Source organism: Opisthocomus hoazin, chromosome 26, assembly GCF_030867145.1.
Source record: "Opisthocomus hoazin isolate bOpiHoa1 chromosome 26, bOpiHoa1.hap1, whole genome shotgun sequence".
Lineage (NCBI taxonomy): Eukaryota > Metazoa > Chordata > Aves > Opisthocomiformes > Opisthocomidae > Opisthocomus > Opisthocomus hoazin.
In genome coordinates this window covers 1,141,615-1,278,764 of record NC_134439.1, presented here as the reverse complement: position 1 = coordinate 1,278,764, position 137,150 = coordinate 1,141,615, and the positions used below count along the sequence as shown (strand labels likewise).

Sequence of the window (137,150 nt, the reverse complement as noted above, 5' to 3'; positions counted from 1 at the left end):
CCGCCCCACGCCGCGCCGCCGTTTGATGCCGCCGCATTTTACGGGCCGCGCTCCGGCGGCCGGGAGGAGCCCCGGGGCGGGGGGGCCGGGGGGGACCCGGGCGGGGCTGACCGGGCCGGAGGGAGTACGGGGGGGGAGCAGCCGCGCCTCCCGGCCCCCGACAGCGGTGACAGAGCCGGGGCCGGGGCCGCTCCGCGCCCGCGGCGGGGAAAAGTTGGAGGCGTCAAAAAGGGGCCGGAGGCTCCGGGCCCGGCCGGCGGGGCACCGGGGGGGGGGGGGGGGGCAGGGTCCGGACCGGGGGCGGGGGCCGCGAGGAGGGGGGCGGGGGCCGCCGTGGCTGTCGCCGGGGAGCGGGGCGCGGGGGGCGGCCGCAGGGACCCCGCAGAGGAGGGGTCGGGGGACGTCGGGGGGGGGTCGTCGCCGCTCCCCGAGGGAGCCCCGGTGCCCCCGGAGTGGGGCGGCCGGGTCGGGGGGCTGCGGCTGGCGACCCCGCGCCCAATTCGTTTTCACCGACCCCGGCGCCGTGAAGCCGCAACCGGGGAGCGTGGAGACGGGCGGGGGGCGGCGGGGGAGCGGGGCGGGGGGGGGGGGCGGCGGGGCCGCCGGTAACGCCTGGCTCTTTGCCCCCCCGCTGCAGCCACCATGTTGACGCGACTTTTCAGCGAGCCCAGCCTGGTCCCCGACGTCCCGAAATTCGCCGGCTGGGCCGAGGAGTGCGAGGAGGATGCCCGCAGCGAGAAGGAGGAGCGGGCGGGGGGCAAGGGCTGCCCCCTACCCGACGAGACCCCCGAGGGCTCGCTGGGGGAGAGCAAGGAGGAAGGGGAGCTAGGCGGCGACGAGGAGGAGGAGGAGGAGGAGGAGGAAGGCTTGGAGGAGGCGGAGGGCGAGCGGCCCAAGAAGCGCGGCCCGAAGAAGAGGAAGATGACGAAGGCGCGGCTGGAGCGGTCCAAGCTGCGGCGGCAGAAGGCGAACGCGCGGGAGCGGAACCGAATGCACGACCTGAACGCGGCCCTGGACAACCTGCGGAAAGTGGTCCCCTGCTACTCCAAAACCCAAAAGCTCTCCAAAATCGAGACCCTCCGCTTGGCCAAGAACTACATCTGGGCCCTCTCCGAGATCCTGCGCTCGGGCAAGCGGCCCGACCTGGTCTCCTACGTGCAGACTCTGTGCAAGGGGCTGTCGCAGCCCACCACCAACCTGGTGGCCGGCTGCCTCCAGCTCAACTCCCGCAACTTCCTGACGGAGCAGGGCCAGGAAGGCGGCCGCTTCCACGGTCCCAACGCCTCCTTCGCCGTCCACCCCTACCCCTACCCCTGCTCGCGGCTGGCCGCGGGGCAGTGCCCCCCCGCCCCCGGGCCCGGGGCCCACGGCCTGAGGACACACAGCTACTGCTCCTCCGCCTACGAGAGCCTCTACGGCAACGCCTCCCCCGACTACAACAGCTCGGAGTACGACGGCGGGCTCAGCCCCCCGCTCTGCATCAACGGCAACTTCTCCCTCAAGCAGGACTCTTCCTCCCCCGACCACGAGAAAAGCTACCACTACTCTATGCACTACTCGGCGCTGCCCGGCTCCCGGCCCGCCGCCCACAACCTGGTCTTCGGCTCGGCGGGGGTGCGCGGGGGGGTCCACTCCGAGAACATCTTCCCCTACGACATGCACCTCCCGCACGAGCGGGGCCCCATGTACGAGGAGCTCAACGCCTTCTTCCACAATTGACCCCCCCCCCCTCCTTCCCCACCCCCCAGCCCCCGAGCCCCCTCCCCGCCCGGCCGCCCCGTCCCCGAGGGGGGGGGGGTGGGAACGTGGACGGGGAGACCCGCGGAGTGGCCCCCGCGGCTCCGCCGTGAGCTTTGGTGCAATATGGGGGACCCGGCCCCGGCGGCGGGACCCCGCGCCCCGCGGGGACGAAGTGCTTTTTTGGGAGGATTTCCCTTTTTCCTTAAATTATTATTATTATTATTATTTTATTATTATTATTTAGTTAGTTCATTTTTAAACTATTATTATTTATATTATTAAGTTATTATTATAGCTTTTAAAAATTATTTTTAGTATTGTGGTATTATTACTATTATTATTACTATTACTATTATTATTGTTATTACATTATTATTATTATTATTATTATTATTATTATTATTATTATTATTATTATTATTATTATTATTATTATTATTTCCCCCGAGGGGGGAGGCGCCCAGGGCGGCCCCGGCCCCCCGTCAAGCGGCGGAGGCCCCCCCAGAGCCCGACCCTTCCCGCTGGGTCGCGCCGCGTCGTTTCCTTTTTAATTCGTTTCAATTTAATTTCACCTTTTTTTATTATTATTTTTTTTTCCCCTTCCCCCCTCCCCCTTTGGGCCTTTTCTCCCCCCCGCCGCCGTCACCCCCCCCCCCCCCGGCATCGGACACCCCTGCCCCGGCCCGTGGGAGCGAGAGGAGCCCGCGCAGCGGCGCGGAGCGCAACTTTCCGCAGCAATAAGGAGGCGAAGGGAGGAACCCACCTTTCTATCTATGCAAGCAGGCCCGGCCCGGCGGACGCTCAGAGATGCACTTTGCTTTGGGGGGGCCCCGGCCCCGCTCCCGGCCCCGGGAGCTCCTCTCGCAGCGCGCGTCAGGACATTTTTTACCTGTTTTAAAAAACTTGAAACGGAAAAAGGAAAAAAAAAAAAAAAGAACAAAAACACAAAAAAAAAAAACCCGAAAAAAAAAGAAAAAAAAAATTAAAAAAAAAAAAAAAAGGACAGAAGTGACCCCCAACCCGCGGAGCCGCCGCGGTGTTCCTGAGCGGGCGGAGCGGAGGGGCGGCCCGCAGCTATGCAAGGGGGGTCCGGGGGGGCTGGCGGGGCTGAGCCCCCCCCCGCGGCGCCCGGGCCCTGCCCCTGCGTCTTCGCCCCGGTTCGCCGCGCATTCCTCCGCTCGGGAGCCGCCGCGAAGCCGAAATTTCGCTCTGCTTCTTCTTCTTCTCCTCTACTTCTTCTTCTTCTTTTTTGTTCTTTCTTTTTTCTTTTTTTATAATTATTATCTTTTTTCGGAACCTGCCCGCACCACCTTCGAGAAACCAGCATTTTTAGAGACCAGGGAGGAGGAGGATGATTTCTGAGAAATGTTTTCAAAACGAAAAAAAAAAAGTTTTGCAAAAAAAACCCAACAAAAACAACAGAACGGGAAAAAAAAGAGAAAAAAAAAAGAGAAAAAGAAAAAAAAAACCACAAACCGTTGTAGCAAAGGGGACCCGCCTGTCCGACACCAGAAGTGCTTTCGTGTTTCCGTTCCGTTTCATTCCGATTAATAAATATTTATGGCCAACGATATGCAAGAGCCCCCCCCGCGCCGGGAGCCGCTCCCCGCTCCCCCGGTCCCCGCCGCGGACACTGCTTTGGCGGAGCGCGGGGGCGCGGGGGCGCGGGGCCGGGGGCCCGGCCGTTCTGCATGCACCGGCCCCCCCCCCGGGGCCCCTCCCCCGGCCCCGCCGCCCCCTCGCAGCCCGGGCCCCGCCAGGACTCGTCGGCCGCGACGAACCGCGGCGAACCTGTAATTACCGAGCGTCCTTCGACGGCGATTAATAAATATTCAGTGTTGACTCCGCCGCTTTTCGCCGCTTTCCTTCCGTTCCGGGGCACCAGAGGTACCGGAGGCACCGGAGGCACCGGAGGCACGGGGCCGACCCCCGCCCCGCGCCCGCCGCCGCCGTCGGGGCCCCCCCTGGTGCCTCCCGCCGGTGCCGGTGCTGGTGCCGCCGCCCGAGTGCCCGGCCCGCTGTGGGGCGGCGCTGATATAACGCGGCTCTGCCCCACGGGAGTCCCCCCCGGGACCGGGGAGGCGGTGTCCGTGTCGTCCCCCCCCCACCCTCCCGCGCCGATAAAGGCACCGGGAACCGGAGCGGCGGCCCGGCTCGATCCCGGCCCCGCCGTCACGGGGGAGCCGCGGCGATGACACCGCTCTGGGCCCCCGGGAGCTGGCAACGGCCCGCGGTACCGGTAGCCTCGGCGACGGTAGCCGAGGGTTTGTCTGTGGCAGCCCCGGTAACGGGTCGGCTCCGGGCGCGATGGCCGGCGCAGCCCCGGGAGCCCCGGCGCGGTAGCCGGTGCCGGTGCCAGGGCCGGTGCCGGTGCCCGGTGCCGGTGCCCGCTGGAGCCTCGGCGCGGTGCCCGGTCCCGGTGCCCGGTTCCCGGTGCTGGTGCCCGGTGCGGAGCTGTCCACCGCAGCGGTGCTGAACCGGCTCCCGGGCCCAGCCGCCTCCCCGGGCGAACGGGCGTCGGTCTGTTCACCGCTCCCGGCACCGGGGGTCGTCACCAGCCGACGGCCCCGCGCTGCGGGCAGGGACGGGGACCGAGCTCGCTGCCCACGGCCACGCGGGTCGCGGGGGGCCGGTTCGCGTCCGGAGCACCGGGGCTGCGGGGACGGGAGCCCCCGGGTTCCTCGCGGGAGAGGCCGGGAACAACCGCTCCCACAGCCCCGCGGCTTTTGGGGAAAATCTGGGCAGGTTTGGAGTCGGGCAGGGACGCGCCGCCGGGGCTGGAAACGGGGAACGGCTTCCTCGACGTGGGGGGCCCGGGCGGGGAAAGTGGGCTGCGGGGAACCGGCACCGGGCGGGGGAGGGGGGCCGCCCCGTCCCACCGAGCCGCTGCGGCGGAGCGCGGCCCCCGAGACCTCCCGAACCCCCCCGAGACTCCCGGCCGGGCCGGGCCCCGCCGCTCTCTGCTCCCCGCAGAGCAGCGAAGCCTTTTCCGACGGCTCCGGCCCGAGCTCCGTCCCGGGAAGGGCCTCGTTTTCCCGGGGAAAAAGGCCCCCGAGGGGCGGGGGGGTGGCCGGGCGGGGGGCTCCGTGGGGCCGTCGGGGGCGATGCCCGGGGCTCCGGCGGTCACCCGCAACCGGCGGCCCCGGCACCGCGGCCCGGAGATGCGGCGGCCGAGAGCGGGTGCCCCGGAGGAGGGGAGGGGGCTGCGGGGGGCCGGGGACTGCGGGGGGGGGGGCCCGACATCTGCTCCCGGGCAGGGCCTGGGGACGGCTGTGCCCGGGGGGGGGGAGCCAGGCCCGGTGGCGGGGCCGCCGTTTGCCTTCAGTTCCCAGGATTTTTGTTTTCCCGGCGCCCGCCCGGCCTCGCCGAAGCGTGGGGATGCGGGAACCCGCCCGGCTTCTCCGGCACCGACCGGCCCCGCAATGCGGCCCCGCGCTCGATGCGGTCTCGCTGCATGGTCCCGGTGCCGGCTCCGGTACAAGCCCCGGTACGAGCCCCGGTGCCCGGTCTGCTCACTCGGCTGCCCCGGGGGGGGTAGGCTGGGTGTCGGGAGCCGCTGCCGCGACCCGCGGGGCTCTGCGAGGGTTTTGCGTGATCGTGGGATCAAATCCCCTCGAGGGGGTGGGTGGGTGTTACCGGGGACCCCGCACGGCTCGGCCGGGGGGCACCGAAGCGGGGCCAGCACCGGGGGGACCCCACGGTCGCGGCTCGCCCAGGCTCAGCCCCCTTATTCCAAGGCAGGAGGAGATGGAGCGGTTGCCCCCACCCCACCCCCCCGCCCCGCGGCCCCCGGTGCCCCCGGCCCGGCCCGGCGGAGCTCGGCGGGGGCGCGGGGCCGGAGCCAGCTCCGAGGTCGCCGCTGCCACCGGCGAGTGCCAGCCGGGGAGGGGGGGGGGAGGAGGAGTCATTGCTTCAGTTTAAATTTCATGGCATCTGTTCATTATTATACAGTGCGGATTTTTATATGGACAGCTAAATTAAAGACAGATTTCTGCCAAAATTGCAGCTACCATAAAAAAACCGGAGGCTCCCGGCGCTGGGCGCTCGCCGAGCTGCGGGGGCGGCCCCGCTGCCAGCCCCGGGCCGGGGGGCTCTGCTCCGGGGGCCGGGGGCTGCCCGGGGGTCGCGGGAGGAGGAGGGGGGCGGTTGGGGGGGGCAAGAATGAGGGGGGCTTCCCCCGCTTTTGTGCACTGGGGAGAGCGAGAAGCCGCCCCCGGGGGTTGGGGGGAGTGGGTGAGGGAGGTCCCGGCGGTCCCCGGAGCCGCGGCCGGGTCGGGCCGGGTTGGCAGCGGTCCCCGCCGCACCGGGGGCTGCCGAGCCGCCCCCTCCCCCGCCCGGGCTGCCAGGCTCCATCGCAGAGGAGTTAAAACAAGGACATCTGTGCCTGGAATCGCTGCGAAGCTCCAAACCTGCCAACGCCTGCTGGCACCGGCCGCCGGCAAATGCTGGTACTCCGGAATGCGGCACCGCCTGCAGCCCGGCCCGGGGGCCCCGGCCCCCCCTCGGCCCGGCCCCGGGGGCTGCGGGGCCAGGGGGGGCTTGGCCTGCCTGGGCAAGGACGGGGCTGCTCCCCTCCCCCCTCGGGCAGGTCCCGACCCGGTGGGCGCACGGAGCTGCGCAGGTTCCCGTCAGCTCCCGACACCACCGGCCCTGGCTGGGGTGGGGTGTCCCTCCCCCCCATTTACCCCCTGCCCTATGGCCAGAATGGGCTCCAAGCCCTGTGCCCCATCGCTGGCTGGGGCACGGGGGCCTCTCCCCATGCCCCCCCCGCCCCGGGCATCTCCCTCCAGCTCCTGCACGGATGGGCTGGGAGAGGGAGAGCAATGGTGGGGGCAGGTGGTCCACAAGGGAAGGGGGCACCGAGGGCTGAGGGCACCCGGGCAGCCAGGGCTCTGCTGAGCAGCCCGGGGGGGGGGAGAAGCTGGTGTCTGCAACCCCAGTCCTTGTGGAGAGGGGGTAACCTGCCCCCCTTCCCCACCCCCACAGGCCCCAGGGGGAAAAGGGGCAAAACCCAAGCAGGGGCAAAGGGGGAGGCAGACGCGGGGCCAGCCCTGGCTGGGAGCTCCGGAGAGCAGGTGGTGCCCACCTGAGCACCCCGCGGCAGCCCCTTCCCTTCCCTTCCCTTCCCTTCCCTTCCCTTCCCTTCCCTTCCCTTCCCTTCCCTTCCCTTCCCTTCCCTTCCCTTCCCTTCCCTTCCCTTCCCTTCCCTTCCCTTCCCTTCCCTTCCCTTCCCTTCCCTTCCCTTCCCTTCCCTTCCCTTCCCTTCCCTTCCCTTCCCTTTTCCCTTCCCTTCCCCTCCCCTCCCCGTGACCCCCATCCTGGGCTCCAGCCCCATCCCCGCAGCCCCTCCGGAGCCCCCGTCCGGGGGTACCCCCCTGCCCATCCCCACCGGCAGCCCCCAGCCCCGCTCCCTGCTCCCTGCTCCCCGTGGCAGGCGGTGGCTCATTTCAGATGGGAAATGTCCGTTTTGTTCCTACTTAAAAGCTGATTTACGGCGGCTGCATCCCAGCCCTGCCTTGGCCTGTGTTCATCCCATAATCAGCCCATTTCTCTTGGCAGCTCTGGCTCGGCCGGGCTGGCCGGAGGTCTGTGCCGGGCGGTGGGAGCCCCCGGCCCCCTCCTGCAGCCCCCGGGCCTCGGCCCCGCTCCCCCCGGCAGCCGGTGCCCCGTGCTGCTGCTGGCACCTGGATCCCATCGGCCTCGAGCGGATCCCAACTGCCCCAAGACTGCAGCGCCAGGCGATGCCTCCGGCACACGGCAGCAGGACGAGGGGGACCCGACGCCCCCCAAATGCCTGCTCGGGGCCGTGGGGCTGGAGGGGACACGGGCAGGGATGGGGACACTGTGTGGGTGGCTTGGCGTCACCCCGGCACAGCCGGGACCCCCCCCCCATCCACCTCAGGACGGGGCCGATGGGATCCGTCCACCCACCCGGCACGGGCGGCACGGGGCACGGCGGCAGTGCCGGGGCCTGAGCCGAGGCCAGCAGCTCTCCCGCACGCTCCGAATTAAATTGTAGCCAGCTCTAAATATTTTCGCTAAATGTAATTGGAAATTTGGAATCGCCACGTTAGCTCGGCGCCGCGTTATTAGAGTAATTAAACCCTTTCTCCGGTCAGCGCCAGGCGGATCGGCCGGATTGCGCCATAATCCCGGCAGAGCAGACGGGTTCAGAGCAGAACTCGTTACGTTTAGAGCCGCTGTGATAATAATCCTAATTCAGCCCCCTTTGGTGCCCAAAAGCCAGCAATCCGGCAGCGAAAGCCGGCGGCGGGGGGGTGGCCGCGGCCCATTGCTGCCCTCCAGCTCGTCCCCTGCCCGCAGCAGCCCTGGGGGAACCCGGGGTTACCCCAGAGCCTGGGGGGGGGGTCCCTGGGGGGATTGTTCCTCAGTGCTGCGGGGGTCCCTGCCCTCAGCCACTGTCCCCCAAAGCCTCTTGCCATCACCCTGCCTGACCCCGTCGTCCTTTGCCGGGCAGCGCCGGGGGCTTCGGCTCTGCGCTGGTGCCCGGGGGGTGGCACAGTGCCCAGGTCCACCCCCGCCCGGGGCCTCCCCCGGGGACGGGGGAGATAGGGGGCCGCAGCTGGCGCGTGCAGCCGTAATGGCCATGGCTGGGCTGGCACGCCAGCCTCGCGCCTGCGGGCACGGGCAGAAGCATCTTGTGTGTGGTTTGTCCTTGACTGTGGTCCCCGCGCAGCCGCCCCCGCCCCGGCACGAAGCCCCCCACCCCGGCACGAAGCCCCCCGCCGCGTGCCCGCAGCCGAGGCCTGCCAGCTCATCACACGTGTGACGCCAGGCTTTCGCTGACGCTGCGGCTCGGCGTCGTGGGCCAGGTGGGACACTGCGACGCTTCGCTCCAGCACGACGAAGACCCCCGGCCGGCATCTTCCTCGGCGCCGGTGGGCCCGGTGTTGGCACCGGCAGCACCGCGGCGCCAAGCAGGGCGAGGGAGGTTGTTTCCATCCTCGCCGTTACCTCGGGGAACGTTCGCCGTCAGCGTGCGTCGGAGCTTTTTTGATTAAAGTTGCCAAAAATTTGTGTTCGCTAATGGCTTCTTAATTCCGCCTAAAACGAGAGCAGGAAAACGATGCCATCCATCTTGTATCGGTTCGAAACCGCGCCTGACACCCAATCGATCATACAGTGGGACATTAACTCCTTTGGATGGGGGCCCAAGCCGCGCTCCCCGCTCCCCGCTCCCGCGCTGGGTCCGCTGAGCCGCTGCACTGCTGGCATCTTGGCACGCGGCGCGGCGGGCGGCTGCCTCGCCCGTCGGTGCCGCTGAATTATTTGCCTTTCTCCCGGTACAGCTGGCACCGCATCCGCCCCCGCCCCCCCCGCGCGCTGCTGACCTTCACCCGACCTTCCCCCCGCCGCCCACCCCCAGCTCGGGGTCTGGACCCCCTCCCCATCCCACCCTGTGGGTCTCCCCCGTTTTGGACGTCGCTTGGGGGGGGGGGGGGGGCCAGGCATGGGGGTGGGTGAGCGCGTGGGGATGGCTGTGGGGACACAGGGGAGGTGTTAGGGGGCCACGGGAGAGGGTTTTCTGTGCCTCAGTTTCCCCATGGCTTCGTGGGGATGCAGGGGAGGTGCTGGGGGGCTTCAGGGGGGGGTTGCCATGCCTCAGTTTCCCCATGGCTCCGTGGGGACACAGGGGAGGTGCTGGGGGGCTGCAAGGGGGGTTGTCATGCCTCAGTTTCCCCATGGCTCCGTGGGGACGCAAGGGAGGTGCTGGGGGGCTGCAGGGGGGTGTGACCCATGCCTCAGTTTCCCCTTTGCTCCGTGGGGACACAGGGGAGATGCTGGGTGGCTTCAAGGGGGGATTGCCATGCCTCTGTTTCCCCATTGCTCCCTGGTGACACAGGGGAGGGGCTTCGGGGGGGGCTGTTGCCGTGCCTCAGTTTCCCCATGGCTTCGTGGGGACACAGGGGAGGTGCTGGCGGGCTGCAGGGGGGGTAGGGTTTTGCCGTGCCTCAGTTTCCCCATGGCTCCGTGGGGAAGGGCTCGGGTCTTGCCCGCTTGCGCAGCGGTTGGGGCAGCAGGGTCCCTGGGGGGGTGGTGGCACCTCGAAGCCATGAGCAACGGCAGAGTGGTCCCGTCCCCTGCGTGCCCCCCAGTGAGCGCTGGTGACCCCCCCTCTGCCGCCGCCATGGGTGTTATGGTGGGGGGGACAGCGGGGCTGGGGGCACCCCCACCCGTGGGGCCGGGGCCGGGGCCTCCCCCCCGGGCCGGGACCGGGGAAGGGTCCGCAGAAACCCGGGAGGAGGCCCCGGCCGCGGCCTGGGCGGGGCTTATGTACCCCAGGTGGGCGGGGCCAGGGGCTGCACAGGCTGTGATTGGCCAGCAGCACAAGCCTTGGCAGGGGATTGGCTGGAGGCGTGAGCGCTGGATGGGGATTGGCTGAGGTCTGTCCCCATCGCTGGTGTCCCCCCCCCCCCGCCGTGGGGACGCCGGGTCCCTCCCTGGCCCTGTGTCTCCAGGGTCCCGGCGGGGTCTGAGCCTCAGAGTGGGGGTGTGGGGAGAAAGCCCCCCCCGCCCCTCCCGGGGTCTGGCCCAGGACAGCCACCGCCGCCCGCGTCCGTCTGTCCGCCTGCCCCCCGCGTCCCTCTGTGCAGCCGTCCTGCCGTCTGTCCATCCTCCCGCGTGTCACCGGGCTGGCCAGCCACGCATCCCTCTATCTGGCCCTGCAGCCACCGATCCACCTGTCTGTCTGTCTGTCCAACCACCCATCCATCCACCCACCTGCCTGTCCCTCCATCCATCCACTCATCCATCCATCCATCCATCCATCCATCCATCCATCCACCCACCCATCCATCCACCCACCCATCCATCCAACCGTCCATCCATCCATCCACTAATCCATCCATCCATCCATCCATCCATCCATCCATCCACTAATCCATCCATCCATCCATCCATCCATCCATCCACTAATCCATCCATCCATCCATCCATCCATCCATCCATCCATCCGTCCATCCACCCATCCATCCATCCATCCATCCATTATCCTTCCATCCATCCATTTGTCTCTCCTTTCCTCCCCGCCCCCGGACCCTGTGCCCTCCAGCGCTGTGGCCCAGACCCCCCCTCCCAGCTGAGGATCCGGCTCCTGCCCCAGGTGACCCAGAGCCCCCACGGGTGACACCCGTGTCGCAGGGCCTGGACCCCCACATGGCCCCCACTGGGTGACCTGGAACGGCGCTGGGTGACACCTTCTCCCTGCGCGTGGGTGTGCAAGGGGCATGCATGCGAGGTGGGTGCCATCACGTGGTGGGCATGTGCAGGGGAGCAGACGTGTGCTTAGCGTGTGCGCGTGTGCCCTCACACAGGGCTGCACCCCCCACTGTGGGCGGGGCCAAGCCGGGTGTGGCAGGGATGGGTGGTGCCAAGCAGGGTTTGGCACATGTGGGTGGAGCCAGGGGGGCAGTGGACTCTACAGGGTGCTGGAACCACTCGACGCCCCCAGTGTCCCCATCACACCCTTCATCCTCACCATCCTCATCACCCCCCATCATCATCAACCCCATCATCCTCATGACCCCCTTCATCCTCATCATCCTCATCATGTCCTTCAACCCCATCACCCCCATCATCCTCATCACCCTCTCACTCCCTTCATCCTCACCACCCCCATCATCTTCACCCCCATCATCCTCATGACCCCCTTCATCCCCATCATCCTCTTCACTCTCATCCTCATCACCTCCATCATCATCATCACCCTCTTCAGCCCCATCACCCCCACCACCTCCATCCTCCCCTTCAACACCATCACTCCTTTTGTCCTTATCGTCTTCATCACCCCCACCCTCATCACCCCCTCATCCCCTTCACTCTCATCACCCCATCATCCTCTTCATCCTCATCACCCCCTTCAGCCCCATCACCCCCACCACCTCCATCCTCCCCTTCACCCTCATTGCCCCTGTTATCCTCATCATCCCTTTCATCCTCATCAGCCCCATCATCCCCTTCATCCTCACCACCTCCTTCATCCCCACCACCCCTGCCACCTCCTTCATCCTCATCACCCCCATCCTCCCTTTCACCCCATTCATCCCCCTCACCCCGTTCATCGCCATCATCCTCATCCTCCCCACCACCCCCATCACCTCCACCACCTCCATCCTCCCTTTCACCCCCATCAACCCCTTCATCCTCATCACCTCCTTCATCCCCACCACCTCCTTCATCCTCATCACCCCCATCTTCCCTCTCACGCCATTCATCCCCATCACCCTGTTCACCGCCATCCTCATCCTCCCCACCACCCCCATCACCTCTGTCCTCCCTTTCACCCCATCACCCTCATCCTCCCCACCACCCCCATCACCCCTGCCACCTCCATCCTCCCTTTCACTCTCATCATCCCCATCACCCCGTTCACCCCCATCATCCTCATCCTCCCCACCCTCCCCACCACCCCCATCACCCCGATCCTCCCCACCATCCCCATCACCCCCATCTTCCCCACCACCCCCATCAACCCCTTCATCCTCATCACCCCCTTCATCCCCACCACCCCCACCACCTCCTTCATCCTCATCACTCCCATCCTCATCACCCCCCCCACCTCCTTCATCCCCATCACCCTCATCCTCCGCATCACCCCCACCACCTCCATCCTCCCTTTCACCCTCATCACCTCCACCACCCCATTCACCCCCATCAACCCCACCATCCCATCATCCTCATCCTCCCCACCCTCCCCACCACCCCCATCCACCCCACCAACCCGATCGTCCCCACAGTCCCCATCACCCCCACAACCTCCATCCTCCCTTTCACCCCCATCACCCCCTTCATCCTCATCACCCCCATCATCCTCATTCTCCCCACCCTCCCCACTGTTCCCATCACCCCCATCTTCCCCACCACCCCGACCCTCCCCACGGTCCCCACCACCCCCACCACCCCCATCCTCCCTTTCACCCTCATCACCCCCACCACCCCATTCACCCTCATCACCCCCCCCACCCCATTCACCCTCATCCTCCCCACCCTCCCCACCCCCCCCCCCCCCACTACCCCTGCCACCGCCGGGCGATGAAGACGCGAGACCCCGAGCGTATGTCAGGAATCAGCGCCTGTCGCCCGGCGCCTAATCTGTTTTTCTAAGCCGCCCATGAGCGCCGCGTTCGCCGAATTAGGCCGACAGCTGCTTACAGGGGTCCCTCTCCCCCTTTTCCGCGCCCGCGCCGCGAGGCCTGGCGCAGATGCCGAGGCCGGGAGCAGCAGGGTACCCCGCCGCTCCCGGCCTCGACATCTCCGTCAGGCCTCGCCCTGCGTTTTCCCCGCTTCGCACCTCCCCGGTGCCGGCACGCGGCCGTCGCCGCTCGAAGACCGCCAGCCCGATGGGCACCCACCCGCCGATCCCGCAGGAGCGCTGGGGTGCGGAGCGGGGCACACGCGTGTGCATCCGTCGCTCGGCTTTTTATTTTTTTGGATAGCAGCAGAATGCACTATGCAAATGAGATGGTTATTACCGCAATGTTCGTCAAGCTGAGCTGAGAAGACATTAATAGCCTGATGAATATGCATGTGAATTTGTTAATTAAGTTAATTATTCTGCTGAAAATGCATTCGTCTTCCAAGGACATTTTCCCAATGATTTTTACATGCTTCAGTCATTAGTCATGCTGTATTTTATCGGGGAAATGAGTTTGCTTAAGTTGTAAAAAAAAAAAAAAAGAAAGAGAGAAAAAAGGAGGAAAATAGGGGGGAATGGGGGGGGGGGAGAAGGAGAGAGAAGAGAAGAAAAAAAAAAAAGGAGGAGAAAAAGGAAAACAAAGCGCGGGGCCGGTGGCTGCGGGGGGAAACCTGGGGCAGAGCCGGGGCTGCAGGTGGGTGCAGGAGGGTGCAGGTGGGTGCAGGTGGGTGCAGGCACCTCCCCCCACCTCCCCCCCCTTTTTCCCTCTGATGACAAACTTTTTTTTTTCCTCTTTTCTTTCTCAGTGCCAAATTTCCAACACATTAATTAATTGTTGTAGCCAATTAACTGTAGTTGTGCAAATGAGTTTAGCACTAATTACCATGCAGTGCCTGTAATCACATAAAAAACTTGCTGCGCGGCGGAGGGAGCAGGGGGAGCGCGGCGCTGGGCCGGGGGCAGCGGCGGGGATGTGGCACCCCGCGGGGACACCGGGGACCGCGGGCTGGCAGGGCCTTGGCGCGGGGGGACACGGAGGCACCGGCCACGGGGGGGGTGTCGCATGGGGGCAAAGGGTCATGGCTGGCCGGCCCCTGCCACTGCGTGCCGTGCCGAGCTGTGCCAGGACATGATGTGCCATGACGTGCCATGATGTGCCGAGATGTGCCATGCCATGAGGTGCCATGTCATGCTGTGCCATGATGTGCCGTGTCGTGGCATGCCATGACATGCTGTGATGTGCCATGCCGTGCTGTGACACGATGTGCCGAGCTGTGCCATGCCATGATGTGCCGAGTTATGCCATGTTGTGACGTGCCAAGATATGCCATGTCGTGCTGCGCCGTGCCGTGTCACGATGTGCCTTGATGTGCCATGCTATGACGTGCCATGATGTGCCAAGCCGTGCCAAGCCATGCCATGTCGTGCCGTGATGTGCTGAGCTGTGCTGTGCCGTGCCATGCTGTTCCATGCCGTGCTGTGCCACGTTGTGCCATGCAGAGCCGTGCTGAGAAGTGTTGTGCCAAGCTGTGCCATGCCAAACCTTGCCATGCCGTGCCATTCTGTGCCATGCCAAGCCATGCTATGCCGTGCTGAGCTGTGCCATGACATGATGTGCCATGATGTGCCATGCTGGGCCAAGCTGTGCCGTGCCATGATGTGCTGAGCTGTTCTATGCCGTGCCAAGCCGCGCCATGCCGTGCCATGCCATGCCATTCCATGCTGTGCAGAGCCGTGCTGTGCCGAGCTGTGCCACGCCAAACCATGCCAAACCACGCCATGCCGTGCCATTCCGTGCCATGCCACCCCAGGAGCCATCCAGGGGACGCACGGCAGCGGGCGGGTGGCTCGGCTCGGCCCGGGATGGCCCGGGAGGGCTCGGCCCGGCCCGACCCGGCAGGCAGCGGGTTAAGGCGGCCCCCCCCGCCCGGGGGGGGGAGCTGGGCGGGAGCCAGCGCGGTCTCTGGGTGCCGATCACCGCCCGGGCAGCAGCAGCTGCGGCGCCGACTCCCTCTGCATCCCAATGCCGGCAGCGCGCGGACCCCCCCCGTCGGGCCGGGGGGCGAGGGGAGTGCCGGGGGGCTGGCCGTGGGGCGGGGGTCTCGCCGGGGGTCGGCACCCAGAGCCACTCGAGAGGAAGAAGGGGGTGCGGGGGGTTCAGGGGTGCGGGACCAGGCGGGACCGACACCTCCGCCCCCGGCCGCTGTCCCCACGCCACGGGTGAGGGGGGGGGGTGGTGGGGCACCGCTCCCCCCTGGCAGACCTCGGAGCCGCCGCTCCCCGCCTGGGCTGTGCCGCCAGCTGTCCCGTCCCCCCACCCCCACCCCGCGGCCCGAGCCTTCGGGGGGCTGCGGCTCGACCCCCCGGACAGGGATTGTCCCCCCCCCTCCCTCTCCGGGCGGTGCGTGGGGGCCGTGGGGCGGGGGGGGCCAGCCCCGCAGGCTGCCGCCCGCATTCCAGCGCAGAGGCAGCTGCCGCCCCCCCGGCGCGACCCCCCCCCCCCCCAGCGCCACTCAATATTAATGCCTGCCCTACATTGCGGCACCTGCCACGGGCCAACCGCCCCCCCCGACCCCCCCCAGCCCCCCCGGCACCTCGCAGGGCTGGGGAGCAGCCCCGGCCCCCCCCCCCCCATGGGGCTCTGCCAGAGGAGCATCCAGATGTGCCCCCCCCCCCGGCCGACTGGAACAAAGCGAGGGGTGGGGGCACGGTGGGGGGCAGAGGGGCTGCAGCCAGGGGACAGGGCTGGGGGGTTCCCCGGGGGTCCCAGCCCCCCCACCCCGGGGGGGGGGTCCCAGCCAAGAGCAGCACATCTGGAGCGGGGCTGCAGGCCCCCCCGCCCCAGCCGCCAGCCGCAGCTGAGGCCCCGCAGCTCATCACACTAGTGCGGAACGGCAGCGGGGGTGCCTGCGGCCCCGGCGCCTGCCTTGAGCCCCGGCCAAAAGCTGGGAGCCGAAAAGCAGGGGCTGATTGATGGCGGCGTTTGGCGGGTAAGGGCACCCCGCGGCCCAATCCGCCCACCCTCCCCAATTCCTCCCCTGCCCCTCTTCAGAGCTCGCCTTGTCTCATGTTGGTCCCAGAGGCACCATTAATTAAAAATACATCCAATTAAATGGCAGGTGAAAGCGTGCAGGCGCAGGCCCCCCCACACCCCCCCACACCACACTCCCCGTCGCCCTGGCTCAGCTGCGCTGGCGGCGGCGGGGAGGACGATGCTGTGGGTCAGGGTGCGGTGCTGGGCCCCGTCCCCGCTGTCACCGGGTGCACCCCAATCCATCGTCCTCGTCCGGGTGCCCACTGCTGTCCCCGGGGTGCAGCGGGGTCAGGGGGTCAGCCCGCCTGCACCCCCCTCCCGCAGGGTGGGCAGCACTGTGGGGCGTGGCGGGAGGGGACCCCAAAATGGGAAATTTATCCCCAAAAAATAAAAGGTGCTGAGCCCTGGCTTGGCTGAGAGGGGGATGGGAGCGCTGGCAGTGCCGCGGTGCGGGGATGTGGGGACAGGGGCCAGCGTGTGGTTGCGACGTCCCTGCGAGGTGGCACCGGGGGTACGCGGGGGCCGGGGAACCCCCCGGGCTGCAGCGCTGTGGCTTCCCCGTTAATTGGAGCTGTTAATCCCGGGCGCCTTTCCGCTCGGGGTGCTGGCAGGAGGCACCAGCTGCGCCCTCCCGCCCGCGCCGCCTTTGTCAGCGAGCAGCCGGCGCGGGGGCTCGGCAGGCCAGGTGGCCCCATGGCACGGGGACTGCATCACCCCACGGCTGCCGTCCCCCCCGGGAGCAGGCATGGGGCAGGGCCCTTCCCAAAGAACCCCCCGTCCCACCCGTGCCCGGCAGACCCCGACTGTCCCCTCTGCCACCGCAAAGGGCAGCGCTGACGCTACCCAAAATGCCACCACTGCCCGTGAAAGATGTTCCCAGCCCGACATCCCGGTCCCAGGGGACAGAAAGCACTGGATCCCAGGGGATGGAAAACACAGGAACTCACGGGATGGAAAACGCTGGATCCCAGGGACGGAAAATGCTGGAGCCCAAAGGATGGAAAGCACTGGATCCCAGGGGATGGAAAATGCTGGATCCTAGGGGATGGAAAGTGCTGGATCCCAGGGGATGGAAAATGCTGGAGCCCAGGGGATCAAAACCACTGGATCTCAGGGGATGGAAAGTGCTGGATCCCACAGGACAGAAAACACAGGTGCCCAGGGGATGGAAAGCACTGGATCCCAGTGGATGGAAAACGCTGGAGCCCAAGGGATCAAAAGCACTGGATCTCAGGGGATGAAAAGTGCTGGAGAACATGGGATGGAAAACGCTGGATCCCATGGGATGGAAAGCGCTGGATCCCAGGGGATGGAAAACACTGGAGCCCACAGGATGGAAAACGCTGGAGCCCAGTGGACAGAAAATGCTGGAGCCCACAGGATGGAAAGAGCTGGATCCCAGGGGATGGAAAATGTTGGATCCCAGTGGACAGAAAATGCCGGATCCCACGGGATGGAAAGCTCTGGGGCTCCTGTGCCCATCCTTCACCCCCAAACCCCAACGCCCGCGCCCGCCCTCCCTCCTCAGCACGTTGCGGCCTCCACCACCTCCCCGTTATCTCCAGTGGTTTCATCCTCCTCCCCCCATTCCTTTTCAATCCCTTTATCCCCCCTCCCCCCCTTTCCCAAACGCCCAGCGAAGGTGTTAACGGATTTTTGGAAGGAAATGTCGAAATTGGAAGAAAAACCTTTCGCGCCGACAGCCGGAGCAGCTGGAAGGACAAATATAGCCGGGGAGGAGGATGGGGACGCGGTGGGAGGTGGTGGCCGTGTCGAGAGCGACACCTGGTGACTGGCGCCCACAGACACGCGTGAACACGCATGTGCTCATGCCCCAGGTGTGCGCACACGTGTGAACACGCGTGTACGCACACCTGGGGCACGTGCGTGTGCATGAGTGTGCAGGACAAGCCCATGGTGGGTAATGCGAAGGCCCCTGCTCCTCCTCCTCCTCCTCCTCCTCGCCCAGTCCTCACCAGTCCATCGCCACCACTGGGCTCCCACAGCCTTCATGCGAAGGTGTCTGCTCCTCCTCCTCCTCTCCCAGTCCTCACCAGTCCATCGCCACCACTGGGCTCCCACAGCCTTAATGCGAAGGTGCCTGCTCCTCCTCCTCTCCCAGTCCTCCCCAGTCCATCGCCACCACCCTCACCGCTGGCAGAAGCACCGAGCCCGTGTCTGGGGTGCTGGGCCGTGCCGGCAGCCGCTGCCACGGGCACACGTGGAGCCTGGCCACGCCGCCGCCATGACCCCCATGCCGCGACGAGCGGGAGCGCTGCCCGCATGAGGACGGCGGGGATGCGGGAGCAGGGAGGCCTGTGCCGGATCCCGCGGCACTGCGAGGAGCCGGGATCGGTGAGGACCAAGCAGGCGGGAGAGCTGCAGCTCCGCCGAGCGTAACCCAACGGCGAAGAGGCGAGCGCCGGAGATTTACGGCACCGGCTCCACGAGCGCCGCGCAGCCCCCGGCCATTTGGCACGGCAGCTGCTGCCGGGGAAGTTCAATGCAAAAATAAATTAAATCGAATAAAACGCCCTGGTCACCTTGGGACGGGCGGAGGTGGCAAGCAGGATGCCGCCGGAGTGGGAGCTTTGTCTGCCCGCGGCGGGGGAAGGGGAACATGGTGGAGCATGGGCTGGGGTCCTTCTGCCGCACCGGGGCAATGCCCGGAGCCGAGGGGAGCCCCCCGCGCTGGGCAGGGACCCGGGGCTTGATGGGGTGCCCGGGCGGCTGCGGGGCTCCCAGCTGCCCGACGATAAATCAGGCGGAGGGCGGCCGGGTGGGCTGCTCCCGGCTCGCTCCCGCTTCCCCAGGCAGAGGAAGCTCCCGGCGCCGAGCCCCCCGCCCCCCGCCATCTGCACTGGGAGATATTTTAAGACGTGTCAACGGCAGGGATGCTAAACCAGGCGAAAGGAGAGCGAGAAAGCCGGGGCTGGAACGGGAGATGACGGGCGGGCTCTGCCATGAGGGTGGCATGGCCAAGGTGTGGGGACCCCCATGGCACGGGGACCCCCGGGCTGGGACCTGCAGCCCCCCTCCAGCACCCCCACCCTGGGCGCTTGCTGCTCTGCCACCGCCGGCACTGGGGCTGCCCACCGAGCCCCGGGCAGGGTCATTGAACGCAGCAAGCGAGGGTCCAGCCGAGCCTCGACCAAGCAGGAAGAAGCCGGTGCTGGGGAGCAAATGGAGCCCCTGGAGCAGGCGCGGCCCCCGCCTGCACCCCCCAGGTCTCCCAGCACCCCTGGTCCTGCCCCTGCTCCCTCCCGCGCCCGAGGGCTGGGGCAAAGTCCCCTCCAGCCCTCCAGGAGCCAGGCTGGGGCCGGGACCCGCGTGGAGAAACACCCAAGGGAGGGAGGGATGGATGGAGGGAAGGAGGGATGGATGGATGGAGGGAGCAATGGATGGAGGGAGGACGCAGACCCTCTGCCGCAGCTCCCTCCCCGTGCCCTCACGGCTCAGGGTCGGAGCAGGGTCTGTCCCCAGGCACCCCAGGGCCGTCTCCGGAGCCCAAGGAGCTTCCAGGAGCTGCGGGAAGGCTCCGAGACAAACCTCACCTCTTCCCTTTGGCCCCCCCCACAGCACCATCCCCTCATCCGCCTTCGCCTCAGCTCCAGCTTTCCCCCTTCCCACTCCCACCGTAACTGAAGCAGCCCCCAGGCTTGGGCATCGCCCACCCAGCCAGACGCCAGCACCCATGGGAGCCGCAGTACGGGGTGACAGCCAAAGGGCTAACGAGGGCCTGGCCTCGCTAGTGGAGATGAACGGAGATCGCAGGTGGTCGCAGGGCAGAGGGAAGGCGATGCCAGGTCCCGGCCATCCTCGCCCGCCTGGCACCGGGGGGAAGGACGAGGGGAGAAAGGCTTTTACCGGAGAACGCAGTCACCGTCCGATTCGCACAGGCTCCAGCCAGCAGTGCAGTGATTCAGTGCAAGAGAGCAAAAGGCAATACAGTAACAGGAAATATTTAATTTTTCCAATCTCCACTTTCCATTTTTATAAACTGAAAAGAAAAAATTTAATATATTACAAAATATCTGTACAGAGACAAAGGTACAACCAAAAAAAGGCGCGCTCAGTCTCAAAACGAAACTCGGGAGAGGTCCAGCGAGAGCCTGCCCAGGTGCGTCTCCGCTGGGTAACTGGCTACGGCGCGTTGGGCATTAAACCCAGACCCGGGGCGGGGGGGAAGACAGGAGGGGCGAATTCCCATCCGAGCACTGCTCTGTAACCTGCACCACATCTCCAATCCTCTGGAACGTGTGTTCCCCCCCCCCCCCCCCCAAGTAAATCCTTTTGTCTTCTTTGTACAGAGACCCTTAAAAAAAAGAAAAATAAAGAAAAAGAAGAGCTGCTGGGGGGGCCGGGGAGGATGCGAGCGACCCCTGAGCCCCCAGCCCTGAGCCCAGGGGGTGGGTCCAGGCCGGGCTGCTCCCCCCTCTCCCTTCACCCTCGCAGGGACGGAAAGCCTCTTGCTGGGACCAGTTAAGGAAAGCCACTGGAGACAGAGCGGTGGCCCCAAAGCTCGGCGGGGCGGTCAGCGGGCTCAGGACTGGTGAAAAACCCCGGGGCCAGGCCCATGAGGACCGAGGGGAGCTGCCATCGGCCCCCCCCCAGCCAGGGACAGCGCGGTGGGACGTCTGTCCTCCGCTCGAGGTGGGACGGAGGGACGGGAGCCCACCGCCACCTCTGCACTGCTCAGCACCCTTCCAGCTCCTCCGCAAACGGAACCGGGGCCGGAGGAGGGTCCCGTGGGGCTGGTGGGGACGCGGTGGCACCGGCACCGTGCCAACAGCCACCGGCACGGCTTTCGCCCAAGCTGGGATGAACCAGCCCAACCTGGGGCTGCGCCAGGTCAGAAAGACGGGCACCGGCTGCCGAGGAGGAGTCAGCGCCAGAGCACGACTCGTCCTTCTGAACCGGACGGGCTCAGGGTGAAAAACCAGGACAGCAACAAGAAAAGCTCCTGCCCTGCCCCGAGCTGGCAGCCGCAGGGTGGGAAGAGAAAAAAATATAGAAATTAAAAAACCCCCTGAAGAGGCGACCAGGTCATTTTGTGCACTCGGCATCTCACAGAACTGCTCTTTTGGTTTTTTTTTCTGCATCTGAGGCATGAACTGCTAATCAAAAAAAACCCACCAAAAAACCCCAAACCCAACAAATTTACACTCAGAATTTTGCAGACGGTGTCGCTCCTCGGTGCTGACTCAATGCTACGAGAGCGGCTGCTCCCCGCTCACGCAGGGCCCTTGCGCAGTACCAGCACTATGGGGGGGTGTGTATGTGTATATGTATATATATATATATATATATATATATATTTATTTTCTCTACCCTCCTTCCTCCCGTGGCAATGCTGCCGGGCAGAGCCGCAAGTCCGGCTGCGTAAGGCAGGCTGGCCCCAGTTAGAGAAGCACCACCTATTCAGGTGCATTTATTTACTTTTAAATTTATCTCTCTGCATGAAAAGAAATGAAATCCAATGGTGCTGGGAGCAGGAAGGGCTCTTGGCCCCTGGCCGCCCGCCCTGCAGCGCGTCACCGTCTCCAAAAGCCTGCGCCCCACCGCCCATCCTCCCTAGGAAAGTCCTACTCAGAAAAAAGCTGATAAATAGGTACCTTTGTTTTATTCATCTTTCGTTTAACGCTCAGTGAAACGGACAACATTGCTACGCTCTGCGGGAGGAGAAAACCAATCGTAAATACTTCCTGTACAATAACAAAAATAAATCTGCTTACAGAAAGGGCACGGCGACGGCCGGGCAGCCTCCCAGGAGCGCGGCAGAGCCCCCAGCGCACCCCGCGCCAGGCCCAGAGGACGGCGCTCCTACCTGGCAGCGCTTCCCCACCACGAGTTTGGATTTCTCCTTTTTTCTTTAATTCTTGCAGTGTTTTGGAAGTTACACATGACACAGAAATACATATTTTTAGGTGAGGTGTTCTCTTCGGCTCTTAAAAAAAAAAAAAAAAAAAGAGGGGGGAAAAACAGAAGAGAATTCCCGCTGCAAAGTTGTGGCAGCAGAGACAGCCCAGAGACCCCAAAGCGGCCGCTCTCCTCAGGCGCCCGTCACCAGGGACAGGACCGGGACTGGGACCGGCGCTGCCCGGCCGGGCTCTCGCCTGGGAGCTGGAGGAGAGGGACAGCCGGATGCTTCCCGGGAAGAAAGTGATGTCAGATGAGCCGAGAACGAGCCAGTGCCACAGCCAGGACAACTGATCCAAGTGCCTCTGCATCAATATATTCCCATTTATTTTATTTATTTTTTTTAACTTTTTTTTGCCTCTCTCTATTTTTTAAAGGGGATTGGGGAAAAACCCTGAAAAATTGCTTTGGGAACCAGACTCTCCCCCAGCCCTACCTGAACACTTTCCCACGCTTCCCCCAATCGAGAAGCACCGGTGCCCAGCTTATGAAATATATATATATTTTTTTTATTTCCCTCTTCCCACGTGGATGGGTTTGTTCCATTCCTCCTATTTTTAAACAATCCCCCCCAGCCGCTGGCTCAGGGCAGAAAGCTCACCGTCGTCTGCAGTCGGGGTTGTTTTTTATCTTGTCATTAACCAAGCGCGAGAGGTTTGGCCCAGCGAGACGCCCCAGTGGGGACCCTACAGCAAGTGACGGGGCGCCCACCGGCAGCCCAGCAAGGAATACAACGGGGAGCTTCGCAGCAGCTGAAATGCGGATGAGACCTTGCTCTGGCCAAAAAAAAAAAGAAAAAAAAAATAAAAAGAAGTCCTGTCACTAGAGGCAGCGAGGCGAGGGGGGGCAGCCTAGGAACCCCTCAGTAGGGAACCCCTCGGCCCCGTCCCCCCCTCGGAGGCACTCTGCCGGGCCCGCGGTACGCCTTCCCATAGGAAGAAGTCGCCTGGGTTGGGGCACCCCAGCTGTGACCTGTTCCTGCCCCGCTGGCACCAGCCGTCCCCGGTCCCAGCTCGCCATAGGTTTGAATTTTGGCCTCCGGGTGTACCAGCATGTTGTTGCTCCCCTCGGCTTTCGTGAAAGATTGCCCAACTGAGTGGATGGTGACAGGGACTCTGGCGAAGCGGAGGTCCTGGTCCCCTGGAAACTGGACAGATCCTGTGCCCTGGTAATTGCTCGTCTCCCCGAGGTGGCTCACGGAGCCCAAGAAGGTCCTGCTTTTCCCCAGAGGCTGGGCAGAGGGTTCGAGTAGCGTCTGGACTGAATTCAGCTCCTCGGCACCAAATCCCCCCTCTGAGCCCTCGGTGCTGTAAGTCCTGGAGGAGTGGGACCTGCCGTAGTCCGCGGCTCTCGAGGCTTGGTGTTCGTGCGTCGCGTGGCCGAGCGACTCCGCTTCTTGCTGGGAAAAGAGCTGCAGCAGCGCAGCCGTGACGGCCGGGTTCAACTCCTGGGCTGCGCTGGAGAGGTCGCCTTCAGACAGAGGCGGCGGCGGAGGTCCAGGGGGCTCGGGGGGTCTCTTCTCTGGTGGGAGAATGCGAGGAGGACATGCTGTGGAAGGGTTACTTCTTTTAAACACCATCTTAAAACATCACGAGAATAGATATAAATACATTTATATGAAAAAAAAAAACCAATCCCCAACCGAACAGCATACCGAGACAGTCCGCTCTCTACGACGTGCTGGAAGAGACGTGGAGAGCTTTAAACGCTGGTATTCGTTGTGAGATCAACGCACACATTCGTTAGCGTTCTCCCTGGACTCGCCCTGTCCCCCACGCTCCCAGCTAGTCGGTAACAGCTGCCCCAACACACGGGCACCCGCGGAGGGAATTCCTGCTCCTGGATCAAAGGCTAACGCCGAGCGGGAGACAGATGTGGAGCCACGCGACAGCACGCGTTCCCCAAAAGCGGGGTCTCGCACCGCAGAGTGACACCGGGCCGTGCTGCTCTGGCACCAGGCTCGCTGGCACTGACGGAGCGTGGCCCCGATTTATCGGTTTAGAAAAACAAAACCAAAACTCAACCCCAGCCCCTCATGTACCGGTTCTTGACTGTGCCCATGACAGACCCAAGGGAGCAGGAACACCCTCTCGCATCCCCTCTCTGCTTCTCACCAGAGCTGGCCCTGCTTCGCCTGGTTTCTGACCTTGTTCAAGCACCCGGCCAGCACACGGTCCAAAGCAATCTCAACCCACAGACATCTGCATGCAACGTCCAGACCGCCCTGGAGCACGAGAACATCCTTCTGCCCCCCGCGCCCCCCCCCCCCCAAACCAGCCCTGAAGTCACAAGGATTTCTGTCACAGCAGGATCCCTCCTAGCAAGGACACAAGCACCCTTCACCCCCCCGCGCTCCCACTACTTTCTGTCACCGCTTCCGAGGAGGTGGGAATAACCAAGCAGCCCGGTTGGGCAGCGGGGAAGGCGAGAGCAGAGCTCCGGCCAGCCCTGCTGCGGCAGTGCCACAGTGACGCGTGGCACCGGAGGGGGACACGCAGCTTCCCGTGGGACCCGACCGGCTCCCGAAGCCTCGCGCCCCGGCTTCGCCCACAAAACCCGTCCTGACTCCTGCCGAGCAACAACTCAACTGACTCCATCCCCTTCACCCAGAAAAAGGATCGGCTACACGGTGATTAAAGTTATTACTGGCAATGACGTCAGAGGCCACGAACACCTTGTTTGAATCAGATCCTCAAATCATTTGCAAAACTGGTTATTAAAAAGGTCAAACTTTATTGTGAAAACCAGTAGTCTTCCAGGACCACCCCTCCACCCGTATCAGTCCGTCCACTTTAAAACTAGATTGTATGGAAATCCAGAAAACAATCTTCAGGTAATTTTAAAGCCAAGCCGATTTGGGGACAGCATATCATTTAAAATAAACAGAGAACAATGTTATTTAATTGAATCTGCTCTACAATAACCTAGTTATCTTCCAGTACTAGGGCAAAAAAAAAAAAAAAAAAAGCACAATCACAACTGGCTTGTGGTGGGTGGGTGTGGTGAAGGCACGAGAACACAGCACGTTCAGCTACATTGCAGAGGAGGTGGGTACCGGGCCAAAAGAGCTCCCTGGAGAGTCTGAGACATGCTCAGGAGGCGCTTCTAGAATTTGGTGAGGTCGTCACAGGATGTTGCTAATAATTCAAAAAAATCAACAGAAACAAAAGACATGGAGACATTTACACTCACCTTTGAGAAAGAAATCCAAGAGCTCACCGATACAATCAGGTCTTTTAAACGTGTCTTTTACTCGACAAGAACCACCTGGTTGGCTCAGAAGTCGCTGAATCTCAGGACTCACAGAAGTCAACTCTACGTACACCCAGGCACCCCAAAGCTGGATGTGCAAGTTTGTTACGTACACAACTGCCACTATCCCTCCCTTCCAGCACTCTCCAGTGTTCCAGTTCTTATGTTCTTCCAAATCACCTCCACGCTTTCTTTTTTTTGAGAGGGCAGGAAGGGAATGGTGAGAGTTGGGACAAACAATAAGATGGGAAAATCCACAGAGATTCAACACCCTGTGCAAAAAACCTACCTGAATGTGTGAACTGAGGACTGAGTATTGGAGGAAGCACTGAGCAGCTTCCCTTTCATTTTTGGGCAAAACACAAACCCTTTAATCTTCACTGACCCATTCACAGGGGAGCACTAACAGATTTTATACGTGTTGGAGATGTGGAGCAGAGCAGCAGGTTTTTGTGTTTTGGCTTTTTGCAGGTGTCAAAGCCTCCTAAGCAGTCCAGCACTTACCGCAGGGAATGGGTCAGGGTCTCTCTCAGTCTTGAAACCTGAGGTTTGACCCCATCCTGGCACCCAGCACCTCTGCTCCTCCCATCCACACCCCTGCCGCAACACTCCAAGGCCTTCGTTCCTCCTGGCCGCAGCTAAACTAGAGGCACTCCTATGGAATACTTTTAATTGTTCGAACAAGTGCACGGCATCCAAGATGCACAAGCAACAGTCATGATTATTTACCTGTACTTTCCTCCGGATGCACCGTAGGGGTTTTCCTCGGCCCCCGTTGCTCGCTGCTCTTCTCCCCATTGCTCTCCTCCAGCGTTATAACAGGCTCCTGACTCTTCATCAGCTGACTCAGCAGAACGGCCAGCACGTTCTGCATATCTCCCTGAGCACCGGCTGTTTCTGGAGTCGCCTGCTCCTCCGGTAGCTGGGCCTCCGCGGGTGGCTCTTCTATGGCTTCCTCTGCTGCTGCTGCTGCTGCCGCCGTCGCTGCTGCCTGAGTCTCGTGCTGCTGAGTTGTGGCTTCTGTCAGAGCGTTGATGGACTGGTTGAGAGCCTCCAGCTGCTGCTGCATCTCTGGGTTAGAGTGTACGTTCAACAGCTGGGCCATCTGTGGGACACTCAGATCAGTCTGGCTCTGCAGCAAGTTCAGTAAAACGGCTAGCTCGCTCTGGTTCAGCTGCTGGGTGATGTCTCCCAGGCCTGTGGGAAACACAGGAAGCATCACAGGAAGGTTAGGCAAAGCTACACCACATCGGTTTGTAATCGTGACATCGCTTGTACCAATAAGCACCTCTTCTCCATGTCCCCAGGCCATGGGAAGGCACGGAGGCTCCAGGAAGAGGATTCCAGGATAGTTTGCCCAGATTTCCACCCTCAGCTTGCCCCCTCCTGACTGCGACCAGCTCTGAACAGCACTGCAGCAGCACCCCGTGGCACTGCGCACACACTGCACTCGCCCAAGGCCGGGCACAGTTCCGTCAGCCACAGAGCGAAGCTTCTCCACCGCCCCCTCAAACCCACCCACACAACCACACACATGGCTGCTCCTTAAGATCAGTTCAGTGGAGCCAAACCTCCCCGCTCCTCGGGCAGCTAGCCGAGAGCACCCCCAGAACCAGACCGCTGAGCTGCTACACCACCAGCAAGGGCAGCGAGTCTGAGCACCTGCGGTGAAGACTGGACACCCTGAGCCCACGCCAGCAGCAATCAGAGCAGCAAGGCCGAGAGGTACGGCCTCTGTGGCACTAAAGCACTCCCTCCCGTGCTGGAAAGCGGGTTTCCTGCAATGGAGCTAAGCTGGTGTTTGGGACAGAGGTAGGGTGTGTTCCGCTGATGCAGCAAAAGAAACTAGGTCAAGCAGATGGCAATTCCTTGCTGAAAGCTGGCCTGGGATCAGAGGACTCTGTCCTGACCTGCAAGTATCCAGGTTAGTCTAAAACACAACCCTTGAGTAGCACCACCTCCCTCTGCACCACGCTGGAGCTGAGCCTCCTGAGTGACAAGTGACAAGGCTGTCCCTTCACACTGACACTGACTTTGAGAGTCAAACTTTTGGGGAAGAATGGTTCAAAGGTTTGTTTTTAGAAGCTTAAAACTAAGCGCCTCTTGCTGGTAGGCAGCTAAGAATGTGACACTCACTTTTCTCAACCACCACCTTTTGCCCATCTGCCATGTTTCATTGAACACACGGATTGTGCATTCCTTGGAGCAAGAACTGTCTTCCTTGTTACTTATCAGTACAACATTTGACACAAAGGAAGCTTTAGCCCACACCTGGGCTTTTCTCAGGCTTCTACAAAACAGCCAGCTTGGTCTGGACAGCTTTGTGCATCTCTGTGTTCCCAGGAATCAAAATAACTCCCCTCCAGCTATTTTCTCGACACTGGAGGTTGGTCACGTTTTGGCAACAGTGCACAAGTCCTGGTCCTGTGAGTCTTTATGGCCAAGTGATCTGCTCAGTAACACGCAAAGTGCAATAATGTACACTTTTGCCCACCAGTCACAAGTCTGCTACACCCCATACTTTATATAGTTTGATCAACAAGATCAAACTTCAGCTCACTTGCACACCCTTTACCTAGCTGCACCTTCCAGCCTATTTCTGTTACTTCGCTGGCCTGACTCAATGACTCCTTTCATTATTCCTTCTGAAAGCATGCTTCGGAACCAAGAATGTAACTCATAAAACCAATTCATAGTCAGCTCATCGGCGAGTGACTTCTGAAGACCAGCCAGAACGCTCTGCAGCCAATAGTTTCGACTGGGCACTGACCTACTGCATCTCCAGCACCAGCCTCTGGTTTGAGCTGGGCAGGTGGTGGGTGCACAGGACTGCTGTTGTTTTTGACAGTGTCTGTGCTTGTAACAGAGGTAGTTTCTTTCCGAGAAACTTTTGATATCGGTGGCTCCTCCACTGCAATCCCGCTTTGCCGCTGCCGTCGGCGTTTCTTGCTCCATAGCTCGTGGCAATCCTGCCAGTGGGGAAGGCTGGAAGAGAACAACACTGAGCAGTTAGAAAACATGGCAAGCAAACCCATTTAATCTTCAAAGACCACAAAGTTCTTAGTGCCATAAGAGAAGCACAGGTGTTCCTCTGACTGCAACCACACTACTAAACCAAGAAGAGGCAAGTCCTAGAACCAGGAAAGGCAGCATAACAATATGAATAATTTAATTCACACTGGGATCTCACCCCTCACTGGCCTGGGTTAGCTACAGTGTGCACAAGCCCCTGTGAAAGCAAGTCTGCCCAGCTTTGAGAGGCTAGTGGCTTTAAGCAGCAGCCGCCTTTTGAGACTCCAATATCCTTCAGAGTTACTAAAGCTACTGCCGGACTTGTACGCAAAGCAGCTAGAGCAGAGTTTTAGAATCTGCTTGACTGGAGCGGGAGAAAAGAGCTGCAGTGTGACACTGCCCAACAGCCACTCTTCTAGTCAATTAACGAGAAGCGTTAAGAGGCCCGGCCAGTCCTCCATGGCACAGAGGACAGGGATATGCTACATGCCACTCTTGAATATCTTCTAACAGATTTTTAGGGCACCTTACAAGCATTAAAGGGAGCTTTATAAAACCAGCCTGTTACCAGGCAGAAAACCAACAGCACAGGACACCAGCTGGAACTTACTCTGGAGGTGCCATTTTGCTGAGGTCAACATCCTTCAGGAAGTCACTCTGCAGGGCCTGCTCCGCGGTGCAGCGCTTGCCGGGGTCTAGCGTCAGCATGTGGTCCAGCAGGTCGAGAGCAGACAAAGGAATGCTGCATAGGGAGTCGGAAATACGGCCCAGTTAATGGCTGTTCTGAGCAGGGGGAGAAGCCCCGCTTTCAGAGAGGCACCTCAGCCCTAAGTGAAATCCACGCAGTCAAAATTTATTGCTAAGACATCAACAGAGCAGGCATCAGGTATGCGATATTTTCAGCCTAGTTTTTGCCATTTATGAAGAGCAACTCTGCTACAAATCCCACAAGACCATCACACAGTTACACTCTCCCCCCAGAGAGCGTGTCTCTGAAGCCAGACAGCCTCAGCACCGTGAGAATGTCACGCCGTCAAGCGTGCTCTCCAGGTGCAGACCCCAGCTAGCAGTGTCACAGGTGTGCAGAGGCAGGGAACCCCTCCGGCAGGCAGTGGGGCAGATCAGGTCCTTAGAAAGGGGACAGTGACCCTGCTCCAGCCTTCCCCAGATGGGAGAAGCCCTCCTGGAGACGGCTGCCTGAGGGCAGAAGGCAAGAAGGGGAAACACTGCTTTACCCTGCCAGGTAGACTAGAGCCAGAGGATAGTAAACGAGTCGCGCAACGTAACAGAAGGCCATAACCCCCACGCAGCCACTTCTGCTCTCTTCTAACAAAACTCACAAGGAGAACTCCTCACGCAGGCGCCTTCGGTATTGCTTCTTCGGTTTCATAGTGTTGAAGTAGGGCAACTTGATGACGTCCGGCCACACTGCTGGACAGGGGCTCCCACAGAGCCGGCTGAGAACCAGAAAAGCAGAGCATGATCAGCAGGTGGCACACAGCTAGGAGGAGAGTCAGCCTGACTGAAGATGTCTCCTTTCTAAACAACTTAGTGTACCAATAGCCTAGGTCTGGGCACACTTCAGGAAAGAGCAGATAACCCTCAGGTTAAAAAGGGGGTATCGGGAAGAGGAAAAATGCTTACCTCGAGTCTCTAAACCATCCAACACAACGAATTTTCAGTGTGAGATGTAATTTAGGTTCATGATTTTTGCATTCAACTAACACCAGCAAAGTTTACCGAGGGTGCATACATTAGCAGCCACACACTTGATGGTAGGCATGGACACAGAGATGTCTAACTATTCACATCTGCAGTTACAGTCATTTTCTGGTCCCATTTTGCAGGCAGATTAGAGAAAGAGGGCTCTTATAACACAGAGACTGTGTGCATGAGCAGCTTCTGCCGTACCTCTCCTCATAGGCATGCATGTGCAATGTTTTACCTGATTAATTCAAGCTGAGCCAGTTCCAGATTGGCTTGAAAAATAGGCTTCTTTGTAAACAGTTCCCCGAGGATACAGCTGGAAAGAGGAAAAGCAAGAGGTCATGACAGCGAACCCTTGGGATGATCATTTGAACACTGCAGCATTTCTGTTCAGAAGCAGGTTTGCCTGAGCAGAGTTATTTGCATCAGGGCTTGTAGTTGAGCACTGACAAACTAACCTATGTGTACAGAGTCACCAATTCTACGCAGCTGGGAAATAACACTCATGAGTAGGCTGGGTAACATGTCACAGGCTTCATGCTTTAACTCTTTGCAGGGAGGGGAGGATATGTCAATAGCATGGCAAGAACAACAGCCAGGCAGCCCTTTTTCCTCCAGATTCAGCCCATTTGTCTTTTCTGCCTTATTGGGGGATATCTGCTGGCCCAGATTACCCTCAGCCGCCAGTATCTTACTGTTTGCCCTTGCCAACCACAGGGTACGGCCTTGTACACAGAGTATTTGTATGCACACACATTTGTACAACTGGAAGGGAAAGAAGAGATGGAGGGAGGGGACAAGTCTGACTCACTCCTTAACATCTACCCTTAAGTCTTCTGACAGGACTGACAATCGGTGCCAAATATAGCTGTGGGCTGATACAGGCACCTCTCTGCTGGAACTGGGCTAACCCCGCTCGTTTGGCACAGGACACTGAACAGCAACTGGACCTCGCGGCCAGAGTTTCCAGAAGTAATTAGCAGGGCCTGACTTCTACAAACCTCTGCTGTTTGTATCCTGAGCTTTGCTGAAAGTTTACCTGCGAATATCACAATAGGAAGCACACACTGTGAAATCCAGCCCCACTTCTCAATGCTGAATCCTCGAGTCTCTGGTTCTGAATCACTTGGAAAATGTTCCATCTTTGTGGCTGAACTGCCCAGATTCCTCCTGTTCACGAGGCTCCCTACACTATTAGAAACCTGAAATCTCTACTTTAAAATGTTTCCTAGATTTAGCTGAAAAAAAATAGGTGACAGAGCAATCTGAAGAGGTTACAGAAAAACTCTCTATTAGGTCATTAAAACCATACACTGAAGCTATGACCAGCACCAAGTTAGCTTGTCACCCCTTTTGATCCTAGTGGTACAGCGTCACCAAAGGCTGCTTGGATTGTTTTTTAAATAGCAAGAACAGATATTTTTTACACTCTCACATGTAAATACCAAGAAAAGTCTCATTCCAGGAGTTTTTACTAAATGGTATAGTTTTAGTTAGGTGACACACATCTATTTCCTCAAAGCACAGAACTCTGAAAGTATTCCTGTACTACCATAACACTGTGCCTAGCTGGAACAGATACAGCGTCAGAAATTAGCACAAATCAAAGACTGCCTTCCGTTAGAGCTACTCTGTTCATGTGCTGACGTTCACAGCCCAAACAGGGCAGAAGATGCAAACCAGGCACTTACCCACAGCTCCACACATCTATGGCTGGTGTGTAACGCTCCTCACCTAGCAGCAATTCTGGAGGTCGATACCATAATGTAATGACTTTATTCGTGTATGGACGGCTGGAATGCAAGACACAAACATAAACTGATGACAAGAGCCACAAAACCCCTACAAACTGTAGTTTTTACTTCCAAACTGCAGAGTTGGGCATGTAAGTAGAAGCAGTGGGCTTTCAAGTGCCTAGACTTCCACAGCGCCTGCCCAAGTTAAATAAAGCTGATGAGATATCACAGATTTTACAGGCTTGCTTGTGTGCACAAGCCAGTAAGTTGTGGTACCCAAGACTGAAAAATCCTGACCTGCAACAGGCAGTAGCGGACTGCCATGACTGAAGAGTGACTAGTCTCAGAGCAAAACAAGGTCCACGGCAAGAAGAGAAGATGTTTTGGTTCCTTATCAGCTGGTCTGTCTAATGAAAAGCTACTAATACCAGCCAGGAGAGTATTTTTCCAACAGCTGGAGCTGTATTATACCACTGACACTGGAAAATTTCTCAGGCCGTGTCAGGACTTCCAAGTGAAGGGATTATGCAGGTATTAAGAAGAATGGAGCTCATCCCACCTCTGTAAGCCATTTCCCTCTTCCTCCACCCCGCTATGCCTCACCTCTCCTCAGAGCTGTAGAGTCGGGCGAGTCCAAAATCTGCAAGTTTGATTTGCCCACTGAAAGACAAAAAACAGTTTGAATCACATCTGGGCTCACACGCTGCAAGCAGCAAAAGGTAGTAGAAAGGCCTAACAATATACAAAAGTCATTTTCCAGACCCTATTTAATGCTTCAAAGAAACAAAAAGAATAAAAAAAATTAACAATACAGTCCCATCTCTATCACAAACCCTTCCCAACAGGCCAATGTCCCAGAGAGATTTTTCAGATTGATATCCAGACATGTGGATGCAATTACGCACAACATTACTCTCACAGGCTCAAAGTTTTCTTATGGGTATCCAGGTCAAGGCTTGAGAATTAACAGCAAATGAATAATTGTTATGTATTCTGTGATGAACTACGTTACTGCCAAACTTTGCTATCTAGAGAAGAGAGAGCATCCATGGAGAACTGCTGCTTCCTACCTTAAACCTCAATGGTTTCTCTGCACACAAGCACATCCAATATCCAGTATTTTTGCCAAAATACCATGGAGATCAAGCATACACAAGAGGCTCATTTACTTCAAGTCAACACAAAAGAAAGCTAACTGTAAAGAGCTGCAAAACGGTGAGCAGAGGGCCTCACACGGAGAGATTGGTGCCAAGAGCAAGTTGAGTAGAAGGCCTTAGGGTTGTTCACCCTCGCAGCAGGAGCTGTGCTCTCAGCCAGCAGCAGCACCCAGGAAAGCCACTGCTTAATTAGAACTGTCCGTCACACTGCTGGTGGAAACAAGCAGGGTTGTATTCCCACAGCGGATCAACACCTCCTGCTCCTAAGCACACCCAAGGTGAAGACAACTGCGTGCTCTCAGCTGAGCCCAGGGAAGAGTCGCACAGAAGCATATCTGCTCCCGGGTTACCTGTTGTTCAGTAAGATGTTGGAGCACTTTATATCTCGATGAAGGAAATTCTTTTTGTGACAGTAATCCAGCCCCTCCATTAACTGTTTCATGAAAGACTTGATATGGTCCTCTGAGAAATGTACCAAGCCAGATTCTAGCAGCCCCATTAGGTCATGGTCCATGTACTCAAACACAAGGTAAAAGGCACCTGGTGTAACAAAGAGAGAAATGATTTAGGACGAGAAGAGAGACAAATAAAAACGAAGGACGGAAGAAGGTTGAATTGTTGAAATACTCCTTTTTGTGCACTGTTCAGTGTGTTCTGCTGGTGTTTTAATACAGTCTTGTGATATTTAGGGATCACTGGGCATCCTAGAAGATTTTTTTTTTCTCAAGAGGAGAAAAAAAAAAGCCAAAACAACCAAGTAGACCCTCTAACGCATCAAGCTGACATCTGAAATCAAAATATGCCCCCAAAATATATTCCTTTGAAATCCTGCTCATGTTTACCTATCTGTTTTGGTTTTTCTTTCAATCTAGTTTGTTGAAGAGACTACTGCTATGCATGGCTTGAACTGATGTTTGTGGTGTTCCCTTCTCCCTCATGGAAGGGAAGGCCCCAAAGGCTTTTTTTTTTTTTTTTCCCCCCTCTAAGACAGCCCGTTTGTGACTCCACAGAACACAGTGCTTCCTTGTAAGCCTGTGTCTGCCTCTGCTCTGACATACGACAACTCATTTTAACTGGAATCTATCCTTTGATTTAAGGCCAAATCCAGACACCAAACTTGCTGGAACTGTGAATCAACGAGCAATGCAAAAAAGAAAATCTACACCAGAGTTTACATTTTTAGTTTTAGACTACGAATAAACAAATGGAGTTGCATCACCTCTTTGGCTAATTGGAACCACACCTTGCAGCAACTACTACCTTTGTCCTTCTTGAAATCCAGTGCATCTTGTTTGTCCGTGACAATTTCCTTCATGTTAACAACACTGCGGTGGATCAGCTGCCGAAGGATTTTGATCTCGCGGATGGCTGTGATGGGGAAGCCTTCCTTTTCATTGTCCAGTCGCACCTTCTTGAGAGCCACCAACTCACCTGCCAGAAGCAGCCCGTGTCAATGGCCCTGCACACACCACTGCTAACACCTCTGTGGCTTTCCAGGGGGAAGCTGGAAGTAGCTACGAGCACAGTCAACACCCACCAAGAAACAGCAGAGGCAGCTTGAGTTACCACCCTGCTAATTTTCAAGTCACTCTGTCAGAAGTTACGACACCAACAACTCAAGACAGATGACACCAGTGTTCCTTCTAAGCTGCTTCAGCAGAAAGTCACACAGGTGAACACAAAACTTACCCTGGAAACCACTCCAGTCCTTTTGACAAGCTCACATTTAAAAAGCACGGGTTCAGCTGGCATCCACCACCGCCACAGCTACACCTCCCACGACCATCTGACCCGACGTCAAGTCGTATACACAGGGCACACACAGGGCTTCTGTTCTTTTGCCCCATTCGAAAACACCCAATGTAAATGCTTATTCCAGGGCTAGAGCCATTCCTAAATCTACAGGTCTCGGTCACTAACCAGCAACACCGCTAACACTGGAATGGGTTTCAAGCACACCCACAGTAAGAAGGCCTTAAAGAAGCGGAGTCAATCTGCAGCCACTTGGCATCCTTACCTGTATCCTTGTCCTTGGCTTTGTACACCTGCCCGTATGTCCCTTCTCCAATAATCCCAATGATATCAAACTTGTCCACGCAACGCTTGCCCCAGTCGCTCTCCGTCTGTCTCCTTTCCCCATAACGAGGACAACAGATTCTGAAAGAGGGCAGAGGATTGTCAGGCACCCGAGGGCTCCACCTCACCCCCCAGCCCACCAACGAGTGCCTATTCAAATGGTTTAGGCTGTACCCTAAAAACAAAAAGCAGAGGTCAGGTACCCCGTCTTTACACTCCTAGCAACTGAGCGTTCCGTAGAGTTTAATGAATGATGCTATGTAGTCTCAACTACTCCAGCTACTGGCACTGCTACACAGGAATGTTATTCTTCTATTTAATTCAGATACTAAAGTGCGTCCGCTAGAACACTCTCACTATCAGATCTTTTCACTTCTGTTATGCATTTATCAGCTGCATACAGCTAACGAGCAATACATTGCTCCTCCTGGGGAAATAAGGAGTGCAAAGAATGGGGAAGACAAGCGAAGGGGATACACTACTTCATTTCCACAGACTTTGAGGTGGCAGAAGCATTTTGCTATAGCCTATCCGGGGCACGCGGTTAGCTACACGGATTTCTACAAAGATCTCATGACATACTTTTAACCGAGTAGCTTGAAGGAGAAAGAAACCAGTATCTTTGTCTAAAAAATACCACAGAACTATGCTACAGTAGGACAAAAATCAGCATATGGAACCTTTTGCAGAAACACTGGACATTTGATTTTTATTTAAAACAAAGTGCAGCTAGCAGTCTGCATACAGAATGCCAAGGGAGCTGGCTTCCTTGACACCTGCAGGAATTTTGTGATCGGGGAAGCTGTACATGCCATGCAACACGACTGATGCTGCAATTGCGCATGAAGAGGTGTGTGCTTCCTATTCAGAACAGCCAAATCCTGGAAGCACCACCAGCTTTATACAGGGATACTCATCAGGAGGTTTCTTTGGCCTGCAGGCTACAGGCTGAACCAAAGACGAGAGTGCTTTCAGGGCAGATGTGGCTGGAGATTGAGTATGACACACTCCAGCAGTTTCTACCATTGAAACAGTCACAGGGGAAGGCAGCAGAACCCATCACGGCTTCAGCATAGAGCCTGAACCGCAGTCTCCGTTTGGTGCACCATTTACACCACCTTCTTCCCCAGCTGCTGGACTGTTAACTCTCAAATAGATGGGGCAAGGGGCCTTCAGCTGTGAGTGGTCCAAATCTGAACCAACCCACAGGACACAGTTAATATACCATCAGAAAACACAGAAATATGAACTTGTTTTCTCCACATTTCGCTTCCAGCAATAAAGACAGCACTCCAACGAGTCGAGGGACAAAAGAAATTGTAAAACTGAACCACACCTGGCTAAAGATTTATAAGTAAGCACACGTTAAATCTTCTCCCCACCCAATAAATGGCAGGGAGGCTGCTGAGAGCTGGCAAGGCAGCTGCCAGCTTCAATTTCAAAAGCACACTTTCAAAAGTGCCGTCTCCACGCAGAGCGCAGGGCATGCGGTCAGCTCTGCCAGCAGTGCTGCAGTACATGCAGAAACCTCCAACTCTGGAAACCCAGACTGACACCTCTGTGAAGAAACAGAAAACCTAACGACCCAAAAAAGCCAAAAAAAAAAAAAAGAAAGCCAGCCTTACTTTGGTCTCTTTTTGAACGGTTGCTGAGGTGGTGTGGCTGCCTTTGGTTCCGGGGAGTCAGGAGGAGATGGATCCCCCCCAGGGAGCTCTGGAGGGAGCGGGAGGTCCGTGAGTAAGTGTCGTGGTCTCTGCTCTTTATCTTTCTTCACAGGTTTTGGAGGAAGAACCTCTTTTGGACTAAACTCCGAAAAGTTAATACAATACAAAAGTCAGACTTTACAGCCAATCAACAAACAAAAAAGCCAACTGTAGGACAACAGCTCTCTATCTGAGAACGTAAAGTTAGGAACCCAAGTGCCAAAATTAGCATAGCCAAGTATTAAACAAAAAAGCCTTAAATTTTACAATGATAATACATCAGGAGAGAAAAGTGTTAGGTTTGAGCCACTGTTTTCAGATAAACACAGAGCTCTCTGCAACTAGAACTTACACCATTTGCACAAATAAGTAGTTGTTCTCATCAGGTTACCAACTGGCACCCACTTTCTGACCCTTACTTCCCCTATTTAGTCCATTTATCATAATGAAATTAAATGCATGACTTGTTAAGTATCACTACAAATACGAACCCAGAATTAAATCTCTCTACATAAGTAACTTTACTTCTTAGCAAGGACTGAAGTGTCGCTCTAACTTGTGAAAATGGCTGAGAAACTAGAAGTTGACTTTTTTTAAAAAAGCTCAAGTTACCAATGGCATCAGAAGCTTGGTTTAGACTGGCAAGAGTCTCATAAGCAGAACCTAATTTCTCTCTCATGTATGCAACAGGGAGAATTCCTAGGCCTGAATAGTCAGGAATTCTTCTCCATGTAAATCTCCACTTCACCAGGAACAGAAAAAGATGAAAAAGATGAAGAGACTCGAACGACCCTTCCAAGGTGCGTTTTTAGGGCAGGCAGCAGGGGGTTTCCTGTTTGTCAGCATCACCAGGTCTAACGCTTCAGCACAGAGAGCTCCACACAAATGAGCTGATGGAAGTAGGTCATTTTCCCTTTTTTTTTTTTCATTAGACACTGCCTAATCTGCACGACAATCTCTTGTGAAATATAGTTAATAAACAAGCAAGATGAAGGATATTATTCTGGCACTGAGCTCAGACATCTTCTGTAAAAGATGGGCGAGCAATCACCTCCCCCTGCTACACAGTCCCCAGGCAGCCGCAGAACTGCTCGCCCCTCACACCAGCCGAGCCCTCGGAGGAAGGCACTCGCTGGCGGGCACCATTACGAGCAGCACGTATCCTAGAAATACCAGAAGCAGGAGAGCTGTGCGGGCTGAAGCCCAGCCCTCACTAACTGCGAATCCATAACGTGCAGAATGACACCCAGCCGGGTCACCTCACCACGGCAGAACCCCCGTTCAGCCTCAGCAGAGGTTCTTCAAAGCGGAATCCAGACATCCAGGGCCTGCAACCACACGCAGGAGGCGAGAGGCTTTGTTCCAACAGAGCGGATCAATTAGGTTTTGCTTTCTTTGTCGCTTTCGTATGCGTATTTGAAGCACTGATCTCATGTCCATTTCTTAGAGATTGAATGTTCACAGTAACAAAAAAGGAGCTGTTTGTGTTTAATCCACTTCTAATTGGCAATGAATTTGTTCCTGATAGTATTTAAATATCTAATACATATGCTAAGTCTGGGCCCTTTGACCCTGTCAAAAAGATTCAGCCTTTTTCCAGACACACAGCAAAAGCCAGCTTCTTTGCAGGACTTTCCTGGGCAGGGCGAAGGTGCTTGGAGGTTTAACCCGCAGGCGTCCGGCCTTCCAAGAGGTCCCTTCTCTCCTGCAGACCAAACCGTTACCACTTTCTTGCGGACACACAGTTCTCTGTGCTTTGTTAGGTACAGCTGCCTGGTTAACCCATCTGCAGACCAGCACTAGTGCTGCGAGCTGGTTGCTGTAACTTCGATCACCCCCACAACGCTTGGACATTTCCCCAGGAATTTCCTTCCAGGTGAGGAAGCCAAGCAGACCCTCCAGAGTTGCCCAAGCAGAGAAATGACGAAGTGTGAACACCAACAGCCTAACAAAACCTCCTAGAAGCTGGCTCCCTTCCTCCCCTCTCCTCAAATAGCAGGAATGCGACCGGTCAGGTCTGCATTTTTAGCTACTTAGTGCTGTGAACGGTCAACCAGATGTTCCCAGGAACCTACGCAAGCCACGCAACTTCTGAGCGCAACATCGCACACGCACAAAGCTTGTACCACTTGCTTCTAAACAGCTTTTTCCCTCCTCCTGCTACACCTCCTGCTAGGTGGAGCAACCCACCGTGCAGACTGACTGCCGCGAAGTCTGAAGCATTAGAGACGGTAAGTCCTGAGAGCTCAGCAGGCATCAAGAAAGGTTGAAGAGTCCGACTGCACCAGGCACGTTTTGCACTTGGACGCTCCAAAGCGCATTTCCAAATCCTGTGCTCACCACGGTCTCAGAGCGTTCACCCAGTCTCAGCAGGTGAAAACAAAAGTCTGTCTAAAAAAGTTTTGTTCATAAATATGAAGACAGTCGATTCAGAGTGAGCTTCTGCACACAGGCTGTGCCATACATAACTGCCACTGGGACTCAGCAAACTGAAGCAGGATTTCCCATTCTTTTACTGGGGAAAAGTCACTGTAAATCCACTTACTGAGCTTAGCAACCAGCTGCATGACCACCCACACTCCTAAGGTCACAGTGATGCCAGAGATAAAAGACACTTTGACAAAATTAAGCCGCACCCAGGTGGTTGAAAAGAGCACTAGGTGTGAGTGGCTAAAAACATAAAATACAGTGTTTGCAGGACAATTTCTGTGTTTGGAAATAAGGGAACACAGCAGCAGGATCTTGCTTCAACTGGCATTTGAGTTGGGAAAAGTCTGCAATCTGTTACACGCTACTGCTCATCACAGATGCATTTACACTAAATAGATATTTGCTGAACAATATTGCACAGCTCAGGAAGGGCAACATAAACGTGCACAAGCCTAACTTTCACGCTGGTCGCACGACAATGTCACCCTGATTTACTTCGACACCAGGACAAACCATGAGACTCAATTACATGAATCCGGATGCATAACACACCCCGTTCACTTCCACCACAGGGTAACTGTAGCAAGTCATAACTACTGTGTAACACACTATTCATTAAAAATCTGCTTCACTATCCAGTGAGGTACCCAGCACATCTTTAGCAATGGCTGGAAAGATACAGCAGTTGTCAGGGAACTACAGGCTAAGAAAAGTAAAAAAAAAAAAAAAAAAAAAAAAAAAAAAAAAAAAAAAAAGCATCAGCGACAACCTTTCCTTAACAGTGCTACAACATACTCACAGCTACAAAAGAAAAGAAAAAAGATGTGTTTTTCTTCTTCTCCACCTCCATTTCGGATGTTCTGTTCCTTTCCCCTCTTCCCCCCACCGAAAGAAGACCCCCACAGTAAGGTTGTTCAGACAAGTGCACAGCGAGAACTACCGTTACAGGGCAGAATTCAGTCTGCGTGTCGTGATTAGAAATGATAGGAAACAGAAAGCTGAAGTAGGTGTGGTTTCACTCTTTCTTTTTTAAACTCTTTTTCAAACAAACACCACCTACCTCTTAAGCAATAAGGAACGTATTAATTATTTGATAATTAAGACAATACTTAAGTTACACCAATGCCCTTTTTTACATGTGGGCATGGCCTGCATGTTCTGTGACTTTGGAACAGAAACAGCTCTGTCTTGTGTTCTTGTTTTGGAATCGCTAAGCGCTTTCCTGTTCTCCAAAACCTGTACTTAAGTAAATTCAACAAAAAAGCAATTCCAAAAGCAGCCTGTGTGAATGGCTGCAATGCAAAGGGTGTGCATAATTACAGATCCATGTTTCACTACTGTAATAAATATGAATGGAGAGCAATGTGAAACCTTTACTAACCAGCATTAAAACAGCAGCCAGACCCCTCTTCCTCACCGAGATAAGATGTAACTACCTGCACAGGATCATAAAACTCTCCACATAAGCCTGACAAGGCCAAGACCAGGAACAGCCGTGCAGTAATTCATTTCTACCAGCGGCACAGCCTTCAGCGTATTCTGCGGGGTAAGCTAGCAACTGGCAAACTAACCAGAAGAGTCTGGTTATTTCAATGTTTTGCTTTCAAATGCAAATGGGATGCTCTTGCGTGACCTTACCTATCCAAGTCATCTTCCCCAACTAAAATAGGGGGGAGCGGAAGCGGAGGCAACGTTGAAGTTTTCAGGTGTGGGATAGCAGCCGTCACAGACACTTGCGTTTTTGTAGCGACTTGGACAGAGGACTGGGAGTTCACCTGAGAGGATAAAGTAGACGTCCTTGGGTGGGAAGAAGACGGCAAAGACGTTGGGGCTGAAGTAGGGACCTGAACGGGAGTCAGTTGGGAGGGCGGCAAAGGTGGAACGGCAGGTGATGGAGGCAAAGGTGGCAACGGCGGGGTTGGAGGTGGTGGTGTGGTTGTCGGCAGAGGTGGAGGAGGTGATTTTATGGAGGGTAGTGGGGGTGGAATCTCCTTCTCTGCTGTGTCTGTCTCTTTTGGAGATAGGAGGTCCTCTACCACTGCTACAGGCTTCAAGTCTTTTGTTCCCGTCTGTTTCGAATCTCTAACTGGAACAGGATGTTTCCTCTCAGAGTTCTCCTCTGCCTTGATTTTTATTGACTCTGCAGGAGCTTTAGTCTCTGCATTCGTGTACAGTAAACTCACTAATTCCGTATCTGAAGAGGATTTTTCAGACTTAACAGTTTTGATGACTTTTTTAGATTCTGTTCCAGACTCCTTAAGTTCAGCTAAGCTGTTCTCCTTTCTAGACAGGAAAACAGGCGAGCCCTTTGCCTCCTTCCCATCCACCTTGGCGGCAGCCGCTGCCGCTGCTGCTCGCTCCTTCTTCTTCCTGCTGAGTTCTGCCCCCAGACTGGAGTTCAGCGGCAGCCTCGTCGGTGATATACTGGAATGGCGACTGCGTGACCCAGACCTCTGCTTTTTACTGTGAGATGATGAGTGTCTCGAGTACCCGGGACTGCGGCTTCGGGACTTCACAGACTTCCTGTGGAGCAAATAGGGAGAAGATAAATGAAACGAAGCACCTCGACCTCTGAGCTACTCACCAACACCAACAGCTCGCTCTGAAAACAACTGGAACCCATCACTTGTCAACTAATTCAGACAGTCCATGACACCTGTCAGGAGAGACTAAAGCTACTGAAGGGAGTTTACTGACTAAAGCATTACAAGTTTCAGGTCACCACCCAGCCTGCCAACGTCAGGACTTCCCTCATGACCACACCATTGAGACAAAAATGAAGGACAAAGACTGGACAAGCCTCAAGGTAAAGACGGGATCGCAGGATCACAGATGCACTCACTAAACAGAACGCTTCAGTCGAGAGGATGAGCTGGCAGTTTACGAATCTTTCACAGTAATTATGTACAACTTTAAAGGAAACAACGGATAAAATATGACTGCCCTCATGGGAATGCTGCCTCAGGAAACATCTCTCTTCAAGTTAATTTTTCCCCTTGGTTCTTTTACTATCATCAGAACTCAAATTTGCATATCGTGATTCAGGAAAAGAAAAAACCACTCAGGAGTTTTAATCCTGTTTTGAGGTATGTCCAGAGGGTCTCAGTCTTCTACAGTAAATGGGCTCTAAATTAGGTATATACACAGAAATAAAAAAACACACTGAAAATCTGTATTGTGATACAAGCAAGCAGCGTGGCAGGAAAGTCCTCACACCATCAGGGTACGCACCGTGAGCCCAGGGTGAGCCGAGCCAGCTTGTGGTTACTGCCGTCCTCTAAGTGGAGACTGATGTGGAAACAAGATAAAAAACAAAATGGAACTGGAAAGTGGTGCTTCCAGTGTTCATGTCAAAACAACTGACAAGGGACAACTGTTTCCTCCACTTGAGGAGGAACGAGGACCTTGCAGGTTATGAGACAGCATGCTTTCACTGTGCACACGGCAGGCTCTGATGGGTTTAGAAGCTGGGCAAGCCAACAGGAAAAGAAGAAATTGAGATCTGACCCTACAAATACTGTAATAGAAACTATGATCAAACTTTATTCCACAATTCATTACTCAGAAGATATCTAGTTTTGCAAATACGGAATTCTCTCAAAACATAGTTCCTCAGTAGCTATCAAGACACCTAACAGCCAGCAGGTATAAACACAGTAGATGCTGCCTTGCTAGCACCCATACTCAGAATGTAATTAAAAACCAGATCCAAACTGTTTATAGTGCTACATAATCTTACCCTGAGACAACAAGCGTTGGGGAAATAGACTGGAGACCTGAGACAAACTAAAGCAAAGTTCCTCGCTAGAGACCACCAGCCCTTCGAGGACGGCACAGCTGCGACTGCACGGGAAGCGAGAGGTCCCGCTGCCCAGGGGTTTCAACCAGAGCCCTCTTCCCTCGCTACTCCGAGCACAAGCATTCTGTCCTCTCATGAGCAAGCACAACCCCAAACCTTGTGCTAACAGTGGTCAAAGAACACGACAACTGCAGGTACTCCTTACCTTTAGACTTACAAAATAAATATACAACCAGAAAGGGAAAAAGAAAGTGTCATCTGAAGTCACTCAGCTATTTTCCTCCTCAACACACTGGTCTGTAATGGGAATGCTGCCTCAGGACCATTGCCTTTTCCGAGGTTTCCCCTTAACAAACTACCAGTCCCGGACGCGGTTTACCACTTGGACAGCAGTTCACCTGCCACATCCCAGCGCAAAGCTGCCAGGAGCTGAAAACACCATTACATTTTCACTCTGCTCAAAGATATTTGCAGGCCAAGGAAGACATTCCTAATGGAGCCTGTAGGTTGTAGTTTATTGCAGCCACAAATAGTTCTGGGGTTAGCATGCCTTATTACAATTCTTTCAGGACAGATTGTTTAAGACGCTGCGATACCCAGTTTCCTGTTCCCTGTCTGCCACCCTGCCCCATGATTACCCTCGACAGTTACTCCAATTTAACTGGCTGCAGAGCAACATTCTCAACAAGCTCACTCAGCACATTTGACACAAAGTAAACTTTTCCGAAAGCACAATTTTACCTTATTTTTAGTAGTGCTACATTAGAAACGCAGCCACCAGAGACACCTGCACAGACACAGGCAAGGGAAAAGTTCTGCTGGAGGACGCGGTGGGCTGCGCGGACAGGACCCCCTCACGCAAGGGTTGCTGCGGAAGGAGCTGCGCTGCAGAACCAGCGCTGCCAGGGGCTAGGGGTGAACCCCTGACCTTCCATCAGCAGATACCCGCGCCCCTCTGTTCCACCAGGACTCAACCCACCAGTTCCCTCCCCGTAGTCCCCTCTGCTCCACAGGCATCACTCCGCTTTTTGTCTACTGTTGCATAATGATAACTACCTGTAGTTATTCTACGAAGAGCTGCTGTTTCTAAGTCCATTTTCCAGCTTGGTGTTTTCCAGCTTGGTTAGGCCTGAAAAAGGCATCGCATCCAGAAGCGCATCTGCTCTCCCAACTCTGTCAACGCAGCCAGGACTAGACCACTCTACAACAAATCTTACCTCGTATCATTAGACCAGCAACGGCCTCAACACTCTACAGCACTTGCTTGTCTTCCACAGCAACGCTCACTTTTAGCGGTGCTGGGCACCTCAGAAAAGATGCAGTAAGACAGAAGATGCACAGGCAGATTTGGCTTTTTAAGATATTATTTCCATCCTCTGGAACGATCTGTTCGTGGCTTTACCTGCAGCCAGTTAGCACTTGTATCCCTTTCACCCTTGACGTGTGTTAAGGTAACGCTCCACAGCTCACTTGCTCTGCTAAGGTCATCAGGGATGGGCAGGGGCTACTCCGTCTCACATGCATTTTTTCTGGATAAAAATGCTCTGGGGTTAAAAAACACCTTGTTATCTCTCTAGCACTGGAACCTAGAAATACAAGATCCTAACCATGATGACTGTGAATTAACATAAAGAAGTCAGAGATGATGGCTCATCTAAAAATCCAAATGAATCTCTTCATGCTTTTGTATTTAACTGATACAACCAGAAGGTTAGAATGGCCCTTGGAGGAGCAAATGCTAGAACCCTCCAGACCTCCTTGTGCTGAACACGACCACAGCTAACAGCCATTAGCAGAGCTGACCCCGAGTCAGTTGGCAAGACAAAGACCCACATCTACAGACTTCCATATCACCCACTATACTGACTCCTAGGAGGATCTGCAGACTTCAAAACCTTTTACCTGCTCCAAACCACAACAGCAGTGAAGAGTAAAGCGGAAACTAGAATCTGGGAAGCTTGATCACGCACCTCACGCTCTAATTGCGCAGGAAACAAGCTCAAACAGGAGGCCAAGGTTTCTTATTCATGAATGCCTGACGACCTCTTGCCGGTCTGTCTAACAGTGGCCACTACTACAGCACGTGCACACACTCACACTTAGCTGCTATACTTAGTACAGAGCACAACCCACCTCCAGCAAGCCAAAGGACTCTGGAATTTCTTCTTCCAGTTTTAGCTGCAGTGACAACAGTTGTGACAAGGAATGGCGAGCCACATCTGTTATTTTCCCTACTGACCAAACCATCCTCATTTCCTCCTAAATTGAAAGCAAGTTGTTTTGCATAGCCATTTGAAAAGCAAACCTGTATTTTCTCCAATCAGCACAGCACACTGACTCAGTTTCCTAACACTATTTTGGACACGGAGATTACAGAAAACACAGAATGCACTAAGCCCCCCCCCAATCTGTCAGTCAGTGGAAATAATTCAGTGCCCCAGAAAAGCCTGCGTTACCTCCTCTGAAGCATTTGAGCCACAGTCAGATGTTCACTGCACAAGCGAGCGCACCAGTTCAAGACGCGTTCTCTCCCAAACTGTCCCTGCCCTTCACAGGAGCCAACAGAAGAGATCCCACAGTCACTCCCCGGCTGCCTCCGCTCACATGCTCATCTGCAGCAGACCAACCACAGCTGCTCCCGCGAAGCTGGCAAGGGAGACTCGGCGATCTGCTCCTTCAGGTGAGCTCCCAAGCAGCCGTGGCAGAAGGGCAGCCCCACCTCCGGCTCCTGGAGCAGACGTTTGACCAGAAACTCACACTGACCGCCTCACCATACGGGCTGAGCTCCGTGAAGCAAAATTAACGTATGAATTACAACTTACAACTTGGCTAACAGATGGAAAAGGCATTAAATTCCCTCTGTCTCTTCCCTAGAAGGATTTCAGGTGGATGTTGCGTGAAGGTGTGATCCAGGGGTTTTGTTCTGCTTTCAAGAATATATCACACAGTCAGCAAGTTAGCTGCCCAGAAGAGAGAGGAGTAGTAGGTTATCAATGGAAGTCAGAGATGCAAAGAATCCAGTACAAGCTGAGTGTAAACAGTGAGTAACCTTTGGAATCTATTTTGGTTTGGGGTCTAGCATTTTGTCAGCGAGTCAAAGATGCCCTTAAAAAGTTTCTTATGTGGGTAAGCGAGTTCAGGGAAGCACCACAAAGTGCTTCACAGTTGCTCCTGTAACAAAGATCAGGCAAAGATAACTGCTTCATTTCTCAAGTCAGAAGCAACTAGCCATTTACAGACAGAGGAAGCTTCACGTTCTCCTGGGAAGTGGAGTAACCCGGGGGGAAAAACACCTCTTCATCTACCAGTCCAGTTTCCACATGGTTTCTCCCTGGTTAGGGCTGAACGTGGACATTTAATAGGTGCCATAACATACAATTACATCATGAAGTACGCGTACTTTTTCTACTACTGTATTCTTACTCTTCCAAAAGTAAGAGTAAATAACATGCAAGAGCAGTGCCACCAGGCCAAAAAGGATTGAGGGGAGGGAGAAAGACATCAAGGACTACCCCTCAGAACCTCTCAGGTGTACACAGAGAGAACAGGGCAGAGGAGAAACAGCCCGAAGGAAAATTTCACTATGTAAAATCACAGCAGAAGAAGTAGATTCTACACAACAGCTTCCAGGGTGCTAGAACCAACACGCCCCTCTCACAGCAAGGACAAAGGCACTGCTCCAGCCCTACTATGGAAGATGCTGTTCCTGAAGAGCTCTAGTAACAAAGGCCAAATTCCCAAAGCCCTGAGTTCTTCGGGAACTGCTGATCACGTAAACGCGCTCTGGAGGCAGCCTCTTCACTCGCAGCTCCTGTTTGGACCAGAGGATGCAGCACAGCTAACCCAGCACAGAGCATTTCTATAACTATCACATTTCAGGTCACATCTTAATTGCCATGGAGCAACAAGCAAAGGTCCACAGCACCCATGGTGACAACTGGAAACTCACTTAACATAAGCTGAAGCTAGAAATAAAAAAAGAATCAACATTAGACTATGTATTTGTGCGTATAACAGGACAAATAACACACATCTGAAATAAAACACAGAATTAGCACTACCTTGAAATAATAGTTCCCTTCTGTAGCAAGGTTACTGATTAAAGAAAAAAAAAAAAAAAAAAAGAGAAAATTATAGTTAAACCAAAATACAGCTAGTTCCTACTCGCCCTTCCAGAACGCCCCAATTTCAGAATGGAAGCAAGAAACTCTGGGACTGAGAAAAGAAAGTTTATGCTCGAAAGACGGAGTTTAGATGCGCTCATCTCCAATTCAAGGCAAGAGAAAAGACAAGTCAGTTCAGAGAGAGCAACACACACTCAAAACAAGCCACCCTCTTGAAAAGTGTGATCAAGTTTCCACATGCAGTAAACAGATAAAGGCTTCCAGAAACAGGTGAAAACACTCTCCCTGCTGAACTTCTCACGGGGAAGCACGTTGGATCCCACACCAGGAGCGGAACAGCTCCGAGCACAAGGCTCCCCGGCACCCGGGCCCTTCCACGGGGCCAGCTCCCGAGCTGAGTGTAATCCAACGCCAGGAGCCCAGCCAGCCCCAGGCCTCTCCGCCGGGAGCCAACATGGACGCTACCTACCACCACGCCGAGGTGTTTTCCGAAGTGTGAACACCATTTTAAAGGCAACTGCCACGAGCCGGACCAAAGCAACCCCACACAAATCACCCCACAGCCAAATCAGGCAGGCAGTGACCTGTGCCCCACCGAGATGAGGATGGGGGTGAACCCCCCCCTCCATGCCCAGAGCCACCCCGACCACCCCCAGACGCCTCCCCACGCCCCACGGCAAGGTGGCCAACGCAGGGAGCACGCACCTGGCGATGGGGCTTCGGCTCAGGGACCGCTTGGCAGCGAAAGGGCTGCTTGAGCGCCGCCGGCTGTAGGGGCTCGGCGACCTCCCGCTGTAGGACCCGCTGCCTCTCTCGTAGCTCGAGGAACGCCGCCTGTTATAGGGGCTTATGGACCTCTGCCGCCGGCTGTAGGGGCTGGGAGAGCGGGTGTTCGACTGGTAGGCCACAGGCTCCTTGTAGGGTGGGCTGATGGACTGCCGGCGCGAGGAGCCGCTGGGGCTTTTCCTGTAAGGATCGTAGTTACTGGATGTGTGAGAGCGGGGAGGGCTGAGGTCGTACTCCTGGATGTAGGAGGCTCCCGAGGGGCTGTCGTCCAATTTAGGGCTGTCGGACCATTTTCGGTGAGGGCTTCTGGATTTCCGCTTTGGGCTGTCAACTGTTTTGTAACTTTTTGGAGCATCCCTTTTCCGATGGCTTTTGCTGCGCTCTTTGTGGCTGGATTTGAGCTCCCGATCCTTCCGGGATTTCTCCTTGTGCGCTTTGGCTGACCGGGACTCCTTGTTGCTGCTCTTCGAGGACAGAGACTTCGGGTGGTCCTCGCTTTCAAGGAGTCTCTTGGAGGATCCCGATACTCTCTCCTTGGTGGACCCTGACCTGCTGGATGCCTCCAGGCTCTTTTCTAACTTCCTCTCTTTTTCTGCCTGTTTGCTCTTCATCAGCTCACGAATGCGCTTGTGCTGGTGGTGCCGGTGCTTCTGTGTCCTCTCGCTCCTGTCCGCTTTCCTCTCCTCGTTCTCCCTTCTGTCCAGCTTGAGGGCCACATCATCCGAGAAGGTATCCGAATCCGAACTGATGTCATCATACTCCACCAGCGGCTTGATCATTGCGCCCAAGGGTGCCGCTGCCTCCTGGGCTGCCAGCGGGGACTCCTTGGAGTGCCTGGACTTGTGCCTCTTGTGCCGGGAGGCCAGCCGGTGCCGCTCCTTGCTGTTCGAGCTCCCGCTGCCAGGCGTGTGCTGCGAGGACCCCCCGCCGCCCCCGTCCTTCTTGCCCCCATGTCTCTCCGGATTTGGCATTCCTCCTCCTCCACTGTGCTCGACAGAGGGGAGGGGGGGTGGGGGGAAAAATCCTCCAAAACCCCCAAAACTTCAAACTTCCTCAGGCGCCCGCTCCTGGACCATTCACCCCGTGCTCGGCCCTCCCTGCCGCCAACACCCCCACCTACATGGGGAGCGGGGCAGGGACCGCGGCCCCGCCAGGCCCCGGAGGAGGCGGAAAGGGGGGTGGGGGGGGCAGGAACAGGGAGGGGAAGGGGAAGGGCACCGGCCTCACCGCCTCATCCGAGGGGCCCGGGCCCGGAGGGCAGCGCCGCCGCGGGGGCGCCCCGGGAAGGCGGGGCCTGGGCCCGCGATCCCTCCCCAAACCCCTTCGGCACCGGGCGCCCAGGCCCCGCGGAGCCGCCGCACCGGTCCCTCTGCCGGAAGGGCCGCCGGGGACTCCGCCCGCCCGCCCGCCCGTGCCCCGCCGCCCGACCCGCCCGGCCCGCCGCCCCCCGCTCACTTCCCAAAACGAAACGGCTCCGCGTCCGAGGGGGGGGGGTGTGTGTGTGGGGGGGGTGCGGGGCACTCGCCAAGTCTCGCGAGACCCGAGCCCCTCTCGCGAGAAGAGCAGCAGCGCGCCGCCTTCCAGCGCCGCCGCTCGCCGATCCCGCGAGACCTCGCCGAGGGGAGGGCGGGAGTCGCGCGCGCGCGCACTCCGTCCTCTCGCGAGAGCCGGGCCGTCAGCCGCCGCCGCCTCACGCACGCACGCGCCGTCCGATGACGCCCTCGCTACCTCCAAGGGAAACTTTATTGGGGCGCCGGGCAGGGACAGTGCCTGCCCCTCAGCAGATCTTTATGGAGGCGCCGGCGGCGGGCGGCCCCGCCCCTCGCCCCGCCCCTCAGCCACCCCCAGCCCGCCGCTCTCCGCCGGGCCGAGCTGCAGGGTCGCCGCCGCGGGGCCTTCCCGGGAGGGCCGCGATCACCCAAGCGCCGCGGCCGACGGCGGGCAGTAACGGGCCGCGCGGCGGCTGAAAGGAGGCCGAAGGGGCGGAGCCTGCCCGCCGCCCCGCCCTCCCCCTTCGCGCCCCCCCCCTCCCCCTCCCGCGCCCTCTCGCGAGATGTGGCGGCTCTCGTGAGAGGACGGGAGCACGGCGCTCCCGCAGCGCAGCCGCGGCTGGGGCGATGGCGGCCGCCGCCGTCTGAGGGGCCGGCGCGGAGCGGCCCGGCCGCGGCTCGGCTCGTCCCGGCCCGACGCGACCCCGGCGCTGCGGCCCCGCCCCCTCCGGCCCGCGGTATGAAGGCGGCACCGGGCAGCGCCGAGGGTGAGTGCGGCGGGGGCGCGGCCGGTGGCGGGGCTGCCCGCCGGCTGGCGAGGAGTCGGGGCGGCCCCGAGGCGCCGGGCTGGGGCTGAGGCGTCTCCGCGGGAGGTCGCAGCGGGGCCGCGGCCCGGCGGGAGGGCGAGGAGCCGGTGGCACCGTGCCGGGCTTTCTCCGCTCCCCCGGCCTGGCCTCCGGGGCTCGGTGCTGGCGGCGGGGTGGCTCCGTTTTTCAGGGAAATAAAGGCGAATATGCCGAGGTCGCTGAGATCTGGCAGAGCTTGTCCTGTGCCGGGGCTTAACGGGATCTTACTGATCTACACAAATACCCGGAGAGAGCTGGAAAGCAGAGGGAGCCCTGCTCATTCCCGGTGTAAAGCAGAGGGAGCCCGGCCCGTTCCCGGTGTAAAGAGACCGGATCGATGGGCCGAGGCCAGTTGTACGAGGTTCAACAGGGCCATCTGCCGGGTCCTGCCCTTGGGTCACACCAACCCCATGCAGCTCTCCAGGCTTGGGGAGGAGCGGCTGGAGAGCTGCCCGGTGGGAAAGGACCTGGGGGTGTTGGTTGACAGCCAGCTGACCAGGAGCCAGAAGTGTGCCCGGGTGGCCAAGAAAGTCAGCGGCATCCTGGTTTGGATCAGGAATGATGTGGCCAGCAGGAGCAGGGAGGGGATCGGGCCCCTGTACTTGGCACTGGGGAGGCTGAGGGGAGACCTTCTCGCTCTCTACAACTGCCTGAAGAGAGGTTGTAGTGAGGCAGATGTTGCTCTCTTCTCCCGAGTAACCAGCGATAGGACGAGAGGCAATGGCCTCAAGCTGCGTCAGGGGAGGTTTAGGTTGGATATTGGGAAAAATTTCTTTACTGGAAGAGCGGTCAGGCATTGGACCAGGCTGCGCAGGGCAGTGGTGGAGTCCCCATCCCTGGACGGCTTCAAAAGCCACATAGATGTGGCACTTTGGGATGTGGTTGAGCGGGCATGGTGGTGTTGGGGTGATGGTTGGACTTGATGACCTTAGAGGTCTTTTCCAACCTTAATGATTCTGTGATTCAGAGGAAGCCTGGCCCGTCCCAGGTATGAACCAGAGGCCATGGGCAGAAACAGGAAGGCGGGAGGCTCCACCGGAGCATCACAGAACACTTCTTTGCTCTGAGGGTGCCTGAGCCCTGGCACAGGGAGCCCAGGGCAGTGGTGGAGTCTCCGTCCTTGGAGAGGTTTGGAAGCCCTGGACACGGCCCTGGGCTGCTGGCTGTAGGTGGCACTGCTTGAGCCAGGGCTGGGGCTGGATGACCTGCACAGCTCCCTGCCAGCCTCAACCGTTCTGAGAGTCTGACACGGCTGAGAGGCGTAAAGTGCCTGAAACATCTAGCAAACATTTATTTCTTATGCTTGGGCTTGATGGGGTCGGCGTTAGGTCTGTGAACTGTACCTGCATCAATAACCAAAATAAGCCCTGGAAACTGTGCGGCTGAGGGCTTGCAGGGTTGTGTGCTGTGGCAGTGACAGTGTCATGGACCTGTGTTTGCCCTGGACCTGCTACTGCCAGTGACAGGGTTTGTTTTGGCAGTGGTCTCTGCTGGGATTTTTTGACAAATGCAAATGTAGAAAAGGCTGTCTCATAGCAAAAAAGAAAAAGGCAAAATTATCGTACTCTTGAACACTGTATTCTCTTTGCGCGTGTGTCTGAGTAGAGAGTAGGGCAAAAATGAACCGTTTTGTCTTGGAACTTTTTTGGCTAAACTGTCCAATGCTGTTTTTGTGCTTAGTCACTGATCGTGTGTCCCGTTTCTCTCGTCAGAGAGATGTTATTCGTAACAGTGGAACTTTCTAAAATATACAGAAATGAACTTGTAGAACCACAGCTGGTAGATGGGAGTCTGTGGGTTTGAGAGGTGTTTCGTGAAGGCTGGGTAGGTTCCGGGTTGGTAGAGATCCGTGACCCCCTGAGTTGTCCACCGCTTATCTCACAGCCGGGCCCTGGCTCTGGAACAGCACCGAGGAGACGAGGGGTTTCAAGCTAGCCTGAGGTGGGAGTGTGTCAGATCAGAGAACTTGTAACGACTGGCGATCGGGCTGATTTGTTTGAGGTTTTTTGGTGGTGGAAGGGTCTGTGAAGATCTTTAATGTACGAGAGGTTGGGTGGTTGAACAAGTGAACAGTGAATAGAGATTTCAGGAAACAAAGCTTAACCTTGCTGCTTTAACACAATGTTTTCCACACTCTCCGTTTCACAGAATCACAGAACGGTAGGGGTTGGAAGGGACCTCTGTGGGTCATCTAGTCATCATTCTTGTCTCAGGGAAGCTTCATCTGTAGACCATGCCGTTGTATCTTCAGACAGTGCCCCAAGATATTCCTGTCCTGCCATAACTTGACCTGATGGGGCCACGTCGTTCAGTGTGAATAGGAATAGGAGCTGGGCTTTCCCCAAGAGGCCCGTAGGCATTGTATGGTCCTTTAGGTTTTGGTAGCTTGTGATATATCTGTAACATTTACTTAACCCTAAGGTCTAGGTCGCAGGGATAAATCAGCAGTAAATAACTTTTTTTGAAATCAGGTTTAGCTTAAAGGCGAAAAGTATTTTCATTACAACTGCCAAGCTGTCTTATTTGTAAAACTTCAAATACTGTCTCTTTCTTTTTTCTGAGTATTCCCCTGTCTTACAGAAACGGAGAAGCTGAACAAGATGAGTACCCTCCTAGAAAGACTTCACACAAAGTACAACCAGAACAGACCTTGGACAGAAACCATGAAGTTAGTCCGTCAAGTCATGGTAAGAATTGTTGGTATCTCAGCAGAGGGGTTTCTGAAGTTTCTTTGATAATAATTTTGTTAGCGGTTTGTTAGGTCTCTTCAAAGTGCTTTGCATTTTGTTTGAGCCTTGATTTCCTCCTGGGCCAGTGTGGTGGAGTTCTCACACCTGCAGTGTGCGGGAGAGGTGGTGATGTCCGTACCCCTTCTGCCTGGTATCCCTTTGCCTTCCCTAATTACAGCCTCCCCCTCTGCAGCTGCACTGACATGGGGCAGCCGTCAGCCCAGGGCCAGGGAAAGGGTCAAACTTGTGGTTTCAGCCTGTGCTCACAAGCCCAAACTGTTCAGCCACTCACTGGTTCAGAACGTTGCGTTTTGTGAAGCGATTTGCTCCCCATTCAGTGATATTCAGAGCTCGGTGTTGGCTTAGTCCATGAAATGTTGGTCTCTGGGCGGGGGGCAGGGAGGAGCAGGAGGCAGGGGAGAGCTACATCAAAGGCTTCTGCTTATATTGTGGTGTTAAAAGTTTGCCTGTCTCGTTATTTCTCTGTCGTCTCGTATAGAACTGTGAGCTTATACCTATTAAAAAGTTGCTACAGTCTGTTCTTCCAGATGAGCAAGTTGCTCAAAAGAAAATAAATCAATTCCAGTCCTGCCTTTGTTACCTGCTTCCAAAATGGATACTGTGCTCCTACAGGAATCAAAATGAGGATGTAATTTTGGGATGAAATCTAATCTGCGTTGAATTACCTAAATAAACCTCACTTGACTGAACAAAAGTTGCAATAATTCCCTCTTACTGCGTGATACACAAACAGAACGTTTTTCTTCTTTCTGACTAAGGAAAAGCGAGTTGTGATGAACTCGGGGGGGCACCAACATCTGGTGAGCTGTTTGGAGACTTTGCAGAAGGCGCTGAAAGGTTGGTACGCTCCGTGCATGCGCTTTATGAACTGCTGAACGGTGATATGCTATGGAAATACTCCAGGTCAGAAAAGCAAGCCAGGTAGTTGCTGGCACATTTCACTGTGCTCCTAGTGTGTGTGTGTGCTCCCGTTTACATAAGCACACTTATCTCGGTGCCAGTCTGTACCAGCCAGATTGCCTGGGCTAGTTTTATTGTGCATGCCCATACCTGAATTCTACTTGTGGAAGAAAATCCGTTCTCTCTTTGCAGTTCTGAGAACATTTGTTTTTCTTTATGGAGATTGTTCTGCCCGTATTTTGAATACAGTTGAGGTGTATAGTTGCACATGTGAGGGTGTGAGCAGATGTGGGAGGGAGTAACTAGTTGAGATTGGTTTTAATGCTGATGTCTTATTCCTGGGGAAATGTCGAATCATTGCACCAAACCTTGTTTTTTGCTCTCTCCATGTAGTATCTTCACTGCCTGCCATGACAGATCGCTTAGAGTCTATAGCTAGACAAAACGGGTAGGTCTTCTCCTTTGTTTTATGGCAAAGGCTTTTCCCCTGTATCTGTACACATCGTAATCTCACTGCTGGTTCGGTTGGTTTTTGTGTGCATCTCATAACAATTTTTGTTTTGTTTTGTATGTAAGCCTTGGATCTCACCTTAGTGCAAATGGCACTGAATGTTACATCACTTCAGACATGTTCTATGTGGAAGTCCAGTTAGATCCTACAGGGCTGCTGTGTGATGTCAAGGTGGCTCACCACGGAGAAAACCCTGTGGTACGTATTACTGACAAAGATGAAAGTAATTCCTTTGTGTTTTTGGAACTGCCATTTTGGCTCCCTCCTGTCTGAGCAAGAGGAAATGGATTGTATTGAATGCTCTGCTAGACCTAGCGTTACACCTTGGCTGCTTGTTGTAATGGAAAGTAGAAGCCTCCATGGAGTAGTCTGCTCTTGTGGGTTAACCTGATCGGTGTGGTGTAAGTGTAGAAGGACCGTTCTACTGATGGTCTCTCTTTTTCTCTGAATGGTTTTGTAACTGGCAAAATTATTTAAGGAAGTTATCGCTGTTCTTCTGAGAATTTTGTTTCTGGAGGAAGGCTAGGGAAACTAATCTTATAAAATTTAGATCTGTGAATGGAAAGTACTAAAACGTGGAATGCTGAAAGAAAATGGCTTTACTTCCTTTCTGCGCCTATGTGAGAGTTTGAACTTGCTCTTTACATTGGCCTAGCCACTCTTCTGGAAACGGACCGTTTTTAATATCTCTGTAGAAGATCATAGGTTTTCAACCTAAGGCTTCACAATTTTAAAAGTTTACTTCAAATTAGTCATTTAAGAGGAAAGAGTATTGCTTGAGTTTGTCCCAGAGGGGGCTGACGAGCAGAACTAGAACCATAGCAATGTGTAGTTATGGGCATTGTGTTGCTTCTCGTTAAAGGCTGATGCTCAGGAATTTTACTGTCCTGATATTTTGCAGTTGCTGTGCTGCACAAAGGCTGGCATTGCTGCATTCGACATTGATGTCGTTGTATGTTCTTTCCTTTTCAGAGTTGTCCAGAATTGGTGCAACATCTGAGGTGAGCAACAGGAGTTGTTTGTTGCATTTTCTGACAGGCTTCTCTTTGCGGTAGTGATCTGATGCTATTTTGTGTCTGGAAACGCAACATGTTTCGTAACTGTTCCTTCCCCACAACGCGTCTCGACTTCGTCTGGCTTTGATTCAGATACTTCTGATTCTGACTGCTGTGCATGGTGTCTTGGAAGCCACAGGACACCATTCATCAGAATCATTAAAGCTGGATCAGAACTCATTTTGTAGCTTTCATGTAGCAAAAGTCTTTTCTTAAGTGACTGTCTGTATAAATATAACTTTTTAAAACAAAACTGTATCTGTTACAAACTTGAATACATGTTAGCTTTTTCTCCCTCTTCATTTCAGAGAGAAAAATTTTGATGAATTTTCTAAGCATCTAAGGGGACTTGTGAACCTGTACAAGTTGCCAGGAGACAAGTAAGTCTAGAATATATTTATTTACATCCACATATATAAAATTAAACAATCTACAAGCTTTTAGTTCTGTACTTAAATTTTCGTGGTGTGTGATCCCACTGACTGCATCACCATGGCTTGCATGCGCACACGGTGCGTAGGGAGGATTTCACGTGAAGTGGGGATAAGGAATGAAGAGTTAGAATTTCTGAATGCTCAGTGTGATGGCAAGTGCTGCAGCTTGTCAGCCGGCAGTGCTGCGAGTTGGATTTCATTGCACAGTTCCTTTCAATTTTTCTTACGGTGTTTTGTTGTTGTTTGTTTTTTTTTTTTCCCCAGCAAACTTAAAACTAAAATGTACTTAGCTCTGCAGTCCTTAGAGTTGGACCTCTCGAAGATGGCAGGGATGTATTGGTAAGGATATCTAGATGGTTTGTTGTTTTTTGTTGTGGGTTTGTTTTTACTTGATGATGCGACATGGTGTTGACTGATTCTGATCCTGCCAAGTACTGGATGTTCAGGACGTCCCGTCAGTGCCTGTACAGTCTGACATTATTGCAAAGAATATGCTGAGCCTATTCATCTTTCTTCATAGAAAGATGAGGAGCTACTGGAGAGAGTCCAGCGGAGGGCTACAAGGATGGTGAGGGAACTGGAACATCTCTCCTACGAGGAAAGGCTGAGGGAGCTGGGCTTGTTCAGCCTGAAGAAGAGAAGGCTGCGAGGCAACCTAATATATACTTACAAATATCTTCAGGGTGGTGTCAGGAGGATGGGGCCAAACTCTTTCCAGTGGTGCCCAGCGACAGGACAAGGGGCAATGGGCACAAACTGAAGCAGAGGAAGCTCCAGCTGAACACGAGGAAGAATTTCTTCCTTCTGAGGGTGACGGAGCACTGGAACAGGCTGCCCAGGGAGGTTGTGGAGTCTCCTTCTCTGGAGATATTCAAGACCCGCCTGGACAAGGTCCTCTACAGCCTACTGTAGGTGACCCTGCTTTGGCGGGAGGGTTGGACTACATGACCCACAGAGGTCCCTGCCAACCCCTACCATTCTGTGATTCTGTGAGCCTGTAGAAGGCCTGTGGTAGCAGGGGAAGGAGATCTAGAGAAAAAATGCTCAGAGCTTTCTGAGCAATTCGTTTTTAACTGCAGAATTCAACTGAAAGAAAGTCTAAAACGCAAAAAAACTCAAGTTTGTGGATGGATTATGGTAATGTGTTTTCCAGTAAGAAACTGAGAAACATTTGACCCTCTTTCACTGCTGCAGATTCACTGGATAATCCATCCATGCCCTAGAGAGTAAAGCAGCTTTTGTTTTGCCTGTAACAGTGTGAAGTTTAAGATTGCTACCTCTGTGTGACCGAGGAGTGTGTATGTTGAGCTAAAATCTTAGGCTGCTATCAGCACATGAATTTTGGCTTCAGGTATGACTCTGGCTTGCTACAGACCCGTGATTGCCTCTCTTGCAGGCAAGCCACCAACGCAAATCCCCTCGACAAGATTCTTCATGGCAGTGTTGGCTATCTTACCCCCAGGAGTGGAGGTACCTTTGATTAACACTTGAAAAGAATGAGAAGTACTTTGTTCAGGGTCCCCTTGATGGAAGTTTATTTCACGTTGACTGATGGTGGTAATGGGAAATGTTGGTCAAACTAAAAGAGGGACAAGGTGGTTCAGTATTTGTAAGACCCATGTGATGCAGAAAGCCAACTTTTCTTTACAAAGTTGCACTCGGCAGTTTTGTGGCAGATGGCCATGCCTGTGTCTTTGACAGCAGAGAAACAACTCTTTCAAGGAGCACTGGCAGCTCTGCCCAGTGTGTGCTGTGTTACAGTGCAAATGTTATGTGGTTGCAGGGGTTGATAACAATCGGGTTAACTTGTGTTGTCGGGATGTCTGTTCAAAAGCTTCTCTCCCACAGGTCTCCTGATGAATCTCAAGTATTATGTCTCGCCCTATGATTTATTTGAAGATGGCACTGGAGCCCCTGTTATTTTGCATGAGAACAATGGTAGGTCAGCTTTAGAAGCTGGTGTGGACTACTGCTGCTTGAAGGAGAGAAGAAAGCAGAATTCCAACGGTCTAGCTCCCCTCTGCTGTCAGCCTGTAGCACAGGAAAATCATAGGCTGCCTTACAGAGGACATGGGGATAATAAGCCCTGGTGTAAGTGCTGGCTCAGTTGGCCACCTTCTCAAACCTCCTTGCTGTTCTGGACTTTGAGCTGGACTGCTACCAAGGGTGACGGTCTGCAGGCAGAGCCTTTTTCCTTAGGGTGAATCTCATCGTTAGCGTGAGATTTATTTTGTTGTGGGATTGTGCCATCTTGCTGAAAGGTCAGGTTTATACATGTACGTGGACTTCTGTCTCTTGGTAAAATGACAAAATGACAAAACCAAGCATCAATTAGAATTGAGGCTGAACTTGGGAAAGAAGGTGAAATTTGCCAAAAATCATTATTTGTTTTTCTTTGTAAAGAACATATGACAAACTTGCAAACGTATTTGCAATATATTTTAAGAATTATGCAATTGGTCTACCTTGCAAGATAAAAATAGAGCATTGGGTAGCATAACTGGTTTGGCTGTAGTCCATTTAGTGATAAAGGTGAACGCTGAAAGCTGTGCCTTGCAGAGGCAGTAGGGTATTTCCACCATAGTGATATTTAATTCGTAAAGCTTGCATGGATTTTTTTCATCAGCTTGTGTTGTTTCGTTTTTCTTGCCTCCTCTTGCAGTGCCTCGGTCTCTGGGTATGAATGTGTCAGTAACGGTTGAGGGAACCATGACTATGTACAAACTTCCAATCGCACCACTGATCATGGGCTCTCATCCAGTTGACAGCAAAGGGTAAGCGAAGGACGTGTCTGCCAGGCCTTTCTCCGCAGCCTTGTCCAGATGCAAATTCAACATTCAGTCCTCTGTTGAAGTCAGAGTGGGGAGGTGACTGCATGATGTCATAGCGTTATATAAAGCACTTTGTGCTGTCTTCAAGCCAAGAAATACGTATTTCAGGCATGTGACGTGCTTTTGAGGAGTATCTTAAATTTGAAGCAGGTATAACAGTCTGCTTGTATTTGAGCAAAGAGTAAATTGTATGTCTGGTGCTCATTGCAGAAGCCAGAGTCGTGCCCTGCATCTAATAAGATTTTGTATTAACTCAATATTTCAGAACTCCGTCTTTCTCGTCAATCACCAGTGCCAACAGTGTGGACTTACCAGCTTGTTTCTTCCTGAAATTCCCACGTCCCATTCCAGTGTCTCGAGCTTTCATTCAGAAACTTCAGGGCTGCACAGGTGGGTTGCAGGTCTGTGAGACAGATACCCACTAGATTCCTATTAATAAACTGCTGTGGATTTTTAACGTGTGCCAGAGAAGTTGCTCAAGGTTTTGTGCTGTTGGTTTTGGTCGAACCTTGGTAGGTTTCTTTTGCTAGACGGTAATGCCTTCTCTGGTCCGCCGTCTCTTTCTGACTCGTGGGTGCTATCGTTCTATGCCGTCTTCTTCCCTCAGGTATTCCGTTGTTTGACACACCACCAACGTTTGTACCCTTGTATGAGTTGATCACACAGTTTGAATTATCCAAGGAGGCTGATCCTCTACCTTTAAACCACAATATGCGCTTCTATGCAGTAAGTATGTTGTTATAACCAGGACATTACACGTGTAGATGAGCAGTGTGGGGTTTTTCAACCGTTTAAGTGGGATGAAGGAAATCGATACAGCATATATTCATAGGCAAAGCCTATGCTATCCAAGCATTAGAATCCAGATACTGACATGACCATAATAATTAGGAAAATTAGATAATGAAAAATCCATTGCTGTTGAAGTGCAGCTGCCGGACTGACAGCAGAGGTGTGGGACTGAGCCTGCCCAGGTTCTGTCCCTTCATCTTGTTCAGACTGTAACGTGTGGCTGAATGAATCGCATCACTTTGGGAGAAATCCTAGTTCTTAAATTTGTCGATGACAGATCTGCTGTGGACTGGGGTGGATTTCCCTTTTTCCTCAGAAGGGATGCCACGTTGTACAAAACTGTTTTAGTGGGGAAATGCATACTGTTTGGCGTGTACTATTTCTGGGAAGCTAAACCCTTGTTTTGTTCGTTCAGACTGAAAGAAAATCAGCTTCATTGTTTGTAATTTTCAGCCAGAAAGGTGGCTTGGCATCACTTGGATCTGGGGCCTGCACTTTCCTTCCTCGATGTCTGTTATTGCCTTGTACCCAGCAGTAGTTGAAGTAAAGCAGAAATTGTTTGTCAGGCTCTTCCAGGACAGCAGCACTGTTACTTTCTGAACAAAGATGCTCCTCTCCCAGATGGAAGAAGCCTTCAAGGAACTCTGATAAGTAAAATCGCCTTCCAGCACCCTGGGCGGGTTCCTCTCATCCTCAATTTGATCAGACATCAGGTGGCGTACAACACGCTGATTGGCAGCTGTGTCAAGCGAACAGTTTTAAAAGAAGGTGGGTGTTGCATCAAGTGGAATATGATGTGTGGATAATAAGAAACCCTGGGAGATTTTCCCAGGCATAAAAATAAGAAATGAGGCCTATGCTGCATTCCTTTTCTTTTCTTTTCTTTTTTTTTCCTTCTGTAGAGGTGTATTGAGCTGGTGCCTGTGGTTCATCTCCTGTGCTCCCTAATTTAATGGTTCCCATGTCTTTCAGATTCTCCTGGGATCCTGCAGTTTGAAGTTTGTCCTCTCTCTGACTCCTGTTTTAGTGTATCGTTTCAGCATCCTGTGAACGACTCCCTGGTGTGTGGTAAGTGGCCTCGGTAAAAGCGCGAGTGTGGTTATGGGAAGGAAGGCAGGGTTTTTTTCCGCTATAACCAGGAGTTTGATCCCTTCCAAATGCCTTCTCTCTTTTAGTGGTAATGGATGTGCAAGACTCTACTCATGTGAACTGTAAGCTGTACAAAGGGCTGTCCGATGCTCTTATCTGTACAGATGATTTCATTGCCAAAGTGGTTCAAAGGTAAGCTGGATTTTTTTGTGCCGCCATGCACTACAAATCATACAGATGAACTCTATCTGATACTTATCTTCGCGGTTTTGGAGCTGTTCTCTGTGTGGGTGAGCATTGGTAGTGGTTGTTTGGAAGAGAGGAAAGCTCGGAGCCCTGTTGAAAATTCCATTCCAGACGCTGAGCCATAGCTGCTTATTTCTGAGGGCGTGTCCGAGGTGCCTAGCTATTTATGCCTTCTGCCATAGCTGGTTGCTTTCTAAGTCTTGTAAAATGTGGAAGAGGTCCCCTGCAGTTTGTCGTTTACACAGGCCTTTTGTCGAGGTTCCTCCACCCCAGCCACCATTCAGAACACAGCAGAATGTCAACAGGGCACACCACAGACCTTTTGAGTGAGAATAGCTATTTTTTCTTTCAGAACATTACAGGCTTGTTGTCCTTGAGTAGAATGTGGCGTTATTGTTGATTTTTACAGGGTTGCGGGAAGTTAGGTTGCCAAGCTTAGACAAAGGTGTTTTCAGGCAGACTCAGGGTAACAACCCAGACTGCATCCTGTGCTTTAACTACAAGATGATGATCTCTCAGCTATTAGTTATTAGAGTTAATTGATTGATTAATTCTCCCATTATGATTGCAAGGCGATGCATGGCTAGGTAAGCGTGGTGGAATAAGTGTAAACAGAAGCAGAACAGCAGGGCGTTTACAGTGCCTGGACCTGTTGCTCTCTCTCAGTAAGGCCGAAGAGCCTTACTGCTTGATTATGTCTGATGAAGCTGTTAAAACGCCTTCAGTCAACATTGCTGTAGGGCAGCAAAATGCGTGCTAAACCCTTTCTCTTGTGTCTTGCAGGTGTATGTCCATTCCTGTCACCATGAGAGCCATCCGTAGAAAAGCAGAAACGATTCAGGCGGACACACCAGCCTTGTCCCTCATTGCAGAGACAGTAGAAGATATGGTGAAGAAAAACCTTCCCCCAGCCAGCAGCCCAGGGTATGGCATGACCACAGGCAGCAACCCAATGAGTGGTACCACTACCCCAACAAACACTTTTCCTGGGGGGCCCATCACTACTCTGTTTAACATGAGCCTAAGCATGAAAGAGAGGCATGACTCGGTGGGCCACGGGGAGGACTTCAGCAAGGTGTCTCAGAACCCTATTCTTACTAGTTTGTTGCAGATCACAGGGAGTGTGGGGTCTGCCATTGGCTCAAGTCCAACCCCTCCCCATCACACACCACCACCAGTATCCTCACCAGCAGGCAACACCAAGAACCACCCCATGCTCATGAACCTTCTTAAGGAGAATCCACCTCAGGATTTCTCCACTCTGTATGGGAGCAGCCCTCTCGAAAGGCAGAACTCTTCCTCTGGCTCCCCCAGAATGGAAATGGGCCCTGGGGGGAGTAAGCAAAAGAAAAAAAAATCCCGCATGCCAGCCGACAAGCCCAAGCATCAGACTGAGGATGATTTCCAGAGGGAGCTCTTTTCCATGGATGTTGACTCCCAGAATCCCATTTTTGATGTCAACATGACTGCAGATACCCTGGACACCCCTCATATTACTCCAGCACCCAGCCAATGCAGCACTCCTCCTACTACTTACCCGCAGCCTATACCTCACTCACAGCCCAGTATTCAGAGAATGGTTCGGCTTTCTAGTTCGGACAGTATTGGAGCCGATGTTACTGATATCCTTTCGGACATAGCAGAGGAGGCTTCCAAGCTCCCCACCACTAATGAGGACTGTCCACCCATTGGTACTCCAGTGAGAGACTCTTCTAGTTCAGGACATTCACAAAGTGCCCTCTTTGACCCAGATGTTTTTCAGACGAACAACAGTGAGAACCCCTACACAGATCCAGCAGACCTGATAGCAGATGCTGCTGTGAGCCCCACCAGTGATTCTTCAAACCATTTTTTTCCAGATGGAGTAGATTTCAATCCTGACTTGCTGAACAGTCAGAGTCAGAGTGGCTTTGGGGAGGAGTACTTTGATGAGAGTAGTCAGAGTGGAGACACTGATGATTTCAAGGGCTATGCATCCCAGGCTCTGAGTACTTTGGGGGTGCAAGTCTTGGGAGCTGACGGGGGGGAAAATAAATTTAAGGGGAGCAATCAGTCTGATACGGTAGATTTTAGTATCATTGCAGCTGCAAGCAAAGCACTGGGGTCCTCTGACATCCTGGAGCATCACAGTGGAGGTCAGAGCCCTTTACTGAATACAGGGGATTTAGGAAAAGAAAAGTCTCAGAAACGGGTAAAGGAAGGCAATGGTTCTGGAAGTAACATGGCAGGTCCCGGGATAGATGGGAAGCCAGGGAAGCGCAGCCGGACGCCATCCAGTGATGGTAAAAGTAAAGAGAAACTTCCAAAGCGGAAAAAGCAGGAGACAGATGGGAAATCTCCATCTCACAGTTCATCAAACAGGCCTTTCACGCCACCAGCAAGCACGGGGGGTTCCAAATCTCCTGGGAGTTCAGGCAGATCGCAGACTCCTCCCGGTGTAGCTACTCCTCCTATTCCAAAAATAACCATTCAGATCCCAAAAGGAACAGTGACTGTTGGCAAACCGTCTTCGCATGGCCAGTATACAAGTAGTGGCTCAGTCACCTCCTCGAGCAGCAAAAGCCATCATAGCCATTCTTCCTCCTCCTCCTCTTCTTCCTCCTCTTCAACCTCAGGCAAAATTAAAAGCAGCAAATCAGAAGGGTCTTCTGGCTCAAAGATGAGCAGCAGCCTCTACTCAAGCCAGGGCGGCTCAAGTTCAGGTCAGTCCAAAAGCTCAGCTCAGTCGGTGGGAAAGCCTGGATCGTCCCCCATCACCAAACACGGCCTCAGCAGCGGTTCTGGAAGTACCAAGATGAAACCTCAAGGAAAGCCATCATCGCTTATGAACCCTTCCATGAGTAAACCAAACATCTCTCCATCCCATTCTAGACCCTCGGGAGGTTCTGACAAGCTTGCTTCTCCCATGAAACCTGTCCCAGGTACTCCCCCGTCATCTAAAGCAAAGTCACCCATCAGTTCGGGTTCCGGAGGCTCACATATGTCTGGGTCCGGATCAAGCTCAAGCATGAAATCATCTTCAGGAATGGGATCCTCTGGGTCGATGTCACAGAAACCACCTCCTTCATCAAACTCTTCGACAGCATCTTCATCTTCCTTTTCGTCTAGTGGGTCTTCCATGTCTTCATCTCAGAACCAGCACGGAAGTTCCAAAGGCAAGTCCCCAAGCAGAAACAAGAAGCCATCTCTGACTGCAGTCATAGACAAACTTAAACATGGGGTTGTCACTGGCGGGCCTGGTGGAGATGACCCAATGGATGGACAGATGGGGCCAAGTTCCAATTCCTCAAGCCATACGATGTCCTCCAAACACAATATGTCTGGAGGCGAGTTCCAGGGCAAACGTGAGAAGAGTGACAAAGAGAAGTCAAAAGTCTCTGTTTCTGGTGGATCTGTCGACTCTTCCAAGAAGAATTCAGATTCCAAAAATGTTGGAAGCACTGGAGTGGCCAAAATTATCATCAGCAAACACGATGGTGGGTCCCCTAGCATTAAAGCCAAAGTAACTCTGCAGAAGCCTGGGGAAGGAGGTGGAGATAGCCTGAGGCCTCAGATGGCTTCTTCCAAAAGCTATGGGTCCCCTCTAATCAGTGGATCTACTCCAAAACATGAGCGCTGCTCTCCCAGCCACAGTAAGTCACCAGCATACACTCCCCAAAACATAGACAGTGAGAGTGAGTCGGGCTCTTCCATAGCGGAGAAATCCTATCAGAACAGCCCCAGCTCCGACGATGGCATTAGGCCTTTGCCTGAATATAGCTCAGAAAAACACAAGAAGCACAAAAAAGAGAAGAAAAAAGTGAAAGACAAAGACCGGGACAGAGATCGGGATCGAGATAAAGACAGAGACAAGAAGAAATCTCACAGCATGAAGCCAGAGAGCTGGTCGAAGTCCCCCATTTCAGCTGACCAGTCTCTCTCCATGACGAGCAGCGCGATCCTTTCGGCTGAGCGACCGTCCCGGGCCAGCCCAGAGTTTTTAATTGGGGAAGAAGATGATGATCTCATGGACGTTGCTCTAATTGGCAATTAATTTTCTTAGTGTCTTTAAATGACGAACTGTATGCAGAACCTGCGGGTTCTCGAGATTGGAAGAAAGGAACCATTCATTCCAAACCTGCCATGCTGATTTTTACGGAGTGTGTTTGAAGAGGAAAAAAGTGTTTCCAAGGATCTCCAAAGACTGGACAGAAAGCGTGAGTGCCAGCAGCTCGTTTGGCAGGCCAGGTTCCTGACTGTGGCCTTCACCCTGTGGGCACTTACACTCATTCTTAATTTATGAGTATTAATAGCCCCATTAGAGTTAATGGGTATAAAGCTACGTGCGTGTGCAAGTGTGGGAGCAGACCCCAAACCGGTGCAAACAGAAACATAGGCTGTGCTGGGAGAGTCCGAGTTCCTCTGCCCCTCTTCCCATGCAGGAGAAGTTGCTTTTGTTTTTAGGAAGTTCTAATTATTTTAGGGCATGTTTTAGGGCTAGGTTTTATTCTTTTTTAAAGGGTGGTTGGAAGAAAAGAGAAGATTTTTTTAATTTATTTTATTTTTGTGGCATTTCCTTGTTCGATGCCTGATTCAGTGCGGTGCTGAGGAACTTTGTCTTCCTCTGATAGGAGCTGCTTGGCAGAACTGGGCACTGTGTTCTGATGGCTGTCAGCGGTTTATCCCAGGTGGCAGTGAGGAAGGGCTGCTGTCTTACGTGGGACTTCCCTTTCGTTGTAGCTGTTTATTTATGTCTGTGTCTGAATGCCGTGCGCTGCCTGTTTTCACGCAATCTCTGTTCTCATTATACGACGCGGAGCCCGAAGGGACTTGGGAATTTGGGTAGAGCCGAGGGATCTGGGCAGCTCTGCACACGTGCAGCCGCTGCAGCTTTGGTGAAGGTGGCGAAATTGTGGCAGGCGCTGGAGCAAATCTAAATCGGAAAGGGACTCCGCTGCCTTCATTTGAGTGCTGCTTCCTAGTGAGCCTGGCACACGGAGCTTCCCCAGAGTCCTCTGAGGCTGCGTTTGTAAAGCGAGGGGCCGTAAGCCGCACGCGTCCCCGTCCTGCAAGCGCTGTAGAGCCGTGTTTAGCTTACCCGCTACGAATGCTTCCACTGATGCCGACAGAACAGCCAGCGTGCGGTCGTGGTTGAGAAGTGGGCCTTGTTTTTGCAGGCTGCTTCTGTCGCCGAAGCCCTCCGGGGTTTCATTTTGGGTTTTTTTGCTTTTTTTCTTTTAACTTGCAGCGCACTTCTCAGATAGCAATTCTGGTAGTGCACGCGAGCGTTCCCTTCTCTCCCTAGGAGGTGTTAGCCTGGCAGCGTGAGGCAGCCATGCCCTGGTGCCAGCACTGGCACTGCTGGAAAAACAGCCCCGAACTGGTTCATCTGGATAACAGCTGCTGCAGCAGCAGTGATTTCCTTAAAAGATGGATTTTTCCCCTTTTGGCTGGAATGAAGAGCATGACTCAGGCATACTCTGTGGTCTTATCTTGTGGTCCCTGAAAGGAAAAGAGACTCAGGAAAGTGTTGTATTTTTAAAAGCAGTTCAATCTGATTCACTGAAGAGGAATGTGGGAAATCAAGAGTTCTGCGAACACATCTCCTTGCGAATTATGTTCTGAGCAGAATCCCACTCCCGCTGGATTGTGCTATCGATTCCTGGAGGCCAGGATTTCCCCCGTGGGAGTGAGATTGTCCTTTGCGTTTGGGGATCCGGTCTGAAAAGATGTCAAGGATTTATGTTTCTTTTAAACCGCAGAGATTTCAGTCCTGCTTACGGTCTGACCCCGGTGCTGCTCCAGGCAAGCTGTTTCTTTTCCAGTGCGTTCGAATCCCGTAGCAAGGCCGATGTCTTTTCAGTAGGATGGCAACTATTCAGTTAATTGTAGGAATTTCTCACCTCTTCCTCCTGCCCTCGGCTTAGTTCCAGGGCTCCTGCAGAATGCGGGAGCTGGAGTTTCCCCAAAGCACCCTCCCCCGGGCTCTGGAAAACTTTCCCTCCTTGTATTTTCCACCATTCATCCTTTGCTCCTTGTGGTCTGCATCCCGTAGCCTCCCCCTCACCGCTGCTCCCACCTTCCCAGGCTGAGACGATAGGAAAATGCTAAATAAAAGTCTCGACCTGGAGCAAACGACGTTACCGTACGCAGCGTCAGGATCGTGTGACTGTGGGGTGTCTGCCAAGAGGACGTGAGCAACACGGCACCAGATGGATTTATCTTGAGGCCCCGCGACGGCGGCTGCGTCTCGGAAATGGCGCCTGTTCGGGCTCCGGCAGGTCGTCGTCCATTTTCGGGCTGCCCCGCACGGGTTTTCGGAGTTGTTTTGTTGTACAAAAGTCCCGTGGTCGGCTCGGGGCTGTGCGAAGGCAGGAACAGCCTTCGAGAGGAAGCGCCCCGCGAGTTGAATCGGGGCTGGGTTCCCTCGGGATGGTTTGCTGGACTTGTTCTTAATCGGAGCTGTGGTGTGAAACGCAATATTGGAAGGAAATACTGTTCAGCTTCGGAATGAATGCCAAAACATGCATTTTAAAGGAAAGAGCCGCGCGTGGTTCCTCTCTGCTCGCCCAAGACCAAAGTTGGATATCCTGGATTTCTCCGGCGGCGAGCGGGCATCGCCGTCGCCCGCAGGGGTGGGAGGGCGAGGCAGGGGCAGCTGTTCCGCGCTTTTTGCCCCATTTCGGTGCGCCGTCGCCTTCCCCCCGCCCCGCGTGATACAAATCATGAGAGAGACGAGAGCCGGGCCTGGGCGGCGCGACGCGCCCGTCGCCGTGGCGGGAGCTGCGCCGCGCCGCCGCGCCGGCGTCCGCCTGCCAAACGCTCGGCCTTCGAGAAAGGTTTTATTTTTGAAGATATTTTTGCTTATTCTCGACGATTATCGCACGTCGCTCAGTGTTGGAAGGAGAAGAGGCGTCAGCGAAATAAAAGCCAGACCTTGTAACCGCGGCTGCTGAAGTGTCCGTGGGGGTGGAAAACCGATGGGTCTGAACTCGGCGGTTTGGGGTAAATCCAGGCCTGAAACTGTCGGTTTTTGGAAGCGGGCCCCGCCCCCCCTCCGCGTGCGCGGGGGCCGGGAACGCGAGCGCTGGGCTGCGGACAGACCTCAGCGGCGTGGAGAGCTCGGGGGTCCCGGGGGGGGGGTCGCGGGGGGGGCCGCGCCACGCTTGATTTTCCCGCGGGAATGACATCAGCGTGACGCCACGGCAGCCCGGCGCCTGATTGGCCGCGCTCCGCGGCCTCCGCGCTCCTCCCGGAGGGGCGGGGGCTCAGCCCACCACCCCCCCCACCCGGGACCCCCGGTCCCCGCGGGGGGGGGGGCCGGATGTCAGGGGGCGGGGCCGCGCGGCCCCCGGATGTCCCGGGGGGGGCGTGCAGCCCCCGGTGCCGCGGGGAGGGGGGGGCGGGTCGCTCGCAGCCCCCTCCCCCGGGGGTCCCGGCGGCGCGATGGGGGCGGCGGCCTGCGGGGTAGGTGGGGGTGCGCGCTGGGTCCCCCTCCCCCCGCTTCCTTCCCCCCCCTCCCCCCCGAGGCGTCCCCGCCGCCGCCGCGCGCCGTGCCCGGTGCTGGCCAATGAGCGCGCGCGTTGCTGGCAGGTGCGGAGTGTTTTTGTTTTGGGTTGAAGTTGAGGCCGGAGGAGACGGCGGCGGCGGAGTCCCGGCCCCCCCCCGCCCTCTTCTCTCCGCCGCCTTCCTCCCTCCCCTCCTCCTTCTCCCTTCCCCCCCCCCCCCCCGCCGGCCCCGCCATGCGGAGGGAGATGAACGGGGTCACCAAGAGCCGCTTTGAGGTGAGGCCGCCCGGCCCGGCCGGGCTGAGGAGGGGCCCAGGCCGCGCTGAGGAGGGGCCCAGGCCGCGCTGTGGCTGCGCTTCCCCCCCCGCGGCGTTAGGGCGTGGGGCGAGGCCCCCCCCGCACGGGGCATCGCGGCCCTGTGGTAAAACCGGGAGGGGGGGAGCTTTACCCCAGGCCCGGTGCGGGGGGAGCGCGGGTGTGGGGGCTCGGGCTTGGGGCCTGCGGGGGAAAGGGGGTGTGAAGCTGCTTCCCCCCCCCCGCTCGGTGTTTGCGTTCCCCCCGTAAACGCCCGGGGGGGGGTTGGGCGGGGGGCTCTGCCAACGTGTTGCTGCGGGTGCGGAGTTGTTGATGGAGCGGGGGGTGGGGTGGGGACGGAGCCTGGCGAACAAAGCGGCCGGGGGGCGGGCAAGGTGGCCCCGGTGCGTCTCTTTTTGGGCAGCAGCCGGGAAAAACGCGATTCCGGTGGAGGTGGGGGATGGCGGGGGCGGAAGGCGCGGAGGGTAAACAATGAGATCCCTTCAGAGAACGGGGCGCAGGGCGGGCCGCCGAGCCCGGGCTGCTGCCAGCCCCGCGTTGTGCTCACAGCTGGCTTCCCGGGGGGGGGGCCTGCTGTGAGAGGCTGGCGGGGCGGGGGTGGTGGTGCAGGTACCTGCCCGCTCCTCCCCCCCCCCCGCCCATGTTGTCTGCGGGGACAAGGTGGGAGGCGGAGAGCCCGGGACGGGGCAGATGTGGCTGCGTCCCCCTTCCCCGAGAGGGGACGGGAAGGCTGGCGAGGGGAGATGCTGGTTAATAGTAAACTGGAGAGTGTCTGGTTCTTTAGAGCGCAGTGCCCAGTTCCCCAGGAAGCTGCCTCTGGAGCTGAGAAGGGTGCAGAGAATAATGGTTTTGTCATATCGCATGTGAAATGGTTTTCTTCCTCTATCAAACCCGTGTCAGCCGCTGTAAATTAACTAGCAACGCGTCTCTTTAAGATGGGTTCAAGTTAAACAGTGTTATAACATCCGCGTTTTGTAGCGTCCGGGCACTGAGCTGAACCTGGGGACTCGGAAAGGGAAGGCTGCAGGCATAACGTGCTTTATCCGGGGTGGTTGTTTTTACCGTTCTCGTCTGTTCTTGACTGCGTGGATTTTTTTTTTTCTTTTTCTGAGGGCTTTTTTTTGATTACTGCAGAGGGGCTGGTTACAGAGCAGAGCAAGGACTGAAAACGTGCTGGTGGCTGTCTGCTGTGGGGAAATGTCCGTTCATACGGCAACGACCTTTTTCTTGCTTGCTTAGCTTTTGTCTTGAAATACCAGAATTCATTCCAGTATTGAGAGAGGTTGTGATCAGGGTTGTACCAAAACAGAATTCACCCTGTTCATTGTGGAAGAAGAGTTGGGAAGAGCTTTGTTTTGTTTGTTTTGGGTGCGTTTTTTGTTGGAATTGTGTGTTACTTTCTTTCTATAGTCAAAAATGGACAAGTCAAAAATAAGCAAAAATGCTCGAAGAGTATTTGAGGTCTAGATTAATTTTTTTTTATGCTGTGTTTGTACAGGAAGAGTTGGTGCGTTGTGGAAGGGCTTGCTTTTGAGCTGCAAGAAGTGCCTTGAAACGGTCACGTTTCCTGGCTGTGTTCTGGTTGGTAAATCGAGGGCATGGTTTTGTTAGCCCTAGCATTGATCATCTCTGACCCACTCACCCATATATCCTGGAAGCGACGAGTTTAGAACTCTTTTGCTTTAAATGCTTGGCTTATAGATAGATTTATTTTTCAGAAGGGAAGTATGGGTAGAAATTCAGCCATGCTTTCTAGAAAACAGTTTGTAATGTTTCTGCTTTAAAAGTAAAAGTCCTACTCACTGATGCGAGTGTGCCTTTTAGTGTAATAGTTCATATTTGACGTGACATAAGGACAATTATGCAAAAATGTGTTGAGACTGGAAGCTGCTATTCAAAGTTGCTGAATACTGTAAGATCGAGGAAGACGGCACGGGGTTGGATGCTTGGTGAATCGTACTCCTCCTGCGTAGCCTCCCGCGCTACCTCCGGGTTAGGCACGGAGCTGACTGCCGGGGTGGCTCCCCTGACTGCGGAGCGGTAAGGGGGCCTGTGAGTGTCTGGAGTCCTATCTTGGCGAAAAAATAGCTCCATGCAGAGTGGTGACTAATGCGTATTGTGTCTGTTTCAGGCTTTAAATAAGAAGTGAATTACTGAAGGGGGGGTTTGGTTCTGGTTTTCAGACTTAGTTTATTGTCTTTTGTTAAGCCACGTAAACAGATTCCTGAACTATTGTTGTTAGGCAATTTTAAAATCCAATCTGGATGGGATTTAATAATCATTTCTTCTTACTGTAGTAATAAAATATGGTAATGGAATACGGGCTAAGCTTCTTAAATTTGACTTGCATATGGGTTTCTGGTACGTATGTGTAGCCAGCCGTCTGTTCCGGGAGGAATGGAGCTCTTTCTTTTAAATGAAGGAATGAGCTCTGGTGTGCCCAGCCAAATGAGCATATTCTAAACAAGTCCCTTTCTGGGAGGTGTGGCCACCACAGAGAAAACAGCCACTTACTGTAGCAAAGCAAACAAAAAGGGAAAACATTACACAGATTGGCTCCTAATTTTCTGCGGTGTTGGTTTAATGTGGAACATACCCTGACAGATCACAATCCTGGCTTCTGTTTGGGGTTTCTCTGCTTCCCGTCATACCTGATACGAGATGCCTGGCAAACTAAACTGAATAGCAGCAAAGAGGGGGGAATGGCACCTCCTGATGCTTTCGAGCGACTGGTGCTCTGCTCTTCGAGAGCTTGCTTACCTTCCAGAGGCCCCAGTTCTCATCCCTGCATCAGTCTGTCTCGTCCGCACTCCTCTGGCCTGGGATGTATCCTGGGGACTGAGTGTCTTAGGCTTGCTCTCGATAAATCATAATCAAAAAATAAACGATGCCTGCTAGGGCAGAGTGCTCCTCTGAGCTTTCTGGTTTTCAGCGCGGAGTAGATGTGGTCGGGCGGCACTGCCCTGAGATGGTTAGCACTTACGTGGATGCATGCACAGAGCTGACGAGATGACCCGGCACAAAACTGCCTGCTTACGCTCAGGAGCAGCGTGTTGTGTGAACGGTGGCTGCTTTGGTGTTGTGGTTTAGCCCTGGCCGGCAGCGAAGGACCCCGTGGTCACTCTGTTGCCCTCCCCACGGTGGGGTGGGGAGGAGAATGGGGAGAAAAAGGCAAAACTTGTGGGTCGGGATAAGGGCAGTTGAACAGAATGGCAAAGGAAAGCGAACAGGAACAGCTACAACAATACTGATAAGAGCAAGGGAATACTCAGAGCCGCTCTCCCACCTCCTGATGCCCAGCACACTCCCAAGGCCCAGTTCACCACCTCCCAGCCAGCCCCCCGCTCCACACTGTGCATCACGTCCTGTGGTATCAAATACCCCGTTTGTTTGGCCAGTTAGGGTTATCTAGCAATTAACATAATGCAGTTTAATTTATTGGCTCTTCTTACCCGTAATCAAATCCCCATGAGGTACACGTTGGCCTTCCCCACCCTTCCGCGTCACCCACCAGGTGCACCCAGGTCCTTGAGCAAAAGCAGTCCTGCGGATGGGTTTACCTTTGCCCGAGGCAGGACAAACCCCGACTGTCTGCCCAAACGCATTCTTCATGTGCACGATGAGGACTTCTTCCCCTTGTGCAGGACATGGGAGTTTTGACTGGACAAGGCCAGCCTGGTTGGTGGATCCTCTGGTGTTGACCAACCAGGTGGCCTTCGCTAAAGGAGTATCCCACCCCCGGTTGCTCTCAGGGTGGTTTTTAGCAGTCCGTTGTACTGTTCGATTTTCCCAGAGGCTGGTGCGTGATGGGGGATGTGATACGCCCACTCGTGCCGTGTTCTTTGGCCCAGGTGTCTAGGAGGCTGTTCGGAAATGAGTCCTGTTGTCTGACTCCATTCTCTCTGGGGTGTCATGTCACCACAGGACTTGCTTTTCAAGGCCCAGGATGGTATTCCGGGCGGTGGCGTGGGGCACAGGGTAGGTTTCCAGCCATCTGGTGGTTGCCTCCACCATTGCGAGCCTTGGCGGGTTTGTGGCAGTGTGACATAGCCAATCTGCCAGGCCTCCCCGTATTTATATTGCAGCTGTCATCCTCCATACCGCCGAGGCTTTACCTGCTTGGCCTGCTTGATTGCAGCGCGTTTCACATTCATGGATAACCTGTGGGATGGTGTCCATGGTCAGGTCCACCCCTCGGTCACGAGCCCGTCTCTGTGTTGTGTCTCTTCCTTGATGGCCTGAGGTGTCCTGGGCTCACCGAGCTGTGAACAATTCACCCGGATGTGGCCAGTCCAAACCCACCTGAGCCACTTCAGTCTCAGCACCCTGATCCGCCTGCTCGTTGCGTTGGTGTTCCCAAGGGCTGCTGCGTGAACTGTCTCCTGCTTAATCTGTTCGAATGCTTGTCGTCGTTCAGGGCCCCTTCAAAATTGTTCTGCTTCTGGGTCGCTTGATAGGGCTTACAGTCTGACCCTAATTTGGGATGTGCATCCTCCAAAAACCCACAAGACCTACGAAGGCTTGTGTTTCCTTTTTGCTGGTTGGTGGAGACATAGCTGCTGTCTTGTTGACCACGTACATTGGGATCTGGTGATCCTGCCGTTTTATTCCTAAAAACTGGATCTCCTGTGCCGACCCCATGACCTTACTTTGTTTTATGGCGAAACCAGCTTTCGGAAGGATCTGAACTATTTTCTCTGCTTTCTCAAAAACTGCTTCCACTGTGTTGCCCCACACGATGATGTCATTGACGTGCTGCAGATGTTCCAGAGCTTCACCCCCTGTGTCCAGCACAGTCTGGACCAGCCCATGGCAAATGGTGGGGCTGTGTTTGCACCCTGGGACGGTCGATCCCAGGTGTCCTGGGCACCCCTCCCAGTGAAAGCCAGCTGTGGCCTGCACTCTGCTGCCAAAGGGGTCGAGAAGAACACGTTAGTGATGTCCGTGGTGGCACACCACGTGGCTGCCTTGGACTCCAGCTGATATTGAAGTTCTGACGTGTCCAGCACAGCAGCGCTCGGCAGTAGCGTGACTTCATTCAGGCCGCAGTAGTCTACTATCAGTCCCCACTCCCCATTCAATTTTCTTACTGGGCATAAGGGACTATTAAAGGATGAGTGAGTTTTGCTGATCGCTCCTTGGCTCTCCAGTTGACGGATCAGCTGGTGGGTGGGGATCGGGGAGTCTTGGTTGGTGTGATATTTCCACTGGTGCACCGCTGTGGTAGTGATCGGCACCTGCTGTTCTTCAACCCTCGGCAACCCCACAACGGAAGGATCCTCCGAGAGACCGGGCAAGGCAGACAGCTGTGTAATTTCTTCTGTCTCCAAAGCAACTATGCCAGAAGCCCACTGGTACCCTTTTGGGTCCTTGAAATCCCCTCTCCCGTCGCTCCAGACATACAGATGGGTTCTGACCTGTTGTAATCTGATGGCGTTAGGGTACGCTGTGCACCGGTGTCCACTGCAGCTTGATACTCCTGGGGATCTGACGTGCCAGGCCGTCGAACCCACGCAGTCCAGTGACCGTGGTTGTCCCTTTTCCCAGCCTGGCAGGGCCCCTCTCGTCCTGAGCAGAGTATTCGTTACTCGCTGTAAAAATGACTTGGAGGTCCCTTCAAGAGGGTCAGAAGTAAGATAAAGCTTTCTACTCTGTCTGGAGAACTGCCCGCTGGAAACCGGAGCAGCATTTTGGCTAGAAGAATCCCCTTTTGTGAATGTTTTTCCTTGCAACTCGTGCCCCTAGGGTTGAGGTAGGTTTTTCATCCCACTTCCTCATGTCCTCTCTGTGGTCACGCAGGTAAAACCACAGGGTGCCTCGTGGTGTGCACCCTCTGTATCCTCCCTCTTGGGCAGAGAAATGCTGATTCCTAATAGCTGAGACACTGGTCCGTACAGGTGGGGAGTGGGATGTATTTTCTTTGATTTGCTGGACCTCCTGGGACAGTTTCTCCACAGCTGGGACACGGGTGGAAGAGACGCTTTCCTTGTATGGCTGGAGTTGCCCAGCCACTGCATCCGCTGTTGGTGCCTCTTCACCTTTCCAGTCCGTTACTGGCAGTGAGTTGGCATATGACGATGGCGTGTCAAAAGCACTGTTGTGGTTTGGCTCCAGCCAGCAGCAAAGGACTACGCGGCTGCTCCATCACACCCTGTGTGGTGGGGTGGGGAGGAGAATGGGGAGAAAAAGGCAAAACTTTTGGGTTGAGATAGGGAGAATTTAATAGAACGGCCAAGGAAGTGAACAGGAACAACAACAATACCGGCAAGAAGAATATACAAAACCCGGGGAATACACAGAGCAGCTCTCTCGCCGCCCGGTGCCCAGCGCGCTCCCAAGCCATGATTTACCTCTCCCCGTCCAGCTCCCCTGCTCCACACCCAGCCTAACGTCCCATGGTATCGAATACCCTGTTTGTTTGGCCAGTTTGGGTCTGCTGTCCTCACTGTGTCCCCTCCTGCTTCTTGTGAAAACTAACCCTATCCCAGCTGAACCCAGGACAGTTGGTGTTAGACCAACTGTGGGACGAGGTGCGGACATCCTCAGCCTCCTGGCTTTTCAGCTTTCCCCGTGCAGGAATCTCTTGCTATGCAGTGTCTTGTGTTCCGTGGGGCCACGTTGTCAGGCTTCAGTAATTACAGCTGCTGTTCCTCCAGGCTCTGAGCAGTATGCGTAGTCTCCTCTGCATCCTGAAACAGAAACACCACCACCAAAAAAAGCACCAGCCTGTCCGGCTTCCTCAGGGAGCCTTCCCAACCTCCAATTAGCAGGAGCTGATTCTGGCTGTAAAGCTTTGCTTTGTGGAGCAGTTTGTCTTATTAAGAAAAAAAGAGTAAGCACCAGGGATGTATCTGAGGCACGAGCATGTGTTTGAGCCTTGCAAGCACCTTCAGCAGGTCAGAAGCATCAGTCCCCTGCGTTTCACAGCATCTTGCTCATCCAGGGATCGAGGCTTCTCAGTGTGAGGGAATTCCAGCTCTGCTGAACTGTGCTGGTGGCCTCCGTAGTTCCTGGGTCTGGCTAGAATTTGGATCTGCCGTGAAATGAGGTAAGATGAAAGCAAAATGAGAAACTTCAAATGCTTCAAGATCGAGTTGCCTTCTAATAATTCATCCTGTCTGCCTTCAGAAAGCTGAACTGAATAATCTTAATTACCCTAATCCCATTTTTGAGTCTGCTGGGTTCCTGGCTCTTCAGTGCTGTTTCCACATTTCGGAGTTGCTTGGCGTTAGGGTTTGGAGCCGCTCGTTTCGGGGCTGTCTCTTCCCCCTGCTGGGCTGCTCCTGTGCTTTCTGTCCTGGTTCAGGCTCTGTTATTCCGAGCAGCAGAGGCTGTGTAAGCAGCTGGATGCGAGCAAGGTGGGCAGGGAGTATCGATAACTCTGTGCATCCCAGTGTCTCTCCTGCTGCTCCAGCAGACACTTGCCCACACGGCCGTCACGCTTACCGGGGCATTGCATTTCTCTATGGCAGGAGAAACTGGCTGATGTGAGGCAGTGAAGGCAGGAGGGAGGGCAGCTGAACTGAAACAGTTTTGTTTGGCAGGTATCTAAACACAGATCGTAAATAGTGAGAAACACTGTCAGAATAAAAAATACAGATTTAGGGGGGTGTCAAAGCTGATGGCTTTTCCATACTCTTGTTCACTCCCCCCAACCTCTTTTTTTTTTTTTTTTTTTTGTATTATCTGATGCCACACTTGCGTGTAATACTTTTTAAGCCAGCACTTCTTTTTTTGATAGATGAATAATAAAATGTTTATGGCATACAAAGTGGTTCTTTAACCGTTAAGATGGTAGGAGATGTAAACCTTGACTTGCATTTCACGCCCCCATCCCGCCCCCCATGCCAGTGCTGTGCTCCGTACCCTCGTAGAGGAAAGAGGAGCTCAGCAAAGAGGAGCTCAGCAAGGTTTGGGAGCAGAAGTCAGACTGGTTGCGCAAAAGAGATGTGACCCAGACTGTAGGGAGGCTGGGGAGGATTAAACAGGAAAACGCTCTTTTGCTGTAGGAGGGAGCGGTGGGGGGCAATCTTCGTTGCTCTGCATTTCTCCTTTGCAGTGTACGTGCCGTATTTTGCCAGCCGGGCGCCGTATAGGCGAGCTGCCAAAAGCCGAAGAAGGCACGGCGTGGGAAAGTGGCTGATAAAGCCTTTCAGAAGCCAATTCTGATTGCTTTTCATTTCTTGGTGTTAAATTGGCGCTGGGGAGAGGGTTCAGTCTCCCAGCTCTTTCACCTTGTAGTCTTTGTACCAGGCAGCCCAAGCACATCGCTGCCGTAATTAGGTAGAACAGCAGCTTTACAAGCGTTGGATTATGGACCTTAGCCCGTGTCACCTGAGAGACCAAGCTTGTGTCGCAAATCTTTATTGTTTTTTTTTTCCCAAATGGTATTCCCTTCTTCCTCTGCAGGGAGCTGTGCTTTCGAGGTGGGCAACAGTGGCAATGTCGGCCCTGGCAAACAGTGATTTCAGCAGGAAATAGGAGCAGAAATCGTGTATTTCCTCCCCCGTCTCTCGCTGACACTCGTGCAGCGACGAGTGCTGGGGCAGCACCCGATGAGGACTCGTCCGGGTTTGCCCTGAGCTCTGCGCAGAGCAGGGCACAGCGTTTGTGCACAGCGATGGGGGGGCTCTTCTCGCAGGTCCCCGAGGTTGCCCCCTCCTCCGGGCCGAAGCAGGCGCTCCCCGAGGTGGTCTCGCCTGGGGCTGCCGGCCGGTGCAGGGCCCGTGCGCGTTCCGGGGAGAGGTGTCGACTGCCTGGGCTGTGTCCGTCTTGCGTCGCAGCTTGTGTAACTGGAACGGGAGGGAGGAAGCCTGTGTGCAGGGGTATGTCTCATTTTGTTTTAGATACCATTCTTAATTGGGGCCTGGCATAGATGAGGTAATTATTGTTTTCACCGTTGGATTACCTCGCTGCGTGTGCCCTTTGACTCATTCCATTGTGAAAGCCAACCCGGCAGAGGTTTCAGCCTGCCTGGTGCGGTGTGAAGCACTTCACCGCGCGGCTGCGTGGAGGGGCCCGGGTCTCAGCGTGGCTGGTGGCTGGCCGTGCCTGGCCTGTCCCTCGGTTGTACTCTCAGATCAACCATCCTGTGCTTGCGGCAAGCTCGCCCGATGCCCTTCACACCTCATCTCAAGTCGGGCCTTTTTGAGACCTCATCGTTTGACTTTATTTCAAAATATATCTGCCAATTAATATCGTTACCGTCTCTTAGATAATAGCTGAATACAAACCCAGTAGTGAAAAAAAACATATTACCACTAACATAGAACTGTAGGCTGTGGAAAGGGGCAGAACTATTGAAAAATTTGTTTATCAAAGAAGCTTATTTGAGTTGTGATGAGGTTTGGTACGTACTTGGAGAGCTAAAGGAGTCTGGAAATATGGAAGCATGTCTCTGTTTTTGTTTGGTTTTGTTTTTTTTTTTTAAATCCATTCAAAGGGTGTTTGTAGTAAGCCACTGCCCTGCTAAAATGAGCTCCTGGAAAGCCAAAAAAATAGAAAAAAAAGATAGTGTTTGACAGCACGGTCCATGGCCAAAGGTTGTGTCCCTGGGAAGTCAGGAAGTCTTGGTCTTATTCATCCTCTGTGTTGATCTTGGGTGCTGTTTTCATGGGCAGTGGTGTATATTTAAAACTTTGAAGGGTGGGTGTGAGAAAGTAGCATCATTTTAAATCAAATATCTGTAATAGGTTATAAAATACCCAGATGACCGCTTGTAGGACGCTGAGGTTTGTAATGGAGCTAAAAAATGTGGACAGCCAAACCCAGCTGTGCTGACAGCATAGGCTGCTTGCCCCGTCTCGGTAAAAGAGAACGCCAGCTCCCGGAGACCTCTGCGGTTCTCGGCCGCGCAAGCTGTCGCTGTCATTTTCGGTGAGTGTTTTTCGTTCAGTACCAGATACAACTTCTGTTAAAGACAAAGCCGATGAACTGGAAGCCTCTGCCTTACCAGTCAGTCGCCAGGCTGCGTCGGGCCCTGCCCGGCAGCGGACACTGCTCAGACGGGCAGCAGCCGGGAGAAGTCGGGTGACGAAACGCGGAGAACGGCTGGTGCTGGTGGTGCTTCTGAAAATTGTAGTTTAAAAAGGAGCGTGGTGAGCTTTTAGGTGTAGTTGTGGGATGCTTTGTTTGTGGAAAACTGTCTCAGAGCCAAGACTAGGATAGACGAACAGAACAGATTAACAAAATGCGGATGGACGTGCCCTTTCGGTATCTAACAGCAGTTTCTAGTTTTCAGAAGAAATAGGATATAACACATGGGGTATTTCCATTTGAAATGGTGTTCCTTGAATCAGAAGGAGTCTTCTAGTATCTTACCCACACATCTGACTTTGAAGTTTTACTGTTTGAGTGCAACGACATGACCTGGTGTATTTGCACCTTAATCACCTGACGAATTTCTGCTCGGTGGCAGTTTCTGCCTTACACTGCTACGTCAGAGGAGTGTGCAGCCGCCAGTTCTGTGTCATGGGTTTGGTTTCTGTAGGGCTTTACTAGTTTTTTTGTTCAGCCTCATGCTTTTAGCATTGCTGATTCAAAAGAAAAAAAAATGTCCGTGTATTTAACTTTGTTCCTGAATGCAGAGTGGAGTCGGGCAGCTTGTCCACACCCTTCTAGTTACCGCCAGCAGAAATTTCATCTTTTCCACAGCAACGACAAGCAGATGAGGAAGAATTGATCTGTCAGTGTATGTCGAGTAATCTGCCTGTTGATCTATTTTTAGGAATACTAAGCGTACAAGAAGCCTTTTCGGCCAGGGTCTGTTTTGTCTCGATTTTGTCCTGCTGCGTGGTGGTTTTGTGGCGAGCTGGCCGTGGCGCGGTGCGTGGCAGGAGGGCGGCCGGCAGCTTCGCCGTCCCTGGCTCTGCTGACACAGATGCTGCGGGAGCACGCCGGAGCGTCGCGACTGCTGACGGCTGAGCTTGTCACAGCGGTGGCTTTATTTGACAGCCAGCCGTTTTCCTTGGAGACTTCACACAGATTAAACTGGATGGGGTTTTACAAAAAAAATAAAGTCCCTGTGTAACTGAAGGCTGGAAGGAAAATTCACCCAGTCTGAACTGCTTGTGAATGTAAACAACTTTATGCTTTTATCGCGTCCTCCAAAAAGCCTCGTGTTTGTCACTGCTGTGGGACTTATCTCTGCAACATAATTTTTTCGTTGCTTCCAGTAAGGCAGCTCAGCCTGTTTAAACTCCTTCTTCCCTGAAGTCTTGTACTGGGGAAGGAGCACTTCTGAATGAACACTCAGTGTGTGTCGCTGACATTTCGGTTATTTTAGCCCTTGAACTGGTAGGTGTTTCTTTTCCCCCCAAATGAACAGAACTAGAGGCGAGATGTTAGTCGTGTTGAGAGTGTTGGTAAGAAGTCACTTCAGAGCTTCACTGAGCTTTTCCAAAGGACACACAGAGTGAATTCCGCTTTTTTGCGTGTGCTTTATGCTCAGCTTGTTTTACTGGGATGGAGTTCTCTGCTGTGAGCTGCGCTTGGCGTGTGTCTTGTCTTGTGTCAGTGACTCTGTACGGGACCCGTTCCTCTCCTCCAGATGGACCATGGCAGAGGAGTGATGTAAGTCCTGCCAGTGGCACTGGATTTCTGGATGTGAGCCAGCGGCCGTGCAGCTGAAGAAACCTCACAGGGCATCTCTGACCCCTCAGGATTTAAGCTCTTTGAATGAATTTGTACCCATGTTCCATTTCTTGCACTTCAGAGCAGCGAAAGACTCGCTTCTAGCTCTGAAGGTTAATCTCCAGAGCGCCTTGATGATGCAGATTGGGTGGGGACGTCACTGACAAAATATGGCAGCGACATAGGTAATCCTGAATCTATCATGGCAGCTCGTGAATCCCCACCTTTCTCAGCTTAAAAACAGTTTCCGGAATGCATTATTTACTCTCTAATAATGGCAGTCTGTTTTCTGTCTTGGTTTTAATTGCTTAATTTCCTGTGGTTATGAGCAGTTATGGAGGGTCTGGCCAGCGTTTGCCCGTGGAGAGGGGACAGTGAGCTCTAGGTCTAAAGAACAGCCAGAGCTTCATCCTCAGCACTTCGTTCCCTTTTCCTTTTGTGTTTGTAAGGCTGCTGTAGGAAGTTTGTTGTACGTTGTTTCTGTTACGCAAGCAAACAAATTGCAGTGTTTAAAAACTATAATATATACTAGTATTTCATAGAGTTTTAAGAGGGTGTGCTTTTACATTCTGTATTGTTTATTTTTGTATGAAGTTTGCTGAACAGTGGGACATGAAAAGCCCTATTGCTTGTGCTGTGCGCGCTCAGGAACGCGTCTAGCTGGCGCTTCCCGCTGCCCACCGGCGGGGCGGTCGCTCTGTGGGGCGCTGGGTTGGCGTTTGTGCTGAAAATGGATGCCCACCTGCTTGTTTGCCCTCTCTCAGCGTCAGCCTGACCGTGCCCTCAGCCGTGGCAGCACGCGCTGCCTGCTGTTGGTGCTGCTTGGGCAGTTTGAGGTCTCCAGGCTGCGTTCTCAAGGGGCTGGCCAGGCCAGACCCCGCGTTAGTCTTCACTTGAGTGAACACGGAGGTGGGTAACCGTGGGTCTCGGTGTAACGACTGATTGGAGTGCCTTTGCCAGCCTTGTAGCCACTGATTCTCTAAAGCTCCAAATAAACTTCATCCCTTTCTCCACTGAGCTTTGAATTTTCCACTTTAGAAGAAAAATGTTTGAGTTCAAAGTCCACATCTATGCTAACGCCGTGTCCTCAGTTGTTGGCTTTGGCACTGATGCTGCTGAAGTTAAGCCTCAGGGGATTTTGATAAGTTTTTCAGACCAACCATCCCCCTCCCCGTGCCAATGCCAGATGCGGTCTCGGGTGAAAACCAGCTGTGTTTGCCAGCAGCGCAGTAAATGCTTCCACCCGCGCCGATGTATGCAGCAGCTGCGTTGCGCGGCGGGCTCGCCGGTGTTTTGCTTGCGTCGAGCACAAACACGGACGATTACTTGATGTTCTGTTAATGTTGCGGTACCGTGTTTGTGTCTGGCTGCAGGAGTGCAGACAGGGTGCTGCTCCTGTCCTCCTTGGTGACCATGACCATGTACATTTTTATGCAGAAATGAGCTCTGCAAACAGTCAGATCGAAAGTGAATGGCTCCTTGTGATCAACCTTGAAACTTTATGCTGGTAAATTCCCTCATCTTTGTTGACAAAGTGGAATTTTAGTGGTGCTGGGACCTTGGGCCGTATGTTGGCCAGTTGGGGTTCTGACGTTCCAGCTTCAGAGCCGCTTGCAGTGTGGGAGTGTGCGTATGTCTTAGAGATGCGCCTGCGTTGTAGACCACCCATCTTACGCTGCAAGTCAGCTCTGTCCTTTCTCTGCTCCTTGTCTCATTAACGGGCAGAATTCTGGGCAGATTGATGGTGTTTTCGGTGTCTGCTGTCGCATAGGCAAGGCAGTCTGGTGTGGTTTTATGCCTAAACTGCACTTGGTTAAAGAGAGTCCCTGCTGCTGTTCTGGTGGAAAGTCTGTTTCATACGTCAGATGAGTAAACTGCTGTCATTTGAAAAATGCAGCCAGTAACGTAAGAATTGCTTGCAGAGAGTAGTTTTGAGCATTTAGCGTAATGTGAAATAAATGCTCTTTGTCTTCTGTACGTTGATATTCCTAATTACTTCCAGTAAACTGTAAATGTTGAAATTACTCACTTAGAAACTTCTCGAGTGTAGTTTTCGAAACACAGAAGAGTGAAAACCAAAACTCTTGTTCCCTGTAAGAACACCCCTCCAGCCCTTCCCCAACAATAAAATTCAAACCGTCGCCAGATGTGACATTTCCAGGAAAGCGTTGCCCCCTCCCTCTGCCCAGACCGTGGGAGAGCTCTGCGGCCAAGAGCCTGCTCAGAGCCGGGGTCCGCAGCAGTGCGTGTGGAGTTGGTCTAGCTCTCTGTAAGCCGGGAGAGACAGCTTTGTGCTGGCACGTGTTAGGAGACCTTCTTTGGGACCAGGGGTACAGGGAACAGAACTGTTCTGGAGCAAAGATTTACATTTAGCAGAAACTGTTGAATAAATACTCCTCGCTGCTGCTGTGGAGTAAGTTGATCCAGCTGATGTTGAGACCTCCATATTCATACAGCAGCTTCTTCCCAGATGGAAGCGTCTGAAATACGACGACGTGTATGTTGGGCATGGATTTCCTGAGAGGAGCTGTCGGGGCTGGCGGCACCACCTTCTGCGTTTGCGGGTGGGACGTGTGTCTGTGTCGTGTAACAGGGCACAGTTGTGCAGTCTGCTCGTGGACCCAGCAGCTGAATCAATCCAGCTGGTGGACACCTCCTTTACGTGCTGACTGCTGACCACGTTGGTTTGCGCTGGGCAGACCTGAAGGAGAGCGCCGGTACGGGTCTCCGTGCTTGTATGGCTCTGGAAGCCTGCTCCATGGCAATGCAAGACTTGCTCAGGGGCTAAATGAATGGCTGCAGAAGTGACACAATGCTCTGCTTCATATTTTAACTCAAATAATGCATGCCTCCGAAGAGTTGCTTCACTTGCAGGGCTTGCATCAACTGTTGTTCACCTTCCTGAACTGGACAGGCTGGAAAGTTGGGCAGAGAGGAACCTGATGAGGTTCAACAAGGGCAAGTGTAGGGTCCTGCACCTGGGGAGGAGCAACCCCAGGCACCAGTACAGGCTGGGGCTGAGCTGCTGGAGAGCAGCTCTGCGGAGAGGGACCTGGGTGTCCTGGTGGACGACAGGATGACCATGAGCCAGCAGTGTACCTTGGGTGCCAAGAAAGCCAATGGGATCCTGGGGTGCATCAAGAGGAGTGTGGCCAGCAGGTCGGGGGAGGTTCTCCTCCCCCTCTACTCTGCCCTGGTGAGGCTCCATCTGCAGTGCTGTGTCCAGTGCTGGGCTCCCCACTCCAAGAAAGATGAGGAGCTACTGGAGAGAGTCCAGCGGAGGGCTACGAGGATGAGGAGGGGACTGGAGCATCTCTCCTCCGAGGAGAGGCTGAGGCAGCTGGGCTTGTTCAGCCTGGAGAAGAGAAGGCTGAGAGGGGCCCTTAGAAATGCCGATAAATATCTGCAGGGTGGGTGTCAGGAGGACAGGGCCAGACTCTTTGCAGTGGTGCCCAGCGACAGGACAAGGGGCAACGGGCACAAACTGGAGCAGAGGAAGCTCCAGCTGAACCCGAGGAAGAACTTCTTCCCTCTGAGGGTGACGGAGCCCTGGCCCAGGCTGCCCAGGGAGGCTGTGGAGTCTCCTTCTCTGGAGATATTCCAGCCCCGCCTGGCCGCGGTGCTGTGCAGCCTGCTCTGGGTGACCCACAGAGGGCCCTGCCAACCCCAAACATTCTATGATTCTGTGATTCTTCTTTACATGTCTGAGGAATACAGGATGTATCAGGTGTTCTTGTGCAGGGACAATCGTAATTACACGCCGTCATCCACTGCACGCTCGCCTGCGGAGTGCTGTCGTCCCGATCCTGTGCCGGTGCCGTGCGGATGACCCAGTTTGGATTGCTGTGCCCTGCAAGGAACGGCTGGCGCGACCGATGCCTGAGTGGCAGCTCTGTCTCCTGCGCTGTTAGCAGCGCCTCGCAGTAGACAAACCTGGTTTAGCCCCGCAGGGAGCGCTTGCAGACTGCGGCAGGACTGGGCAACCAGATGAGTTCAGCCAGTTTGCAATGCTTTGAATATTCTGAGAGACAAGGGAAGAGTTATTAAAGCATTTATGTCTTGTGCTAAGTGACTTCAGTGTGAAGCTGTAAGAACTTATCTTTTGATGGCTTTTCTCTGTTTGTTTCCATAAACTTGTCTGATTTGAATGCTGCTGGGCGACAGCTCTGCAGAGCAGCACGGCAGTGCCCATGGAGACAGCCTGGGAAGCACTGGGTTTCTGCCTGCTGCGCTGGGATCTCTGGGGCTTCCAGGTGGGGTGGGACAGAGTGCTGACAGCTGGTGAGTTCCTGTGGGTGGCTGAGGGACGGATGGTCCTTGTCCTCGCTGCGGGCTCCTCTGGCTATCTGCTCTTAAAAAAAACCCACGGCAAACCAGGCCCCTCTGGGTGCATCTGCCCAACACAGAATGCAGCAGACTGTTCTAAACCGGGAGCCAAATGGCTGCAGATCTTCTGTTACTGAATGGTGCGTGTGAACGGGGTGCGGACGCTTGAATTGGTTTGCCAGGTAAAAGGTAAAGTCCCCCAGTTTTGCTGTTTCTTTGGGCTTGTGGAGCTGGTGCTGAACCAACTGCTGGAAGTGCTGGAGCTGTCAGATTGGGTGGATCCTGTTTGTTCTCCTGTTTGAGCCCTGGTTGGAGCAGGGGAGGTGTTCCCTTGTGCGGTGCTGTGGGAGTGTGCGTATGCAGAGTGCCACATGGACTGGAAAATGTCTTTGTGTGAGGTGTGAAGCTGCTGGCAGCCGTATGCCCTGGCGTGCTCGGCAGCTTCTCCCCACTTCCTAGCGTTGATAGAAGAGCTGGGCGATACGATATTTGCAGGGAAATGTAATCATCTTAACTGAGCAGTGACCAAATCCCGTGTGTGCTGGGACACCGCGTCGCTCCAGCTGCCTGGGGCAGCAGAGCCAGCCCTTCCACCGTCTGTAGATGTGGCTCTGAAGACCAGTAAGAGATCTGTAGTACCATAACTGGGAAATGCAGCATTCTGTTTCAGACTTTGTCCAGCTCTGATTTGGCAGGACATGTTTTCCTTCACCTTGTAGCAGATTAGAGCAACCTATACTAATTTAATACCAGTTTGGAAGTCTGGTATCTGCTTCCGTGGTGTTTGTTCTGGATTTATCCCTCCTGTTCTAGGTAGAAAGGTGAAGAGAGTAGTGCACTGCTGGGCTGCCTTCGTCTCGGTGGGTGGAAGAGGAATTTCATCCTCTTCCTCCTTCCATTTCTTCTGTGTAAGGGGTGTGGCTTCACAGAGCAGCAAACTTGATGCTTTGTGGAAGATGCTGTGTTTTGTACAGACTTAAAATTTATATACAAGAAAGGTGTTTTTCTGTATCCTGTCGAGAATAACTGATTCTACTGAATAACACCTGGTATTGAAGAACATTGAGAGATGTTAGGAAAAGCAAACTTAGGTCATTTAGGTTTTAGCCCTAGAATTAATTTCAAAAGCCTGGAAGTCTAGAATAGCTTCTAACATTTTTTTTCAGACTAGTTCTATCCGTGTATGGGCTTGCCAGAAAGTCAGAATGTCCATTGGTGGATTTAACTAGCTATAGATGCTGCGATGATTTAGGAATATAACCTGATTCCAGCCTGTGTTCACCCAGCCTCTGTCATCTCAGCACCGGGTTTTGAAGGAAGACTTGAGAAAATGGGTCTGGTGAAGTACCCTGGCCCTTCACAGCCTGCCAGCGGAGGGGGAATTCCAGAGCCAAGGTTCTCCCACGGAGCACAGCCTGCCTTGGCCCTGTCATGTTTAAGTCCAAGGACTTTTTTTTGTGAGACAAAACCCAAATGTTCCTTTAGTATAGTGCTGGTCAAAGGGTAGCGTCTGCAGAAAAGCAATGCAAGGCTTTGATTTGCACGGGAAGCAAGGTAAGCTTTGTCTGCGGAGCGATGTGATGGGCAGAAGTCAGGAAGCTGCCTGCGTTCTGCACAGAGCTGTCCTGGCTGTACAGTCCCGGTTAGCAGCAGACGGTGACTCTTGCCTGCATTCCCGCAGTAAAATCTGAATTCAGACAAAGCCTTGTTGCCAATACAGAAGAGAGAAAAGGCTGGCTGCCTGCTTCTGGAGTCTCTGTTTTAATGCTTCCTGTCCCTCGCCTGTTCTCTTCCAGTCAGGTTCCTTTCCGGAAGTCTCCTACTGCTGTCGGATTTGCTCCTTTTATTTCTCTTACCCTTTTTTGTGAGGGGGGTGGAGGGTGCTGGTTCAGGTGTCAGATTCTGGCCTGGACAATAACGGGAAAGAGGATAGATCTGCCTGCTTACTGTTGTGTTTGTAACTGCGTGGGAAGAAAAACCATGGTCTCGTTCTCCCATTAATAATTCCTCTGCATTTCTCCTTCGTTAGAGCTTTCTCCAAAATTTCCTTAACTTCCCAGCTGATCAGCTAAGGCATCTAATTAGATGATCCAGTCCCAGAACGCGCAGACACGTTAGCTCCTTCCACAGCCTTGACAAGGTCTGTCCTGACCCGTGGTTATCTGCCAGGCGTCAGATAGCATCCGTGACCGAGTCTGAATGCGGTCCTTCGCTTGAGGAGATGCTCTGCTGCCCCAGTCTCTGAGGGAACAGACTTGACAGAATTTGTGTTAGCTGGGGAAATGGCAAAACTTCCATTTTAATTATCTGCAAAATGGGCTGAGTGGTTGCCTGTCTAGTGGACCGTTTAGGACTTTCTAACTTGTGATACCTTCTGGTGGGAAGTGATAAAAGCATCTGTGGGGGGAAAACAACACTTTCCTGCTGTGTGACATTTTGGGAAAGAATGCTGGAGAGTTCGTGTCCCACTTCAGCATCATGCTTCAGTATCGTGAGAGAATTAAAAAGCAAACTGTGATTTAGAAACACGGCTTCCGAGTTTGGTTCTAACAGCGTTGGGTTTAGTGTTCCCTTGTAATGATGGCGTTATTCTGCGGTCGGTTGGTTAGCGCTGACTGGAGCGTATTAAAAAGCTGCTTAGCAGCAGCACGTGAGCTTTTCACATTAAGCTATGGTAGTTTCTGTGCTAGGTGATGGGGTTGGATTGACGCTCAGGTGCAGAATATTTGCTGCTTGGAGAAGTTGTGAGGCCTAGCATACAGCTTTGTAAGCCACCAAGATCTTACTTTCCTTTTTTAACTCTTAATCTGATCCTCTGCCACTGACGTGACCTAGCTGATGCTGGGTTTATTTGCTTTGCATACATACAACTAAATTAATCCAGACCACTTAATCAACTGATAAGAATCAGCTTTTTCAGGCTCTGATTTCAGCAGCAGTTTTTACCAGGTATGTAGCTCAGGAAGATCAGCTCTTAGTTGTTGCAGGAGATTAAAGAGAAACTTTATTAATGAAATTAAAGCTCATTCTCCTTGTTCCCTGCTTGGCTTTTGGAAGTGTTGAAAGCAGGCTTCTAAATGGAATGAGGCATCACTGCTCAGCAGCCTTAGTTCACAAATCCCTCTAATCATTCCTCCCACAGGCAGAAGCGTGTGGAGGTTGGTTGGTTGTTTGCTTTTTCACCATGGCAGGACAATACAAAGCCTTTTAAATACCTGTAGCTGTTTCCCAAGAAGCACGTGAGGCTTTGTCTGTTTTGCTTAGGAGTCGATAGAAAAGAGAAGCTTCTCTCGCTCTTACAGCTAGTGGGGATTATTTTAGCTGCTCCAGAAGTCCGTTTCAGGTTTGTGAATTGTTGGCCATGGTGGTAATAATGCTCTGCATGAGAAAGCTTATGGGATGCGACAAACAGCTCTGACTTCATCGCCTTGAGCGCAGTGTTTTCCCAGACTCATCTCTCCTTCTGATGCAGAACCAAAGATCACGTCTCCCTTTAAACCCTGCTTTATGATTTAAAAACCAATACTGTTTGCTCCTAGGGCTGCTTTCCAACGATTTGCTCCGAGGACGACATGGGCCTTGTAACAGAATCACAGAATGTTGGGGGTTGGCAGGGCCCTCTGTGGGTCACCCAGCCCAACCCCCTGCCCAAGCAGGGTCACCCAGAGCAGGCTGCACAGCACCGCGGCCAGGCGGGGCTGGAATATCTCCAGAGAAGGAGACTCCACAGCCTCCCTGGGCAGCCTGGGCCAGGGCTCCGTCACCCTCAGAGGGAAGAAGTTCTTCCTCGTGTTCAGCTGGAGCTTCCTCTGCTTCAGTTTGTGCCCGTTGGCCCTTGTCCTGTCGCTGGGCACCACTGGAAAGAGCCTGGCCCCATCCTCCTGACACCCACCCTGCAGATATTTGTAAGCATTTATGAGGTCCCCTCACAGCCTTCTCTTCTCCAGGCTGAACAAGCCCAGCTCCCTCAGCCTCTCCCCGTAGGAGAGATGCTCCAGTCCCCTGTCCCGTTCGCCAGCGCTCTGCGCCCTGTGCTGTTGGGAACCCAGCCCTGCTGTGCCTGCGTCGTCGGCCGCCGTTGGGTGGGCGCTGGGGCTGTGTGGTGGTTCTCGTCGTGGCCCTGCCCTCCAGCCCCTTTGCCATCTGCCTGTTTGATGCGTAGTTAGGCTTGACGATTTCAAGGTGCCTGTGCTCTAGTGTACCTTCAGAGAACCGTCACGCGGATGGAAGCCTGTAGTAATGCCGTAGGTGATACAGTCCTGTCGTCAGTGCTAGCCCACATGTACCCTCTGGTTATCATTTACTTCAATAGATAAATGAAAATCTCAGTTTATATTTAATCTATCAATCCACAAAGCATTCTTGGACCATATTTTAAACTATATTGCAGGTAATGCTCTATCCAACTAGAGTCCCATCCAGGAGTTTGAACGCTTGCGCACAAAGTTTTATCTTTTGGGAATTTATGGGGCCAGTTCTCTCTTGAAATGCCCTTGTTGACCAGAAGCTTCTTCCCTAAAGTAGGGTTTGTTTCCTTAATGAAAAGATGACTAAAATGTTAAATTGTTTTTGTTTACAGATGTTCTCAAACAATGATGAAGCTGTAATCAACAAAAAACTTCCAAAAGAGCTGCTGCTTCGGTAAGCCTCTCTCGCTTCATAAGCTCGGGGACTGTGGTGTGTGGTGTTGTTTGCAGCTGGTAGCTGATTTTGCTGGTATGCTCAGAAATCAGGAGCTGGGATTGGGTCACTTAAAAGCCGTGGACAAACAGAAGCAGATCAAAGGTCTGCATCAGCAGCAGTTTATACTAAATATTATTAGGGTTTTTTTTAAAAAAATGTTAAATTAATTTGCTGGTAGCCTGTTTCGTAGATGGAAGAACTTGGGACTAAAGAAGTCGTTAATGAAAATAAATGGTAGGTACAGGCTCACATGTGGAATAGGATTCTGCCTCTCTCTAAAGTGCTCCATTTTAAAAAAAGTTAGTTCCTCTGCTCCAGTTATGCTCGAGCAAGGTTTGTCCTGTTCCTCGTCAGTGAGAGACATGTTCAGCGCCTGGCAGGATGGTCCTGTTGGCAAAGATCAAACAGATCGGACGCTTTGGATTTCAGTGGACAGCTGTGCCCTCTCCCTGTGCTGCCCTTCTGCGTGTGCACACACACGCACACGCAGGCCTTTTTCAGTTTGCCTTCCCCAGTGCGGGTGTCGCGCGGCGAGTGTGTGTGGTTGTACTTCAGTCCTCGCAGGCTGGCATCTGGAAGTAAAGTCGTGTTCATCGGTGCTGTAAACAGACGCAGACTGTAAGCGGTGGAGGCAATTGCAGGTGCCAGCTTGAATTATTAACATGAACAAAATTCTTGCACTGCAAGAGACTGTGTAGTACTGTCAACGTTTAATGGCAATAAAAAGTCTGGGGAGAGGAGCTCTGACAAGGAAGCTGCTTCTAGCTCCCTTGTGAAATAAAATGAATAGGAAAAAAGTCTGACTTTTTTTTTTTTTTTTTCTTTTGAGTGCACTGCCTCCTCTGTACTCTGCAATGGTATCTCCAATTGGATCGGTTTCTTTTATTCCAGCATTACTCATCCAAGAGCAAGTCGTACGGCTTCTACAGCCCTCCTTGCTCATGATGTGGGTGTTCGGTTTCTGAGCCTGGCGTACAGGCAAAGGATTGTCCGAGCCACGCAGAGACTGCTGTGCAAAGATCCGCGTCAGGTAGCTGGAGAGACAAGCAGCCTGGGGGAGGAGCGGGAGGGAGCAGCAAACAGGGGGATGCCCTAGCATGGAGGAGTCTGCACGGTTTTTGCAGGTGACAGCGGCTGTCGTCACCCAGCGCTTGCCCTGAACTGTTGGCATGGATGTGTTGCAGCAAAAGGGGAGTTTGAAGAGTGAGGAAGAGGAGTCTGGATTTTCTGAGGGGATTCGTTTTCTGATGGGAGCCAGTAGGTGCTGGTATTGCAGATGCAACAAAAGCAGGACTTGCCGGTGTGGTAAGGTGACAAGACAGCGGGAGGCTGGGGACAGGTTGTGAGGAGCACGGACACGTGAGGCAAGGTGTTGGTGGGAAAACAGGGAATCTGGGAGGGAGGAAGAGTTCAGGGGGTGGCATTTAACTGAGATTTTGCATGGACTTCAAGGGAAGAGGGGTGTGGGCATGGAGCTCCTGAGGAGCAGGACCTCGGATTAGAGCTTTCGGGTGAGCTTTCTGGTCGATTGGTCAAAGTGGAATGGTCCTGACTGGGACCAGTGAGCACGTCTTGGGCCGTGGGAGGGAGCTGGTGTTGAGGACCATTGCTAGACAATTGGAGAAGGATTTGTGGCAAGTAGGAGGGAAGGTCCTGCACCAAGCAGGGAATTTCAGCAGTGCAAGGCACAGTGTGGCAGAGTACTCAGCGGTGTGCACGCTTCTGCCCCGCAGAAGGTGGTTTTGTCGTTTGTGTCTGGATATCACCAATCGTCCTCACCTGCTGTAACACAGAGCAAGTGTCCAGGGTTGGGTGGAACCTAGAAGAAATCAGGAGACGAAGTTTATAAATGTTAAAGTTCGTAAGTTACAGTTTTAAGTGTTGGAATTCACTGTTAGCATACTGTGAAAATTAATTAGTGTGGATTGACTGTGCAGCCTTTGAAAGAGCAACTTGGATGCATTTGTCTGCAGGAATCTCCTGTAACTTGAGCGTCGCTGTCTGAAAGACAAAGGCTTGTGTGTTGGAGCAGCGCTGCTGCCTAATGTCTTGTTCTCTGCTTTCTGCATTCTGCAGATGGCATTGGTGTCTCGTGTGTGTGGCTGCAAAATGGAAAGCTGTACTTGAGCAAAACAAAGAGTGGGAGGGTGAAAAAGAGGTGAAGAGCAGCCTTTGTCACCCCCCAAGATACAGAACTGGGAAAGTCCAGTAACGCTTCTGTCTGGGAGGGTGGGGTGGAGGTGTAAAGCGCTCTGGAGGGCTGTCCTCAGAAACCTCTCCTTGAAATGTGGCCGTGCGTCAGCCGTCGCGTCGTGTCCTGCCCTCCCACGATGCTGGTGGCAGTGATGTTCATCCTGTGTTTCCCCCAGAGCAGGACTCTAAACAACGCTGTTGCGCAGCATGTGGGTAGAGAGATCAGTGACGGGTCACAAATCCTGGTCCTGATACCACCATACCTGCTTCAGCTTTGTCTCGTGCCAGCCAAGTTGCTCGGACCTTCCACCTTTATGTGTGAGTGCACCTTTACACAGGGAAAAATGAGCCAAGCCAGCAAGAAGGGGAGTTCCGTCCACAGCCTGCGTTCCTTTGCTGCTGCCAGCCCCTCTTTGGGCAGGGTCTGGCTTGGTGACCCTGAACGGTGAAGCTGTGGTCCGCGTCGACTCTGGCTGTGACCGCTTCCCAGAATCACAGAATGTTCGGGGTTGGAAGGGACCTCTATGGGTCATCTAGTCCAAACCCCCTGCCCAAGCAGGGTCACCCAGAGCAGGCTGCACAGGACCTTGTCCAGGCGGGGCTGGAATATCTCCAGAGAAGGAGACTCCACAACCTCCCTGGGCAGCCTGTTCCAGTGCTCTGTCACCCTCAGAGGGAAGAAGTGCTTCCTCACGTTCAACTGGAGCTTCCTCTGCTTCAGTTTATGCCCATTGCCCCTTGTCCTGTCGCTGGGCACCACAGAAAAGAGTTTGGCCCCATCCTCCTGACACCCACCCTTCAGATATTTGTAAGCATTTATGAGGTCCCCTCTCAGCCTTCTCTTCTCCAGGCTGAACAAGCCCAGCTCCCTCAGCCTCTCCTCGGAGGAGAGATTCTCCAGTCCCCTCCTCATCCTCGTAGCCCTCCGCTGGACTCTCTCCAGTAGCTCCTCATCTTTCTTGAACTGGGGAGCCCAGAACTGGACAGAGTAGTCCAGATGGGGCCTCACTAGGGCAGAGCAGAGGGGAAGGAGAACCTCCCTCGACTTGCTGGCCACACTCCTCTTGATGCACCCCAGGATCCCATTAGCTTTCTTGGCAGAAAGGGACACATCATGTCCCCGTTTCCCTGTGCTGGCATGGATGATGCCCCGTTGGAAAGGTGCGGTCATTCTTTGAGGACTGCCCACCGGTCGCTTTTTGTCTAGAAGCCAAACCCCAACCACAAGCCTGGATTTTCTGTGGCAGTGGTGGTCTCTGCTGGCTTCCTGAAGATGGTTTGCTCTCGGCGTGACGTGGGGCTGCTAAACGGCTTATGCTTGGCAGGGTGAAGGGGAGCAGGCTGCAGGAGCTCGTCTTCCCCTTACTGGTTCACAGGCAGGTCAAGCAGTTTTCAATTCTCTCCTGGCGTAAGCGGCTTTTACTCCATGCCACCTCCTGCTGCCTGCTAGCCTGTTTTCAACACATCCAGTCACCGGCCCTGGTTTTGCCACCTGACCTTCACAGCCCCACGTTGGTTTATTCCTCGGGAGCTTGAGTTCTGCTCGGGACGAGGAAGCAGCGGAGCGCGTGGGGTGCCGGTGAGCTGGCGGCAAAGTCCTTGTTTCTCTGTTTCTGGCCAGCCCATCGGCGTGAAATGAGTACGGAGCGAGATGTAGCTTGAATGGTGGGTCACTGACATAAATCGGTGTTGGTAATTTTAGAAGGCTAAAGGCCTGAACTAGCTCACCTCAAAGCCCGCAGCATCCAGGGATTTCATTAGAGTCTTGACCCTAATCTAATTAGAGTGGAGTGGGAAAGTGAGGAGTCCTGGTAAACCCTGAGTGGATTAAGAGGTTGAAACCTGAAAAATGCTCGAACTGCTGTGTGTTTTAGCTGAGTGCTCTGGTGCTGAGCTGTTCAGACAGAGTCCTAAACATAGTGAGTTACTTTGCAGAGAAATCATTTAATCTGCTGCAATACCAGACTTGTGTTAATTCCTATTTGGAATATTCAGTCCGCCTTCCCCTGTGATCGCGGTTTGATGATGAGGTCATTGTGTGGATTATTTTCTTACTGTCAGCTCTGAAGAGTAGACAGCCCAGTGCAAGAGTCCGGCAGTCAGCTGTGAGCAGAGCAGAAATCCTGTCTGCTGGGTGTGAAAACAAACCTCCCAGCTCTGTGCCTTGTGATCTGTTAACGTCGAATCAGGAAAGCCATTATTCAGGTAATACAGGTCAGCCTGCTGCTGCTTACTGTCCTCTGCTTTCTTTACCAGATAAACTGAATCCGACCAGAGCAGCAGATATTTGCTAAGAATTTGGTGCTTTGGAACAACTCCCGGAGGAACTGGCCCTCTGTTACGGAGAGAGGGTCTGGAGCTGACTAGCTAAGTGTCATCCAAATTTCTTGTCAGCCCAGAATGCTTCCTCGTTGTTATGGCCAGTTTTAATTGAGCCATAGGCTAATAGCAAGAAGGCATATTATTTCAAGCGAACATATCGGTTACCTTTGCTTTCTCTTATACTGCACAGATTGCTGAAAAGACACTCAGACCGGTACCGTGCTCCTGTTGGAAGGTAACCTCTGCTCAGTCGTGGCTTGGGTTTTTTTCAAATGTTCCCAAAGAGCTCCCTGGAGAACAAAAAGCCTGTCCTCAGGGCTGCATTGGAAAACTGAGCTTGGGTCATGATGCCTGTGAGATTGTAACTGGGCTCCTTCCATTCTCTCCAGTTGATGGGGAGCTCTGAAATGACCAAAATGCACAGCACCGTGGTGACTGCTGCCGAAAGAGTAATTTAATTTTTGCCGTCTGATTCTGCTGAGTCATTAGCGAACATTCTTGAACAAGCAAGAGAGCAGTTCTGAAAACACTGGAAAAGCCTCTTAAGCTTTTCAGAGCCAAAGTCTCGGAGTTTGACAGCGAGGGAACTCGTGGCGCGGCGCGGTGGTGTGAACCTCAGAGGCGAGCGGGGCGCGAGCTCTGCTGGGCTGGCATCCCTCCTGCTCTGTGGGCAGACTGGGAAGGGAGGAGCAGGAAGCAGGAAAGAATTCGGCCAAGACCTAATAGCCCTGATAGAGGGATGAGATGGTTATTAATAGCCTGGGATTTCTGTGGAGAAAGCAATTTTAGTGAAAATATAGAAAGCTTACGTAGTTATTGACCTAGCTGCTGTTCCCATGGAGTTTGGTGGGTTTTTTGCTCCTATGATGGGAATCTAGGGTGAAAGTAAGAATTTCCCCTAGCTTCTATCATTTCCCTTGGCTTTCCTTGTATTGTTGTACATTGACATTGTGCTAAATAAATCCTCAGTGCTCCCATACATGGGTGAATAAATGACATTTCATTCAAGGGGAGGAGTTGTCTATAAGCAGCTGAAAGCGAGTACGGAACTGCTGCTGAAACCGAGAAGCGGGTTCCTGGAATAGTCTTCAGGTGAAATGCGTAGTAGCTCTTTTGCAGACCTCCGAACTGCGTGTATCCAAGCAGGTCACTGTGAGTTTTGTCCCTCGCTGAGATGCAGGAGGAGCAGATGAGACATAGCTCGATCCAGGGTCCTTGTATCTGTGAGCGTTTGAGCAGTATGGAAGCACAGGAAGGCGTGTGGCTGTTTATTCTGCTGTACCCTGGCTTACCTGAACATTTGGCCATTCAGCTACGGGATACCTGTAAGCATCAGTGTGGTGATAAACAATCTGCATTCATCTGCTGTCGGTAACATCCTTTTCTTTTCCACCAACATCGATGTTTCGAAAGTGCTTTTTATCTGCCTGCTAGTGAAGGGAGCTTGGTCGTGCAGTGGTTGGATCGCATCATCTCAGCCTTGCTTGTGTCCTTGCCTTAAATTTGAAAATCCAGGATTTGTGACTTGTGTATAACAATGTACAAACGCGTGGGTGTCTGTGGAGGTGTGCAGCTCGTACTGACGTGCGTACAAAACTTGGTGTCAGTAGCAAAAGCCTGGATAATGCCTCGCCGTTTATCTCCGGGACAAAGTGCGGTGTATCCGTGATGCACACGACGTCTGTTCGCTGTTCTCAGCACCTCTTCCCCCAGCGTTAGCAGGATCTGGGCTGTTTGTTCAGATGTGATCTTTGTACTCACCTGGGGAGATGAACACATCATGCAGCTTTCTGATTTGTATATTCGAGTTTCCGTAACACCTTAGTACAGGGTGTTTGTGAAGTTTATACGTCACACAAAAGGAATATGCTGCCAGCAACATCTCGTTTCTGAGCCTCTTCCAGCACAGGCAGGTCCGCTGAGAAAGTAGGAAAGCTTACGTACGCTTCCCCCTCCAGCCCCTGGACTTGTGGGGGGATGGCTGAAGTGTTGCAGGTATCCACACAATTGCGAACGTGGGCGTACGCTGTTCTCTGGAGAAAGTCTGGAGAGATTTGGAGCAGTGGAATATTGTTTGTTCTCAGAATTTCTCCTGAACAACCATTACTTTATGACAAGAGCATTTTGTGAAATAGTGTATGGCATTGGAAGAAAATTGATTACCCCAAACCTTTAACGCTTTCATCTGATAACGTTTGCCTTCTCTTTCTGGTGGTCTTCAAGTTTAAAGTATTAAATAGTGTGTGCCAGTGTTTTCTTGTAGTCAAACACTGTATTATCTGTGAAAAAACATTTCATCCTGCGGCTTTATAATTGCTGTCAAAGACAGAGCTTACTGCCTTGCTGCTGTTTGCTTGCCCTTCTGTGTTTGGCGGCATATGATTGTTTTGAATAACTGTAAACCATAAAATAACTATATTGATGAATTGGTCCACGTTTCGGAGCTGTAAACGGGCTTGGTGCCTCCTGCGTTCACAGGCAGGGGTGTATATGCCTAGATAAATGCACAGATGCCTTAGCCCAGCATAGCATTGCAAAGCATTACTGTCTAATGCCTTTATCCCAGTAAATAGGACAGCAACACCGGGGCGTGGGCCTGAACCCTCGGGTGTGCCCTGGCAGAGGAGTGACGTACGGCGGAGGAGTGACCGCGTCGGCTTAGTCCTCAGTGCCTCTCTGCTAGACGCTACACCGACACGATGGAACGCGTCGCCTGGCTGGGCCAAGCAAAACACTCCTCCCACCTCCGCGTGAATGACACTTCAGATTTAGCACAGCCGTGTGAAAGAATAAGCCACGCGCTGAAAGCGGGCTGCCGTGTCGCTTGGGTCTGTGGACTGCTCGTTATTCCGCTGCCCGCTGTGGGGAGCGGTTGCTGGAGGTGCTGGTTTTGCTGAGCCGCGGCGCTGGGCGCGGCGATGCTCCTGTGTCGAGTGGGAGCCAAAGCAGCACAGCGTGGCGGCTTGTTCTGCCATGCCCTGGCTTGACTCAGCACTTGTTCAGCTGCACAATACCTGTCAGCATCTGATTTGATAAATGATCATTGAATTTACTGTCAGTAAATACTACAAGGTGTGAGTTTAATACTTCACGGCAACTCGGTATCTGTGTTGTGCTGTCCTTTGTTAACTGCCAGGTCTGCGCTTCTTTTCACAGTTCAGCTTTCAACTGAATTACAAAGACGTTTTGCTTCTCCAGTCTTTTTTTCCCCCCCCCTTTGTTTTCCAATCTCTTTGTTTTATTTGTAGATAACCAATAAGGTATCTCTTGTTTCTGTTGCAGAATTTTCTCTTTCCTGGATGTGGTCACTCTGTGTCGTTGCGCTCAAGTTTCCAGGGTAAGCACCTTCCTCCTTGCTGGTGGATTGAACAGGGGGTTGGATCTGGGTGACAGACCTCTCGCTCCAGCCTTCCCTAGCGTGTCAGACTGGGAGGATTGGGACCGGGGAGCTTTTGCAACTCAACTGCTGTTATTTAGTGTCCCATATTAACACCGCAATACCCGAAACTTCTGACAGCGTCGGTGAAGGGGGACTCGGATACCATTTTCCCAGTGTCCCAGGCCCTGAGCAGGTTATGCAGGGGAAGCGGCTGCCTTTTTGCCCCAAAATTCTCCACTTAGCCTGGGTTTGTACGGGAGGCCTGCGCTGATGAAAATACCCAGCTTGGATGAGTTTCAGATGGCATCTTGTGGGTTTTGGTGGAGATGGAGACATTTTGATGCACAAAGATGCTGCACAGTCAAGGACAGTTTATTTTCCTACTTGGATGGAGTTGAAGTAAACACGGAAGAAAAAAATAAGCGTCTGGTTTGTTTAGGGTTGTTTTTTTCCTTTAGTAGCTCGTAGTTTTGTGGGCTTCAGCTAATGAAACGCAGCTTGGATTATTTGCTTGGGAAAGTTCCTCCAACTGCCGGTCCGGTTATCTGGAGCTGCCAGATTGGTTCGGATGCTTTATCCTGCCAGTATCCAGCCAGACACACAGCGGAGCCGTCACTAGAGTGGGAGGGGACAGTCGGTCACACGGGAGGGGGGTTGTAGTGGTGTATTCACTGTACTGGCAGAGCCGGTGGCAACTGACACCCCTACAAAACTGATCAGCCGTGGGTTCAAACTTGCACCATAACTTGTTTCAGTATTCAGAGTACATACAAGTAAAGAAAGACTATGCCTGAACATTTTTTTAATTGCATTAAAAAATAGCCTGTGTGATGTCTAGGCATTACGGTTATCATCCCATGTTCTCTGAACAGCACAGGTCTTCTAGGGAGCGATCTTCCAACTGAAATTCACTGCTCCAGCAGAACAGTACTGACCAAAACGGGCTGCCAAAGATACTTGCCAGTGTCAAGGTGTACTCCCGTTTTTGTTGCTTGTTCCTGTTTACACAGTCCGCAGGGCATCGGAGAACGTGTCAGTCATTGTGCAACACCGTATGTACCGTAAAGGACCAAAGTGTCCGCACAGAGCTGCAGAAAGGCTGTGTGCAACGTTCCCGACGTTACACATGAAAATATGCTGTGTTACAGCTCGCATCCGCCGATGCATTGCTTTTCCACTGGAGCTAGTACTTTTCTCATGGCGATAACTAGACCTTAAAACAAATACTAGCAATGAGATTTAAAATGCAGAAAATCAATGACTGCTTACAGTTCTGTTGACTGTTTGATGTCTGTACGTGGCTTGCGCAAGAAACAGGATATTGTGATGGAGATGTAGCTTAGTGCATGTAATAGATAGTGTAAAAATATGCCCATATACATGTACATGCACTCTTTTGTAACGATGGACTCATGGTTATTATGAAATCTAGTTGTTTACTTTGACTATATAATTAAAACTTCTAGTGTAGTATTGCATTGACAACCCTTATTGATTCATTAAGGGCAAAATTACTAACTTTCAGTTCCTGGTTCTCGTTTTTTAGCATAAACCACATGAAATTGTTTGTTAGGAAAAAAAACCAAACCAACAAACCCTGAAATCGGAGGTAGTAAACACTCACTCAGGCAGTGGTGTATAGGTCTTGGGTCAGAGCTGGATGCTTTATCTGGACAGCTTGCAAAGCTTTGAGTTTCCCCATCTGTGGGGCACAGCACCTCGTGCACCAGGCCGTGGAACTGCCCTGAACACCTCTTTCTGCTGGAGGAAAGAGAAGGTGTGCGAGATGGCAGCCTCGCCACAGTCCTCTGTCCCAGCACCACCACGTCCTCCGCTCCCCCAGACTAGCTCTGCTTCTCTGGTCAGTGTAGATGCCTGGGGTGGGGTCTCCTCTGGGGATTGCCCGTGTCCTGGTGTCCTTCATCTTCCTTCTGATCCCACAAGCATCCCCTAAAGGCCTTGGTTTAGCTGGAGATGCTGCAGAGGGAATTAGATGCCAGCCAGGGCTGTGACGATGCCGCGCTCCAGCTCTGCCTCCTGTCCTGGGCTCGGCGTCGGTGCCTGCCGGGGGAGCAGAATCCTGGGCACCATGGGCCAGCTGGGCTTGGGGACGTGGGACGAGCGTGCCGAGTAGGCGAGGGGACTCGTGTCCAAGCAAGCCATTCTGGTAACTGCAGTTTTCCCTGTTGGCTGTGATTACTTGTTGCCTTTACACCTGAGACGGAATGTTGTTTCTGAAAGGAACAAGCTGCAGCTAGGTCCCCACGGGTGCTTTTTTTCATATTAACAACACATTTACGTTTTTTCCCCTGATAAAGGCATGGAATGTTCTGGCCCTGGATGGCAGTAACTGGCAGCGAATTGACCTGTTTGATTTCCAGAGGGATATTGAGGTATAATTAAGTGACATACAAACCCATTTTTCTTGTTAAAATGTAATTACAGCCTAGAAAGGATTAATACTCCCGGTGTAGCCCTTTCTACCTTCCCTGGAGATAGAAATCATTAATTTCAGTTGTTCTTACGTTCAGGGAGTCTTTAAAAGGGCAATCCATTCAGCTTTTGAAAATGGACAGAATTGTATATTTGTATCAGGGCTTGAGGGTAGGAATAGAAGGAAAGTATTTCCATGTGCATTCTGCAAACAGACGTAAGTAGAATGGGTACGTCCTGGTGGAATGTTACTGCTGCTTCTGGACAGCAGGATCAAGGCTACTTTTGCTTTCAGTCAAAGAAATGAGAACGTAGCACAGGCTGAGGCCATGAAGACTCTGAATGTCTTTGGAAACGTGGTCTGGAATACGCCTGTCCTTTCCTGTATGTCTTTAATACCAGAAATTGAAATGTAAGCGGAGGTTGTTCGAGGGGACGAGGTCAAAATTGTTCCTAAAAGATGCAGCTTTGGAAATGCTTCGTTGTCGCTGTTCTAAATCTGTTGGGCGTGGACTGCTCGGCACTGACAGGAGTGGATGCTGTTCTCGTGCTGGTCTGAAAATTCAAATTGCATTAATCGGGACAGGAGACAAAAAAAACTCCTGAAGTTCCTTATCGGAATGTTATGGCCTCTTTCAGACATGTTGGAGGAGGGAGATAGGGAGTGCATCACTTTGGCTCGTTAGGCAGAGGCACAAGCCAGGACGATGAGTGAAGATTCACACCTTGCAGGAGGCGGTGGGAGAGATGCACCGCGTTTGTAGAGGAAAGGGTTAAAATCATCTCTGTGCCAGCTGCTTGTGGAAGCTGCTGAGCCGCAGGGCGAAGGGATGGGCCTGTGACCCTGTCACTTCTGCACCCTTGCAGGGGTTGAAGTGGCCGGAGACTTCTTGAGGGAAGTAAACGGTGTGATTTTTGTTCTTGATAATAAATACTTTTATCTCTTAACATGCCTTGAAAGTTCTGGACCCAAAGGGTTGTTTTCTTTTGTAGAGGTAGCGCAAGGTTGTCCGTGGTGCCTGGTCCGTGGAGGTGGCAGGAGCGTGGACAGAGCTGCTCAGCCCGGTGTCGCAGGGAGGGAGGGAGGCAGGCGTGCTGTGAATGCAGACCAGGCTTTTCTCATTCCTGAGTGGTTTTTGCATAGTTTTAGTGTCTCTTTGTTCTCTGTCACCACTCTATACATCAAGCGTGCGTTCTTGCTTAAGCACGGACTTCCCTTCTTCAAACAAAATGCTTGAATATGTTGTACCCAGCCTAAAAGAACCTGCCAGACTTTCTGATGTCCTCCATGCCGTTTGCTTTGAAGGAATGTACATTCCATATGTTAGATAAATGTGTTTAAATCCTTAAAGTCAGGCATACGAATTCATAGGCTTGCTAGAGGAGTTGCGAAGAGCACATGGACTGCTTCAGAGCAGAGCTGCTCCCGCAGCCCCGTGAGCCAGCGGCTGCTTCCACCAGGTGCTCGTGCAGGGAGCTGGTTTAGCTGGCATCCCTCACTTGACTGTGGTGTTACGTTGCGCCGAGCCTCATGCTCGGTATTTTTTTTGGACTGGAAAAAGATTACAGAAGAATCTCTTCATCATTACAGAGACCTGAAATGCCAGCTAGCACTTGAAGGACCGAGTGACGTTCCTGTGCTGTGATGAGCGATCGCGTAGACTGACGTAGAGGGGAAGGAAGGGTTTCGAGCTTCTGGACACTGAGACAAATGTTCTCTCAATGGTTTTTGTACTTTGTTCACAGTGGGAAATAGCTGGATAGGTGCTAGCTTGTGGTGGGGTCTTTGGACACTTGCACTGAGTACCAATTTGAAATTACAAAAGCATTTTTCTAGCTCTCTTGAACACAAATTTTTTCATCTCTTTTCCTGTTAGAATAAAACTCATGGGCTGGTTCTGCCTCATCTCTGTTTTGAATAGGAATTTGAGTACGTCCATTTATAAGTACGTGGAGTGCACTCGTTTGTAAGCTGCGCTGCCTGTGTTGTAGCAATGGCATGGCTTCTTTCCTCTGTCTTGGGTAGTATCGACGTCTGGCAGCTCTGAACCGGAGGAGGTTCCTCAGTCATTGGCCTGAGCGGCTTTAGGCAATCGTTCCTTATCTCTCCATCTTCAGAAGCTGAATAATTCTCCCTCTCCCTGCCTTAGATTATTGTCATGCTATTTTTGTTTTCTTAGCACTGTTTTACCTAGAATAATGAACTGTTACTAATCTGCAAAGTTTTGAATTCAACTTTCTGAATGCTCAGGCAACGTTTGGATTGTAATGTAATTCTTTGTCTCCGACAGGGCCGAGTAGTTGAGAATATTTCTAAAAGATGCGGGGGTTTCTTGCGGAAGCTGAGCCTGCGTGGCTGTCTGGGAGTGGGAGACAACGCGTTAAGGTAGTAGTATGGCTTCTTTCTGCATGTAAATGTGATGGAAGGAACGATTCAGCTTCTACAGCCACAGAGGGCTGGAACAGTTTATGAACACTTTGGAACTGAGATCTTTAGCCTGTGTGTCTAACGTAAACCATGGAGAGCGGTAACATGGAAGCCTTTTTAACTTATTGGTTTTTAACTTCACAAACTAGCCGTTTTTCTCAATTGTCATTAAAATAATACCAGCTGCTACTACAGACGAAGTGGTAGTTGGCACTGATTTGCAAGCTTTTGCCTGTAGGCTGGGAAATCCCAAGGCAAGATACAGGGCAGCATAAATTATTTTATTTATTTATTTACTTAGTTATTTTGCTTGAGACAGCTTTGTAAAATTGAGTCTGATGTGTTATGGGTAAACCAAATGCTGTAAAACCACCTGGAAATCTATTGTCTGAAAAATACTGTTATCCCTTTTCTTTAATAAAGGACATTTGCACAGAACTGCAGAAATATTGAAGTATTGAACCTAAATGGCTGCACCAAGATCACAGATGCGTGAGTAACATTCTTATCCCCGTTTGCCTTGCCAGCCCCTTTTCTGCAGGTACCGTAGCATGTTCTCCATCTCCCTGTTAAGGGAAGGCCAGGCTTGTGCGTGCAGTGGATAATATGATGCAGGTCATGTGAAACGTAGATGGCTTTGAATAAATCTTTTGTATGAGCGCGTCTTGTATGTTCTGTTTCAGCACGTGTACCAGCCTCAGTAAGTTCTGCTCTAAACTCAGGCACCTTGATTTGGCTTCCTGCACTTCCATAACCAACCTATCTCTGAAAGCCCTGAGGTAGGAGTCAACAGCGCGGACTTTTGACGGTTGAGTTGAGATAGTGTGAGCCGCCATCGCCCCGCGCGCCTCCTGGCCTCGGAGGAGGCTGGCGTGGGCTGGCCTTCGTTGTATCTGTCCTGATGGTTATTAGCAGTAGAAAAAATATTCTATTCTATTAAAGTCTTGGAGGAGGGATTTTGGGGGAGACAAAAGTCTTAGTCTGTCTTTTTAAAATGCTCTTTCACTGACAGTCAGCCTCTTCGGTGTGAGTGTGCCGTTGCGTTCTTAGCAATTGTTTACACAGCTAGAAGCCGAACACCGGCATGTGACTATTTGTCTTTTTAAACTGCTTAGGAGACATATAGCTGCTTAAATCTGCTAAATGGAATTGCCAAGTAATCTAGAAAAGGAAGGGACAGACAGACATTGGTGGGAAGATATTGGGACAGAGAAAAGGAAGCAAAAAAAACACTAAAGGTAACAATAGAGGTCAAGCTATTAAAAAAAAAAAAAAAAATCAAGTGATGTACCAGTGGAATAAAAGAAAATAGAGGAAAGCTGTATCATGGGGAAAAAATACTGGAGGATGCATCTAGGCATCAGAAGAAAACACAGTTTTGAAAGAATAAATGAATGATTAAATTATTTTCGTAGCTACATTAAAGTAGTTTGAGCCTGGTTTTCCTTCCCTTGAGGGTCTTCATCCTTGTCTCTAATTTCATGTGGTCAAATTTGTGCTGCAGCTCTCTTAAATACATGATAGCATGTGTATCTGCCCGATTCCAGATTACACTTGAGTGTTACTCTTACTGGCAGCTATCTGCAAATGCAGAGTTGCACCTGCAAGGTCAGAAGCAGTGTGGCAGAAATCGACCCTGGTTTGGGGTTTGGTTGTACTCAGATCCAGAAAGCCCGTATACGAGGACAGACGCTGTTTAGGAGCTGGGAGGTGTCCAAAATGGGATAGATCGGTCATCTTTTACCCTACTGGTACCCTGCTTTAGAGCTCCTGATGCTGCCTCCGGAGAGCTCTTCGCATCTGGAGATGATGTTTGACAGCAGCGTTCCCCGTGGGGGTGGGGGCTGCGGGTGTACGTCTGTGCTCGTGGGGCTTCCAGAAATGGGAATTTCCTGGGCTCAGGCTTGAAGCAGGATTTCCTTCCAAAGCAAAACCAAGTTTCCACCCGCTTTTCCTTTTGCCTCCTAAGTGAGGGATGCCCGCTGCTGGAACAGCTGAATATCTCCTGGTGCGACCAAGTGACGAAGGATGGCATCCAGGCGCTGGTGAGAGGCTGTGGGGGACTCAAAGCCCTGTTTCTGAAGGGCTGCACGCAGGTACGGCTCTGCGGAGAGTACTCAGATGGAGTCAGAACAGCTGGCTTATTTCTGCAGTAACTGAAAGTATAACGATGAAGTATTGTGGATTTTTCTATTTCCAGAAATGTTAGGTTACTGAATTTACTCACTAACTTACTTAGTCTGTTGGAGGTTAACTGCTTTTATGAAATTCTTTAAAAGCTTTGAGCTCAGCATGAATAGGGGGCCGGTGAACAAATTGCACATCTCGCTGTGGAATCATTCTTCTTTTTTCCCATCGGGAACGCGTTGAGTAAACTTTCTTAAAGAGGAGATGGCTTTGTTATTCATGGCTAGACCCATCCATTTCTGAAGGCTCAGACAGTTTTAGCAAAGTGTGACAGTGCTTTCGTCTGTGCTGGTGACAGAATTTCCTCTCCGTGTTGTTTGCACCTTCTGGTTAGTCAGAGTCAGTCACGGTGTGTGTGACTCCTGGAATAGAGGTCTCTGCAGCCAGTCGGGAGCACGGTGCCGGTCCCTCGAGTATATCGCGTGGCTCTTCAGCTACAACAGTAGCTGAAGTAGGTTTTGAAGAACCTGCAGAGACCATGATGCCTGTGCTTCGGAATATGTGAATGGTGCACCCACAGAGCTGAAAGGGGTTTTTCTGACCCCTTGTTAGACTTTTTGTTATTTGGACTTAACTTCCTTTAATCTTCCGTTACTGTCTTACCTGGTGAATCATTGAAAAGTTTAATATGTTAAATATTTCCCTGTATTACAACTTCATTAAGGAGTTAGATCCGTGATGACAGGCATGGGGAACATCAGTCTTGAGCATTACTCTTTTAGTGAGCAAAAGCTCCTTGCAAAGCTCTGTCACAGAGAATGTGGGGACTCATTTTTTTTACTTAAGTGGGCTGTGGTCTTTTTAATGCAGACAAGACAGGCTAGAAAGGAGCAAACGTGTATCTCAGAATCTTGCTCTTGAAAAAGGAGAGTAAAACTGACCCTGCGGGAGTTGAAACGCGTGACCTGGAGACTCCCGAGGTTTTCAGAGCCTCGAGGCAGACCTGGAGAATGATCTCTGATGTGTTGGGTGCTTGCACCTGAACATGGGCAGCGCTTACTTGTTTTGGATTTATGTTGATGGTTTTTTTTCCTTGGGGTAGGGATTCCTGAAGTATGACTCAGTAAGTGCCATTTTTGTCTGCTGTGTATGGATAAACAGCTATATGTTTTGATTTTACAACGATACAGAAAGGACACAGAAAGTCCTGGAAGGTTGTTGTGGTGAGCAAAGCAGTAACACGCTGGTTATGTGCACAGAGCAGTAATGCCCTCATGTGCAAAGAAAGCCCAGCTGTGAAGGCTACAGTCAGGAGTTTTGGATATTTAATATGCGAGATGGGTATACATGGCTGTAAAAATGCCTTGATTAAAGATATAACAATCTCAGCCTATTTTGAGAATTCAGGTCATAGAAACAGCTTGAGTTTCTAGTAATTTATGGAGTCGTGAGTAATATTGATGGCAATACATCCTTGTTATCAATTACTTGCCATCTGTTCTTATAGATTTAAGAATAGCAGGCTTTTTTATCATCAGAAAGCAACCTGGATGTGTTTGTGCTCCTCGTGTTGAAAGAAGACTCTTTTTTTGAGTTCCAGTATTGCAGTATAAAAATAGCGTTACTTACAGTTCCTCACCAGTGAGGCGTTTCCGTAATTCCTGTAAATAGTTTCTGATTTCACTGCTTGCTTTGTTAATTATACATGTTTGATCAGACCAGCTTTTCTTTGAATCAGTAACTGAGTGTTGTGGGTCTTTGAACTCTGTTCCTGAGGTGGTGGGGGATAAAAAAGAAAGGCATGCACATCTTGCTCTGCATTGTGTGACTGCAGTGCCCTCCTCCCCTGTAGGTACCCAAACCGCAGATGCTTCATGGTTCTCAAAGCTTTATTTGGAAGATTGTCTCAAGTATTAGCAGGTTGCTTCAGTCTCTTAAATTTTTCTTTCCAGCTTGAGGATGAAGCTCTGAAATACATCGGTGCGCATTGTCCCGAGCTGGTGACTTTAAACCTCCAAACGTGCTTAGTAAGTAAAGCTTCCCCTGACTTCCCAGCGCCGCCGTCACTGTGCGTTTCGAGGCCATCTCTGAGCAGAGCTGTGCAGACCGTGCTCCAGCCCAGAAGCGCCATCGGCTGCGCAGACAGGGCAATTGTAAATTTACAAGACTTTAAAAACATAGTGGATGAAAACCAGATTTTTGATAGCATTCAGTGATGTTGAATAAGCCCTCGAAACAGTGTCACAGAATCCACTGTGTCAGAATTGTTTGTCTCTCTGCCCTGCCCACGGGGCTTCTAAACTCATTTGCAGGACTAGCTGGAACAATTCTTTCCGTTGGGCTGGAGTGTGTGTGTGGTGGTCTAGCCAGGCAGTTCCTCTGCTCTCTCTGTAAAATTGAACCGAGAAGTGCAGTTTCCATGCACAGAAGGGCTCTAAACCAGTTATTCTGCAGTGCCGAAAATGTATATTTATGCCAACAAAGAAAGTGGACTGGGCTCTGTGTACATACCATCGTGCAGTTAGTCTGATGCGGTGAGTAACTGACCAGTGTCTCCCATTTCCATGGAGATGGACGAGCCCTTTGGGGGCTGCGGGGCTGTCCCTTCCCAGTCCTGTTTAAGGAGCAGCTTTACCAGTTACTAGACTGGCTAAAGACTGGTGCCCATCCATCTGAGACTGGGTGCTTGCAAAGGAGGAGCCGGACTATTAGCAAGTTCCAGACCTGCGTCTGGCATCTGGGGGAGAGGCAGGAATGGGAGAGGAAAACGGGCGGAAGGGAGAAGAAAACTAATGAGGTTCTTAATCGCCTTCACTGAAAATACCGAGTTCTGCTGTACTTCTGTTTCATCACGCTCCAGCACCTGGGCTTACCTGCCCACAGACTTGCTGTTTGGTATTTTAAAAGAAGTCCCTAGGTTGGTGCTTTTCCGTCGGAATTGAGCCTGGCTGCCTCTGAAACCCAGAACCTGAGAGCCGAGCGAGGTTTGACTTGGTCCTCCGGCACGCACAGCCCCTGCTGCCGCTCTTTCCTCGTCCCACTGCGTGCGTTGCGCTTGATCCCGTGCGGCTCCCGACACAGCCACGCTGAATCCCAGACCCTTGTGCTCATGCGGGGAAGCATGTGGAGCAGATTCCTGTCCTGTTGCCATCCCAGACTCGTGAGCGGAGCACGCGGGGCTGGACGGCCCCTGCATCTCTGGGGACACCGTGGGTCGACGGGGCTGCAGTGCCATGGGGTGAATTTGGTGTGATGGGGGCTGTAAGCCTGTCGCTGACGGTGCAGGTTCTGGTCCCAAGCCACTGAAGTGTGTTTTTAAAAGGCCGTTTGTGAAAACAACCTGCTGCTGATTTTGTGGGTAGCTCTGATGTTAGGTGCTTGCTTGTCCTGAATTCCAGCCAGGAAGGTCTTTACAAGCAAGGGCTGCAAAGCAGGGCAGGAATCGCAGAATCCCAGCATGGTGGGGGTTGGCAGGGCCCTCTGTGGGTCACCCAGCCCAACCCCCTGCCCAAGCAGGGTCACCCAGAGCAGGCTGCACAGCACCGCAGCCAGTTTGTGCCCGTTGCCCCTTGTCCTGTCGCTGGGCACCACTGCAAAGAGTCTGGCCCCGTCCTCCTGACCCCCACCCTGCAGATATTTATCGGCATTTCTAAGGTCCCCTTGCAGCCTTCTCTTCTCCAGGCTGAACAAGCCCAGCTCCCTCAGCCTCTCCTCGCAGGAGAGATGCTCCAGTCCCCTCCTCATCCTCGTAGCCCTGCGCTGGACTCTCTCCAGTAGCTCCTCATCTTTCTGGAACTGGGGAGCCCAGCACTGGACACAGCACTGCAGATGGGGCCTCACCAGGGCAGAGTAGAGGGGGAGGAGAACCTCCCTCGACTTGCTGGCCACACTCCTCTTGATGCACCCCAGGATCCCATTGGCCTTCTTGGCAGCCAGGGTAGGAGACCGAGTCTCAGCCTGCTGCTCCTGTGCCTTCCCCCACATCATTCACGTGGCCCGAGCTCAGAAACATTTCCGTGCATGTGGAATCACTTTCCGAATGTTTACAAGTCACTTCAGTGTGGCTTGTCCTGTGTCAGCTGCTCCAGTGAAATACTGCAGTGTGTTTTTGGGTTGAAAGAAGCAGAGCTCGGCCCCAGTGAGATGCCTGGCTGGGAGTCTTGAGCAGGAAAGCGCGCAGTGCCTTGCCCCTCCACCTGCGTGGTTATGGCCTGTGATGTTGTTGTTTTTCTTGCAGCAAATAACAGACGATGGTCTCATTACAATATGCAGAGGGTGCCACAAGTTACAGTCCTTGTGTGCTTCGGGCTGCTCTAACATCACAGACGCCATCCTGAACGCCCTGGGACAGAACTGCCCGAGGCTGCGGTAAGTTCTCGCCGTGCAGCGACCCCAGCGCCGGGGACCCGTGGCACATTGAGCAGGGGATCTTGGCGACACGCTCGCGTAATACGTGGGCCGTTTCAGACTCTGCGGGTCGTTCTGAAAGTGCACTTCTTGTCACTGAGCGTTCTTCAGGCATTTTGTGGGCGATGATCATCGTTTTACCCAAACTTCTGGTTTCTAAGCTTGTGCAAGTAAAACGGTGCTGGAAGAGCTCCCTGCCGTGGTGGTGTGCGCTGCCGATGGACTCGCGTAGTGGCGGTCTCCTTTTACACCATTGTGTATCTGCTTTGTTGCTTTATGAAAAGCAGTTGAGGTTAGGTTACTTTTGTATTGAGAACTGAAAACACATTTAAATGACATTGTTTCCTCTTGACATGTGATATTACCAGGGTTTTCCTGATGATTTTGTAGCAGATGGAATTTGTGCTAGCAATTTCACTCTGCTTGACAGAGTGGGCTTCCAGCAGCATCTCTGCAGGTGCTTGCTTTTTTTTATTATCATTTTTTAAGACTTTTTTTTTTTTATTAGGACAAGTTTCTTCAGGAAGACTTCGCTATAAATTAGAAAAGGGCCAGGTGCAGAAAGAAGCGACAGCTTTATTATCCGACTTCTGTAACAGCTGAGTGGCCTGTTTTAAATGGCAGAAAATACGTGTCTTCTGGGGGAAGAAAAATCCACCACTGTTTTCTGTGATAAGCTCATTTAAAGAACTGTGGGTACAAAGTGCAGCACACAAGTGTGTGGAGAGCAGTTTTGAGAGGGGAAGGTAAAACCTGACTTCGGTTCCACATGGTTTCTGTGTCCATGTTCCGCTGCAGCTTTGCAGTGTTAAGCTCCATACAGTAAAATGCAGAACATGCTTCGGTCAAGTTGGCTTTTTATTTTCAATAAAGGTAGACAAATACGTTCACATTGTGAAGCAAAGCTCTGCAGAGCTGCGGTAGCTGCCTGCCAGAAAGTTTATCCGTTGTCACAGGAGCAAGCAGTCCGCCTCGTAGAAGGCTTCAGACTCTGCTGTCGTGGCGTTAAATATTTATTCTTTCATGCCCATCTGCCGGGTTGGCGTGTATTGCACCCTTTTTCACACTGAGGTCTGTATGCGGGGTGGAAACCAGAGGAGATCACTTGGAGAAGTTGTGGAGTGTCCAGCAGTCGAGGTGTTTAAGAGCGCCTTAGTCCAGCGTCTGTCGGATCAGACCTCGCTGCCTTGTGGCGGGGCGCGGGCTGGACAGCCCTCAGAGTTCCCTTTTAGCCTGACTTCTTGTTTTCTCTCCCCGCGACCTGCACTCAGGTACAGAGGGTGGATGCTCTGTGCAAATTCTTCTCTCAGAGAGCACAGCCTAAACCGGGTCAGACTTTTCTGGGTTGCTGGCTGCTTTTAATGAAACACTCTGAAAAGCGAAATGACTCCACCATGGTGATTATCAATTCTTTCTGTGCAGAATATTAGAAGTTGCAAGGTGTTCTCAGCTAACAGACGTGGGCTTCACCACTCTAGCTAGGGTAAGTGTTCCTTTCCACTTTTTCATCAGGTGTCTTTGCTTTCTTTTTGTGATAGATATGAACAAACAGTAGCTTTCTCTTGAATGTAGATTTTTGTATTGCTTCTGATCTCGACGTCTGAGGGGAAGTGAAGTTATAAAAATTAGGCTGTATGTAATTTTTGGCGTTGTCCTGCCCCGCACACCCCGGGGTGTGCATCCAAACTGTGTGAACTGTTACATACTTCACTGTTTGTTTTTCTAGATTAATCTGTGTTGTATACAAGTGACCCTAAATTTAACTACGTTTACTTTCTATGAATAACAAAACTCTCCGTGCCTGCTGGGTGAATTTGCTTCATTTCCTTTACTATACTTGGTGCTGTTCATAAAGTAGCAGCAAGCTTTACTTCCAGTCATAATGGATAAAAATCTTAATTTTTAAAAAAGAACTGTCTTTACTGTAGTTGTGCTGATATTTGCTGTCTGAACTTTGCACTTAGTTGGTGTGTTCTGTCTTCTGTTTGTTCCCAGAACTGCCACGAGCTTGAAAAAATGGACCTGGAAGAGTGCGTGCAGGTAGGAGGTGCCACCTCTGGCTCTTTTTCTGTTAGCACAGTCACAGCAGTGTGGAAAGACGGTGGAAAGTAGTAGATTGTCTCCAGATGAGAGCTTGGTTGAGAGTCCTGAGCAAGAAGATCGTGTGTATTTGCATAAGAAAATATTGCTTTGGTAGTTTGATCATTTGTTCATGTTGCATAGTAATGACTGCTGCTGTAAATAATAAAAAAAAAATATTAGTAATCAATGTGGCCTGAAGGTCGTGTGATAGGTGTGTGAATTGTGACCCTTGGCACCTGATAAAGTCCCAGAGTAAGAACTTTGTGCATAAGGCAAGGGAAGGTTTGTGCTGAGTGTATGGCTAGAAATAATGGAAGTTGCCTCTGTTTTGAAAAAACATAGCCAGATTGTCTGCAGAGCAGTGATTTTACAGTGACATGGCAGCAACCTGAAATAAAGCTGGGGTGCCCGTGCTGCCGTTAACGTTCCTCAGAGGCAGGGGGATGTCATGGGTCTGGTGGTGATGGCTCTCTTAGGACCCTGCACTGCGGCTGTCTTCCTTAGCTGTTAGGAGGCCTCATAGACGACGACACGCTGTTCTGTAGGGTGTGTGCCGTAAGCTGGTAACCGTGTCAAGGTGGCGTTTACAGGGGAAAATGAATTGCCACAAGGTCCGATGAAAAATCCCTATCCCTAAGGATAGGTTGGAAACCAATTCAGGTAAAGACAGGGCAGATAACAGGATTTAGCTTCCTGCCATGAGAACAGCATGACCCCGGTATTCTGTACTTCCTGATGTTTACAGGGCAGAAATTCAGGAGATCGCAAGAGGAAATCGCAATAGTCCAGACAGGAAGTGATTTAAAGTTAACCCAAAAAAGGAAGGAGAAAAATTGGGCTGTGTCCTTGGACTGACTGCCCTGAACAAAGACAGCTCAGCAAGTTCGCTTCGGAATGCTTTTAGATTAGAGAGCCATTGTGTTGAGTCTGTCTTCTTGAATAATAAAGAGGAACAATTTGGCAACCCACCAAGCTGTTGGAAGGGGATTTGGACACCTCTTGTGCCTTCAGAGACGTTGAGGAGGCATTGGGGTGTTACAGAGGTCTGCTCGCTTGCTTCTCTTAATCGTGAGCTGATTTCATGAGAAGTGCTTAAGGAAGTTCAGAAAACCAACAGTACCTATGTCTTAACAGTCCTTTAAGGATGTGAGTTGATTTCTGTAAGGGAGTGGAAGAATCTGTACGTCTGAAATTTGGTCACGCAGGAGATGAGTTCCTGAGGGGCTCAGGAGAGCAACTGTGGGGAACGCTGTCACGGATTAGGCAAAAGTTGGCACTTTCTTTTGTAGGGGGGGAAGAGTCCTTGTGCAAAGCACCTGACGTGAAAGGGCTTTTTCTTTTTTTCCAGATAACAGACAGTACACTAATCCAGCTTTCCATACACTGTCCACGGCTTCAGGTTCTGGTGAGTATTAGAAGGGAGGCTTCCAGCATTTTCTTTCTATAAACAAAGGTATTTTACGCTCTGCCCATGGGGATTCATCTCTTTGACTTCATAGACACATTGGGAAGGCTTGGAAGAAATCAGCTAGAAACTTGACCCTGAAGAACCTATTGTCCCTCCCCTACTGCTAGCATCAGTCGTACGCCAGGCACCCACAGCTGCCCGAAAGTGAATTATAGGACATGGATTCTCCGGGTACCAGCCCGTGGCTGTCCTCAGCAAGCCTAGCAGAGTCGGTCTGCAAACCGAGCTGTCAGTCCAGCTGTAGGAGAGGACTGCAGCCCTGCCCGTCCGTGGTGTGGGGCTGGGCAGCTGAGACCCGGAAAGCTTTCTGGCTCTGGAAAGCCGTGTTCCTCTTGGCCTAAATTTCTGGGAATTTAGTCTTGGTCTCCTCTGCGTCCCTGTGTGTACTGCTCTGTTGCCATCGTGAGAAAACCTGTCCTGGGAGGTGGGGGAACGCAGGCAGTGGCTTGTCCTGTGCAGCCATCCCTTCCGCATGCTGTGCCCCCCAGCAGCAGGCTGGTGCTACCTCCCGGGTGAAGCCCCATGTCCTTCTCAAGAACTTGCTCTCCACAACTGCCTGAAAGGAGGGTGTAGTGAGGGGGGGGGGTTGGTCTCTTCTCCTGAGTAACCAGCGATAGGATGAGAGGCAGTGGCCTCAAGCTGCATCAGGGGAGGTTTAGGCTGGATATTAGGGAAAATTTCTTTACTGAAAGAGTGGTTGGACACTGGACCAGGCTGCCCAGGGCAGTGGTGGAGTCCCGATCCCTGGAGGGGTTCAAAAAAGGTGTGGATGTGGCACTTCAGGACATGGTTTAGCAGGCATGGTGGGGTTGGGGTGACGGTTGGACTTGATGACCTTAGAGTCTATGTTTCTATAACTTCTAAAATGCAGCCTCCTCCCAAAAAAATACATAGTGGTGTATTTCTGCTGGTTCTTAGACCCAGTGGCAGGGTCCTTCCCGTGATGTGTAAGGCCACAGGTTTCACAGAGATGGTTGCTCTGATAGCAGAGGTGTTTATTCCGTTTCTGTGCCGTCCTGTCTCCTGGCCCCACTGGTCTTTCAGCAGCTGCCCTTTCCTGTTGCTCCTCAGCCATGAGTTTTCCCCTCACAGGCGTTGGTCATCGGAGGCCCAGAGCTCAGCGTCCGCAGTCTGGAGCGCGGCCATGGCTCCAGTGCAAGGCGGGAGCATAGACCTGTCTGAAAAACCAGCGTGGCAGACCAGTCCAAACCCATGAAACATGGGCCGCTGTCTCTCTCGTCCCGCCGCGTCCCCCGGCAGGGCACTGGCTGCTGTTTGCCGGTGGCAGAGGCTGCTAACTTGATGTGTTTGGCTGCAGAGCTTGTCCCACTGCGAGCTGATCACGGACGATGGCATTCGTCACTTGGGAAATGGCGCCTGCGCACACGACCGCTTGGAAGTGATCGAGCTGGACAACTGCCCCCTGATCACCGACGCGTCCCTGGAGCACCTGAAAAGCTGCCACAGCTTGGAGAGGATAGAACTGTACGACTGCCAGCAAATCACGCGGGCAGGGATCAAGAGACTCAGGGTAAAAAAAAACAAACCCAAACCGCTGTCAAGGCTGTGGGTTGAAGGCTTTATCCGGTGGGAGGAGGGAGGGCTGAGGGTTCCGATTCCTTGTCATCTGGTGCTCATTCTTTAAAATATTGTGAGAACCATCAGCTATGAAATTAGTAGCTGTCAGAAGGTTGGGTGGGGATGAACGCTGGCTGGTAGGGAGGAGAGGTAATTGCCACGTTTGCGGAGTGGCAGCAGAAAGAGCAGAGGAGACCCAACGTGCAGGTGCTGGTTTTACACGCGCTCGTACGTGACGGTGCTCCTCCAGCCATGAGACGCAGAGCCGGTGCCGCAGCAGACGGGTGGAATGGCACCTCCTCTCCGCTGCTCCGCGTGCTCGGCGCAGACCCTGGGCCGCTTTGCGCTGGCACTTCCCAGGTGGATAACTCCAGCTCATGTCCTAGCAGAGCCGGTCTGCTGCAGGGGTGGCTGCGTGGCCCCTGGGTGGGACGGAGCCAGGGCTGCGCTGTCGGTAGCTGCTGGCCAGCTCAGGCCCTCGGCGTCCCCGTGAGTCCCTCCCGAGCCTGTTTCTCCGTCTGTGAAAGAGGAGCGATGGTAACACTTGGTCTGCAAAGAGAACACGGCTCTGTGCAGTTAGGTGGTGTTCTGTTCCCCACAGCTACCACAGGACTGATGGTGAGGAGAGAGCCATCATTTTTTCTTGTGATTCTGTTTGCTGGTAACAGAAAGAACTTTGAAATCCAGAGTCTGTGGGGGAATCACGCTGGTGAACAGAAAGAGTCCGACTCTAGTTTTTATGTGTGTGTTTTTAGTCTGAAGAGAAGTAAGCGGGGCCTGTCTCAGCCTGTCTGTACCTGACTCTTGCACGGCCGCTGCCCTTGTCACTAGTCGCTTGACACCGTGTCTCTGTCTTTGCAGACCCATTTACCCAACATTAAAGTCCACGCCTACTTCGCGCCTGTGACTCCACCGCCTTCGGTCGGCGGCAGCAGACAACGCTTCTGCAGATGCTGCATCATCCTATGACACTGGACGTGGTCCTCCTTGCAAACTGAGTATTTAATTACACTTGTAGAGTTTCGGTGGACACCAGTATCTTCAAGGAACGCGATACCAGTGTGGTTTGGCAGGGCCAGTGAGCAGGGCTGTGGTGCCAGGCCCCTGTAGCCACCCATACACATACATATACACACCCCACCTCTTCCAGCAGACTGGTGAGCTCTGCGGTGTGGGAGCTGGAGCTGTGTTGGCTTTTTCCGTAGGTGGATTGGTATAATTCTGAACCATTCCTACTGGGCATGCTCAGACGAAATCACCGCAGTAAGGAGGGGAGGGTTTTGCGACCCCGGAACGACCGTTGCTGCTGTGGAGGTTGGAATAGTGACCGAAATCCTTTGAAATGGGGACGGGGGAGAGGAAGGGACAGGAACATGCATTAACCCTGCATCTGTTGTCCAGAAGAAAAAAAAAAAAAATAACCCAAGCCTGAAAATCCCAGTAAGTTTTGTGTCCATTTTTCAGTGAGGGAATGACGCAGCAGCCGTTGTGAGACCTGATTTCCTTGTGCTTCTCCACGTCCCGCTCCCTGCTGACCGCCCTGAGCATGCTCACGTTGAAGGTTCAGCCCTGTCTCCCGTGTTCTGTAGCACCCAGCTCAGAGGCTGCCTAGGTCGTCGTGATATAGCTTGGAATCTGTAACGGCAGGCTCAGTTTTTTACCCTCCCTACATCCTGCTTTTTTTTTACAGATTTCTAATGGAGTAATTTTTTGAGATTTATCAAACGAAAGTGATGAATCAATAATTTAAATTTAAAAAAATACTTTTTGCCGTTAGAAGCCTGAGCCTGTAACGACCTGTCAGGAAGATTTTTCAAGTGGAAAGCGAGCTGCGCCACAGGCTGGGCTCTTGGCAGCGGCTTGGCCCGTTTTTATCGGCGATAGGGTGTCCGGATGCGTTCTGCATTTCGGGTTTTATCCCAGTGACAAGACTAGAACTCTTGATGTAGGGGCAAAAGCGACAGTCTCTGTTCCGGTGGCTGTGAGTTCCCTGCTCCTGCTGTCCTTCCCCTCTGACCCTGCGCCCTAACCCCAAGGAAAAGCAAAGCAGAATCTTTTTGCTTGTTGCCCTGATCAAGAAACACTGACCCGCGACAGGAAGCGGGAGGAACAGCAGGCAGGAGAACGCGCCCTCGATCATTGCCCCGTTTCTGTGCGCGGAGGTGTGAGCGTGGGGTGGTTGTGCTGACTTTTGCATCTTCTGCAGGTAAGTGTCTTGCCCTGGAGAAGGAACCTTCTGAATGAGGCGGGGGGGGTTTGCTCTGCGCCCGCCCTTCTCCGCTGTCAGGGTCTCTGGTTTTGAGGGACTTCAGGCAGGATTAGCCCAGGTGCTCCGAGCGGTGCAGACGGCCCGGGCCAGCTCTGTGAACTCCCAGGTCCTCGGTGCTGGCAGTTCCAGGTGCCCAGTAAGAAACCAGTGGACAGATGTGCAGACACCAAGGGTTTAATGGGGCAGAACTCGCTCAGACTCTGACAGGTTTGTTGCAGATGAGCTGACATGGAAGTCACTGTGCTCCTCGTGCTGTCTGCGCCCCAGGACAGAAGGGAGCGCGCGTGGCAATGGTTCCCAGCAGACTGAGACGCAGGAGCAGGTCTCCATAACCATCCTGCCTGCCAGCAGCCAAGGCCGTGGGGCTTCACGCCGAAGACCCTCGCGTGGGGGAAGAGCGGGGTGCAGCAGGAGGAGTGGCCAGTTGAGGGTCCTGGCGGCTTGGCGCTTTCACCGTGGGTTTGCTCTGAGGACAGCGTGTTGCTTCCCAGCCCTCTTACCGCTGCCTGGGGTGTTTGGGTGGGCAGAAGGGTCACTCAGGACCACCGAAGCTGCGTCCCCTTCATCTGCGGCGTACCCCAACCCATCTGTGTGTGCTTAGCAGAGGCTCGCCACTGCGCAGGCTGCCGGGAGGAGCCCCGGTGTGCTGTGGTTAAAAGGATGCTGTCAACTCCTTTCCTGTAGGTCGCTTCTAACCCCTTGTATTTATTCAAATCTTCTTCAGCGCGGCGGGTGCTCTCCCACCTCAGCGAGCGTGTTCCTGTACTTCATTTGCAGAACTCCTCTCTCTGATTTTCAGGGCGGCAGGAGATAACGGCACTGCCCAGGGAGCAGACGGGGCAAGCGGGTGGGCCTGGGGCTGTGCCCGGCCGTCGCAGCGGGCGCCCAGCGCTGGAAGAGCGCTCAGTTTAGTTTGTGCTGTGGCAGGGGAGAGCTAAAATGGATTGGCAAGCCAGAGTGTTGCTGGCTGACTGATTTCTTTGTAACAGAGCAGAGTTTTCAAGGGAAAACTGAAGAATACAGAACCCAAAGCATTATTTTTTTTTTTTTTTTTCCAAACAGGGTGACAGCATTGAGGTAGCTCAAACTACTTGACAGTGTCCTTTTAAGTCAGTTATCCATCTTCAACTGGACTCTTCCTTATGTTTGTATTTATAAATACCAATAAACACCATTTTCCAAGCCGCGCCTTGCTAGAGGAACACCTTTGTAGAGCCAGAAACCCCTCCTGGCTGTGGCAGCATGGTGGGCGCGGGCTGAGGAGGAGAGCGCAGCGCTGGCTCCAGCTTCCGTCTGGTTGCTGCCGAGGGCATCGAGCGCCGAGATTCGGGGCCCAGCGCGCAGAGGGCTGGCTCTGTGCTCTCTTTTGGGGAGTAAGTGGTGCAAAATGGGGGCTCTGCTGCACGGCTCAGTCAGGAGCGAGCCCTGACAGCAGCAAATTGACGTTGCCGGGTCCCTGCTTGTGCCAGCTGTTCACTGGCCCTCCCCTGAACTCCATCCTGCACCCCAGAACCCCGCGATCCCTCTGCGGAAGGGGTCCCCGCAGCGGCAGAGCAGGGGCTCAGCTCTGTCTTCCCGCCTGGCAAAGCGGGGTTTGGCTGGAGGTGGCACTTTGCCCCGGCACCCAGAGCTGCCGAAGGGACCGCTGGGCTCTGCTGTTGGGACCCTCCGGGGCGGTGGAGGAGATCCCGTGCAACCGAAAATTAGGGGCTTTTCTGGTCTTTGGGGGCACGCTGCAGCGCTTCTTATCACCGTCCGGGTGACCAGTGGGAGGAAGCGGGGGCTGGTCCCCACCGAGGCGCTGGCCAAGATTTGAGGGGCAGCATCCGGCCCCCCCGGGGTCCCCATCCCCATCCCAGTGTCCCCACCTCCCCTGGAGCACCGCACCTCTGGGCCATACTGGACCCCCCAGGACACGCAGTCCGGGCTGTACAGGACCCCCTACCCATGCTTGGGGGCCCGAGGTTCCTGCTTGGCTGGGGGCGGGACACGGGTGGCCCCCAGAGTGGCACTGCCCATGGATGGGGGACCCCCACAGCGGCTCCTGAACCCCCACATGTGCCAAGCGGCATGCGTGGCCGTGGCATGTGTGGCTGGGGGGGGGGTGGGGTGTGTGTGTGAATCCCTGTGCGTACACCAACACACGCCCCAGAGCTGTACACACCTGTACCTGTGCACTGACACACACGTGTGTAGCCCCCCCCACACGTGTGCAGCCCCCCCACACGTGTGCCCTGCCCCAGCAATAACCCCCCCGGTGACACTTCAGCCCCCCCCAGTGGTGCATGGGGATGCGCTGACACCCCCCAAAAGCCCCCCTGGATATCAGCTCAACCATGTGGGGAGGTATGGGGGGCTGCAGCATGTCTCCCCCTGCTGAGAATGCATTCTCCTTCAGGGGACCCCCTCCCACCAGCCCAGGGTGCTCCAAGCCCCCTCGAGCCTGGCCTTGAGTTTCTGGTCACACCCCGCCCCCCCCCAATCCTTCTCTTCAGGGTTCCCCCTCGGTCCATTCTCCACCCAGCTGGGGGATTTGGGGTGACTGGGGTCTTTCCTGGGGGTTTAGGGTGGGCTTGAGGAACTTGAGCCCCCCCCAGCGGTACCCCTGGACGTGTCCCCCATCCCACGGAGGATCCCGAAGCTCCAGCGGATGAAGCTGCTAAGCTGGGACGTAGCCAAGCCCCAGGGCAGCCCCCCCCCCCCGCCCCAGGAAGCCACGGGGAAGGGCTGGGGGTGGCCCCCAGACCCCTCTTCTTCCCCCAGAGCTCAGCAGGAGGGAAAAGACCCAGAGGCAGGGGCCACGATTCGGGAGAACAGTGGCCCCGGCAGGACCGACTCGCTCCCACCCGCGTCTGTGCCCAGGTGCCAGCCCGGGGTGGGGGGGCTACGGCTCTCCCCTGCCCCAGGAACTGCTCAGCTGAGTCCCATCAAACAGGGCAGACCCAGCAGCGAGGTGGGGAGCAGAAGGTCTTCCCCAGCCCTCCCCGTGCCACAAGACTCGGTGGGAGGAGCCCTAGATGTGGCGTTTTATTGAACACTCCTGGCTGGCGATCGCTACATATGCCAGGCAGCCGGCGCTTACTTCTTGGTCTCCTCCTCTTTGGAGAGGGTCTTGATGATCTCCTCCTTCTTGGCCTGCAGGCGTTCCTCGCGGCGCTTCCGCGCCTCCTTGGTCTTGGACCTGCGAGCTTCCGCCTGGTCGCTGCGAGGAGGTCGGAGGTGGTGAGCGCGCAGGGATCCCCTCGAAGAGCCCCCGCCACAGCCCCCACCTCCCCTTGCTGCACGGGAGCCAGCTCTGTCCCAGCGCCCTGGGCCACCCCAGCCCCGTGCGAGGATGCTAGGCTGGCCGTGCTGCCCGTGGAGCTGCGGCCGTGGCACCGGGGATGCTGGGGCTGGCCGTGGCTGCACACCCTCACCAGATACTGGCTTTTTTACCAAGTCCGCGGCAGGATTTTGCCACCCAGTGGCTCCTGCTCCTCCCCACCTCCCCGCCAATCGCCAAGCCATCCCAGCGTTGAGATCAGCAGCTCCACCAGCTCGCAGCGTGCAAGCACCGAACACCGGCCATGCCACGCGCAGAGCTCTGCCGGGATCACAAATTTTCCACTTCACGCCACCCCAACCCAGTTTGGGTCTGATTCTTCGCCAGAGCCCCGCGCGGCAGTGGGCACCCGCAGAGCTATTTAAAGAAAATCCCACTACCCGCGAGAGCGAAGCTGAGCAGGGAGGCAGCACTTACGCCAAGAGCTTCTTGCGGGCTTTATCGGCCTTGAGCTTGTGGATGTGCTCCATCAGGATCCGCTTGTTCTTGAACACATTACCCTTGACCTTCAGGTACAGGCTGTGGTACCTAACGGAGCAGAACAGAGCGGACTGCAAATGAGGCCGCCCGGGAGACCAAACCATGGCACAGCTTCCAGACACCCTGCACCCCTCCTGGCACACGAGCGTGGCGTGAGGAGCGAGGTCACTCTGAAACCGCTGCTCGGGCTCTTCCCTGCGCTGTGCAGGCAGAGGGCTTGTCCAGACAACTGCCGGGATTCCTCCGGAGCAGCTCTCTGGAGCAGCACTGCCTGGGGAGGATTTATTTTCACCAATCTGCACACAGCAAGAAAGGGGTGTCTGAGCATGTGGAGGCACGACCTGAAGCTGGGTGTGGCACAGCAGACTTACATATGGCGATCGATCTTCTTGGACTCCCTGTATCTGCGGAGCAGGCGCCTCAGGATTCGCATCCTCCTCATCCAGGTCACCTTCTCGGGCATACGAGCATTTGCCGTACCCTTTCTCTTACCTAGAGAGAGAAAAGAGGATGAGAACAAGGCCAAATTTTTTCTGCAAGCTGAACAACACGCTTTTGCTGAAGGAAGAACTTCTTCCCTCTGAGGGTGACGGAGCCCTGGCCCAGGCTGCCCAGGGAGGTTGTGGAGTCTCCTTCTCTGGAGATATTCCAGACCCGCCTGGACGCGGTGCTGTACAGCCTGCTGTGGGTGACCCTGCTTCGGCAGGGGGTTGGGCTGGGTGACCCACAGAGGTCCCTGCCAACCCCGAACATTCTGTGATTCTGTGATTCTCTTCAAGAAGAAAACCATTAACATATAAACTGTATTTTTAGGCCCTGCCACAAGACCTCTGGAGACCTTTGCTCAGTGGGAGCTTGTAGGCGGAGCAAGTACCACGGAAAACAGACACGTCTCCAGCTCTCAGGGGGAAGCCAGCACTTACCGATGCCCATGTGCCGGCCCTTCCGGCGGGCCAAGGTGTTCTTCCTGCATCGGGCACGAGAGTGAACGGTGACAGGTTTGCGGATGATCAGACCATCTTTAATCAATTTCCTGATCTGCTGACCTATGGGAAGAAACTCCACGTTCAACATCTTCTGTGCAATGAGAGGACACGTTAGGCAAGTACAGACTCCCATCCAGCTTGTATGAAAAGGATCCACCACAAAGGACAATGCAGACCTTCCCCCAAAGTCCCCTCACGCTGCTAGAGCCGCTCTCTTCCCCTCCCATTTCTCCCTCCCTGGCTACCTCAGGACACCACGTACTAAACCCCGTACCAGGAGCTTGCCAGGCCCCACATCAGTGCCCTGGGAGCTCTGTAAATCCCGCTGACGGCCTCATTTCCACTTCTAAATACAAAGGAGTTGCTCAAGCCTCAGGATTTTACCTGAGCCAACCTCGCCTCTCCTGAGCCAGTCAAAAAGCCTCTCCCCGCACCCCTCTTCCAGAGGGCAATGCCAGCGACGCGCGGCGCGGCCGCGCCCGCGGGAGACGACAACTTACGCGAGTTGGCGTTGGCGATCTCGTTGGTCTCGTTGGGATCCAGCCAGACCTTCTTCTTGCCGCAGCGCAGGACGCTGGCGGCCAGCCTCTTCTGGAGCCGGAGCATACTGCGGAGAGCCGCGCAGCCGCCTCAGGGCCCCGCTCACTCCCGGAGGGCCTGGGAGCCTGCGGGACGCTGCCGGAGCGGCAGGCCGGGGACCGGGGAGCAGTCGAGGGGCCCGGGAGCAGCGAGGCCAGCCCGGCCCCGCCGTCCTCTCCCTCCCTCCCTCCCTCCGCTCCCCGGGGCTCCCCAGGCCGCGGGTCCCAGCCGCCATTTCGCCCCCTCCCTTGCGCGCGGCCCAGCCGCCATTTTCCGCCCCCCCCGAGGCCTGAAGAGGCCGCGGCCGCCCCCCAGGACCCAGGGCCGCCCCGCAGCGCAGCCGGGCGCTCCCCGCTGTTGAGCCCCCCCCGCCGCCCATCACCGCCGGGACGAGCCCGGGGGAATAGCAGAGCACAGCCCCTCACCTCATGGCGGCGGCCGGGCGGAAAGGAAGAGGCGGCGAGCCCGGCCCCGCCCACAGCCAGCGCCGCGGGGAGCGGCACGTACCACCCGCGCCCGCCCCGCTCCGTCCCCGCGGCCCCGGGGCGGCCCAAAGCGCGGAGAGAGAAGAGCCGCGGCGGGGTTGCGGGTAAGAAGGGCGGGAGGAGTGTCCGGGCCCGCTCGGGACGCGGGAGAAGAGACGCGTTTCCCTTCTCGGCCCCCCCCCTCGCCGCGGGGTGGTACAGCCCGCGCCTGCGCGGCGGGCAGGGCCGGGCGGGCTCGGCGCATGCACGGTGGCGTGGAAGAGGCTGCGGGCGGCGTGTGGGTGGTGGGAGAGTTGGGAGGGGAACTGGGAGGGGACTGGGGAGCGCTGGGTCTGGACTGGGGGTCAGGGGCATGTCCGGGGGCTGCGCGGGCAGGCTGCGGGGCTGCGCGGGGCCAAGGGGCGTAGGCCCGGCCCTGGCTGCAGGCCTCGCCTCGCCCAGACCCAGGCCCGGTGTTGGGCCTGAGGAGAGCTGGGCCCAGGCCGGCCCTCCCCACCCCCCCCCACCTGCCCGGGGAGCCGTAGGGTAGGAAGAATTCAACGCCAGCTTTGTCACGTTGCTTGTTGTAGCGAGGAATGGGATCTCTGCTGCTCCAGTGCTCGTGTGCAGCCGTTCCTTGTTTCCCACGAAGTCACCCCGGGGAGTGGTGTGAATGTCCAGAGGTTGGCGCTGGAGAGTGGCCAGCTGCCATCTCCGGTACCACTTCATTTCCATCGCGTTCCACCTTGTTTGTATCAATTGGGTTATGGTGCTGATGAGAAAAGGGAGCACCTGGGTTTTCCTGTGAAATGACCTGTTCATATGTGTGGTAACAGGGCTGCGATGAGGGCTGGCGCTGGCAGAGAGCGTTTTCCTTCCCAGCAATTTGCAGTCGAAGATGCAAGTGAGGTCTGGGTGTGCCTATAGCACTGTTTTGCAGTTGGAAGACTGAGGCACGGGCAGGCTGAACGATGTTCTGTGGCTCTCCCAGCCAGAAGCGGGTCTCCAGAAAGTACCGTAGTGAGGTTTGAAATGGGCCCAGTGGCATCAGGCGTCCTTTGTATTGGAGAAATGACCCGGAAAAGTGCTGGAGCCTCCCCAGGAACAGGTTGGTGAAGAGTTCCTGGGAGAAGGGAAAGCCTGTGAAATGATAATGTGTGGATTGTAACTGGCCTAAAAACACAGGGGGTTCACTGTGACTGAATTCCCACTCTAAAGCAGACTTGTCCAGCAAAAATGTTGCTTTTTAACCACCCCAATTGTTAGATAGCGCCCGAATTCAGCATTTTGCAGTGAAGGCGCCTCATTGAACACCCGAGACAGGATGCTAACGGTTCTTTTCGAATCTGGCGGCCGTAGCACAGTCAACATATGGCGTGAGGAGAGGAGCCAATGGCAACAGATTTTTGGTTCATTCTGAGAGAAAAACACAGATAAACACAGGCTTTTGCTGTTTAAAAACTGACTCATCATTTTCATAAAACAAACAGCAAAATCTGGAGGCTCCTGAGACAGGACAGTGCCTGGGCTTCGAATACCGGCCCGGGAGCAGCTCTGGGGTTTTGCTGCTGGAAATCGCTGTCCTGTAATGCTTTTGGCCGGTTGCGTGGGCTGGAGAGAGGAGAGTGCGTGTGAGACACGGGGCTGCGTCTGTCCCCGAGCCCTCAGGCAGTGCCACCTCCTGCTCTGTGCTTTCCTGGGGGCAGGGATGAAGGCGACGGACCTGGCCCCAAGTTGGAGGAGAGTTTTCAGCCCAGGTAGGGATGGTGCTGCTTGTGCGCAAGCCTCCCCGGAGAGGTCCGGGGAGACCTGCCATCCCTCCTCTGCCCGCTCCGTCGCGTCCCGGGCTGGATGGGCATGTCCGTAGCTCTGTGCCCGCCATGCTTGCGGGCGGCAGCAGGAGGATCCGGGAGCAGAGCAGCTCCAGCAGTGGGAAGAGGGAGATGGCACAATCCCATCACGCTCCCACGCAGCTGCCGGAAACGGGGCGCTCGCCCTCTGCCTCCACGCAGGCTCCCTGCTGGCAGGGCCCCCACTGCCTCTGCCCCGGCACCCGCCTCTGTCTCCCCAAACCCCCCCCCGCCACCACCCCCTGCTCCCCCCCCCCAGACCCTCAGGGGCTTCAGCTCCAGCATCGGCCGCTTGGCCCGGGCCTGGGCAAGGTGGGTGAAGCAGGAGACGGGCAGGCTTTGGCGCTGGAGCTGGGTGAAGGCCCAACACCCCGCGCTCAGCCAGGCACAAGGCACGGAGCAGGGCACAGTTGGGGTTTCAGAGTTGCGTCCCGGCGTCGGTGGTGCCAGGCTGCGTGATTTTGGGTAGCTCACCCCCCTCCCAACCTCCCTCGCCATGAAGCGTGCGCCGGTGCCGTCGTAGGCGCCTTACGGTGCCGGTGATGGATGGGGGCTAATAATGGAAAACGTGGTGTCAGCTGTCCCGCTTCCCCGGCACTTTGTCCCGCAGCTGCGGGGGCCGGAGACGGAAAAGACCCGCTGGCCTGAGGTGGGGGGGGACCAAGGAATTTTTAACTTTCCAACAGCCGGCAGCAGCTCCTGCGGTGCAGTTGCCGTGAGATGAGTGCAGGAGGTCTCAGCCCACTGCTGCCTGGGGAGGAGGGGGTCTGCCCCGGCACGGGGGGGGGTCCTTGGGGAGGGGGCAGAGACAAGCTGTGACCTGCCCGGCACGCGCCCAGCACCCATGCACGCTGGCAGCAGCCCTCGCCCACCGGCACGCGTGGCCTGCCCCTCACACCCGCCGGCACGAGGAGGCGGGGACGGTGCTGGGGTCCCTGCAGCCGCACTGGGGTCGGTGGGTGCCAAGTGGAGCTCCTTCCCCATGGGCTCCATCTGCCCCAGGTGGCCCCCCCATTGCTGCGGGGTCCCCGGGGTGCCCTGTCCCTGGGCGTGCAGGTGGCTCTCTGTGTGGCTGTGGGTGTCCCTGGGGAGCAGAGGGGCTCGGGGGGGGCGTGGGTCGCTCTGAGGCTGCGGGGACCCCTCGGGGATCCCAGCTGAGGGGGGCCCGGTGGGGGGAAGCTGGAGGTTTAGGGGCAGCCTTGTCTTGAGGGAGTCCCGGGTTCCCCAGACCGCGGCACATCCCGCTCCGGGTGCTGCCATTTGGAGATGGGGGCATGGCTGCCTCTGCGTGCCCCCACCCCCCCCACACCCCCCCAAGCCACACAGCAGCCTGGGGGCCCTGCGTGTCCCCCCCTCTCTTTTTGGGGGCCCGCCCCCCAGCGAGCAAGCTTGCTCCAGGCTAAAGGCTGGGCGTGCAAGCCGCGGTGGGCACGACTGTGCCCCCCCCCATTTGGGGAAGGGATCCTCCTCACCCCCCCTTTCCCCCCCCCAGCTTTGGGGGTCCCCTACCTGGGAAGGGAGCGAGGGGCTGCGTCCCCGCATCCCCCATCCCTCCCGGGAACGCGGTGGGAGCGGCCGAGGCGGAGGCGGCCGCCATCCCTCATCCCCCCTTGCCGCTGTCCATACTCCTCCTTCCTCCTCCTCCTCCTCCTCCTCCTCCTCTCGCTCGCTCTACGCCAAGGCCGCCGTCACCGCGGGGGCCGGTGTAACGGAGGCCAGGCCTGGGCTCCATCGTCATCATCGTCTTGTCCCTCTGTCTGTGTCCCCCCTCCCAGGCCAAAACCCGCCGACCCCGGCGAGCTCCATGGTGCAGGAAGGCGGCATGGCCCGAACCCCTTACAGCTCCACGCAGGACATCCAGATGGACGTCTTCGACAACGCCGCCCTTCAGGTGACACCCCTGGGAATTTGGGGATGGAGGGGGGGGTGCTGCATCGCTTATGGGGGGGGGGTGAGCTCCATCGGTTCCCCCTTGGGCTTGGGGGTGCCGCCATCCCCTGCACCCCATAAGAGGGATAATTCCACCCCGCAGCATGCAAAACAGGGTGCCCACCCCCCCCATAGCCAAGCTACCCCGGGAGGGACCCCAAACGCAGTCACCCCCCCCCTTCCCCATAACACTAAGTATTGCAGGGAAAGGGGGCTCCAGCCCCCAGGTTTGGGGAGTGGGTGGATACAGGGGGGGGTGGGGGGGTGGCGCTCTGTGCTGCTTGCTGTGTCACTGCACCCCCCCTCCCGGGGTTTGCCCACCCTGGGGTGGGGAGGTGGGTGCTGGAGGTGTCATGCGCATGGGGAAACTTTTAGGAATTGGGAAAACTCTGCTGGGGTGGTGCCCCCCTCCCCGCCCACCTTGTCGCCTTCAGCCTGGGGGGGTGGGAAGGGGATGTGTCCCCAGCTGGTCCCAGTGGGGTGGGGGCCACCGCGGACCCCTGGAGCACCTTGTCCCCATGGTCTGTCTGGGTGCTGCCCGTCCTCCCCCAAAACCTCCACGGGGACAGACCCCCCCCCCCCCCCCATGGCGGCCTGGGGAGCATCAACCAGTTGGGGTGACAGTTTGGAGAGGGGGGGGGACAGGGGATGGAGACCAGGTGCTGGCAGGGCTGGGTGTCTCTGCCAACTCCTGGGGGTCCTGGGGGGGGGGGGGGGGTCTTGGGGTGGCTGTGGTGAACCCCACACCGGCAGCGGGGCCACCGTCCCCACCCCGGGGACCTTCACCCAGCCATGTCCATCCCCTGCGGGAGCGGCAAATGGGGTGGGTGGGGGGCGAGGGAAGGGGGGCCCGGGGGCGAAGGACCTAAAAATACCGGGTGCTTCCCGGCGCAGGGACCACCCGTCACCAGGCTGGGTGGCAGCTGGGCCCAGCTGTCCCTCTGAGACGCTGGAGGTGACAGCCCCGCTTGCCCCAGCATGTCCCAGCCTCTCTCCCCCCAGGGTACCCCCCTGTATCCCCCCCCCCGAGGAGGTGCTGCAGGGGGGGCACTGGAGCATCCCCATCTCCTCCAGTCCATCCCAGCAGGAGGCACTGGAGGGAGCGGGGGGTCGTGTGGGGGTGCGGGGTGGGTGCTGGCTGGCGTGGGGGTGCACACGTGTGTGCCCACTTTCACACGGAGCGAGGGGACAGTACACACGCTAGGGGGGTGTGGGGGGTGTGTGTGCATGCGTGTGTGGGGCACAGGCACCGGGGTGGTGGCGTGGGGGTGCAGGTAGGCGTGGGGTGCCCCCCATAGCAGCCGCCTCCCTGGGGCGCTGATTTGGCTCTGGTTTGACTGGGGGGGGCCACAGCGTTTGGGGGCTGCAGCGAGGAGCCGGGGGCCGCAGCTGGGCTGTCCCCCCGCTCCGATCAGCCCATGGGGGTCAGAGATCCAGCCCCCCCAGATAAGGCGACACCGGGTGCCTGGGGAGGGGGCTGCACTGCCCCCGAGCAGGGCAGGTAACCCCATCTCCTTCCCTGCCTCAGTTTCCCTTCTCTCGTCCCCCAGGCTCTGGGTTTGCTTGCAGGGCGGGGGTGGGGGGGGGTGGAGCATCCCTGGCAGCTGAGGCTGGGGGGGAAGAGCTGCCCCCCAAGTCCTGGGGCTCCAGCGCTCCCCTCCTGCCCCCCCTCTCCTCTCCCCAGGGCAAGTACAGCAAGCGCAAGAGCCGCTTCAAGCGCTCGGACGGCAGCACCTCGTCCGACACCACCTCCAACAGCTTCGTCCGGCAGGTGAGCGAGGGGGATGCAGCTGTCCCAGGGGGGCCCGGTGTCCTGCCTGCCTGCTGGGGGGGTCCTTGTCACCCCAGGGATGGAGCAGGGGGTCCGGCCTGGGGAGGGTGCGGGCATTGCAATGGCTGTGCCCCCGTCCCCGCTCTGTCCTGCGGTGGGTACTGGGGGGAGTCAACCCCCCCCCTCATGCTGGGAGCATTTGGGGTCCTGTAGCCCCCCAGGGGTCCTCTGCGCCTCCTGGGGTGCCAAGCAGGGGACGCAGCCCTGGCATCGCTCGGCTGGCGTCAAAGCCGCCCTCCCCAGTCCCGGCCACCCAGCCAGGCTCCTGGCTTGGCAGCAGCCCCTGCAGCCCCCCCCCGGCCCCCACCCCCTGCCCGGCACTGGGCTAAATATACCCGGGGTGGCTGCGAACATCCCAGGGCTGAAACCTGACCCACGGGTGCCCCAGCCCAGCGCCCGCCTGACCCACTCGCCCCTGGCCCTGCCACCATGGAGATAACCAGCAAAGACCACCCTGCCGCCCCGGTGAGCGTCCCCCCCACCCCGCAGCCCCCCGGCACCCGGGACGTGGCCCCCAGTGCCCTCCCGTCCTGGTTTGCCAGCTCTGCCCTCTCGGTGCGGGGTCCCCCTCGGCTCCGTGGGGGTTGGAGCGGGTGGTCCCGGGAGCTGGTGGGACCCATGGGGTCTGCGGGGTGAGGGCATCGTGCCTGGACCCTGGGTGACCCCCCCCAAAGGCACCTCTGTCTTGCCATGGGGCTGGGGGGGGCTGAGGAAAGGCCAGACCCCCAGCAGCAGTAGGAGGAGATGGGGCAGCTGGTCTCTGCCCCGTGGCTTTTGGAGAGGGGGTCCCCTGGGGGGCTGCTGCCCCATAGCTGGGGTGGGGGCCTGTGCGGAGGAGAGCAGCCCCCACCTCCCCGGTGTTTGGAAAGGACGGGGCAGAGTGGGGACGGGGGCTGCCCGGGGGCTCTGGTGGGGCAGAGGGGGTTACAGAGGGGCTGGGGGGCAGCAGCCCCCCTAGGGCGGTTGGTGCCTTCGCCATCCCCCACAGCACCCACTGCCCCGGGGTGGGGGATCCCGTGGGTCTCCCCACTGCCCCCCACCCACGCTCTGGCCCCAGGGGCATGGGGGTGAGCAGGGGGTCTCCGATCCCACCCCAGCTCCGGCCTTGTCCTGGGCTGACCCCCAGTTGCCCCCCAGCACCCTTTCCCCGTCACCGTGGGACCCCTGGGAAGGGACAGTGCTGTCCCCACAGCCCTTCCTTCAGGTGGGGGGGGCTGCGGGTGGGCGCGGGGGGTCCTCGTCGCCTTCCTGACTCTAACCAGAGGCCCGGGGAGGCCGGCGGCAGCAGGACGGGAGCCGGCACCAGCTCGGTGTCACGTTCCCTGCTGGAGCGGTGGGAACAGCTGCGCCGGCCCTCGGCCTGCCGTAACCCCGCCGGGATGCCACTGGGCAGGAGCTCCCCTGCCTAGGCAGGAGGCAGCTTTTGGGGGTGGTTTCTTCCCAGCGTGCCCAGAGGACATGATGATGGGCACCAGCCCTAGTGAGAGGGTGCTGGGGGGGTAGACGGTCACGGGGTCGGGCCTGAGGCTGCTTTGGGGCAGGACGGCGTGGGCTGACCCCTCTCCCCGCTCCGCCAGGGCTCAGCCGAGTCATACACCAGCCGCCCCTCGGACTCGGACATCTCGCTGGAGGAGGACCGGGAGGCCCTGCGCAAGGAGGCTGAGCGCCAGGCCATGGCGCAGCTGGAGAAGGCCAAGGTGGGAGGGCTGGGCTGGAGACCCCTCGCCTCCCCCAGTGTGGGCAGGTACCCCTGCCACCCACCCAGCCCCTCCGCATCTGCTGCCCCGGCAGGATGGGACCCGCTGTGGGAAGGGGCTGACCCTGGGCACAGGGACCCCCCCAGCCCACCCCTGCTCTCCATCCCCACGGCATCCCGTCCCCTGAAGCGGTGGTCTCAGTGTCACTGGGTGGCGTTGGGAAGGCAGTGGGATCTACTGGATGGAACTGGGAGCCCTGACACCTGGGGTCTCACCTTGGCTGAGCACCCTTTGTGCCTCAGCTGCGGGCCCAGAGCCATTCGCTAATGAACCCCTCATTAGCTCCTGGGGTGTTGTGGCCACAGTGTCCCCAACCCAGGCTCCAGTGCAGTGCCCATAGGAGCGGAGCCAGCCCCGCTGCCCAGCCGGTCTCACCAGCATGGCACCCGCCGGGCCCGAGGGGCAACCGGCTCTCGCTGTGGGGGGGGTCTCCATGGTTTGGGGTGGGGGGAGATGCTGACCCCTCTCCTCTTGGCAGACGAAGCCAGTGGCGTTTGCTGTGCGGACGAACGTCGGCTACAACCCGTCAGCCAGTGACGACATGCCGGTGCAGGGCATGGCCATCTGCTTCGAGCCCAAGGACTTCCTGCACATCAAGGAGGTGGGGACCGGGCTGGGGGGGCTGGTGTGGGGCGGCAGGGCTGTGCTCATTCTGCGGGTGGCAGCCCTGGGGGTGGGTGTTTGGGGGTTTCAGAGGTGCCCCCTGCCCTCCCCGGTGCAGAAGTACAACAACGACTGGTGGATTGGGCGGCTGGTGAAGGAGGGCTGCGAGGTGGGCTTCATCCCCAGCCCCGTCAAGCTGGAGAACATGCGACTGCTGCAGGAGCAGAAGATGAGGCAGAACCGCCTGAGCTCAAGGTGGGACTCGTCCCCGACCCCCTGGGCTCCCCCCGGACACCCCTAGCCCACCCTCACCCCCGTCCCCCTCTCTGTGCTTCTCCTGTCCAGCAAATCGGGGGACAACTCCAGCTCCAGCCTGGGCGACGTGGTGACAGGGACCCGCAGGCCCACCCCTCCGGCCAGCGGTAAGAGTGTCCGGGGTCCCCTCAGCCTCGGGCCTGAGTGGGACAGGTCCAGCCTGGGGGGGTCCTTCCTCCCTGCGCTGGGTAACCCCCCCTCGTCCGCAGCTCCGGCCCCTACTCCCCGGGCGCAGGCAGGCGGGTGCACCCCCCCTCCCCTGGGGACCCCCTCTCCCCTGCTTCTCCCCCTCCCATCCCCACCACCCTTCTGCTCTTCCTAGCTCCCCCTCCCCCCGTCTCCATTTTTTCCTTCTTCCATCGCCATTATCGCTCTTCTTTTCTCCCTCCCCTCTCCCCGGCTCCGGCTGCCCCTCCGTCCCCAGGTGCCCTGGACATGCCTAGCTTTGCCTTTGACCCCGATGAGTTAGAGGAGGAGGAGGCCATGGAGACCCACCGCTCCCCTAAGAGTAGTGTGAGCAGTGTCACCACCCCCCCCGCCCACACCAAGCGCATCCCCTTCTTTAGGAAGGTAATGGCCCCCCTGCCAGCCCCACGCTCTCCTGCTGCACCCTGCCTGCCCTAACACTGCCTGGGAGGGCTGGCGGCAGCGGCGGGGGCTGCCCGAGCACCCTGCCTGCGCTGCCATGGCCTGTCCCCGCGCCGCAGCATGGGCATGGCCATGGGGGGGGCCCCCTGCACCCCTGGGATGGGTCAGTCCGTGGCTGCCTCCCCCCGTGGGCCGTTGGGTGGATCTGTCCATGATGGATCCTCCCCCCGTGGTCCATGGGATGGATCAGTCCGTGGCTGCCTCCCCCCGTGGTCCATGGGATGGATCAGTCCGTGGCTGCCTCCCTCCATGCTCTGTGGGATGGATCAGTCCGTGGCTGCCTCCCCCTGTGGTCCATGGGGTGGATTAGTCCATAACTGATCCTACCCCATGACCTGTGGGATGGATCAGTCCATGGCTGCCTCCCCCCGTGGTTCATGGGGTGGATCAGTCCGTGGCTGTCTCTCCCCGTGGTCCATGGAATGGATCAGCCAGTGGCTGTCTCCCCCCCATGATCTGTGGGGTGGATCAGTCCATAGCTGATCCTCCCCCCATGGGCCGTGGCGTGCATCAGCCCGTGCCCACCCCCCCCATTGCCTGGGGTCCCCCAGTGTGCGCATGGTTTGTGCCCGCACGGCCAGTGTCTCGTCTCCCCCGCGAATGGGAATGGACCGTTCCTCCCCCCTAAACTGGGCAGAACCTGGGGGGGTTCGGGCGCAACCACAGCCCAGGGCAGGGGGGGTTCTGCAAGCGCTTGTAGGGGCGAGCAGACCCGGGGGGGGGGGGCCGAGCCGACCCCGCAGAGCCCCCCGTCCTGCTCTCCAGGCCCCGCAGAGCCCCCACTTGCACCCCAAATCCAAAACGAAGAGCAGGGCGATGCTTCGTGTGGGGCAGGCTGATGGGCAGCCCCCGGGGGGGTCACCCAGGCAGCCCGGGCCCCCAAGCCCAGCCCCGTGCCCCCGCTCCCCGTGCCCACCGATAACACGCATGCCTTGTTTGTCTTCTCTCGCCCCCCCCGGCCCCGCGCGGCCTCTCGGGACGTAGCGAAGCAGAAGCAGAAGTCGGTGAGTAGCGTCAGGACCCCCTGGGAGGGCCCACAGGGAGGGAATGGGGTGCCCCCTGCTTGCAGCCCCCCCCCATCCCCAGAGCTGCCCTTGCAGGGGCGAAGCCGAGTGTCCCCCCCGCATCCCCCAGCCCCGGCCAATGCCCGGCTCTGTCCCGCAGGCCGAGCATGTGCCGCCATACGACGTGGTGCCCTCCATGCGGCCCATCATCCTGGTGGGGCCCTCGCTGAAGGGCTACGAGGTGAGGGGGGGGGCGTGGAGGGGGGTGGACACACACAAAGGGGGGGACCCCAGCCCCACGCTCTCCCTCGCTGCCTTCCTCCCTGCCCAGGTCACGGACATGATGCAGAAAGCCCTCTTCGACTTCTTGAAGCATCGCTTTGACGGCAGGTGAGACAGGTGGCTGCGTGGCTGGGGGACCCCTAACCCCATGGGGGACCCCTAAACCCACGGGGGGGCCCCTAAACCCATAGGGGGGCCCCTAAACCCATGGAGGGGACCCTCAGCCCTGCCCCATGGTTCCTGCTGCCGCGGGGATCTCTCCCCCAAGGAGCGGGAGTCCTGTGGCTCCAGCTCCAGGCAGTCCTGGGCGTGGGGTGGGAGGAAGGGGGTGGACGGACAGTCCTGTCGTGCCCCCCAAAAGGGGGTGGGTTGCCCCCACTGTTGCTCCCCCCACCCGCTCGTGCCCTCTCCATCTCACAGGATCTCCATCACGCGGGTGACAGCCGATATCTCCCTGGCCAAGCGCTCCATCCTGAACAACCCCAGCAAGCACACCATCATTGAGCGCTCCAGCACGCGCTCCAGCCTGGGTAAGGGGGCGCGGCGGCTCGGCTGCCCCACAGAGACCCCCCACCCCATCACCCAGCGCGACCCCCCCCAAGCCTCCATCTGTATCAGCCCGTCCGCCTCCCGACCCCCAGCCTGGCCATCCCGGGGTGCTCGTCCCGCACGTGCCAGGGCACAGCTCGCGGGGGTGAGGCGTGGGGCTCCGCTGCCGCAGGGTGACCAACGCGGGGGGGCAGCTGGGGCCCTGCGCTCCCCCCGGCCCGTTTGACTCAGTCTCTCTCCCCCTCCTCCCCTTTTATCTTCTCTCTGCTGTGTTTTTCTTTCCTCTCCTCTCTCTCCTTTCCTCTGGGTTTCCTCCCCTCCACGCTGCTTCCTTCCTCCCCTGCTCCTGATACAGATGTCTTGGGTATGTAGCTCGGACCCGCGGGGCCCTGGCAGCCCCCTGTCGGGCGGGGGGCAGTGGGGGACATGTCCCCCCTGGATCCCCGTCCTCCCTGCCTGGCCATGACCAGCTCTGGGACACTGCAGGGTCCGGCCACCCTGACAGCCTGGGTGGGCTCTGGGGGTTGGGGACAGCCCGGTCACACAGCCCCCCCCCACCCCAAGCGCGTGTGCTCCAGGGGGCTTTGCGCCTTCCTCACCCAGTCAGTGCCAGCGCTGGGAGCCCACTGCCACCTCCCTCCTGCAGTGAACTCCCCCATGCCTGGGGCTGGGGTGACACTGGAGTGGCCAAATCCCAGTACAAGACCCTTCCTGGTCCCATCTCCGTCCCGTTCCCCTTGTCACAGTTGTCCCCGTGGCCCCCACGTGCTCACTGGTGCCCCCGCTGTCCCCCCGCCCCTCGCTGTCTCCCTGCCCTGGCAGCCGAGGTGCAGAGCGAGACCGAGCGCATCTTCGAACTGGCCCGGACACTGCAGCTGGTGGCCTTGGACGCTGACACCATCAACCACCCGGCCCAGCTGGCCAAGACGTCCCTGGCCCCCATCATCGTCTACATCAAAATCGCCTCCCCCAAAGTGGGTGCAGGTCCCAGGCGTGGGCGGGGGTGGCCCCAACCCTCACCTCGCTGCACTGGGGGGGGGACGGGGGGAGGTGGCCGGGTCCCTGTGGCCACCACGTCTCCCCCCCCCAGGTGCTGCAGCGGCTGGTGAAGTCCCGGGGCAAGTCCCAGGCGAAGCACCTCAACGTGCAGATGGTGGCCTCTGACAAGCTGGCGCAGTGCCCACCTGTGAGCATGCCCCGCCCTGGGTCCAGAAGCCCCGCCCAGCCACCCTGACCACACCCTGCCACGCCCTGCCACGTCCTGCCACCCTGGCCCTGCCCCGCCTGGCCCTGCCCAGCCTCTGCCACTGCCCTGCGGCCATCCACTCTGCCCACCCCTACCAGAGGCTCCGCCTCTGCAGGCCAGAAGCTCCTCCCACAACCTCATTCTGGTGTAGGGCTCCACCCAGTTGTGCTCCACCCCTAGATGCCAGAGTCTCCATCCACCACCTCATTGATGCCAGGTGCTCCGCCTCCAAGGCTGGAGACTCCACCCTCGCAGGCCAGATGCTCCTCCCACCACCTCAGTTTGGACCATAGGCTCTGCCCTAGGTCTACAAGCCCTGCCCTGTCCCATTGGCCCCACCCTGATCCACAGGCTCCGCCCTGGGTCCAGAAGCCCCACCCTGTCCCATAGGCCCTGCCCTGTCCCATTGGCCCCACCCTGATCCACAGGCTCCGCCCTGGGTCCAGAAGCCCCACCCTGTCCTGTAGGCCCCGCCCTGTCCCATTGGACCCACCCTGATCCACAGGCTCCGCCCTGGGTCTAGAAGCCCCACCCTGTCCCCCAGGCCCTGCCCTGTCCCATAGGCCCCGCCCCTATCCATCGGCCCTGCCCTGGCCCACAGCCTCCTCCCTGGATCCCACAGCCCCACCCAGTCCCACAGGCCCTGCCCTGTTCTGTAGGCCCCACCCTTTCCCATCGGCCCAGCCTGATCCATGGACTCCACCCTGGGTCCAGAAGCCCCGCCCTGTCCCACAGGCCCCGCCCTGTCCTGCAGGCCCCGCCCTGGCCCATCGGCCCTGCCCTGCCCCACAGCCTCCACCCTGGGTCCCACTACCATGCCCGGCCCCACGGCCCCCTCCCCCCCCCCCCAGGAGATGTTCGACATCGTTCTGGACGAGAACCAGCTGGAGGAGGCCTGCGAGCACCTGGCCGAGTACCTGGAGGCCTACTGGAAGGCAACGCACCCCCCCAGCAGCAACCCCCCCAACCCGCTGCTGAACCGCACCATGGCCACGGCCGCCCTGGCCGCCAGCCCCGCGCCCGTCTCCAACCTCCAGGTACAGGTGCTCACCTCCCTGCGCAGGAACCTGGGCTTCTGGGGGCGCGGGGGCACCGAGACCACCTCCACCCCCCCCGGACCCCTTGAGGAGCACGCGCTGTGAGACGGCAGCGGGGACATCCCCCCCCTCCCCCCTTCCTCTGGGATTGGGGGGCCACGCTGGGGAACTGCAGCCCCCCAGGAGCGGGACCATCCTTGGGATTGGCACCCCTGGGGACCTGTGGCCCCCCCAGGGATGCTGCAGCCCCCCAGGGGTGGGGCAGTCCCTGGGATCACCCCCCATGGGGACCTGTGCCCCCCGGGTTTGGGGCCATCCCTGGGGTCGGCCCTGGGGATCTGCTCACCCCGGATCAGGGCCACCCCCGGGGTCTGCTCCCTGCTGGGGACGGGTGCCAAGCCCAGAGTCAGGGTCCCCCGGGGGATCTGTTGCCCCCTCCCAGGCCCGGAGCCCCCCTGGGGATTGGGACCCCCCAGAAATCTACCCCCTCCCAGCCCCCCTGAGAATGCGGGTGCCCTCCGTGCCTCGCAGGGGTCCCGGAGCCCCCCCTCCCACGCCTCTGCAGAACTCTGGGGGGGCCGCGGCAGCAGCGAGGCCTTACAGGGTGGCCTGCCGTGGGCGAGGGCTGGGAGGGGGGCGCAGAGCCCCTGTCCCACCGTGGGCTTTGTGGTGCTGAGCCCGGGGGGGGTCGGCAGCACCCACCTGGGGCAGGAGGCAGAGGAGGGACATCCATCTTGTGTTGTCCATCGCTAATTCTTCCTGCAAGGGGGACGCTGCTGGTGCGCCAACCCCCCCCCCCGCCGCAGCCCTTCCCCCTGCTCTTTCCCCACCCCCCCAGCCCTGTTACCCCCTTTCTGCCCTGGCCCCAGTGACCCCCCCCCCCGGTGCCATTTGCCGGCGGGCTGAGACCTGCCACTGTCGTGACCTGAGTGAGCGGTGCGGTGTGGGCAGGCCAGGCTGGGCAGGAGCGCATGTGCCCCCCCACTAACCCCCCCGTCCGTCCGTCCATCCTTGCACGGTGTGGTTGCTTCTCCTAACCAGGGTCCACACCTAGCGCCCGGGGAGCCGCTGTGTGAGGGGCAGCACCCGGGCAGGGCGGGGGGCCGTGGGCAGGGCCGCCCCCCCCCGCCCCCCGCCTGCCCGGCCCCCTGCAGCCTGTCCCGCCAGGACACCTTCGACTTGGAGCCCCCCGATTCCTGCCGCGTGGACGTGGAGATGGACCCTGGCAAGGGGGAGCAGCGGGGTCCCCCCGGGGCCGGGCCCCACGCCCCCCCCCCCGGCCACCAGCACCCCGCTGCCTGGGACCGGGACGAGCCCGGGTGGGAGAGCGGGGGGCTGCAGGGCCCAGCCAAGGGCCCTCACCCACCGGAGACCATCGACCGGAGCGACGCGGAGGGCTGGGGCCAGGACGTTTACACCCGTTAGGGTGAGGGGGTGCAGGGGGTGCAGGGTGGGCCCCCAGCGCTGGCTTGGGGCTGGGGGAGAGCCCCCCTCGCTGCCTTTGTGCCCCCCCAGAGCCCGGCCAGCTCCATGGGGAGCCCCTGCTTTGCCCTGTGGGCTGCCCCTGCCCCACTCTTCAGTGGGGGGGGGGTCTCCCCCCCCCCCCCATCGCAGCCCCCCAGCATCTGACGGTGCCTGGGGCCCTCCCCGCCCCGCGGGGAGAGCAAGTGACCAAAGGGGGGGACCCCGGGGGCTCTGCCCGTGGCCGGCGTCCCCCTGGCCCCCCACCCAGCCCTTACCCGCTGACTGCCTGCCCCCCCCGGCTGCCCCCCCAGCTTCTCCATGGTGCTGTTTGGCCCCCCAGCTGCAGGGGGGACCCCCAAGCTGGGGGTGGCAGCAGGGGGGGGGTGTGTGTGTGTGTGTGCATGCGTGTGCGGTGTGTGCAGGGCTTTGTGGTGCTGCAGCGGTGGAGGGGTCCCCGCTGCCCCAGGCCGTGACCCCCCGGGGTGCTGCCTGCCGGGGGGGGCAGTTTGCATGTGTTTGCCTTGGGGGCGCTCTGTCTGAATTGGGGGGGCAAATCTGAGCCAGTTTGGTGGGGTCTAACACGTGCTAACAGCTGCCCAGCCCTGGCCTGCCGCAGCCCCGGCAGCACCCCGAGAGTCCCGCTGCCCTGGGGGGGCCCCCGCTGCCCCCCCTTTCCCTGGGGCAGCGCCAGGCCCCTGCGCACCCTCTCCCTCCGTGCCAAGCCCCCCCGCCGTGCCCCCTCCAGCTGTGTCCTTCTGTCTGTCCGTGAGCCTGTCTGTCCATGTCCCCCCCCCGGCACCCTGGGGCACTGCCTTCTCCTGCGCCCACCCCGGGGGGGGTCCCTCGCCCCCCCCCAACCCCACCAGGGTGGGCTGGGGCACTCCCCCATCCAGCCCTCACCATGGGGCCAGGCTCGCCCCACTTATGGGGCAGCCCCTTGCCCCCCCCCGGGGCAATACTGGAGGTCCCTGGGGGAGGGGGTGTCTCTGCCTTACTCAGACCACCAGCCTTGCCAGCCCAGGCTGAGGGGCTCGGGGGCACCCAGCCGCTGCCAAGCCGCCTCCGCCCGTTGCGTGCCTCAGTTTCCCCTCTTTTTTTGGGGG

At 55.1% G+C, this 137,150-nt stretch overlaps 6 protein-coding genes across 14 annotated transcripts in view; 4 read left to right on the top strand and 2 right to left on the bottom strand.

The window, feature by feature from the left end:
* NEUROD2 (neuronal differentiation 2) overlaps positions 1-3,430 on the top strand; it is a 4,213-nt gene extending 783 nt beyond the window's left edge. Inside the window, exon 2 of the mRNA XM_075443496.1 lies at positions 638-3,430. Within this exon, the coding sequence (XP_075299611.1) occupies positions 643-1,719 (1,077 nt within the window). The 5' untranslated portion in view covers positions 638-642 and the 3' untranslated portion in view covers positions 1,720-3,430. The remainder of the gene's footprint in view (positions 1-637) is intronic.
* An 18,106-nt stretch (positions 3,431-21,536) lies between these two features.
* On the bottom strand, positions 21,537-48,992 carry CDK12 (cyclin dependent kinase 12). Of its 3 annotated transcripts, none has more exons than XM_075443449.1 (14): positions 47,550-48,992; positions 40,560-41,444; positions 36,414-36,590; positions 34,730-34,869; positions 33,973-34,143; positions 33,063-33,252; positions 32,159-32,215; positions 31,511-31,612; positions 30,058-30,135; positions 29,453-29,569; positions 28,723-28,854; positions 27,871-28,085; positions 25,830-26,297; positions 21,537-23,396 (listed from the first exon to the last, which is right to left on the bottom strand). In XM_075443449.1, the coding sequence occupies exons 1-14, from the start codon at positions 48,599-48,601 to the stop codon at positions 22,711-22,713; spliced, it is 4,470 nt and encodes a 1,489-aa protein (XP_075299564.1). In that variant the 5' UTR covers positions 48,602-48,992; the 3' UTR covers positions 21,537-22,710. The 3 variants fall into 3 exon arrangements, with proteins under 3 accessions (XP_075299564.1, XP_075299565.1, XP_075299566.1); XM_075443450.1 differs by having other exon boundaries at positions 21,537-23,369; XM_075443451.1 differs by lacking the exon at positions 21,537-23,396 and adding an exon at positions 24,579-24,985.
* An 810-nt stretch (positions 48,993-49,802) lies between these two features.
* Positions 49,803-67,495, top strand: MED1 (mediator complex subunit 1). The gene is made up of 17 exons (XM_075443448.1): positions 49,803-49,887; positions 52,546-52,652; positions 53,474-53,552; positions 54,009-54,063; positions 54,192-54,324; positions 55,099-55,127; positions 55,490-55,561; positions 55,880-55,954; positions 57,012-57,085; positions 57,464-57,553; positions 58,278-58,389; positions 58,712-58,836; positions 59,054-59,172; positions 59,805-60,006; positions 60,211-60,306; positions 60,414-60,519; positions 61,357-67,495. Exons 1-17 carry the CDS (start codon positions 49,860-49,862, stop codon positions 64,604-64,606), a joined length of 4,752 nt encoding a protein of 1,583 aa, XP_075299563.1. The 5' UTR covers positions 49,803-49,859; the 3' UTR covers positions 64,607-67,495.
* Positions 67,496-67,896: 401 nt separating this feature from the next.
* FBXL20 (F-box and leucine rich repeat protein 20) lies at positions 67,897-116,882 on the top strand. 4 transcript variants are annotated; one of them, XM_075443329.1, is made up of 15 exons: positions 67,897-68,019; positions 88,912-88,973; positions 96,813-96,867; positions 99,228-99,302; positions 101,634-101,728; positions 102,194-102,262; positions 102,454-102,549; positions 103,740-103,866; positions 105,850-105,924; positions 108,135-108,265; positions 109,727-109,787; positions 110,300-110,344; positions 111,735-111,791; positions 113,173-113,385; positions 114,294-116,882. In XM_075443329.1, the coding sequence occupies exons 1-15, from the start codon at positions 67,999-68,001 to the stop codon at positions 114,399-114,401; spliced, it is 1,290 nt and encodes a 429-aa protein (XP_075299444.1). In that variant the 5' UTR covers positions 67,897-67,998; the 3' UTR covers positions 114,402-116,882. The 4 variants fall into 4 exon arrangements, with proteins under 4 accessions (XP_075299444.1, XP_075299445.1, XP_075299446.1 ...); XM_075443330.1 differs by lacking the exon at positions 67,897-68,019 and adding an exon at positions 68,061-68,145; XM_075443328.1 differs by lacking the exon at positions 67,897-68,019 and adding an exon at positions 68,192-68,336.
* A 1,831-nt stretch (positions 116,883-118,713) lies between these two features.
* On the bottom strand, positions 118,714-121,600 carry RPL19 (ribosomal protein L19). Its single transcript, XM_075443391.1, has 6 exons — positions 121,494-121,600; positions 120,990-121,096; positions 120,427-120,549; positions 119,875-119,995; positions 119,441-119,551; positions 118,714-118,903 (listed from the first exon to the last, which is right to left on the bottom strand). Exons 1-6 carry the CDS (start codon positions 121,496-121,498, stop codon positions 118,780-118,782), a joined length of 591 nt encoding a protein of 196 aa, XP_075299506.1. The 5' UTR covers positions 121,499-121,600; the 3' UTR covers positions 118,714-118,779.
* A 6-nt stretch (positions 121,601-121,606) lies between these two features.
* On the top strand, positions 121,607-136,096 carry CACNB1 (calcium voltage-gated channel auxiliary subunit beta 1). 4 transcript variants are annotated; one of them, XM_075443389.1, is made up of 15 exons: positions 121,607-121,657; positions 125,158-125,273; positions 126,996-127,082; positions 128,720-128,839; positions 129,378-129,500; positions 129,621-129,757; positions 129,848-129,924; positions 130,242-130,387; positions 131,630-131,710; positions 131,801-131,859; positions 132,172-132,281; positions 133,123-133,274; positions 133,391-133,486; positions 134,398-134,583; positions 135,625-136,096. In XM_075443389.1, the coding sequence occupies exons 2-15, from the start codon at positions 125,187-125,189 to the stop codon at positions 136,006-136,008; spliced, it is 1,845 nt and encodes a 614-aa protein (XP_075299504.1). In that variant the 5' UTR covers positions 121,607-121,657; positions 125,158-125,186; the 3' UTR covers positions 136,009-136,096. The 4 variants fall into 4 exon arrangements, with proteins under 4 accessions (XP_075299504.1, XP_075299501.1, XP_075299502.1 ...); XM_075443386.1 differs by lacking the exon at positions 121,607-121,657 and adding an exon at positions 123,202-123,289; XM_075443387.1 differs by lacking the exon at positions 121,607-121,657 and having other exon boundaries at positions 125,011-125,273.
* The last annotated feature ends 1,054 nt before the right edge of the window (positions 136,097-137,150 follow it).

Coding starts and splice junctions, on each gene's coding strand:
- MED1 (XM_075443448.1), top strand. CDS start 49,860: ATGAAGGCGGCACCGGGCAGCGCCGAGG. Junction 53,553..54,008: donor TTTGCAGAAGGCGCTGAAAG/GTTGGTACGCTC, acceptor CTCTCCATGTAG/TATCTTCACTGCCTGCCATG. Junction 55,562..55,879: donor TACAAGTTGCCAGGAGACAA/GTAAGTCTAGAA, acceptor TTTTTTCCCCAG/CAAACTTAAAACTAAAATGT.
- CACNB1 (XM_075443386.1), top strand. CDS start 123,241: ATGAAGGCGACGGACCTGGCCCCAAGTTGGAGGAGAGTTTTCAGCCCA. Junction 129,758..129,847: donor CAGAACCGCCTGAGCTCAAG/GTGGGACTCGTC, acceptor TCTCCTGTCCAG/CAAATCGGGGGACAACTCCA. Junction 130,388..131,629: donor GCATCCCCTTCTTTAGGAAG/GTAATGGCCCCC, acceptor TCTGTCCCGCAG/GCCGAGCATGTGCCGCCATA.
- RPL19 (XM_075443391.1), bottom strand. Junction 120,550..120,989: donor GATCGCCAACGCCAACTCGC/GTAAGTTGTCGT, acceptor TTCTTCCCATAG/GTCAGCAGATCAGGAAATTG. Junction 119,552..119,874: donor AAGAAGATCGATCGCCATAT/GTAAGTCTGCTG, acceptor CTGCTCCGTTAG/GTACCACAGCCTGTACCTGA.
- CDK12 (XM_075443449.1), bottom strand. CDS start 48,601: ATGCCAAATCCGGAGAGACATGGGGGCAAGAAGGACGGGGGCGGCGGG. Junction 36,591..40,559: donor GGGGAAGATGACTTGGATAG/GTAAGGTCACGC, acceptor TTCGGAGTTTAG/TCCAAAAGAGGTTCTTCCTC. Junction 32,216..33,062: donor AACATCTTACTGAACAACAG/GTAACCCGGGAG, acceptor TTTGTCTTTCAG/TGGGCAAATCAAACTTGCAG.
- FBXL20 (XM_075443328.1), top strand. CDS start 68,295: ATGCGGAGGGAGATGAACGGGGTCACCAAGAGCCGCTTTGAG. Junction 102,263..102,453: donor TGCACCAAGATCACAGATGC/GTGAGTAACATT, acceptor GTTCTGTTTCAG/CACGTGTACCAGCCTCAGTA. Junction 109,788..110,299: donor GCTTCACCACTCTAGCTAGG/GTAAGTGTTCCT, acceptor GTTTGTTCCCAG/AACTGCCACGAGCTTGAAAA.